The sequence below is a fragment of the Oryctolagus cuniculus genome, chromosome 1, assembly GCF_964237555.1.
Source record: "Oryctolagus cuniculus chromosome 1, mOryCun1.1, whole genome shotgun sequence".
In the NCBI taxonomy this organism is placed as follows: Eukaryota; Metazoa; Chordata; class Mammalia; order Lagomorpha; family Leporidae; genus Oryctolagus; species Oryctolagus cuniculus.
In genome coordinates this window covers 80,133,197-80,277,375 of record NC_091432.1, presented here as the reverse complement: position 1 = coordinate 80,277,375, position 144,179 = coordinate 80,133,197, and the positions used below count along the sequence as shown (strand labels likewise).

The window sequence follows — 144,179 nt, the reverse complement described above, 5'->3', positions numbered from 1 at the left end:
AAAATTATTAAGAATTGTTTTATTGGCCAGAATATATTCTATCTTGGTGAATGTTTCCATGTGTACTTGAAGTTTCTTATTTTTATGTAGCAGATTCTATAAAGGATCCTATTGTTAATGACAGTGATATTTAACTTCTTAATACCCATAATGATTTTTTGTCTGTTTCTGCTATCAGTTACTGACCGCAGAGTGCTGCAATAATCAATTATAATTTTCCTATCTTCGAGGTTCTATCTGCTTTTGTTTCATGTGTGTTGTAGCTATGTAATCACATTGTTTAGACTATCTACATTTAGTTTTCATAAAAACACGGTCACTTTTAAGGTGTATCAGTTTATTATTGTTTATCTCATATTATTTTCTCTTTCTTCGTTTGGATTCCTTGACCATTTTTATGATTCTCAAACGTCTGCAGGTTTCAGGACATATTTCTGTGGATCTTTTCTTTCCATATTCTGCTCCACAAGTTTCAGCTGTTTTGGCCTCCATGCACTCCATTCTTTTTTTTTTTGTTTTTAAGTCAATGGAACCACAGTACTGCTGGGGTTTCTCCATTCTGTGCTGCACCCTGTAGCTCACCTTTAGGTAATAAACAGACAATTGCAGGACTCAGAGTCTCTCTTCCCCCCACTTTTCTCAGGCATCCTCCCTCTGTGCTGCCAGTTTCCTGGGCCTGAAAATAATTGTTTTTCTTACTAATGTTTTAACACAACAGTGTATCATAGCATTCATTACTCTATCATGACTTCAAATAAAATTTGTTTCATAGTTCATTGTTTCATTTTTCAGTTTAAAGTTTTTATACAACAGTTTTTCAGTATTTACAATGAAGTTTCGCTACCCATATAGATTTCTTGTAGTTTTGTTCTAGCAACAAATACTTTTTTCTAGCAACAAATACTATTATATAACAAAGAAATATTGTGTCTTTCCAAAATATACTGTAAACTCTTAATCACTTTAATAGTCTAGGAAAAATTCAGGTCAAATCCTAAATCTTTGGAAGATCAATTAGAAATACCATTCTTCTTTTGAAATTTCTTGAGTCTATTTGTTAGAGATATGCAGTATTTAATAAAATTTTATTAGACAATAATAAACCTTGCTTGAGATTTCCTACAGTTATTACGGTAAATAAATAAAAATAAAATGTGTCTGGATTATAAATTTTTTCCAACTTTTATTTAATAAATATAAATCTCCAAAGCACAACTTTCGGATTATAGTGTTTTTCCCCCCATAACCTCCCTCCCACCTGCAAACATTCCATCTCCCACTCCCTCTCCCATCCCATTCTTCATCAAGATTCATTTTCAATTATCTTTATACACAGATCCACTTAGTATATACTAAGTAAAGATTTCAACAGACTGCACCCACGAAGACACACAAAGTATAGAGTACCATTTGAGTAGTAGTTTTACCATTAATTCTCATAGTACAACATTAAGGGCAGAGGTCATCTATGGGCAATAAGTGCACAGTGACTCCCGTTGTTGATTTAACAATTGACACTTTCATTTATGACGTCAGTAATCACCCAAGGCTCTTGTCATGAGCTGTCAAGGCTATGAAAGCATCCTGAATTCAGCAGCTCTGATCTTATTGAGACAATGCCATAGTCAAAGTGGAAATTCTCTCCTCCCTTCAGAGAAAGGTACCTCCTTTGATGGCCCATTCTTTCCATTAGGATCTCACTCACAGAGATCTTTCATTTAGGTTTTTTTTTTTTTTTTTTTTTTTTTTTTTTTTCCACAATGTCTTGGCTTTCCATGCATTAAATACCCTCACGTGCTTTTAGCCAGATCTGAATTGGAATCTTCTGGTACATTTCTAGCTCTACCATTAGGTAAAGCTAAGTCTGACTGACCATGTGCCGACTATACATCTCCTCCCTCTCTTATTCCCACTCATATTTAATAGGAATCATTTTTCAATAATTTAAGTGCCATTGTGGTTTTGATTTGCATTTCCCTGATGGCTAGTGATCCTGAACATTTTTTCATGTGTCTGTTGGCCATTTGGATTTCCTCTTTTGAAAAATGTCTATTGAGGTCCTTGGCCCATCTCTTAAGTGGGTTGTTGGTTTTGTTTTTGTGGAGTTTCTTGATGTCTTTGTAGATTCTGGTTATTAATCCTTTATGTGTTGCACAGTTTGCAAATATTTTTTCCCATTCTGTCAGCTGCCTCTTCACTTTCCTGACTATTTATTTGCAGTACAAAAACTTCTCAATTTGATGCAATCCCAAATGTTAATTTTAGCTTTGACTGCCTGTGCCTCTGTGGTCTTTTGCAAGTTTTTGCCTGTGCCTATATCTTGCAGGGTTTCTCCAATATTCTCTAAAATTTGATGGTCTGGGTTGTAGATTTAGATCTTTAATCCATGTTGAATGGATTTTTGTGTAAGGTGTAAGGAGGGGTCTTGCTTCATGCTTCTGAAATGTGGAAATCCAGTTTACCCAGCACCATTTGTTGAATAGACTTTCCTTGCTCCAGGAATTGGTTTTGGATCCTTGATCAAATATAAGTTGGTTGTAGATGTTTGGATTGATTTCTGGTGTTTCTATTCTGTTCCATTGGTCTATCCATCTGTTTCTGTACCAGTACCATGCTGTTTTGATTATAACCACCATGTAGTATGTCTTGAAATCTGGTGATGCTTCCTTCTTTGTTTTTGTTGTACAAAATTGCTTTAGCTATTCCATGTCTCCTGTGCCTCCATGTGAATTTCATCATCATTTTTACCATATCTGAGAAGAATGTCTTTGGTATTTTGATTGCTTTCACATTGAATCTATACATTGCTTTTGGAAGAATGGACATTTTGATGATATTGATTCTTCTAATCCATGAGGATGGAAGATTTTTCCATTTTTTTGGTATCCTCTTATTGCTTTCTGTAAGATTTTGTAATTCTCATCATAGAGATCATTGACATCCTGGGTTAAGTTTATTCCAAGGTATTTGATTGCTTTTGTAGCTATTGTGAATGGGATTGATCTTAGAAGTTCTTTCACAGCTGTGGCATTGCCTGTATATGCAAATGCTGTTGATTTTTGTGCATTGATTTTATATCCTGCTACTTTGCCAAACTCTTCTATGTAGAGTTCTTTGGGTCCGCTAAATAAAGAATCATATCATCTGCAAAGAGGGATAGTTTGACTTCTTCCTTCTCAATTTGTATCCCTTTAATTTCTTTTTCTTGTCTGATGGCTCTGGCTAACACTTCCAGAACTATATTGAATAGCAGTGGTGAGAGTGAGCATCCCTGTCTGGTAATGGATCTCAGTGGAAATGTTTCCAACTTTTCCCCATTCAATAGGGTGCTGGCCGTGGGTTTTTCAGATTGCTTTGATTGTATTGAGGAATGTTCCTTCTATACCCAGTTTGCTTAGGGTTTTCATCATGAAAGGGTGTTGTATTTTATCAGATGCTTTCTCTGCATCTATTGAGATAACCATATGGTTTTTCTTCTGCAGTCTGTTAATGTGGTATATCATATTGATTGATTTGTGAATGTTGAACCATCCCTGCATACCAGGGATAAATCCCACTTGGTCTGGGTGGATGATCTCTCTGATGTGTTGTTGCATTCTATTGGCGAGAATTTTATTGAGGATTCTTGTGTCTATGTTCATCAGGGAAATTGGTCTGTAATTCTCTTTCTCTGCTGCATCTTTTTCCGCCTTAGGAATTAAGGTGATGCTGGCTTCAAAGAAAAAATTTGGGAGGATTCCCTCTCTTTCAATTGTTCTGAATAGTTTGAAAAGAATTGGAGTTAGTTCTTCTTTAAATGTCTGGTAGAATTCAAAAGTGAATCCATCCGGTCCTTGGTTTTTCTTTGTTGGGAGGGCCCTTTATTATTGATTCAATTTCTGACTCAGTTATGGGTCTGTTTAGGTTTTCTATGTCTTTGTGGTTCAATTTAGGTAGGTTGCATGTGTCCAGGAATCTATCCATTTCTGATAGGTTTCCCTGTTTGCTGACATACAAGTCCTTGTAGTAATTCTGATGATTCTTTTTATTTCTGTGGTGTCTGTTGTTACATTCCCTTTTCCATCTCTGATTTTATTGATTTGGGTCTTTTCACTTCTTTTTTTGGTTAGTTTGGCCAATGGGGTGTCAATTTTGTTTATTTTTTTAAAAAAAAGCTCTTCCTTTTGCTGATTTTTTGTAATTTTTTTATTCAATTCTGTTGATTTCTTCTCTAATTTTAATTATTTCTCTTCTCCTACTAGTTTTGATTCTGGTTTGCTGCAGTTTTTCTAGATCCTTGAGATGCTTTGATAGCTCATTTTTTGTTGCCTTTCCAATTTCTTGATGTAGGCACCTATTGCTATAAACTTTCCTCGTAACACTGCTTTTGCTGTATCCTATAAGTTTTGATATGTTGTGTTGTTATCCTCATTTGATTCCAGAAATTTTTTGATTTCTCTTTTTATTTCTTCTATGACCCAGTGTTTATTAAGGAGCATGCTATTCAATCTCCATGTGTTTACATATGCTCTAGGGATTCCTGAGTTGCTAATTCCTAGCTTATTCCATTGTGGTCTGAGAAGATGCAAGGTATGATTTTGTTTCTTTTGCATTTGCTGAGACTTGCTTTATGGCGTAGTATGTGGTCAATCTTAGAGTAGGTTCCATGTACTGCTGAGAAGAATGTGTATTCTTCCAGTGTAGGATGAAAAATTCTGTAGGTATCTGTTAGATCCATTTGGTCTATAGTGTCAATTAAATCTACTGTTTCCTTGATCTTCTGTCTGGTTGATCTGTCTATTTCCAACATATACTTTGAATTTCCTGTGATCTTTTACTGAGAGATTTCTTCCTTTACCTTCTTTCATACTGATGACCGTGTTTCTGTGTGTAACACATCTTTTAGCATCTTTTGCAGGGCTGGACAAGTGGTGACAAATTCTTTCAATTGCTGTTTGCTATGAAAGGTCTTTATTTCACCTTCATTCACAAATGAGAGCTTTGCAGGATATAATATTCTGGGATAGCAGTTTTTTTCTCTTAGTATTTGTGCTATATCTTGCCATTCCCTCCTAGGGTTTCTGATGAGAAGTCTGCTGTGAGTCTAATTGGAGTTCCTTTGAAAGTAATCTGGTGTTTCTCTCTTGCACATTTTAAAATCTTTTCTTATATTTCACTGTGGTGAGTTTGATTACTGTGTGTCATGGCGAGGATCTCTTCTGCTCATGTTTATTGAGAGTTCTGTGTGCTTCCTGTACTTGGATGTCTCTTTCCTTCTCCAAACCTGGGAAGTTTTCTGCTAGTATCTCACTAAAAAGGCCTTCTAATCCTTTCTCTCTCCATGCCTTCAGGAACTCCTGGAACCCAAATGTTGTTTTTTTTTAATAGTATCCTGTAGATTCCCAACAGTATTTTTTAGATTTCTAATTTCCTCTTCTTGTCTTTGGTTTCACTGTATACTTTCCTGTGCTCTGTCTTCTAAGTCTTATATTCTCTCTTCTGTCTCACTGGTTCTCTTTTTAAGGTTCTCAAATGTGTTTTTATTTTTTCTATTGAATTATTCATTTCATTTTGATTTCTCTCCAATATCTCAGTTTAATGTTCTACTAAATTCCTCATTTCATTTTGATTCCTCCTTAAGATTTCATTTTCATGAGAGCAAGTTTCTGTCATGTCCTGCATGGATTTCAGTAGTGCATGCATTTGTTTTTGATTACTTCTAAATATTCTTATCATAATTTTTTTGAGTTCCATTTCTTGCATTTCTTCTATCTCATCACCTTCATAATCTTGTGTTGTAGTGTCATGTTCTTTTGGGAGCATCATGATGTCTTCCTTGTTCTTGTTTCCTCTGTTTTTGCATTTGTTGTTTGGCATTGTGGAGATATTCTTTGGTTTCTTTTTTTTTTCCTTGCTGTGGCAGCTTTTCTCATTATACTATGACTCTAGATTAAGTGGATTGTCTGCTTTTGGTGAATCTCTAGAGGCTTGTGGTGGTTGTGTCCAGAGAGCTCTGTTCAGTTCTTCAGGGTTAAGGGTGTGCCTAAAGTGACACACCTAGGTTTGGCATGGTAAATCTTCTCTCTCTCTCTCTTTTTTTTTTATTCAGAAGGGAAGTAATTCCACTCAGCTGAGCTCTTCTTGATGGTGATCATTGTCTGATCGCTAGCCCCAGTGGGTATAATATTCATCTGTTCTGTCCCAAGGACCACACAAAGGATCTGTGCAGTCCTCAGTGTAAGCTCAGATTCCCCTGCAATGTCTCTCACCGGGTAGCCAAGGCCGCCTGAGCTTGTGGCGTCTCCCACCAAGACTACTCAAGTCTCAGCCACACCATGAGTTCTCCCACACACCCTCAGTTTTGTTTTTGTTTTTATATTTTTTTTTCACGTCCCGGTTCATTAGCTCCACACATTCACTAGGTCTTAGTCTCCTGTTATTACTCCCCACCAGAGTCAGGTTTTCCTGCTTGGCTGAGGGCAGGTGCAGCCCCGAGCTGGAGCAGCTCTTATATGTGTCCAAAATGCCATCTGCTCTGTTTTCTCGCACACCTTTGTAAGGTGAATGGAGAGAGAGAATTTTGTCTGTAACATCTTTTTTATTTTTGTTTTCCTCTAGTTAGGCTGGTGCACTTTCCCACACAGGGCTTCAAGCCTCGTTCCCTCTATGCTCTTCCTCCGCTTTTCTGCAAGTGTCTCCAGCTACTGTGGTTTCGTCTCACCTCCCTTTCCAGTGCTGGTGTGGAGACTCTCGGCAGCCCAGGCCCTCCATGTAGATCCACCGTGTCCCTCTAATTCCGGAAGTGTTTCCTCTGCTATTTTTTCCCTAACTCTTCCCTGAGACTACCCTATCCCAGCTTTTATTAAACTATCTTTTCCTGAACTATCAGTGAACCCCCTCCCTATTCTGCCATATTGGAACCTCCCTCCTGGATTATAAATTTTTTGTTTGTGTGATATAAACTAGTCTTTAAAATTATCCTTTCAAACTGGCAATGTCTTTCCTCTCTCTCTTCACATATATATCACTGCTCATGCAAATCCTTTTGGCAAATTTAGAAAAATGGCTATAAAATGTTGAATAAGAGAAGAATCTGCATGGCCCATTGAGGGCTAGACATGTATCCTTTTATATTCTCTGTATGGTTTCTGATGTCAGCGATACTATAGTATGAAAAAATTAAGGCAGGCTGATCAGTCTTTGGTCATAAGGAACTCTGTGCTCATAGTTAATTCTTTTTTCTAATTATCATGAAAGCCAATATAAAAGGGTGGATTAAGTAAAATATTTCTCTAGAAATCATTTACATTTGGAAATAATTGGAAAATTGTTTTCAATTATCAAGTGAACAGGAAATTCCTGTCAATGCCTCAAATCAAACTCTTATTGTGTTCTGCCTAATTTTCTACCTGAATTTTCCATTTCTTCCCCCTCTTTCTAGGAAAACAGTTGGTGTCTTCTGCTGCGGACCCAATTCACTTTCCAAGATTCTTCATAAACTGAGTAACCAAAGCAACTCATATGGGACAAGATTTGAATACAATAAAGAATCTTTCAGCTGAAAATCTGAGAAGAACCAGGACTCTAAAGAAGGAATGTGTGCAATATCTAAAACTTTGAAACTCAGCTGAATCAAACAGCTTTGCTGTGCCAAAGAGTAGCAAGGTTTTATTATTTATGATTATTTAAAATGGAAATACAGAGAATGTGGCAAGATGACAAGCCACATTGCATGTTTGATCTGGAAACCAGAGAGGCCCTGAGGAATATTTGATGTGATGATTCACTTTTCATTGCTCAAATTAAAAGAAAACTATTAGATGCTCACTGTTGATTCTTATAGCAGTGTCAAGAACTCCCTAGTGAGGAGCTGAACTCCGTCACTCTGAGGCTGACAGTCATGGTCCTCTTTAAATTGTTTATGGTTGAACAAATGAAAGAAGAAAATTAAAAATTCATTGAAACTCAGATTATGTTTTCTACATTGTGTATAAACACAATAGCTTTAATTTGGAAAATTTCCAGGCATATATATTAGATGTCTTAAAATACAGCACGAGACTCTGTATTGATACGGGTACTTTGTGTTTAATCTTCCTCACTACTGATAATACCTCTGCTTGTTGTCTGTAGGCTATATGTAGTATCTACTTTTATATTTTTCTCTCTTCCTTTTATTCTAACAAGGAAAGTCTCTCCTTTCCTAGCCTACATTAGACTCAATAATGTAATAGTTCATTTTCATCTTCAACTTATTTAATATATGATTATTGCATAATATGAAAATATAATTACTATAATTGTAAAGGGACATGTATCCTAGTAACATTTTTTCTTTAGCATTGTGGTCTCTATTTTTTTTTCCACTTTTATTCCTAGGCACACTTTATCTTTTATTATTTTATTTTATTTTGCCTTTTAAAGTGCATTCTTTAATTTGTGCTTTGTGACTGAAGGACATCATACCTGCCAGCAGGCACTGAGAAACAGTATCTCTATCCCTTATCACACAATGCTTTGTGATGGAGATTTTAAAAGTGTAGTCACATTCCTGAATATGAACCCTGTATTTTACTTTCTCCATAAAAGGAAATCCATCATCAGTCATTCAAATTTATTTTTCAGAATCAGTGTTATTGTCTCACTGTTTGATATCCAACATTCTAAGAGAATTGTTGGGTTTAAAGTTGCTGTAGGGACTACACTGTGTGACCCTATCAGTTTGTTTCCTGACTTTTATATTTGCTACCTTAATAATTAAGGAGTTCATATAGCTTAAAGATTTTGTTTAGTGGATATTTATCAAATGCTATGAAATATAACACACTCTGATTTAAGCAGTTTGATTTGCCTCTGTTAAAATTTTTGCATACAACATAACATGATGGATGCTACTGTCAGTTTTTTTTTTTGTTAGGATTCACCAATAGCAGTCAAGCATGCTAAACCACCCAACGCTGAATGACTGTGAGTATATTTACATGTACACATATCTTCCTTCCCTTCTAATTTCTTCCTTTCCCTTCTGTAGAAAGGAGGTGAATCAGAAAAAATGATGGGAAATGTGCAATGCAACTGCAGATTGAGCTCTGAGGGCATAGTTAATAACCAGTGCATCTTGGCTACACTTCTTAGAGTAAAAATAATTTTATGAAAAACCTGTAACAGAAAGAACTAATAAAAAAAGTTTGAATTTGTTCAGGCTTAATGTGCAATACTGACTCTTTAATGATAACTTATATATGTGATTATATTAATGCACCTAATTTCAATAAAACAGATCCTTCCATCAGTTTTTCATCTTTGTGAGTCATCTGATTTATGCAAGGGAAAGCTGTAATTTTAAATGTAAATTATAATTTAAAAACCCTCAGATTCATATACACTATCATACAAGTGGGCCTAGTAAGTTTTTTTTTTAATTCAATTTACAAGTAAAATGCTTAGTACTTCACTCAGTGACTTGAAAATGACACTTGGGTGACTGTGATATACGTCAAGCATTTAAAACAAAGAAATAAAAACAATTTAGACAAGGCATAGGCTAAATTGATTTAATCTATACAGTCCTGTTATAACGCCACAAATCAGCATATAGTCGGAGCATTTTTAGCATGTGATGGATTTAAATTATAATTATCAATAAAGGTGAATGCTAGAGGCAAGAGCTATTGTCATCAATAGATAATGTTGTGCTTAGAAGTTATGTTAAAGAGAAAAAAGTCAAGAAGTTTTTTTTAAGGATGATTACCCAGAAGAAAAATGATTTTTTTTTAAATAAACCAATGAGACAAATCCTTTAAGTTTCAACTCATGAGAAACAAGTCCTTTTTCTTGTGCTAACTAGGACAATTTCATAACCAGTTAGTTTTTAAAAGAATAAGGGCAGGACTACTCTTGTTTTGTGGTTGGGGAGACTAAGGCCCAGAGAGTGGTAATGGTTTAGCATTGTTCACTGAGTCTGCCAGAGCCAAGACTGAATCTCAGCTTTTCCAGACTGTGCTACTGAAAGCTCTTTCTTTCTAATCATTAAATATACATACAGTAAACCACTTAGTTCTTTTAGTCTGAATCCCCCCATAAAAGCTATCTGGTATGGGGACGGGAGTACTAAGTGTTAATTCCGGATTCAGATCCAGAAATACATATTCTTCTTCCAGTAAATCTCATGATTCTAAATTGGTTACTCTTATTTTCCTTCTATTAGGACCTAATGTCAGATATTAATTTTTAAGTCTGAAAATTGTACTGAAGGGATTATGTTCTCCAGAACTTTTCCTTGGACAAATAGTTGACAATATGATTTCTAGGAGATGCTAATACTGTAATTTTAAATTTAGGTTCTTAGACCAGAGCCATAATTTCACCAATTTTCTAACTGCCCACTGAGATATTGATATTAAAACAAATGACTTTTATTCTCTCCTCACATGACCATAACATGCTTCTTGTCCAGGAGAAGAGACAGCCTTTTATAAACTAGGGAGACAGGAAATAAAGTGCGGCATAATGAGATTAGCATTTACTTCAACCACCACGGTACAAAGAGAACTCACTGTTTTCGTCTGAATATCCTCCTCTATTACCTAAATCTCTTTATTACATTCTGTACTATTCTCTAAGGATAGAGTTGCAAACTACCTACACTCAGGCTTCCAAACAGAAGAAGCATAAGACTTCCAACACTTAGCAAAGAAGGGACCTATGAACATAAGAGAAGAAAGGCAAGGTGGATCTTTCAAAATTATCAGAGATGTACATGAATGTTGCTGTAGATGATAAACCTGTCCTCTAAATGCAGAGTCATAAGCTGCACATTTAGGAACTGGTAGGGCAAGAAATGTCTCATGAAAGCAAAACTGGAGGGAGAAAAATGATCAGAGAGGGCATTTACCACATCAGAACACAATGGTGCTTTAGTTTTTGTAACTCAATAAATGCTGAAATCTGTAGTAAAACTGGCTATTGCTATGGTTTGTAAAAGAATGTGTTGTTTATTTTGTTAAGGGAGCTCACATTAGCATTGACACTAGAATTTTATCAGCAGCTTTGCCTTTGATTAGAATTCTTTTTTTTTTTAAGAAATAGAACTTTGATGAACTTCTGTTTGACCTAGAGAAGACCCTGACCTTTAGATGAGAGCCAGCATTGCATAAATATTCTAATATATGTACAGTAAACAAGGGGAGAGTGCCATGCTTTGTTTCAGTTGCATATACCATGCATTAAAATTCTGTCATTATAAGGTCATATTTCACAGCTCTTATCCTTCGACCCAGGGGACAAAAGCCTTCTTCATAAATGCAGACATTTAGAAACATTCTCTCTGCTGTATCACAGGAGTCTATTTGTTCACCTGTATCAACACATTCATGTGAACCCAGTTTATCAATTTAATACAACTATACAATCCATTTTAGTGATGAGGAATCTCTACCATATAAAACATGTGGGTCTTTGTTCACTTGCTTAAAAACATACTGCATCCCACACATTGATTAAGGAGAAGGTAGTTAAATCTTCTACATTTTTGTGTCTGGCTAAATATCAATGAATGTAAAATACCTCACTGCCTATAGTTGGAATATGTTCTGTGTTTAGATGTGATGCACAGTACATACCCCAGGTTCCCAAAGACTATCACTATACAAAATACAAGCTCTTAGCCGGCGCCTCGACTCACTAGGCTAATCCTCCGCCTGCGGCGCCAGCACACCGCGTTCTAAGAGTTCCAGTGGGGGCACTGGATTCTCTCCCGGTTGCCCCTCTTCCAGGCCAGCTCTCTGCTGTGTTCCGGGAAGGCAATGGAGGATGGCCCAAGCGCTTGGGCCCTGCACCCGCATGGGAGACCAGGAGAAGCACCTGGCTCCTGCCTTTGGATCAGCACGGTGCGCTGGCTGTGGCGCACCGGCTGCAGTGCGCCGGCCGCAGCGGCCATTGGAGGGTGAACCAATGGCAAAAGGAAGACCTTTCTCTCTGTCTCTCTCTCTCTCACTGTCCACTCTGCCTGACAAAAAGAAAAAGAAAGAAAGAAAGAAGAAAGAAAGAAAGAAAGAAAGAAAGAAAGAAAGAAAGAGAAAGAAAGACAGACTCTTATGTCAACTTGTCATCTTTTTTTTTTTTTTAATTGGAAATACAAAGACAGAGAAAGATCTTCCATTCACTAGTTCATTCCCCAAACACCTTCAATGGCTGGGTCTAGGCCAAGACAAAGCCATAAGCCCCAAACTCAATCCAAGTATCCCATGTAATGGTTGGGTCCAAACTACTTCTGTCATCACCTAATGCCTCCCAAAGTGTGCATTATCAGGAAACTGAAATCAGCAGCAGAGCTGGGATTCAAACCTTGGTATCCCAACATGGGATGTGGACATTGTGCAAAATGTTCACCCCAGTAAAGCATCCTTAACCACAGAACTGGGTGCCCATCACAGCAATTACACCTTTGTTTAAAGGTGATAATTATCAGTTTACCAAATGATATCAGTAGGAAATTGTCTTTTCTTCTCTTTTAATTAAAAGCTGTTTAAAAATCAGAAGTCGGGGGGGGGCACCGTGGCTAACTTGGTTAATCCTCCACCTGCAGCGCCGGCATCCTGTATGGGCGCCAGTTCTAGTCCCAGTTGCTGCTCCCCTTCCAGTCCAGCTCTCTGCTGTGGCCTGGGAAGGCAGTGGAGGATGGCCCAAGTGCTTGGGCCCTGCACTCGCATAGGAGACCAGGAGGAAGCACCTGGCTCCTGGCTTAGAATCAGCACAGTGCTGGCCGTAGCGGCCATTTGGGGAGTGAACCAACAGTAGGAAGACCTTTCTCTCTGTCTGTCTCTCTCTCTCACTGTCTGTAACTCTACCTGTCAAATAAAAAAAAAAAAAATCAGAAGTGAGGAAAGTGGAAATCTCTTTAGAAAGTGAAATAATTGGCTACAGCACTTGAGACTGTGTTACCATTTTATTCAGCCGACTCCAGTGGTGTGGCATGAATAGGATTCTGAGTTAGAAATCAGAAGACTTGAAACTGTCATCCCTGATGTGTATTATACTACTTATATAAAAGAGAGTAATTTGTACCTCTGGCTAATTTGCAAGAAGATATTATGTAAGATTGTGGGGGAGGAAAGAGAGATGGGTGGTGAAGAGAGATTTCTTGGACAAATATTCTATAACAAAAATAAAACGTTGGTTCAAGAAAAGGAAAAGAGGCTTTCGGGTGTTACAGGCATTGTTAATGGAAATATTTAGTATTTAATTTTGATTTTGGGGCACGTAGAGAAGTGTCTACAAGCCAACCAGCATCACTGTCTCTTTGTTTTTCTGAGTTCCTGAAATCTCTAGTTTCTTTTTTTTTTTTTTTTTGAAATCTCCAGTTTCATTGCAATAAATTCCTTCTGTATTCCTCTTAGCTGATTTTGATGAGGCTGACTGTAGCTAGATATAGATGCACTGTTATATGAAAACGGTTTTATGAAGTACCAGAGGGTGACAGAAATTACATGTTTATTTGCAATTTGATGGGTGGGCGGGATAAGATGTATATGAGATATCTTACTAAATTAAATCAAGACTTATGTCTTAGAACTAGAAATAGCAGTAAGAATAGTTTAGAAATACTGTATTGTACCTATTTTTTCCTAGATGGGTATAATGTAAATTTTTCGGTTTCTTAACCTTACTAAAGATATTTTACTTTATGTGTTTTCATGAAAATTTATTTTGTAGAGTTTTACATTTAAGTTGTGTGTTCATCTTTATGATGCAGTATAAGAAAAATCTCTTGGATGTAAATGGAATTTTACTTGTATTTAATAATGCTTTTCAACTTCCACAACATTCAATTATGGCAGGTTTGCAGTTTGAGGACCTGTATTTTACCCATCATTGTACAAGATGCTTAGCAATCCAGGTGTGGCATTTGATTCTTGTCCAGTTAAGTGAAAGTGTGGAGTTATGTAATATAGGAGAGGAAGTACTAAATGAAATTCAGTACCTGTAAAGAGTTGGAAAACCAGCTTTATTTTTATATGCATTTTATTACTGTAAAATCATAGAACCTTTATAGGGAACCTGTTTTAGAACATTACATAGAGCTTAAAAGGGAGATGCATAAAAATTAGTCAAACATACGAACATACTTAAATGTCTTCATTGTAAACCAATTTTACACTTTTAGGCAGTAATAATCGGTAATTTTCCCCAGGATCTTGAGAACAGGATAGCATTGTTTTCCTCCTAATGCAAGGCCAAATGATCAGACAAATTGTATGTGTGAAGTTAATAAGCACGTAATATTTAAGAAATGTTCTTTTGAAAAACTTTTAAAATGGTATTATTTCCACTTTCTCAACACTTTTGTAATTTTCCTTTCAACAAGATATGTAATTGGGAATGAAAGGATTCTAACCAATAAATTTAATATTCTTGGTCTGGGACTTCAGTTTTAGTTTTTGTTTTGTGGCGTTATTCTCAAATCTCATAATTGTGCCCATTAAAATGAAAACATTAACATTTTAAATACAAAAATTATATGTGCTTTTCTGCATGCAAAATAAAGTAAAATACATTCATTATGTGGTCTAAATAAATTTTTGTAATTGGTCATCAAGGATTTCTAGTTCACCTAAACATTGAGTATATGGCACATATTATGTATACACATAGAGTAACTAGTGCTTTTTATTTTTATTTTTTCTAATTCATCATCACCTCCTGGATTTGAAGTCTGTGAATTACAGAGAATGAAGAAGAATGGAGTAACTCTCAGGTTTATCTCATATTTACATACATGGTGTATAAGCCGTTTGCTTTAAACTCGGAGGGCCCTGTGTTCTGATACATTGTGAAAACTGATTTCCCATCAGTAAAGCACAGACCACATTTTCTGCAAGGTTTTTCTCTAAGAATCTATTTTGTGCTTCTTTGTTGGCTGTGGATTTCAGTAGAACTTAGTATTTTACAATGGATAGAATGAGCAAAAATGCTTCAGTACACTTACGATGATTACCTTTAAGTCCTAAGATAAGCCTGGTATGGTGTACAGAGTTGGAATGGCTACCTGCCTCAGCCAGATGCAGACACTTGCTTCAGAGAAACAGACATGCTATCCATGTTTCTAAAGGTATGTTCTTTATAGTAAATAATCATTGTTTTCATGTGTCTGAAAGTCATTCGTTGGTCAAATCAGATGCTACAGGCTCTAATGTATAAAGCTTTTAGTTTGGTGACTTGTTTGTAAGATTTAAACAGGTTATTTCTTAGACGGTACTGCATTTTCTCAATCAATTCCTGCCAACATTGAAGTCCTTTGAGTGATTTATTTTAAAGATTCTGCTTTCCTGAGATGGTGTCTTGCCCCCTGTGTGTTGCCAAACTGTCATATGTTCTATAATGGGCATTTCAACAGGTCAAGTTCAAATGCATTAAAGAGGCAACATTAGCAGTAATGTGTCTGCATTGCTGTGTTTGTTGTTTGCTGTGTGTCATACAACAGCATTAGTCTTGTAAGATCACTCGGTAGCAGCAGCCAGTAAGGGAAGTATGCAAAAGATAATCAGGAAAAAGTGCTTGGGGGTGTGGTGGGGAAGGGGTGCGCCCATCAGAGACTGATACAAATCTCAATCTTGAAGATTAAAAGTTTCTCTAAAATGCCTTTCTTATTCATATGGATTACCTTGCTGCCAAGAATGTGTTTGCCAGAACTCAAAATGATAAAAATGTTTGACAGCATAAGTTTCTCATCAGTTTTTTTTATTAGGCAATGAAATCTATAAGAAATCTTTTTGAATGACTTGTGTTGTAGAGTCCATATTTGCAGTTTGTTGATAAAATGTAATCAACTGGGAGATATAAGTATTCCTTCCAGAATATGTTTTGCATTTCAGATATAGACTCAAAGTACTGTGTGAAAAGTAATTTTTGACTAGAGTATTAATTATGACAGATTGCAAAGTTACCTTCCATGTATTTTGACAATGTGACTTTTGAGATTTTGTTTCCAATTTTTTCTGACAAAAGGCTTTGATGAGTGGTTTGGGCTAGTAAATAAATTCAGATTTCAAACGTTTCCATAGCTGACTTTGTGCCTTAAATTTCTTTCATGATGGTGGTAGAAAGTAGTTTATTTAGTTTTTATGGGAAAAATTGTTGGAGAAATGATTGCTTGTCACGGGCTTGCAAAACAGACTGAAACAAATTATATATTACAAGTGTGAGGGCTTTGTTTTTTTTTTTTTTTTTTGGACAGGCAGAGTGGACAATGAGAGAGAGAGAGAAAGAAAGGTCTTCCTTTGCCGTTGGTTCACCCTCCAATGGCCACCGCAGCCTGCGGGCTGTGGCCGGTGCACCACGCTGATCCGATGGCAGGAGCCAGGTGCTTCTCCTGGTCTCCCATGGGGTGCAGGGCCCAAGTACTTGGGCCATCCTCCACTGCACTCCCGGGCCACAGCAGAGAGCTGGCCTGGAAGAGGGGCCACCGGGACAGAATCCGGCGCCCCAACCGGGACTAGAACCCAGTGTGCCAGCGCCGCTAGGCAGAGGATTAGCCTAGTGAGCCACAGCGCCAGCCGAGGGCTTTGTTAAGGCTTGTCCTTAGGGGTAGTTAGCCCCAATCTCTCAACCTTACCTGTAACAGGTGCTTCAAATTAGAGTAATAGGCAAATAGAGCCCTGAGAGCCACAGCCAAACCATGAAGCTGTGCCAAGACTACACCTTGTCTTTAACAGTTGTCTAACATAGTTCTGTTCCCCTACTGATGTCTTCTAAAGCAGTTTTGACCCTGAATCATCATTAGAACTCTAAGAACTCTCAAGCATTTTTTTCTGTTTGTTCCTAATCTAGCTAGAGACTTCAGGAGTCCAGGTGCTATGCTACACTTGCCATAAACCTATTTGTTGAGGTAGCTGGATTAACCCAGGGTCTGCTTTTGTCTGTTTACCATCAAGCACCTTAATTAACTTATTACCTTGAGTTCTGAGTTTTCTTCTGCCCCAGACCTTAGGGGAATCATTCAGGTATTGGTCTTATTCAGCCATGAGCAAGTATGCTGTTGGTCACTGTAGTTCCACATCCCACACAGATGCTACAGAACTGGGTGTCTTTATGGTAGAATGGTAGGTCGAGTGTATTTGCATGTGAAATGGTGCTCCAGGTAGAGTCATTTCTTGTTATTCATGGTAGTTTTTTTCTATAAAGTTACCACACAGACTGAATTAGCAAATACCAAACCATTGCCCTCAGTTAGGTCTTTGTGAATCTCTGATCACATTTTTATCAACACATTAATATAGAACTCTGTGTATGTGAGTTTAAGGACACCTTATTTAATACACTGGCCTTCAAATGTTCATGGATAATGTGTATTGCCTATGCATTTCCAAAAGATTTTGCACAAAAATCAACTTATCCTTTAATGCAGGTTTCATGAGCTTTTTGAAGTATCTTCATTAATATTAAGCTCATGACCATCAGCACCATAACTCATGCTTGAGCAAAGCTTCTATAACATGTTTTAGGAACAATACACAGTGCGTCATTGCACTTGAATGGTTTGGTGAAGACACCAACAAAAAGCACAAAAATGTTACAGATGCAACACTAAATAGATCATAAAGAGGACAGTTAAGATGGTTTGAGAGCTGAAACAGGAAGAGAGACTGGGGAGCAACTCGGACTAGACTAAGTTACTGGAATTAAGACTTATTCTATGCATCTGCTCTCCCACAATATGGTGCTGGGAGAGGAGTAAACAACTTCTACACAGCTGCCTCTCTTTGGAGGAGAGCAGCGTGCTCGGCGTGTGGGTAGCAGAGTTGGGATTGGTGGAAGAGGACTATAAAGGAGGAGAGAGACAACATGCACCAGGAACATCTAAGGGGAACATCCGGATAACATCTGAGCAGCCCCCGAGAGAGCCGGCCAGCGGTGTGCTGCTCCCCTGCAGAAGTGGGGAAAGTGGCAGGGGGCCCGCCCCTCCACGGAGGTGGAGGGACAGCAGCCAACCCGGGAAGAACCAGCAGCAAACCTGGGTAGGGCTGAGCAGACAAAAGAACAGCGCAGGGTCCTGTGTCGTTCCTCCACGAAGAGGGGGAGCGACATAATGGTGCTGTGACTCGGATATGAAACCTAGGAGGGAAGAAGTGGAAAGAAGCGGGAAAATATCGGAGAGAGACTAGGGAAGAAGTGGGAAGAAGTGGGAAAATACCGGAGAGAGAGACTAGCAAAGAGCCTAGGGAAAAGCCAGATGGAAAAGGTGCTGGAAGAAGCTATCAAAAGCCTAGGCATAGACTCGGATATGGACTACGGGGGGAAGCTGGGAGAAATCTCTAAGGTTGAAAGCGAAAGTGAAAGCTAGAAGAAACTTAGACTCGGATACAGACTGTGGGGAGAAGCCAGGAGAAATGAGAGGGGAATATTGTTGGAAGAAAAGTTAGGAAACATACCGGGTAGAGAAAAATATGTTAGGGAAAATGAAGCCGCGGGGGCAGGCCGAAGCGGAGATGTAAGCTAGGTTGGGATTCATCAAGTCAGCCTGGGGAGCAAAAGGTGAAAAACTAAAACCAAGAAGCGGAGACGTAAGCTAGGTTGGAATCCGTCAGATTAGCCCGGGGAGCAAAAGACGGGAAGCCAAACCGAAGCGGAGACATAAGCTAGGTTGGATTTCGTCAGGTTAGCCCGGGGAACTTAGACTGAAAACTAAACCAACCAATAGCGGAAACGTGAGCCTAGGCTGTGATTCGCAGAAGCCGCCGTGCGCAGAGAAAGTGCGCGGGGCACAAATGGAGAGAGTGCACGGGGCGTGAGTAGATAGAGCGTGGGGCTAGCGCTGAGGCCGTGGGGTGGCGCGAGAAGGCGCGGAGACCGTGGAGCGCGCACGAAGCTGGGAAGCCGAGCAGATGAGAGAAACGCGGGCTGAAGCAGCGCAGAGCCGGGAAGCCGCCGCGGGGCAAGGCGCCGAGAAGCCGCGGGGATAAGAGAAACAGAAGTATAGAAGTAAAATGAGAGAAATAGGAATGCTGGCAGATAGAAGTAAAATAGGAGAAATAGGAATGCCCGGAGATAGAGAAATAGAGAAAAATAAGGCCTCCCCACAACACGGCAATGAGAGGGCTTGGATTCGGTCTGCCTGATTAGTAAGACGATAAGCACCTGCAGGCAGTATGTGCCGCAGGTCACCGAAGAAAGGCACGAATCAACATCAATAAGTCTCCCCACAATACGGCAATGAGAAGGCTCGGATTCAGTTTGCCTGATTGGTAGGGCTTGTAAGCACCTGCAGGCAGTTCTAGCAGAGCAGAGCATGCGCTGCAGGGCACCGAACACAGGCAGGCATCAGCGCCTAAAAACCTCCTCACAACATGGCGAAGAGAGGACCCGGATTCGGTTTGCCTGATTGGTAGGGCTTGTAAGCACCTGTGGGCAACTCTAGCAAGCAGAGCAGAGTGTGCGCCGTGGGGCACCGAAGACAGGCGCGTATCAACGCCAAAAAAATAAAAAGAAAGGGGGATCTGTGGGGAGCAACTCGGACTACACTAAGTTACTGGAATTAAGACTTATTCTATGCATCTGCTCTCCCACAATATGGCGCTGAGAAGGGAGAAGCAGCTTCTACACAGCTGCCTCCAGTTCAACCAATAAACTGTAGAACCTGCTCCTGATTGGAGGAGAGCAGCGTACTCGGCGTGTGGGTAGCAGAGTTGGGATTGGTGGAAGAGGACTATAAAGGAGGAGAGAGACAACATGCACCAGGAACATCTAAGGGGAACATCCGGATAACATCTGAGCAGCCCCCGAGAGAGCCGGCCTGTGGTGTGCCGCTCCCCGCGGAAGTGGGGAAAGTGGCAGGGGGAACCGCCCCTCCACGGAGGTGGAAGGACGGCAGCCAACCCGGGAAGAACCAGCAGCAAACCCGGGAAGGGCCAAGCAGACAAAAGAACAGCGCAGGGTCCTGTGTCATTCCTCCGTGAGTGGGGGAGCGACAATGGGGTTGCCGAAAGTTTTAGCAAATATGGAACCTGAATAATGAGACTTTACCGTATCTACTTTTCCTGGATATGGAGACTGGATGGAAGATTCTGTCTTTCTTATCTGCAGTCCTTATACCTCAATTTCTGGTTGGGAGCCAACTTGGAGAGGCTTTTCATAGGGGAGAAAGATGTTTTCTTATCTTGCTGGGTCTGCCTCTCTTCTCATCCTTTTCCTTCTTCTGAGTATTAACTTATTTGAAGAGAGCATGGATTTTTATTGACTTACCTTTATTGTGATCAAAATATGTGTATATACCTGTGTACAGAAAAAAAGTTTAATGATAAGGCTGGAGACTGCACTTTTTCCTAAAAAAGGCTGGCTTGCAGGTTTAGCTGTCAGTTGACTTCTGAGAAAGTATTTTAATTATACCACCACCAAACCTAGTACTCTTTGCTTCGTCTTTCCTCCTTTTTCTCTCAACATATCTTTTCCCAAAGAGGATGGTGATGTATGTGGCCTGTGTTGGTATGGTTAATTCTTTTTTTTTTAAAGATTTATTAATTTATTTAAAAGTCAGAGTTACATAGAGGAGAAGCAGAGAGAGAGAGAGAGAGAGAAATCTTCCATCCGTTGGTTCACTCCCCAATTGGCCACAATGGCCAGAACTGCACCCATCCAAAGCCAGGAGCCAGGAGCTTCCTTCAGGTCTCCCACATGGGTACAGGGGCCCAAGGACTTGGGCCATCTTGTACTACTTTCCAAGGCCATAGCATAGAACTGGATCGGAAGAGGAGCAGCCAGAACTAGAACCGGGGCCCACATGGGATGCTGGCACTCCAGGCCAGGGCATTAACCCACTGTGCCACAGCACCAGCCCTGGTATGGTTAATTCTTGCACATTTCATCTTCCTTTATTAGTCTTTCCCACATCCTCTAACCTATAACTTAAGCAAACCCCATAATCCAAATTTTAACCTAAGGACAGGGTCTATTTCCAGAAAAAAAACCATAAAACACCCCATTGGTTTTTATTTATTATATTTTTGAAAATTAACACAGTGAACAATTATCTTACAATATTTAATTATTCCAATACAGAGGAGCCACTTTATCTTCGGAGACAGTTTTATAGTCCATCTATGACAAAAGGATGCTGATTCAATGGCTTATCAGGCAGTGTTGGCTTTCTGTCCAGATGAGTCTGTTGATTTCTTTCACCTGAGTTCATAGATGGGTATCTTCCCAGACAGAATTCCAAGACTGACCAAACTCATATAATGTGTTAACATTCCTTTAGAGCAAACTTTATGAAGTTTAAAGTCATACTGCTTGGGTTAAAATTCTGTCTCCACCAATGTGTGTACTTCTTGGGATATACACACACATATACATGCACACTCACACACACACACACACACATATATATATATATACAAACACATTTATACACACACACACATACAGTCAGCTTTAAATTTCTTATCTATAGAATAAGGATTACATGGGTCTATATTTTGAAATATTTAGGGAGACACAAAGTAAATTCTAGTTTTGTTAATAACAATGATAATTTTACTAACTATATAAAGATGAGTGTGAAAGCTCCAGATGCAGGATGGCATAGCAGGAAGAATGAGAGGTCAAAATCAGGAGGGTGTGAACTGAAAGCCTTAGTTCCTCTACTCCCTAATTATGTGACTTCGGGCTAGGTTTCTGTCCTTCAAGTGTCTTCATTGTTAAAATTAAGACAATACAGTCAGTCAGGTTTTATATTAGAACTGTCAGTTATATAAAAATAGTACATAGAACCTTGTCTAATTTAAAAAAGAAAAAGAACCATCTATTAAAATTATTGTAAAGAGACTAGGCCAAACTGAAAAAATCAGGAAGTGATTGTGAAGAATTCATTACTGTCTTTTTGTTCTTGCTGTATTATGACCTATTTGTGAAAGTGTGTCCTAAAATAGTGCTCTGATGTGGTGAAATGACTATCTTTACAATATAGTTTTATAGGTAATTCTTGTTTTCCTGTCACCCAAAATAATTGTGCATTTATTCAGTGTAGTGCATGGCTTTAGAGTCTCAATCATTTTCTATCCCTATGTCTTAGCAAAATATTCAATTTCAACAGGCTGCCAACTCTTGAGTTATATTAAAGCTAGTTCTCATTGTGTTGTTATAACCAAGCAAAATATATAATAGGAAATATTGAGTATTGTTAGAGGTACTTATAGCCATAGAAAAAATTTGAAAAGATTTGTCCTTGAGACTTCTTCCATTTGTTCTTTCATCCTATGTGAACCACCATCCTAATCTTTGCTATAGCCTCAACAGCAGCTTACTAATTCAGTGGCCAATACAGAATAGCATTAAATTCAAGTTTACTAATATTATATAACATAAATTATTTTTCTGTGTGTGGTTGAAAACTTTTTTTCATAAAAAAACAGTGTTTGTGGCTCTTGACTGCTTTTTCATAATATCTAATGTCTACATTCAAAATTCTTTTAATCTTAATTGAAGATGGACTGTAATGAAATTTTACAGAATCCTCACTCCAGCCAATAGCCCTTTGAGAAGCAGCAGAGCAGTGTCTACTTTTGCTTTTCTAAAAAATCTCTCTTATTTTCAAAGGAAGCAAACTCAAAATTATCAAATTCACTTTTCTATCCTGCCTTCAAAACTTGACTAAAGACATACTAGTCATCCGAAACATTAGAATGATTAGACCAAATGTCATTTCTTCCTTGAACTATCCTTAATGCTATTATAACACACACACACACACAAACACACACCACTCAATCACCTACACAAGTAATAAGCTGCATCAACATAGTGTACTAGAAAATTGATGAACTTTGGGTTCATATGTAGGTAGAAAATCAATGAATTTTGGGTTCATATGTAGATCGGGTCTCAATGCTAGTGGTATGATATATGGGATGCTATTCAGCCTCTTAGCATTTATTTCTTTATCTTTCAAGTGAGGGGAAAAAAACCTCTTTCAACTTCTTTAATTCTATTTTTTCTATGGCCCAAATCCAGCTCTTTCATATTTTTAGTTTGGAAGAATGACTATTTCTTACATTTCTTCTTGGATTGTAAGCATTTTAAGGACTGAATGTCTGTTTAGTGGTTTCAGTAGTCTCACAAATTCTAGCATGGTATTCCCAATTCCAGCACATGTTCCATCATTTGATTTCTATAAAGAATTTTTCTAAACTAAGCTATTTGTATAACTATTCCACTAGTGTTATCACTAATGGCTTTTTCTTCACAATTTATCATGCTGTGGAAGCTCTAGCAGAGATGTTCCCCATCTGCATCTAAGAACATTGTCTTCTGGAGTCATTGGAAGATTTATCATGCCAGCCTGGTTTCAGTTTCTGCTAGGAACTTTTCTGTGATCTGTTCCATTTTCACAGTAAAATTGTTTTCAGCAGCTTTGGTTTCTCATTTTCTTTTCATAGGATTATTACATAATTCAATGCAACCTGGACATCTTCTAGAATAATCAGAAACCTTTACTTTTTGGCAGTCCTTGACATGCTGAGGTGAAGGTTAGGTCTTATTTTTTCCCAAGTACAAAGTATATTTAAACTGGGTTTATTTTTCCATACTCCTTTAGATCTATTTTTATTGAGTTTCACTTTCAGTCTTCCCTTTTTGTAAAAGAAAAATTATTTTATTTATTTGAAAGGCAGAGAGAGGGAAAGACAGAGAGAGAGACAGAGAGAGATATCTTCCATCTACTGGTTTACTCCCAAAATAACTGCAACAGTGGTGGCTGGGCTGGCCAAAGCCAGAAGCCAGGAATTAAGACTATTAATCCTGGCTAAAAGCCAGGATTAAGACTCTAAAGCCATGCACTACACTGAATAAATGCTAAATTAATTGGGTTCTCATACATAGGAAGGGCTTAAGCACCTGAACCATCCTCGGCTGCCTTCCTAGGAGCATTAGCAGGGAGCTGGACCAGAAGTGGAGTAGCTAGGACTCAAGACACAGGCCTCCCAAGCAATGGCTTATCCTGCTGAACCATAATGTCATCTCCTTGAATCAGTTTTGGTAAGTTACATTCCAAATGCCTGGACACAAGTAAGAATGTCATAAATGCGGGCGCCGTGGCTCAATAGGCTAATCTTCTGCTTTGCGGCGCTGGCACACTGGGTTCTAGTCCCGGTCAGGGCGCCAGATTCTGTCCCGGTTGCCCCTCTTCCAGGCCAGCTCTCTACTATGGCCTGGGAGTGCAGTGGAGGATGGCTCAAGTCCTTGGGTCCTGCACCCACATGGGAGACCAGGAAAAGCACCTGACTCCTGGCTTCGGATCAGCGTGATGCGCCGGCCGCGGCAGCCATTGGAGGGTGAACCAATGGCAAAAGGAAGACCTTTCTCTCTGTCTCTCTCTCTCTTTCTCTCTCTCTCTGTCCACTCTGCCTGTCAAAAAAAAAAAGTGTCATAAATATTAACAGGAAGAACAAGGGTCAGCATTGTGGCATAGTGGGTTAAGCCACTGCCTGCAATGCCAGAATCCAGAAGGCAGCAAATGATGGTTCAAGTGCTTCAGTTCCTGCCACCTACATGGGAGATCTGGATGGAGTTCTGAACTCCTGGCTTTAGCCTTGCCCAGCCTGGACTGTTGTGCACATTTGAAAAGTGAACCAGTGAATAGAAGATTCTCGGTCTCTCTCTCTGTCTCTTTCTGCCACTCAAATAAATAAGTAGAGAAATCTATACAGAACTTCCCTTCATGGAGCTTATAGTTTAGCAGAAGAGCTTGCACTAACCTTTACAATACACAAATAGTTATGAATGACAAGTTAGGTTAATGCTGTGTGAGAAATAAAGTACGTAACGAGATAATGACCTAAGTGAGATTAAGCAGGCTGTTATCAGAAAGTGACATTTAACAAAAAATTAAAAACATGATCATGGATTTGGGACTATAGTGGAATGAAGGCAGAGGGAGGTCATAGGACAGTGGAAGGAACCATACTTCCAGTGAGCTGAAAGAAAGTCAGTGTGGCTAAAGCACTGCAAGTATGGTGCACAATAAGATGAGATGAAGCTGAGGAAGCTAGCAGGGACTAAAATGGGGAAGGCTTCCTTGAGGATTTAGAATTAACTGGAGAAAAATGTTAAGCTTCTCAAGTGTTATAAGCATGCTGTCAAATGGTCACTTTAGTGTTATGTGGAATAGCAGAAGGCACACGAGGTAACTAGAATCTAGTCAAGAGACTATTGCAGGAGTTTCAACAACAGACAAGGATAGCTTAGACTGTAATTGAAATAGAGAGATTGCTGTGACACTGAGGGCAGGCTTGAATGAAGTGGAGACAGGCCAAACTTACCATAAATTGAGGGTAGAATAACAGCAGCACTGAGAGATTAGATGTGAAAGGTAAAGGAGGATAATGTATCAGAAGAGAGTTCCAAGTTCCTGGAATGAGAAATGGCTTGGGCATTAAAAGGCATAGATAGTGATTAAATAAAGGATTTAGCTAATGTATACCCAGGAAGATCTGAGAAAATATACAAAGGTACTTCAAAATTTTTATGGAAAAATAGAATTAAAAGTGAAGTTGAAATCCACGCATAGTTCTTTTTTTCTCATAATGCATTTTCTGTGAAATTTTCAAAGAGTCTTTGTACTTGGCTATGGATCCTGAGGGAGCTGATAAAGATGGAGAGAACCACAAAGGTTGATAAGGAGAAGTATTTCAATATGAGAGAATCTCCCATGATACAGAATTAACAAATTTGAAAGAATCCTTAATCTTTCTGGGATCTTTCTCTGGAAAATTTGATGGTAAATGGACATATAGAAAACAATAGCCAGAAAATGACTCAAATTCTTTGGCAAAGAGGTTCTAGTCTTCCTCCATGTATAATGGCTTTTCCTGTGTCAACTTGGTTATGTTGAACTACAGTCTCCAGATTTTCCTTTCTAGTATTTTCCCAGTATAAACTACAAAGTATGTTTTCTCACAAGAGTTGGAAGAGAGAAAGTAAGCATACTGTTGCATACATACATGTTCTCCAGGTATTTAATCAAGTATCAATCTACATGCCACTGTAAATAGTTTTTCAGATATGATTAAAGTCAAAAATAAGTTTTAAGTTAATCCGAATGGGGGAAATTTCTGAACAACTTTTAGTTCACAACCTTATGGTTCCAATCTTCCTAACTTCTTGTCCAACACATTTTAGATTTGCTTAGTTACCCCTGAATAACTTACATAAGAAAATTCCTTATAATTACCTTTTGTATGTATATATTCATATCCATCCTAGCTGTAGATCTCCCTATATTGTTGGCTGTGACCTTTATTTCATTGCATTTTCTCTTACTTCCATACTCTCATTACCTCTTGGGAATGTTAATCCCGCAAACAGTCCTCAAGAAATCACCTGAATTATAAACTTCTTGCTTAGTCTATTTCTAAGAGAACCTCAACCAAGAAACTTGCAATATCCAGGATAATGGAGTTGAACCTGTAAGGAAAGCTGAGAAGGCAAGACCAGAGAGGAAAAAAGAAAACTAAGTGGATTATCTCCCCCAAAACCACAAGCTAAGAATGTTTAAAATGAGAACAATCAGAACATTACAGTGGTGCCCTAGGTCCAGTAAAGTGAACACCAAAAATATCACCTGATTGGCAACACAGACACCTTTAGGGATCTTGTTAAGAAAAGTTTCAGTGGAAAGATTGGACAGAAAACAGATTGGAGTAGGTTGAGTAGTGAGTGGGAGACAAGGAATGGAGTCTACAGTGCAAACAACTGTTAAGAAGTTACACTACAAAAGCTGAGGGGAAATACGACATTCACAGAGAATGATTTTCTATTTAAATTTGGTATGTGTAAATGCTGACATGTTAAAGATCCTATGAGAAGCATTTATACAGAATCAGTGAGGAAAACTGAGGAAGTAAAGACCCAGAAAGTTCAAAAGAATTGGGAACTCACACATTCAAAGATATGGGTCTGTGGTGAAAGGAAAGATGCTTAATGGAAACAATAGTGAATAGGAAGAAGAGGAGTAAAACAAAAATCTAAGAGGTACAGAGATTTGATACAGAAAAAAAAAGGATTTTTATTAGCACAATACCCATACCTTATTCATATAATTCAGTATTTTAACCTTATCAATAATTCTTAATTTTGTTTGAATGTGTATATATGTAGCCATATAAATGTGTATCTACTAGTAAAGTAAGGAAGTACTGGTAAAATAGGAAGAACTTTAGTGAACTGTTTTCACAATTTTTAAGGTGGTATTCTCCTTCATAATTTTATACCTACATTGATCTCTTCATAGCTGCTCTAAGTTTCTCTAGTTTAGATCAAGGGTTGGCAAATGTTTCGTCAACAGCCAGATAGTATAAGTTATAGGCTCTGTGGGCCATATAGTTTTTGTGACTCCACACTATTATGGCTGCTTGGAAACAACCATAGACACTATATGCCATAAATCAATGGGTGTGGTTGTGTTCCACTAAAGTTTCATTTACAAAAGCATGTGACAGAAAGATTTAGCATATTATCCACAGTTTGTCAAATTTGTCTTTGCTCATGTAATCATTTGATGACCTGATCTACGTGGTGAACTTCCATGAGTTCAATTATCAGCTTTTCTTTGAACCCTTCTATGTCGCCTCTGATATTATTACTTGTACCACTATAGTATTAATTATATTACATTACATATATTATATTACATACATACCTACATAAAAGTACTTTATGATAGTACTTTTAATATTGCTATAATTCACCTATAGGGTTGGGTCTTTGAAAATAACTTGACTTCACTAAGGATAGAGACCAAACCTTATTAATCCTTGTATCACCAACACAGTGCCAACATAAAATAGATGTCCTCTCGAAACAAATGAATGATTTGCCTCTTGAAACAAATGAATGATTCGAAGTAAAACATCACTCTCTGACTCAGAGATGTTCTTGCTGGGAAGAGTTGGCCTATGATTTTAGTTCCAAGCCCCGTGCCACATGTAAAAGTGTTAAATAGTCAATCTTTGTTTTATGAGCTGTGAGTCTATTACTGCCATGGTATATATCTCTACATTCCAAATGTTTATCAGTCTTAAAGATATATGCTTATAGTTAGCAGGACATAATTTCATTAAGGAGATATATCACTATTCATGCTTATGAAAAATAATTCACAAAAATAAAATGTGTGGTTATATTTTTGTCTCTTATTTTAAGGACCATTTACATGCTAAGTTAATGTGCTCTGTAAGAATTTGTAAAAAAAAAAAACACTGAGGACTTATAATTATGTGCTTATATCATGCATTAGGGTAACTGCTTTGAATTTATTTTTCAGATATGTTGAGGAAACCACCATTATCACCTGCATTTTACAGATGATAAACTGATTCCCAGAAAAGTAAAGTAACACAAAAGTTCATGCAGCTAATGGCAGATTGAGCCAAGAATCACATAATCATATTCATAAAGAATAATTTCAGATCCCATATCTGCTAAACATTATTTACACATACACGTTTCACATTATTTTTATTTTCATTATATATGTAGGGCAGAGAGACAGAGATGAATGTTCCACCTAACGGTTCATTCCTTAAATGCCTACAACAGCTAAGGCCAAGCTAGGCTAGAACAAGGAGAATGGAACTCAATCACTCTCCCATATGGGTGGCAGGTATCAAAGTACTTGAGCTATCCTCTGTCTCCCAGGATGCACATTATCAGGAAACTGGACTAGGAAGCAGAGCCAAGTGTCAAACCCAGGCATCATGATATTGGATGTGGGAATCCCAAGTGGCATTTTAACCACCAGACCAAATACCGGCTCTATGTTTAATGCTTTCTTAATCTTTAGTGCACTGAATATTATAAACTATGCCATGTTATGTTTACATAAAGATTAATCTATCATCTGGCTAATTTTCATTCTTGGTTTTTCAAGTCAGCACATTAGAGAGAATAATGTGTTCAGCTTACCACAGTGTTACCATTCTAATCTCCAGTACCTGTAAATATGTTATCTTACCTGAAAAAAAAGGATTTTCAGATGCATTTAAAGTTAATATTAGCAAATGCAGGTTCAGCTGCTTGCTTCTGGAAAGACAATATTCAAGAGACAAAAGTTAGTGCAACGAAGTCAGATTTTCTTTCAAGAAGCTGGTAGCCTGAAAAGATGGTGGACTTTCCTCAAGGACAATCTAAAATTCTCAAATTTGCAGGAGTGCTTTTGAGAAGAAAAATTACGGAGGATGAGGGAAGATTGGAAGCTTTACTGACCATGTGCAGATTCCCATGGTCAATTCTGATAATCATCCTGGAACTGGCCAAGGAAAGTTTCAGTAAGATAGCTTTGTTGACTATGCACAGATCCCCAAAGCCAGCTTTGATCAATTATTTCTGTTATCTGAGGTTCCACAATTTCAGCCCATCTCCCTGCAGTTAGTTCCGGAATTCATAATCAAAGAATATCTATCTGTTCAGTTAAGAGGAAGTCAGATTAGTTGCAAGGTCTGCATTTAGATTTTCTGTTAAGCAAAATGGGGAAAGATGAGAAAATGGAATCATTTGATCCACAGCTACAAGCGAGATCTTGAGATGGAGTCTTCTGAATTATCAGGTTGGTCCAAACTAATTTGTCTAAAAGCAAAGTTTTTCTCTAGGTCAGTTAGAAAGAAAAAATAACTTCAGAAGAAGGGTCAGGAGGCTGGCACTGTGGCATAGTGGCTAAAACCACCATCTGTGGCTCCGACATCCCATATGGGTGCTGGTTCAAGTCCCAGATGCTGCACTTCCAGTCCAGCTCTCTGTTGATCTGCCTGGGAAAGCAATGGAAGATGGCCCAAGTCCTTGGGCCCCTGTACCCATGTGGGAGACCTAGAAGAAGCTGTTGGCACCTGGCTTTGGATCGACCCAGCTCCAGCTGTTGCAGCCATCTGGGGAGTGAACAGCGGATAGAAGATTGATTTTCTCTCTCTCTCTCTCTTTCTCTTTCTCTCTCCCTTTCAAATAAATTAATAAATGTTAAAAAAAATTTAAAAGGGTCAGCATCAGGCAATTTATCTGGCTTTGAAAAATGAGGAAGGAGACCATGAGACAAAGGATGCAGATTGCTACTTGAAGTTGGAAATTAATATGTGCTTAGCGCCTCCATAAGGAACACAGGCCCTCTGACACTTTGATTTTATGCCAGTGAAATCCAACTAGGACTGTTGATTTACAAATCTATAAGATAATACATTTGTTTTTGTTTTCAGACACTGTTTTTGTTGTAATTTACTGCAGCAGCAGTAGAAAACCAATATACACAGCAATAAAGCTGAAGATGGGAGAAAATTGTTCAGTCTTGAATTCTCTCTCTTCTTTCTCTCTTTCCTTTCATTCTTCTTTCTCCCTTCCTTCTTTCTTTCTGTTTCCTTCCCTTTCTCTCTCCCCCGTCACACTCTCTCCTTCATTCCTTTCATTCTTTTTCTTTCTTTTCTCCTCCTCCTCCTTCTCCTGCACCTCCTCCTCCTTCTTCTCCTCTCTCTCTCTCTCTCTCTCTCTCTTTCTCTCTCAACACACATACATACATATATGAGCATACTCATTCTTTGTATTTACACTGGCCAGAGTATTTAACAATGACATGATTTGATAAGGGAGGCTTATCAAATCCTAGGCAGAAGGTAGTAGCTGCTTGAAAATCAATGCACAATTTAACTTGTGTGCACTCTCAACCCATTTCACTTGGTCTTTTGTCTATGCCAGTAGCTGACTCCAACTCTGCTTTGATTCATAAGCTATTTTCATGTCTTGTTCTTATACTTAAAACTGGGTATTTCCAGTTTGCTGTTTTTATTCCATGATTCTGACAGGTTGAGGCACACAAAATTTTCTACCTCCTCAAGAAGTAAACAATTGTAAGATTTTCTCATTTTGGTACTGATTTGTGGACATGTTATTCCCTATCTGGATAAGGTAGTTTTAGCTTGAATTTTCATCTAACTTTAGTGAAAGGAAATAGTCATTAAATACACATTTTAATTTGAAAAAGATTTATGAAGGAGACAATAATTTGGCTTGTAATTAAGGTTTCAGTTCCTTCCCAAGAGAGTTGTAACTCTTCTTCCTTCTCAGTTCTTCACATTTTCATTTTTTTTCCTCCATCCTATCTGATCTCTTAATTTTAGAGTTCATATTTGCATTTTTTAAATTTGTGCAGTCTTTTTCAAGAGTACTTTGGCAATTCATTAGATCTGGATCTCTAACCCAAAAACTTACCCCTGAAAAATAAATTAAGATAAATCAAATGCTATGTGTACCACGATATTCATTACAGAATTGACTATGGTTACAGCAACAATAGCAAAAGCCAGATGAAACTCAAATGTTCAGTGATAAAGAATTAGATGTGAAACTTTAACATAATTAAATAAAATACAGCAATTAAATTTGTTATTAATAATAACTGAATTCACAGTACAGATAAATTACCTAAACTACTGAACAAATACGTAAACTTGGGCAAAGTACTTATTTAAACCATAGTTTTCTAATTTGAAAATAGGAAAAGTCCTTATTCTCATATTTATAATATGAAGATTAAATGTGTAAATGTATATGAAGTGCTCAGCACAGTACTTAGAACTATGCACTAGCTGATGACATCTTTGATACTTATTTTTAACTAAAAATTAGAAATCATGATTATGATTATGAAACAGGTGAATTGGTAGATGAACACGAAGTAATTTCTTACACCCTTATTAAGAAAATAACTCATAAAACAAGAAGATAAACATGAAGTGCATAGTTTTAATAAGGCTAGTCTTTAAAGAAAACTCTTAAATTATTCCCATATAGTTTTAAATAGCTGTACAATTTGAAAGACCTTGAGTCCTCAGTGGGTTTCCATAAGAATTTTTATTTTTATTACATTGTGAAAACTGGCAAATGCTTTTGAAAATAAGCAATGCAAAGCTTATAAAAATACCCCTTTTACATTTTCATTTCAGAAGCTTTCAGAAGTCTAATCAGAGGGGGAGTAGAACTTTGTTCTACTGATATGCCCTCCAAAATAGCACAGGCTCACAATAGGTGGCCCCAAGGAGGCCCTTTTTATGATGACAAAGAAAATCGTTCTCTCAAATCAAAGCCCATATAAACAAGGAAAAGGCTATTTAAAAACATCCACAATGCCAGTTGTCAGCCTGCTGGAGACACTGGTTGACTTGTACCCATCACATACTTATTTCTACATATGGAGAATTATATATTTGACTTGTTGGAAAGGTTGGGTACTAAAAATACATTTTTAAGCAAAACACAGAAAAAAGAAAAAAGGAGTGGAAGCTGCTTATTTCTCTGTATATAAAAAATGTGATTCACAGTGCAGTGATGGAAAAAGATCAGAGCAAAAAAATGAAGCAATTTGTGAAAGTCACACCAAAACAAAGCAAAAGAGAGCAAGCCACACACTATAATGTTAATTATAATTTAATTAAATTGTCATATATGCTATAATATCAATCGTGTAATTTTGGTTCCTTGTTCAGAAAACCAGGGAATCATAGACATAGTGGTTTTTATCATAGATATAGGTGCTACACTAATAAATACCTTGAGCCTCTAGAGAAACAAAACAATGTTCTATGCTGCAATGCAATAATAAAAGAGGGAATTGCCTTATGATAAAAAAATTACTTCATACAGATCCCTGTCAGTAACAATGAAACTTTGTTGAGTGGACTTTTATTCAATGTGCTTTGCCAAAATTATTCAAAATTTAGTATTCAGTGTGCTTTGCAGAAATGGTTGAAAAATATCACCTATAATCTTGCCTTCAAATCATACCTAGACAAATGATGTACACATAATTATTTTTCAGGACTGATCTCACACACCCACACAAATGGGCTCTGAGATTTAGAGTCCCTAATTACTGTTATTTCTTCTTTAAGACTTTTGCAGATCATTTTCCATATTCTTTTCCCATTTCTGCTTGCTTTTAGTTTTAGTAGTTCCAATTCCTAAGTAAATTGAATCCAGACTTAAGATGCCACTGCATATGATCAGTTTTAATCCTTCTTTCAAGATAGTCACCAAATTGAGCATATAATCCCAGTATTTACCGTCTCTTACTGAAGTAGGCAGGCATACAGGTTAAAATTGATCAGATTTGTGAACTGAAAGACCACGCCTTCACCACGCCCCTGTGTGACCTCATGCCCCTACCTGATGCCTTTGTCACGCCCCCTCATTCCCCTACCTGGCCACACCTGGGTGTCCACCAGCCAATCAGGTTAATTAACCACTCCCCTTTGGAAGTGGGTTAAAAGCCGGCCCATGGTGTGGCCCGGCCTGCTCTTTTCCCTGGCCTCTTGCTAGGAAGGGGCTTGCTGCAGCCCCGCGCCTCCAGTGCCCATGGCCTTCGGGCCATGTGCTCCAGGCATCCTGGTCTATGTGCTCATACACGTGGCTGGTTCCTGGTGCTTGGTATGAACCCCTATTCACCTCTCTCCCCTAAATAAAGCTCTCACTCTCTTATGCATCTTTCTTACTAAATAAAAGCATAAAACGTACCATGCTGCCTCATTTATCTGTGCCTGTATTTAGAATTCTTCTCTAAATATTAGGCGAGAACCCTCTTGGGCTTATTAATATTGGGGATTTAGTAATAAGCCTATGCTGAAATCGTAAGGCACCCCAAATTATGGTAGCACACGTGGCACCCCAGATAACACTTCTAGGGAACTTTAAGGAGCCACATTTCAGGGTAAATTTTAGGGGGTCTTCTCCTATTTCATTACTTGAGGGTCCAGTGGTGACAATGAGAATACCACTACCCACCCTTTGCCAGATTGTTTCCACTAGACACAAGAAATTAGAAAAGCTAACTTAAGTCTAATAATGAAAGGACATGGTGGATGACTGCTGATACATACTGAATTCACTATTAGGAATTTCCAATTTTCCATGAGGTACTTTTGGAAAAAATTGCAAATTTTTTTTTTTTTTTTTGACAGACAGAGTGGACAGTGAGAGAGAGACAGAGAGAAAGGTCTTCCTTTTGCCATTGGTTCATCCTCCAATGGCTGCCATGGCCGGCGCACTGCACTGATCCGAAGCCGGGAGCCAGGTGATTCTCCTGGTCTCCCATGCGGGTGCAGGGCCCAAGCACTTGGGCCATCCTCCACTGCACTCCCTGGCTACAGCAGAGAGCTGGCCTGGAAGAAGGGCAACCGGGACAGAATCCGGCACCCCAATCGGGACTAGAACCCGGTGTGCCAGCGCCGCAAGGTGGGGGATTAGCCTATTGAGCCACGGCGCAATTTAAAAAATAGCCAAAATCACTTAACCATCCAACATGCAATAAGCCAATCACTGACACCAGGGTGGTAGAAAAATTAGATGGTTGTTCAAAGTGCAGAACGAGGAATCAGGCAGCTGACACTCAATTTCCACACTCCCAGAAGGAATAAAGGAAGATAATACCACAGTTCTGCTTAGCCCAGCTCCGTCTATACCAAGCATTTGGGGAGTTAACCAGCAGATGGAAGAGCTCTCTGTTATTGTCTCTCCTTTTTCTCTGTCACTCTGCTTTTCACATAACTAACTAAATAAATCTTTTTTTTTTTAAAGTGGAATAATCAAAATGAAGTTCAAATTTGAACCTACTAAGCAGATAATCACAAAGAGACGGGCCATACCAGACAAAAGCTAATGTGTTTGGTTGGGAAGGTAGATGTAAAATATGATGATGAAAACTTCCTAGAACACTGCCGCAGAGTATCAACTACGTTTAGTCGTTGATATGGCCTTGGTTTTGTATGGATAGAAGGTTGTTTAGAGTCCTGAGCCAATTTAAATATGTATTCCTATATAGTCAAAATGTGAATTTTCTTTCTAGAATCCAAGGCCTGTTAGCCACCCAACACAATATATGAACTCCAGGGTCAGCACTTGGCCCAGTGGCTAAGACATACTTGAAATGCCTGCATCCCATATAGGGATGCATCCCATATAGGGATGCTTGCTGTGCTTTCAGATTCCAGCTTCCTGCTGATGTGCACTCTGGGAGATGATGGCTTCTGTGGTTTGGTTCTAGCTCTGGCTCCTGGTTTCAGCCTGGCCTTAGCCCCGGCTGTTGCTGGCATTTGAAAAGTGAACCAGTGGGTAGAATCTCTGTCTCTCTCCCTGTCTCTTTGTCTCTCTATCTCTATCTCTATCTCTATCTTCTATCTCTCTCCTCTTCTCTTCCCCTTCTCCCTCTCTTTCTGCCTTTAAGAAAATTTTTAAAAAATAGTTAACTAAAAAAAAAAAAAAAACAAAAAAAAAACCTCCAATGGCAGTCAGTCACCATTTTCCAAGAATGCCCATCTTTGTTTAGAGAAGTTGAGAATTGACAGATTTTATTGAACCAATATGGGTCTCTATAACTTCTACTCACCTGTCCTAGTCTTTCATATTATATATAGATACAGTACAATTATATAAAAAATTTTAAGTAATGAGGTTATCTGGACTTCCTAATATTAGGTCTTAATAGCCAAGGAAAATGGAATGAGTTCTTTTAGTAGTACTGTACATGATAACATTCAGATCATTAGTCTGAACCCTTAAATGTTAATATTTCTCTAATAAAATAAAATTCTTCTTAGAAAGAAAAAAGTTGTTAATATGCTTGTTAGTATAAGCATCAAGATATTTAATGGACATGTCTGGAGATAGGCACTTGGCCATATTGATGGTAGAGACTGGATTCTTGTTCTCAGTAGCTTTAAAAAAGTGTACATAGGATTATAGCTGGAAAGAGCTGATGGTTCGTTTCTATTTCAGGTCTGTAACACATTTTAGAGCTGAAATACAAAATATAGGGATATATCACATGCTTACTGGAGGAAATTAAAATGAATTTCTCAAGTTCAGAAAGGCAATGTACATTTGTTACTGTTTTATTCAAATCAAAGGAAGGAAACAATAGAAAAGAAACATCTTTAAAACAATCAGGAGGCAAACATCAAAATTATTCCAATATTTCATAAGAGCATTTTTATTTAGATACAAGTAACAGTTGCTTATGATCCTATGATCCTTTCTTTAGAAATACAAGCTTGGGGAAATGGTGCCGATCACAAACTTCAGGAGAAACGCAGTTGTGTTCGACCTGCATTGGAGGGGAAAGCCCACTTTGTATTAGATTACAATTCTGAGAATGGTCATAGATACCAGTCTATTGGGCTTCTCTTGGGAATCTGGACATCACTTAGAGTTAGAGCAAGGTAAGGCCTTTTGGACCTAATCTATTATGCATGACTTTTATAGATGGCTCTGATACAACAAACTGTGATAATCCTCCTTTTCCATGAGGAGTGGCTGCTTTTCTTCTGGAAGCTGCTTTCTCTTGTGACGACACAACAGGCCGATGAGTGTGGCCAGCGCTGCAGTAAGGACAGCCCCTATTACAGCTGCTCCAACGAGCCATGGCCAGATCCGACTGGCTTGTTCCAACAAGGGCTTAATATAGCCTTGAAAAAAATCTGGGTCTGAAACAGAAAGACAAGTCAAGGTTTTTCTGGTTTTTTGTTAACAGTATCACTACCACTACCACCACGACCACCACCATTACCACTACTGCCATCATCATCATCACCTTCATAGTACTTTGCCATCAGACACTTAAGTTTGGATACCAGTTGTGCTACTGACCAGCTGTAATAGTCTGGGAAAGTTATACCTAATACTCCTGGTAGCTGTGTGTTGGGAATGTTTTATTTAAATACCTGTAGATAGGTCCAGGGGGGCCAGGTCTTTGGGGCACCAGGTTCTGCCTTAAGATGATAAACCTGGGTTGTGAGAGGTGAAATGATACGTTATCCCAGTCACAGCTAATTAAATTTCAAGAGCTGGGATTAGAACTCAGGATTCCTGACTCTCAAGATCGTTACAATGAGTCTGTGAAAAAAAGCCCATAGTGACTCCTTAAAACAAATCATGGGACAACCTATTTGTGGTAAAATTAAATTCTGGAGTGGATTATTGAGGGGTACTGGCTTGCCTAAATAGCCAAATGAATAAATCCCCAGAGCAGGCTAAAATATGTCAATGGACCACTGAAGAATAAGATAGGGATGTGTTTACCTGAGGAAACAATGTGTTTTACCTAAGTCCATAGAAAAGAAGCATGTGGAGGCATCAAGAGAATGATACCTTCCCTAGTTTCATTTCTAGTTTATGACTTTTTGTCTATTTTTTGCTTTCTTTATGATATAATGTGTTTTGTTTTCATGGCTGTTGGTGATTTTTCACTGACATGTCAAGAAGAGAAATCCACATTTGTGGATTTAATTGTAAATAGTTCTTTCAGATTTAAGTGCCAGTCACTTTCTTTTACCTCTGTATCAGTGTACAAAATGATAAACAAATTAAAAAAGCCAAAAAATATGAAAAAAATCTGTAGGCAACATCTGTAAATTATTCAGTTCCTTGTACATAGTGCTCATTCCATTAAATGTTAACTGTTATTGTACAATTCCTTCTGCTGATTTTATAGCAATTCTGATTACATATGGAACACTGTTATATTCGTCAATAATGCAGTCTTTGGATTATCACATTCACTGACTTTAATAATTGAAAAGGCTCAATAATTTTAGAATGCCCCCAGGAACTCCATAACATTTGAACAATGTCTGCATTCATAGAGGTCACAGTTTTAAATCTTAAAGCAACAGATCTGTATTCAGTATAGAGTTGATTTTATGTATATAAAGATAATTGAAAATGAATCTTAATGAAGAATGGGATGGGAGAGGGAGTAGGTGGTGGGATGGTGGTTATGGGGGGGAAGAACCACAATAATCAAAAGTTGTACTTTTGAAATTTATATTTATTAAATAAAAGTTTTCTATAAAAAAAGAAAATATCATGTTGTGTCCATAATAACAATGACCATGCACCACTTTTTTTTTAACTTTTTTTTAATAAATATAAATTTCCATAGTACAACTTTTGGATTATAGTGGCTTTTTCCCCCCATAACCTCCCTCCCACTCACAATCATCCCATCTCCCACTCCCTCTCCCATCTCATTCTTCAGCAAGATTCATTTTCAATTATCTTTATATACATAAGATCAACTTAGTATATTCTAAGTATAGATATCAACAATTTGCACCCACACAGAAACACAAAGTGTAAAGTACAGTTTGAGTACTAGTTATAACGTTAATTCACATAGTACAACACATTAAGGACAGAGATCCTACATGGGGAGTAAGTGCACAGTGACTCCTGTTGTTGATTTAACAATTGACACTTTCATTTATGACATCAGTAATCACCCGAGGCTCTTGTCATGAGCTGCCAAGGCTATGAAAGCCTCTTGAATTCACCAACTCTGATCTTATTTAGACAAGGCGGTAGTCAAAGTGGAAGTTCTCTCCTCCCTTCAGAGGAAGGTACTGCCTTCTTTGATGGTCCATTCTTTCTACTAGGATATCACTCACAGAGATCTTTAATTTAGGTGTGTGTTTTGTTTTGTTTTGTTTTGTTTTGTTTTGTTTTGTTTTTTTGCCACAGTGTCTTGGCTTTCCATGCCTGAAATACTCTCATGGGCTTTTTAGCCAGATCTGAATGCCTTAAGGGTTGATTCTGAGGCCAGAGCCATGTACCACCTTTAAAATGTGCAAATAAAAACTCATTAAAAATAAAAAATAAATAAATAATATTTGCATAGTATGATTATAGCATCTGAGAAACTAAATTTCGATAAATTAAAAATAGTCAACATTTACTCAATGAGAATACATAGATTCTCTGTAAAAGAACAGTTTTTTATATACCATATCTAGAATGTATATGGAAGGCATATGGAATGTATATAAAAGGTTATCAACATTCCTTTTGTGATACAGTGGAACAAAGACAGTGTATCTTGTGCTCTCCTTGAAGCGAATTACAGATATGTGACTCAAGGCTTGAACAAAAGTAATATATGTAACTACTGGGCAATTTCCTTAAAAAGAATAATATAAAACTTGCCCCTTTTCTCCTTAGCTAGAGTGCAGATGGGATTGGGTAAGCTATCACAGAGCATGTGGTCCAGAGCAAACCCCTGGGGCATCTGGAGCTACTACAAAGGAACAGCTCTTATCCTGAGGTTTCAGAGATGATATTCAACAAAATAGCAAAACCATAATTTCAGGGATAGATAATCTTATGTAAGCTAAGAAATTTGAGTCTATCTTAACTAGGATGACCTCTCCCCATTCCCAATTCCCACCCTCACTGATGCAGAAGTGGTAACATTATTTTATGAACCCCTTTCTTGACTGATGTAGCCAGTATATAGCTGACCCATGATTCAGGAGGGGCCAGTCAAAATCAGTACTCAAAATGTGCTGGAATTGAGAGTCAGGTGGCCCCGAAGCTGAGGTCAGCTGTACTTCCTACTCTGTGGGAAATAGGAGGAAGCCAAGATAGAAGCAGCAAAGGTGGAAACTAGAGCATGGAAGGAAGAGATGCAGTCTTCAGGACACTCGTTTCCTTGCTTCTTGCTGTTTTTCAGTCTCAACTGTATTTCCACCTTTTCCACAGTTTAAATTTTTATACTTTCCTTGGATTATGTAAGCCAATAAATTCCCTTTTTAATCTAATTTTGTTCCCATGGAGTTTGCAGCATTTACACTTCAAAATGTGTTAATAATTTTGAAAAAATTAAGTATCTGCATATTAAAATAAAAGTTCGTACCTTAATATAGTTTGGAATTATAATTATAGGTAAACTTAATTGTAATAAAAATGAGATCCACAAATAAAGGGGAAAAAAGAATAATAAATATCTTGGAAATAATGGATAGCAACATGAAATAAAATTTAAAATGAGAATCTCACTATTCACCATAGACTTGATAAAGTTCAGAAAGATTAAACCACGGATATTCTTTTCACAATGAGGAGAACTTGTTAAAAAAAAACTAATTTTATATTAAATCCCAGTATTCAAAAAGATAAAAGTGGAACTTTTCTAACTTCACTGGGGAATATGAGGCAAAAGGCCTGTCCATTTCTCCTGTTACTTTTTCCTCTCCTATCCCTGGCACCATCTTCTATCCAGTTATTACTGAGACACTTCTGAAACTCTTAGAATTCATTAAACATAATTGAGCAATACTGATACTGTTTCACTTCTTCAGAAAGGGATGATAACTCACAAAAGATTAATTTTATTTGTAAAATAAATTATGGTGAAAAAGACCTACATTCTTGCATATTAATTTAAATCTTACAAAATGAAATCCAATAAATCTAAAATCAAAAGGAATGAAAATTATTTCTATCAAACATGAAAATTACTGTTTTTAATAGAGTTAAAATTATTTTGAAAATGGGATACATCCCTAAGCCTGTTTTCTGTTGCTTATTTTAATGCACAGTTTAATACATATGGATTTTTAAAAATTTATTTATTTACATATTTGAAAGGAAGAGAGAGGGAGAAGCTGAAGTCAGGATCCAGGAACTCCATCCTGGTCTCCAAAATGCCTCCCAGGTGTATCAACAAGAAGCTGGATCAGGGGACCAGTGCTGTGGCATAGCAGGTAAAGCTGCTTCCTGCAGTGCCGGCATCCCATATGGGTGCCAGTTTGAGTATAGTGTGCTTCACTTTTGATCCAACTCTCTGCTATGGCCTGGGAAAGCAGTAGAAGATGGCCCAAGTGCTTGGATCCCTGCACCCATGTGGGAAACCCAGAAGAAGCTCCTGGATCCTGGCTTCAGATTGGCCCAGCTCCAGCCATTTCGGGTATTCGGGAAGACCTCTTTCTTTCTCTCTCTCTCTCCCTCTCCTTCTCCCTCTCTGTAACTGCCTTTCAAATAAATAAATAAATCTGAAGAAGAAGAAGAGGAGGAGTAGGAGGAGGAGGAGGGGGAGGAGGTGGAGAAGGAGGAGGAAGAGGAGGAAGGAAGAAGGAAGGAAGAAGAAGGAAGAGGGAGGAGGAGGGAAAGCAAGGGGGAGGAGGAGGAGAAAGATGGAAAAAAAAGAAGCTGCTTGATCAGAGGTCTAGCAGCCAGGACTCAAATTGGCTCTTCAATATGGGATTCTGGCATCACAAGCCACAGTTTAATTTCTTGTGCCACAATGACAGCCCCACTGCATAGTACATTTTAAATGTCCAACAATATGCAGGGTACATAGAAGTTACATAATAAGTTTTATTTCCTTTAATATGAATGGCCTACCTTAAGTGCTTTCACAGTTTTTAAGGACTATTTTGGTCTATCCTGCAACTTCTTTTATTATTTTTATACTTCAATTCATTCCAAGTGATCTCAGTATTTACTGTCACTTAGGGATTATCCTTTTTGAAGCATTCTTTTTATTTCCTAATGGCTTTAAAGTGAAATTCAGACTTCTTTCTGTGTATTCTAATTCTCCCTGGAATTATAACTCTTCACCTTCCTACTCTATCTTAATGTCATAATTTTCCTGTCATTTTTTAGCAAGTTAAAATTCTATTTTTCTTGTCATTTATCCTCAGAAAAGTTGTTTAGTCTTCTGCTTGTTTTGTGCCCTGTCACTTTCAAAATGCATTCACATACCCATTTAATCATCAAGAAATCCACAATGTAGTTAGGGATCATTTCCACCATTTAATGAATTAGGAGTCAGAAACTCTAGAAAATTTGCTATTAGTGACTAAATTAGACAATATGTATAGCCCATGAGACAATGCTTACCACACAGAGAATGATTTATAACTTCAATGTATTCTAGCAATTCCATAAAATATTCCATTATGATTTCATTGATATTTCAACTAAATCAACTTTCAATATGAGTTTTTCTCTCTCAAATTTGATTTCTTTACTGACTTAGTTCTCTTTTCTGGGTTCTCAGACTGTTTCTTTGTTCCTTTCTGATGTTTATATATGTATTTTAATTATTTATATGCATTTCTTACTTTTCAGGATTGTTAAAAGCTCTCAGTAGCAAGTACTATATTTTATTTGCTTTACTTTTCAGTTTCCTATTCATTCATTCACTGACTTCATAAAACCAATATTCACTGAGACATACTATGTGCCAGGTTGGAGTCCAGGCACTGAAGCTACAAAAATAAGACAGAGGGCTTGGTCAGAAGCAAACAGTAACTAGAAAAGGGACTGATATATAAACAAATATTTCAAGAACAGTGATGCTATAATGAAATAATGTAAAAGATCCAATGAAATCATGAGGGAAATAGCTCCCACATCTGAATGTGGAGTTGGGGCCTCTGTCTTGGAAGACAATCCCCTGGGGCAGAAGAACCTGAGAATGTCATGTTGATGGTAAGACACCCCTGGAAGAAAGGCATAACACACACACACACACACAAGCAAGCACATAGCCAAGTATAGCTACTGAACATAGCCACGAATGACAGAAGCCTCATAAAACTCTATTCTGCTTGTAGAATAAGATCCTGCTGTTAGCATGCTCTCCTACTCTCATTTTTGAAATCGAATTTCCATGTCTTTCAGAATATATTGAAAGAAGGAAGTTCTCAACAGAGAATTATCTTACAGAAAGAAATGCACTTACCATCAGTTAAGAACACAACCTTTCATTGCAAAAGCTTTTTTGTCTCACCTTTCAATCAGTTATGCATGCAAGAAAATTACTTGTTACCAAATTTTAAAAGCATCATTAAATTTAATTATAAGAGAAAATATTTGACTAATGTCAGGCATTAGCTGCCTTTTTACAAAAAAAAAACACAAGTAATTATAAACATGAATACATGAATGATGAATAATGACCTCCTTGAACTAAATTATATCAAGAGATTTTAAAGGACTTTTTTAGCACGCTTAACATTTAGCAATGGATAGAGATAAATTTTAAACTCCGTGGAAGTATAATAGAAGCAAAAGTATAGAATAATTCATAAAATAGGGAATAGGTAATTGTTGCAATTTTCAAAATCAAAATTCCCTAAAATTTACTATATAAATTCATGTCTAGATGAAAAACACTCTAAGCAGATGGAGTATTCCAAATGAAATTTGTTTCTTTGAATTCAAATAGAATAAATACCTTAAAGCCTCTATTGTAATTCTTTGGGCCTCACATCCCCTTCCTTATCCTTTTGGTGTCATTGTAGTAAGAACCATTTTCACACTGAGGAAGGAACAATGAAGTGGGGTGCATGTGTAGAAGACAATATGAGAACTCAGGGAGGCCCTGTCTCCTGTGAACTTATGAAGAGATCATACATCTGCTGTTGAATCTCTGCCACTTACTATCTTCAGTATTTAAAATTAGTCATTTTATCTAAATCTCAATTTATTTGTCCATAGAGGAGAATAAAAATCACTATTACACATGATTTTAAAGACTTTCTGAAATAACTTCATATTTAGGTATCTCTCAAATTACATTCTAAAGGCAATGTATCTATTTTGAGTTTTGGGGCTATATATTCTACTGACCCAGATATTGTTTAATGGTCCATCAACTATTGATTGGATAAAGAAATTATGGTGTATATACACTATAGAGTACTACTCAGCTGTAAAAAAAAAAAACAAAACAACAACAAAAAAAACACAAGAAATCCTGTCTTTTACAACAAGATGGTCACAACTGCAAACCATTATGCTTAGTGAAATAAACCAGTCACAAAAGGCAGATATCAAATATTTCCCCTGATCTAATGAAGCTAGTAGAATACCTTAAATGTAATATATTGGAATGAAATAGACATTTTGAGAACAGACTGAGGAACAATCTTTTGTTTTATTCTGTTTTCTTTCTCTTCATACCATTTGCTGAACTCCTTTACTTAGAGTAGTGTTAACTATACTATCACTAAGTATACTGAAAATAGATCATTGTAAAAATTAAAAATGAGGTGGGGCCAGCACTGTGCTGTAGAGGGTAAAGCCGCCTCCTGCAGTGCTGGCATCCCATATGGACACCAGTTTGAGATCCAGCTGCTCCACTTCGGATCCAGCTCTCTGCTATGGCCTGGGAAAGCTGTGGAGGATGGTGCAAGTCCTCGGGCCCCTGTACCCACGTGGGAGACCTGGAAGAAGCTCCTGGCTCCTGGCTTTGGATCAGCCTAGCTCCGGCCATTGCAGCCAATTGGGGAGTGAGCCAGCAGATGGAAGACCTCTCTCTCTTTCTCTCTCTCTCTCTCTTTGCCTCTCCTTCTCTCTCTGTGTAACTCTTTCAAGTAAAATAAATAAATCTTAAAAAAAAATTAAAAATGGGAATCCAAGGAGGAGGGGGAAGAGGGGTTAGAATGTGGGTGGGAGGGAGGGTAGAGTGGGAAGTCTCACTAGATTCCTAAATATGTATATGTGAAATATATGAAATTTGTATAACTTAAATACAATAAAAAATTAAAAAATCCTTCGAATACCCAGATTTGCCCACAATCTGCTTAAAATTTATTAACACCTTCCATTATTTTTCTTTTAATTTGTACATTATTTTAAGGTGAGCAAATTTCAAATATTTCACATATATGGATTTAGAAACATAGTAATACGTCCCACCATACCCTCCCTCTCACCCACATTCCTACACTTCCTCCTCCTTCCTCTCTTATAAACTTTTTTAATTTTTACAATGACCTACTTTCAGTTTATATTATATTCGTAAGATTAACCCTACACTACATAAAGTGTTCACCAAATCATGAGAAGAAAAAAACACTGTTCCTCAACAGCAGAGACAAGGGCTCTAAATAATCATTGAATCTCAAAATGTCACTTTCACTCATATACATTACATTTTTTGGTACTTTATTAGTTACCACAGATCAGGGAAAACACATGATATTTGTCTTTTTGTGACTGGCTTATTACATTATACATAATGGTATCCAGTTGCATCACTTTGTTGCAAAAGACAGGATTTCATTCTTTTTTATGGCTGACCAGTATTCCATACTATATCCTAACTATGTAACCAAAATATAAGGATCCTCTAATTCAATTATTAATTCTACCTATCATATTGCTAGCCTCTTAAATATTACTTCATGGATTTATAGAGGTAGGCACATCTTTAAATAAATGAATCATTAGGTTAGTAGTTGTTTAAAATTTTTCTCTTCCGCTTATAGGCTCTGTGAAGATAGAGACTATTGTTTACTACCAGTTTCTGTGTTATCTAAGATAATTCATTGTTTAACATAATTATTCATTAAAATATGCAGAAAGAATAAATAAGTCACCTAAATATACTTGCCATGATGGAATCCTTGATAATATTTTAAAATATATTTTTAAAATTAACCTGGATATTAAGAATGTGATACCTTTCAAGCAAGCTTCATTTATGTCAGTTAAGAGGTACAGTTCTTCATGGTAAACCTCATTTACTTGCAAATTGATTTATTGATTTCAACCCATTCCAGATACCATTTGATATGTGGAATAGACAGATTTGCAAGATAAATTCTGACCTTGTGAAGCTTGCAACTCAGATGAAAAAGGAACAGATTCATTTGTTGAAAAATCACCTTACAACTCCAATAAAACAGTGACTAAATATGACTATATATGTATAAAATTATTTCATATCTGAGAATTTGACAAATGGAGAAATAAGATCATTATTTAGGCATTGACAACAGCAATTTCAAAAGTATGAGCTTTTCTGGAAATAGAAACAGGAACTAAATTGTAAAATTCTACATGATAAATCTTTTAAAACATTACCAATATGATCCTTTTTATGTAATATGACTTTAATAGAAGAAAGGGAAAACATGACATTTGAGAATGTCCCTCTTTTTGATTCATAGAAAGCCCCTCCTCTTATCACAACTCTAACATTTGCAAAATGCCCCATTCTCAGGTCTCCAGTTTAGAAACAAATTTATCTCCTCTGTCAGTCATTTTAGTACTTTTCTACTGGCTATGATCTTTACATAACGTAAAAAAGTTCAACAAAAGCTATATCTGCACAACTAACGGTTCCCCAAAGGGTAGGTTGATAACATACAGGTTCTATTATTTGCTATAAATTGTAGTTCTGTTATGCCACATAGTAGATAAATGGGCTGTAATAATTTATATTCTTGAAACTTCTGTTTTCTCATCTATGAAAGAAAAATAAGTAGTTGTCCATAGAGTAGTCACAAAGATTTAAGGAAATAATGCAGACAGTTCATGTAAAAGAGTTCCTGGCACATAAAAAGTACTGAATATGTTTTAGCTATTCTGAAATGATGGAATTTATCTTCTCAGTGTCATTTTCTATTGTTTGTACTACTCAAATAGGAGAATTCAGCATTCCATAAACACACCATGCACATTCTACCTGTTTTTCTTGATATTCTCATAGCTTAGAAAATTTTCTGCCCTTTTCAGTATGCCACCTTACTACTGATTCTTCAGTGCCTTGCTGGGTCCTTTTATCTTGGACTATTCAGAAATCATCATTTTTTCCTCCATGCCCCTATAAGTTTTTGCTTAAGACTGCACATCAGACAACCTGATATTTTGTATTTTCTTAATACAGCTGCCTGAATTTCACATTGTCTTGAGCTTCTTGAGATCTGGAATGATGTCAGTCATTTATGTCTTACTGGAGTTGAATACAAGAAGTAAGAAATTACTAAATTTTATTTTCCTTATATGTTACTTATGTTTTCATAAATTACCAGTGTATGTAATGAAATAGATATGCTTGCTGAATCCTCTTACCCACAAGCCCTATGCTGTTTTGCTATTTTTGGTAGTTGGTGCTCAGGTATTGGAGAGGAAGCATTGTGTAGTGAGATGAGGACGACCTCATGGAGTTGAAATCTGACCCCTCCATAATCAGTGTTTGATACTGGAAATGTTACTTATATTTTCTTTGGATCTATGTCCTCACCTTCTTATTCAAAGAATAAATATCCAATGTGTGGTTGGTTGATAAGGTACAGAACAAAATTTCATGTAGCAGTCTTTCAGATAGGGGGAAAATTTTTATCTGTTCTTCATTTGTCAAGAAGATACAAGTATAATCCTACTTTAAAGGACAGAAATAACTAATCTTATGGTTTTATATAATTAATCATAGTTATGATACTTAACAGTATAATGACTATTATGATCATCATTATTAATTAAGCTAAAAAAGAACATTTCACAAATTTTCTTGTTAACTCTAGCAAGAAATTCCCAAAGATCATTCCAACACTGTTAGATGGTTGCTTTATGTCACTCTGCTCTAGATTTTTTAATATATCACTCTCACAAAGCTGATAAGAGTTTCAAAAGTCTTTCTTCTTTCTCTTTCTCTCTCTTTCCCTCCCTCCCTCCCTACCTCCCTTCCCTCCTTCCTTCCCTCCCTCCCTCCTTCCTTTCTCTCTCTCTCTCTCTCTCTCTCTCTCTCTCTCTCTCTCTTTCTCTCTCTCTCTTTCTCTCTTTCTCTCTTGTGCTATTACCACTATTGGCATATACAAAATATCCTACATTATACTGAATGGTTAGAAATTTAAAGATCTTCAAATTCATTTCATGTTACAATTAGCTGGTGATAAGGATAGGATGAACTTTCTCCTATTTTAAAAGGTTTGGGGGTAACTGTAGAAAGAGGGCTTTATATTATCTTGATAAAAGTTCGTCATATTAGATTCAGTAATTGAAGTTTACCTGAGTCTTGCAAATAGCTGTAGTCATAGCCCAGATCTCTGGAGGAAATAAAAAAATCACCATTTCTGTAGAGAGGTATAAAAGGAACCATGTAGGATTCCCGGTTGTGCCCAATGGGTGCATTGGCTGCTGGGTAAACTTCTTGAAGTGGACGGTGCCTTCGGAGCCACTGCTCAAAAATACTGTGGAGGCAAAAGTTATTAACAGTCAGAAAAAAATCATTATGAAAGAAGTATTTTTAAAATTTTTAAAGTAAAATAGCAAGGTTTATAGTTATATTAAAACCCCAAGACCTGGGCAAATGCTGAATAAGTTTTTCATATTCTGAAAATAATTTGTAAAATACCAGTTCATACTATTAGGCTCTGAAGAAGCTCTTTAATTTGAAAGAAATAATAAAAATAACTTCAAAAAAATGAAATTTACAGGACCAGTTTAAAACTTTCAAAATGCCATGCATCTAAAGCAATTATTGATTGAGCAACAACAGAGTCATAGTTGTAAATTAAATGTATTTATTGTTTCCAAAGAAACATCACATACAACTAAATTAGGAGCAAATTTTTAATTGGGTTATTTTTTGGTCATGGTGGTGGTGGAGGGGAGAAATTCCAGTTATTTCAACCTTCATGTTATATTTGATAAAGTATATACATAATGAGCTTCATGGGAGACAGAGCTCACCTCAAATGGTAGAATTTAGAACACTAGTACTCTGCTGCCTAGTTCTCAGAAAGCAAGAATATGATCATGTAGTCAATATGCAGGCACTTGGACCTATCCATCCATGGCTTTTGAACAGGAAATAGTGACAAAAAGAAGCAAAGACAATGGAAAATTACTATAATAGTGGGCAATGACAATTGCCATGACATCTAGCAAAGGGATCCCACGTCCCAGGTATCAAATGCGCTAGAGAACACTAGCAGACTTTTCTAAAAGTCTTGGCTGCTGCTCCTTTCCCCTTTTCCACCTGTTTCTGAACATCTTTCCACATGATTTTGTGAGTTATCAAATGTTCTCTTAACATTTTTTGTTCTTGTTTAAATCACTCAATGTTGAATTGCATGGCATGCAATTAAAAACGTTGGGACAAGAGCTAGAAGATTAAGCATTAAAAAATCCAATAAGAGGAATAGAAATCAACTTGTAGAATTTATAGTGGACAATTAAAAGTATAGCAAAGAGGATGACTTTGTGCATATATTGTCAGTTGATAGAACTTAGAGGAAAGAACACTAGATTAGGAGTCTGAGAAATCCCTTTGAGGTCTAGCTCTGTATTTTAATAGCTACATAAGTCAAAGCAAATCACTGAAATTTTGGAGACTTCATCTCCTAGAACTTAAAATGAGGGTGAAAATATGTGTCCTATATGTTTCCAAAGACTTTATCCAATGTGTTTTTTTTTTTAATGAAAACACTATTATTACTTAACTGTAGAAGGCATTGTGCAATGTGACTTTCCATGATGCATTAATTAAGTATTGTTACTAAATTACAAAATTTAAGCTAGGAAAGAAAAGGTAATAATATACTACACAGAGTGGTGTGTTAGAAAAGAAATGGATAATGCTTAAAGCAAAAAAAAAATTAAAATTCCTTAAGTTTGAAGTACAATAAAGAGCAAATTAAGGGAATCAAATGGCAGCAATAGAGATAATTTTTTTCCATGACAAAAAACTATCCATATTTACTTATAAAATTTAGGTTTTAAATACTACCAGAGGTCAAAGTTAATTTTTAATTTTTTTTTGACAGGCAGAGTTAGACAGTGAGAGAGAGAGAGAGAGAGAAAGGTCTCCCTTCCCTTGGTTCACCCCCCAAATGGCCACTATGGCCAGTGCGCTGTTTCGATCCGAAGCCAGGAGCCAGGTGCTTCCTCCTGGTCTCCCATGTGGGTGCAGGGCCCAAGTACTTGGGCCATCTTCCACTGGGCCACAGAAGAGAGCTGGACTGGAAGAGGAGCAACTGGGACAGAATCTGGCGCCCCAACTGGGACTAGAACTTGGGGTGCTGGCACCGCAGGCGGAAAATTAGCCAAGCAAACTGCGTCACCGGCCCGATTTTTAATTTTTAAATAATTGAAGTATCAGGATGCCACTGATAAATACTAAAAATTTGAATGATGAATACCAGATACTTTCTAAATCAGCTCAATTTTTAAACATATATTTGCTAGTATATACTGTAGGACAAGTTACATATGGTCTTGTATAAAAATTTCAAGTTCTGCATGAGGTTACTGAGAGGACATTTGTATAATTTCTAAACCTATTTGATGTCCCTTTCTGTCTATTTCAAAATAGGAATAATACCTATGAAATGAAGATGTTGTGAGAAATAACTAACATTACACAATATACATGGCTGAGTGACAAATAGTAAGCAGAAGCTATTGTCCTTACTATAACCTTCCTTCATCTCTACCCGCCCCCGTTATTGTTGCTCCAGAAAAACTTTACAGTTGATGAGAGACATGAGATATGCTGTCATAGAAATACCAAAGCTGTGTGTATTTGCTTAGGGTCTTTTGTTTAACATGTATTGATTTATTTGGAGGGCAAGGACAGAGATCCTTCATCTGCTTATTCTCTCCCCAAATAGCAGGGGCTGAGGCAAGGCCAAATCAGCGGTCTGGAACTCAATCCAAGTCTCCCATGTGAGTGGCAGGAGCCCAAGTACTTGGGCTATCTTCTGCTGCTTTCCCAGGCATATTAACTTGGAGCTAGATAGGGAATGGAGCCAGGGTTCTAATGGGTGCCCATATGGTATGCTGGTATCACAGGCAGGGACTTAATCTGCTGCACCACAATGCCATCGTCTGCTCAGGGTGTTTGATGGTGGTTATTATACAGATAGGTAGAAACAGTAAAGGAGATTCAAGAAGATTGTTTTTTTCCTGTGCCTTGATTTCCTCATCTGAAGAAGTTAGGAACCGACATCATTTTATGAATTAGTATTTTTTTTATGTTTTGTTACAACTTCTAGTGTTTCCTTTAGATCACAATGCATGACCTGTTCATTATATACAATCTGAAAAATAAAATTAAACATAAAAAGAAAAAATACCATATATTTGCTGTAATATTTTAAGTCATTTTTATATGACTTATATAACATTCTACAGATATTTTACCAAAAAGGAGATTTTCTAATTGATAATGTTCTATAATACATTTTATCTGGGGGTAAGAGTTTGGTGCACTGGTTAGGATGTTACTTGAATTGCCACATCCCATATTGGAGTTCCTGGGTTCAGGTTCTGGTTCTGCTCCCAGTTCTAGCTTTCTGCTAATGTATACCCTTGGAGACCACAGGTGATGGCACCAATACTTGGTGCCATCTACTACATCTGCTGCTGATGTAGGAGACTTAGACTGAGTTCCTGGCTCCTGGCTTTGGTCTGGACCAGCCCTGACCATTGCAAGCATTTGGGAAGTTAACCAGTAGATGGGAGTTCTCTCTCTCTCTCTCTCTCTCTCTCTCTCTCTCTCCTTCTCTTCATCTGTGTGCTCCTTTGCTTCTCAAAAAAAAAAAAATGTAATTTTAAAACTTTTTATTTTGGCCGGTGCCGCGGCTCAATAGGCTAATCCTCCACCTAGCGGCGCCGGCACACCAGGTTCTAGTCCCAGTCGGGGCGCCGGATTCTTGATTGGCCCTCTTCCAGGCCAGCTCTCTGCTGTGGCCTGGGAAGGCAGTGGAGGATGGTACAAGTGCTTGGGCCCTGCACCCCATGGGAGACCAGGAGAAGCACCTGGCTCCTTCCTTTGGATCAGCGCAGTGCGCCGGCCACAGCACGCCAGCCGTGGCAGCCATTGGAGGGTGAACCAACGGCAAAAGGAAGACCTTTCTCTCTGTCTCTCTCTCTCACTATCCACTCTGTCAAAAAAAAAAAAAAAAAAAAAAAAAAAAAAAAAAAAAAAAAAAACTTTTATTTTTACTGAACCATGTATTTTAAACTAGTAGATCTTTTTTTAGTGAGGAGGATCTCTGATAATTAATGCCTTTTCATTTTTACTATTAAACTTTGAATGATTTGGGAACAATATACAATGTGCCATGAGATAAGGGCTTGAGGCAAATATTGTACCTTTTGACAATTGAGAAATATTATTACTATATTTCAATTTATAAATAATCTTGTTTCTGCCAAGAAGTAAAAATTCTTTACCTAAGTAGGACAAGGACATCAATTCTTAGCACCAAAAGATTTAATGGATGAAACCATTAATGTGTTCACTCACCTTATCAACCTTTCAAAATGAAAGTATTAATCTTGATTAAATGCTTTATCATTGGCTTTTATCTTCAGTTAATTTCATAAAACCATGTCTAGAATGGCTCATATTGGAATACTAATGTTTAACTTAGATAATCAAACTGACATTTGTGGGAAAAAAATCACCATATCAAAGATTTATTTAAACTGTACCTAGACAGTTCTGGAATTCCGGGATAGAGTGAAATTCACATTAGAGGAATTTGGAAAAATAAAGATGACTACAGATTGAAATCTGGTGGATGTGTTTCATAAATATATTGCACTTATGACTTCCCATCTGTCATGTAAAGACCCTGGTCACTCCCACGTTTCTATTAAGAAGTGTAACACAAATTAAAAATCAACAACTTTTCCGGAATCTAGGAGAAAACTGAGGTCACAGGGCAGACTGCCAATCCCCAAAAGGGGGAGATAAGTACATCCGGAAGAGCACAGCTGGGATCTGCTTACAAGGAGTAGAAGCAGCTGGATCCATCAAATGGCAGGAGATGTTTAAACAGGTTGATGAATGGTTGCACAGAGTCTGCACTAGGAGTGATCATGAGAAATTCCTGCAGGCTGCAGTGTTTGGGGAATTGCCACACATGTTTGAGTTTTATGTACAGGAAATCCACTAGGTTTTTATGCTGATGATCCCAGAAAGAATCCCTTTTGGCTCTGTGAGGAAGAGGAAGAATGGGACCATTGTGAAATTAGCTCAGAAACTTCTCTCTAACAAAGCCCACAGCCAGAGGAAATGACTTTATCAGAGACTTATCCCTGCGGGAGGAAGGGAATTCTCAGTCCAGCCTCTTCCAGGCTTCCTGCCTCACCTAAAGGGAAAGAAACACAGTCCACAGTGGTGAAGGCTTGAAGGAAATAGGTTAGAAAGGCTGTATCCAGAGAAGGGACCAGGAGGGAAATTGGGAAAGAAAGTGCCACATCAGAGGAACACCTGTAAAGGTCACAGCCACGAGAAGACTGATTCAATCAGAATATTTTAGAACACTCCTTCCTCAGACTCTACCACCATCCCACAGCAACAGAGCTCCAGGATAACAACAGTGGATTACAACCCTTAAAGCTAGCGGACTGTCTCTAATTAAGAGTATATAGACAAGACCTAAACCAAGAGTGGACACAAAAATAGACCAGGAAACTAAGAAGCTTCCAGAATCTGTGGCTACAGCAAAGATTAAACTCAGCTCAACTTCTTGTGAGATTAGCATAAATCCTCACATGAAAGGGATATTTACTTTAGTTTTTGTAACCCACTAAGAAATGTCTGGTTGTCACTAAAAATTGCAAGCCCTGTTAAAAAGCAAGAAAAAAAATGTAAAGAGAGAAAGCAATCATCATAACCCAACTAAGATGTGGTAAGGATGTTGGAATTATCAGATATAGAGTTTTTAAAACTTGTGAATAATATCTCAAGGGCTATAATGGAAAAAGGAAACAACATGCAAGAACAGATAGGTAGTATAAGCAAAGAAATGGAAACTTAAAGAAAGGAGAAAAGAAAATGTCAGAAGTCAAAAGTGCTCTAATGGCAATGAAGAATGTCTTTAATGGGCATCCCAGTAGACATGACAGAGTTGAGGAAGGAATAAGTAAGCTTGGAGATGGTTCAGCAGACACTTCCCAAGCTGAAATGCAAAGAGAACAACAAAAAATTAAAAAAATGAAAAAAAATCAGGCAATGCAGGATAATTTCAATAAGATGTAATACATGCATAATTGGAATACCAGAGGAAACAGTGGGCAGAGCAGACTAAATATTTTCTAATAAAAGAAACTAGGGTTCTGTGGAGAAATAACAGGTTCTAAGGCTGGGGTGGGAAATATGCAGACACTTCAAAAATCATGGAAATATGGAATTAAAAAGTATATTCAGATATAAAAAATTTGAAATCTATGTATAGTTTTTCTATAATCATATTTTCATTAACTGAAGATTGTTTATATATATTTCAAAATATTTACATCAAAATAAATGTATCTTTCAATCCATTTTCTCAAATGTTTTGAATACTGTCCTATACAAAATGAGCCTGGAACCTTTTGTAATGTCAGAAAATAAGTGATACAGGAAAAAAATAACAACACTCAGAGCAATACCAGATAGTTTAGGGGTATGTCAAAGAGCAGAAGAACCAACTGAAATAGCTCACGATGGCCAATGATGAAATAGTTTGAACCACAAAATAAATAAAGTAGTATTGATTTATAGCCCCAAATATAAAGTGAATATAGTTGAGTCCATACTGATACAAAGAAATAAACATTAGGACATATATAAATCTACCTACTGTACAGAACTCCAAATAATCATGTTGATGATACTCCACCATTGAGTAGGTAGTATGTAACTCCCCACTGATTTGCAAACATTGCAGCAAAGAACGATGGAACTATTAGCCATTTGAGAGACATAACCACTAGCCCTTCTGCCAAGTGATCAAGCTTAACATCCGTAATGTTAAACTGATCGTAGGCACCCGCGATATGATGTGAAAAGTTTGACGCTTTCCCACTGTGGTCTTCCTCCCAAAACACATATCCCTAGTATGGTCATGAAGAAAATATCACACAGATCACAACCGAGGGACATTTCACTAAGCGTCTTAGTAGTATTCCTGAAAACTGCCAAGGTCATAAACTAACAATAACAACAAAATCTGAAAAGTTGCTATAACCTATAGGAGACTAAGGAAACAAGATGATTAAATGTAAGATAGCATCCTGGATGAAAGCCTGGAATAAAAAAATGTGTTAGATAGCTGCTAAGTAATCTAAATAAAGTATGAACTTTGGTTAATAGTAAAGTGTCAACACTAATTGTGACAAATGTTTTATACTTTTGTAAGATGTTAATAAAAGTGGTAAAAATCTATTCTAAAATAAAAGTTTTGGGGCCGGCGCCCTGGCACAGTAGGTTAATCCTTGGCCTGCTGTGCCGGCATCCCATATGGGCGCTGGTTCTAGTCCTGGCTGCTCCTCTTCCAATTCAGCTCTCTGCTGTGTCCTGGGAAAGCAGTAGAAGATGGCCCAAGTCCTTGGGCCCCTGCACCCATGTGGGAGACAAGGAAGAAGCACCTGGCTCCTGGCTTCGGATTGGCACAGCTCCGGTCATCGCAACCATTTGGAGTGTGAACCAACGGACGGAAGACTTTTCTCTCTGTCTCTCCCTCTCACTATCTGTAACTCTACCTCTCAAATAAATAAATGAAATCTTTTAAAAATAAATAAAGTAAAATAAAATAAAGTAGTTTAAAAAATAAACAAGGAATCCTCATATAATTTTATATTTAGGAAATGTCTTCTTTAGTATATCCACTACCACTAACTCAAGAAAATTGTTAGATACACATAAAAAAGACTTCTGTTTCATTCATTTTTATCTAAATAGATGAATATCTATATTTTGAGCAACTGGAATAAACTGGCTCAATGCCAGACATTGTTGAAATCCCCATCCTGTGATCCTTAGAGTCTACTCATCAGATAGTTCTCACTAGTAATTTTACAAATAATATTTCATTACAGACTGGCAACTTCTGTGAAAGCATCAAGGTGAAAGGATTTAATGGGGAGGCCTCATCCAGTCGGAAGCCTCAGGGAAAGTCTTTGATGATGTATTTAAATCAAAAGGTGAAGTATGAATATTTAGAGAAATGATAGAAGCGTGTTTCTGAAAGATAGAATAGAATTTGCGAAGGGTCTTTGATGTGAAGTGCACAGCAAATTCAAGAAGCTAAAAAAATGATCTGTATGTCTATGAGGAGCCAGGAGAAAATAGTTACAGATTAGGCTAAGGAGGTAAACTGGGGCCAATTTATGAAGGTTGGTAGAAGCTATATTAGAAATATTTTGCAGTAGGAAGTAACTTTGCATACTGAAGTGGTAGCTAATAACATGAACAGAGATATTTTAAATTATCCACAGACACATTATGGGGAAATTATTGAAGGATAATGCTATGTTTTAAATAAGTCCCCCAAAGTTCAAGTATTGAAAACCATCCCCAATGTGATAGCACTGGGAGGCAGGGCCTATTAAGAGACTATTCGGTAATGAAGGCTTCGCCCTCATAGATGGATTAATAATGTTAAAGTAGGAGTGAGTTATTGCAAGAGTATCTTTTTACAGGAGTGAATTTAGGGGCAGCACTATGGCGTAGTGGGTTAAAGCTGCGGCCTGCAGCTCTGGCATCCCACATGGGCGCTGGTTTGAGTCCCAGCTGCTCCACTTCCGATCCAGCTCCCTGCTATGGCCTGGGAAAGCAGTAGAAGATGGCCCAAGTGCTTGGGTCCCTGCACCCACGTGGGAGACCCAAAAAAAGCTCCTGGCTCCTAGCTTTGGATCGGCCCAGCTCCGGCTGTTATAGTCAATTGGGGAGTAAACCAGAGGATGGAAGACCTCTCTCTCTCTCTCTCTCTCTGTCTCTCTCTGCCTCTCCTTCTCTCTGTGTAACTCTGACTTTCAAATAAATAAATAAATATATATTTTTTTAAAAAAGTGAATTTAGCCTCTCTTAATCCCGTGCCCTCTTGGGCTCTTTTGCCTGCCTACCTTCCACCATGGGATGATACAAGATTAAGCTCTCACAGATATGTACCCATTAACCCTAGGCTTCATACCCTCAGACCTGTCAATTACCCAGTCTCACATGTTCTGTTATAGCAATGAAAACAGTTTAAGAACCACAAGGAGTTGATATATGTGTATAGGTGGCAAGGGATAAAGAAATCAGTCCAGGAGGAAAGATGATGTGTGGGAATTTAAGGATGACAACTGAAAGGTTGTCATGGAAGGCACCACAACATATATCAATATTTCTGGCATATGTTGCTGGAGAAGGTTTTTTTTTTTTTTTCTTCCAGAAATGCTGCAGTGGAGCACTGGAGAAGAAACAGTGCATACAGGGGGTATGTTAAAATGATTCTGGATGCACTATGCTTTGATATGCTTTGCAGACATTTAAAAGGGGATATTGGGTATCCAGTTGGATTTTTGAGTCTGGATTTCAAACCAAGATTTACTCTGGAAACATAAATTTAAAGGCCATCAACCTGTACATAGTAATTTAAGCTTTGAGAATAGTGAGAAAATGAAGATAGGACAATCTGGGATCACTTTTCCCAGATGTCATCTTTCTGAAAGACCAGAACAGATGAAGTTATAATCATACCGTCTTTGAGAACCACAACTTGAGTTGTCTGTAGCCAATAACATTCTAGTCACTCAAAATTTATTGAACAGCAGATGTGTAATAGTAAGACACGTGCTTTCCTACCTTTTCTATTCTTCTGTATTGTTTCTTCAAATAGCTTTTGTTTTGAACTATTTAGTGCTTTAAATAAACTTAAATTTTAAATAATAAACATCTTCACTTAAATTTAATCTGATAAATCTCTCTAATGCTTAATTTACTCATTTATTTAACTGGGAATCATACAAGCTACTTTTATATAGTCATGAAAATAAAAATGAAATAAGGCAATTAAAAGTAGAGTAATAATACTCAAATATAAAATAAGAAAATATTCATAAAGTAGCCCCAATTTTAGAAAAAGTAACACTTATGCTTTCTTTCCTCCAACATTGTACAGGGAAAAATCTTAATCTATGGTCACAGCTAGTTAATAGCACAATCAGGATTGGAATGCAGTGGTCTGTTCTACACTCTGTTTCCAGTTGAAGTAAATACCCTTGCTCTGTGTGTGTTTACAAGGAATGATGGGAAGGCTGCTGCAGTTGTGAGGATTTGTATGATTCTACTGTACTCTGATGTGTAGATTCTCACTCTTTAAGACCACTTGGACGAGGCTTTCCTTGACTTCCATTTTGAGATGTAAGGTATTGATTTGGTAGACACCTGCATTCATTCAATACCTGAAGTGTTCCTGTTCTCTGATGAGCTACAGAAAGCACACTGTTTATATTCAAACAGCTGTGAATACAATACAACATGATCAGAAAAGGGATATATAACAAATAGGAGAAAAATCATAAAATGGAATTATGCTGGATAAAAAGAAGGCCGGAGGAGAGGATATAGTGATCAACATTGGTAAGGGCTGACTTAAGGACCCAGGTCTTCCTGGTGATATACAGGAGCTTATTTTTTCTGAGGCTCCGAATTTCACTTTTTATGTTTTTGTTCTTTCCTTCCTCTCACTGCCCAAGCAGACTCTAAATGATTCTGTTTCTCTCTAAGCTTTCATTTGGAGACAGTTTGTCAACAGCATTAGAAAGAAACAGGAAACAAATGCTAGAACACCAATTAAACACTATGCTTACTTTAGAAATTCAGGTTCACAATATCCTGGTTTTTCTTTTGTTCACTGTTGGGAAACAAATTCAAACTGTGGCAGAGGCATTGTTTCTTTCAGAGCAGGTACAAGTCCACCAAGCAATATCAGGGCTACCAACTTGCTGAGGGATCACAGTGTTTTAGTGAGTCTTTGTTTCCTTAGTGTTTAACACATAGTAGGTGTTTAATATATTTACAGGATAGTCAGTGTTGCTTTCTTGACCATATAATCCAACTCAGAAGGTTTCTGTAGCACAGACTCTTACTATAACTTGCTATTAAGCCTCAGCAGATGGGGGAGTTAAATATTTTATTCACACTATTATACAAAAAGAAAATTAAGTCAAATAATTAAAGATTGGTCTCTCAACTGTATAAGATCTGGGGTCCTATATCAGATTTCTGTGACACATGCAACTGTAGCCAGCTGGCAGAGTTAGGGCTGCAGCACAGGTGTTCTATTTCATGTTTAATGTACTTTCACTAACATGCAAGAAATTAATTGGTAATTAGGAATTAAAGCATAAAAGTGGGCAAAGCTATAATGTTTTTCTCCCAGTGCTAACAAGCCTTCAAGAGTTAAAATGGAAGAGGAAAATAGGCAGCTTCTGTCATTTCACTTTATCTGAGAAACAGACATTTGATTACAAAATCAGAGTGCAGAGAAGGGCTGAACGCACAGTCAAGAAATCTCAGTACTGATAGTCAAAGACATGTGATTTTTCATTTTAAAATTTAGACCCATTTGTATTTTCCTGTGAAGGCCATGAAGACCCAGAAGCCAGTGCTGGCTAATTGGGCAACAAAAGAGTGAGTCAAAGACAATGATCTTAACATGGGATTGTGAATGCAGGTCTTGAACTATCCATGACCAGTTCATAATATTGGGCTAGGAAGGAGGCCAGTGAGTGCCTGGGAGGTATTCTGAAAGGGCCTAGTGTTGCAAGGCATCTCACATGCACAGCAGGCAGCTGAGAGAAGAGGTACACAGATCTTGAAGTGAACATAAGACGGATCTGTAGTATGAACAGGCAAAATGGCAAAGTCCAACTTTAAAAAGCATAAAGGCTTAACTTTGGCCCTGTGATTTGAGAGCAAAAAAAGATGCTAGAAACATAAAACTTCTTAAGAAATCTTGTTGAAAATTTCTAGCATTAATTTTGTGAGGGGTAATGAGATAATTTCTGCAAGTCTCAGTTTACTCACATGCAAAATGTGGACAATATCCAATTTCAAAGACGTATGAGACATAAATGAGGTTAGTTACTTTTAGGGCAATATCTAACAGTGAGCACCCAACATTGATTTCTCACACACAAAATCCAGTTCTACACTCAATACAAAGGACAGATTTCAATTTCTTTAGGACAAAAGGTTTATATTAAGTTCTATAAAAGAAGTTTTTCTAGGAATTTTTGATAGTTCACAAACAGAGTGGATATTTCCTAATAATTTCATATGCCAAGGAGTTGTATTTCTCCTTTTTAAAAGAAAATATTTAAAAAACAATGAATACTAGGTTATCTTCATGGATTCTGGAGCTAAATATTTGAGTTCAAACTCTGATTGTGATACTTAATTGCTCTGCAAACTGAGACGTTACTTAACTTTTTAGTGCACCAGATTCCTTTTATGTAAAATAGGTATTATATGTTATATATATGTAATTTCAGCTATGTAAATTAGCTGAATTCTGCCCCCCATCCAACTAACATTTTTTTAAAGATTTATTTATTTATTTGAAAGTCAGAGTTACACAGAGTGAGAAGGAGAGGCAGAGAAAGATAGAGGTCTTCCATCCACTAGTTCACTCCCCAGTTGGCCACAACAGCTGAAGCTGTGCCGATCCAAAGCCAGGAGCCAGGAGCTTCGAGCTTCTTCCGGGTCTTCCACATGGGTGCAGAGGCCCAAGGACTTGGGCCATCTTCTACTGCTTTCCCAGGCCATAGTAGAGAGCTGGATGGGAAGTTGAACAACCGGAACTTAAACTGGCACCCATGTGGGATGCCGACACTGCAGGTGTCAGCTTTACCCGCTACACCACAGCACCCGCCCCACCCAACCAATATTTTTAAGGACTAATATTTTTAATAAATTCTTAGAATTAATAGACATTTGAAGATTCACTGATTTAGTGATTAGATTTCAGAAATGAGAAAAGGGAGGGGAGGATGTAGCAGATGCTGGTGATTTTGACTTGGATGTTTGTGGATAGTGCCATTCACTGATCTACATCAGTTTGTCCAGTGCCTGGAATATAATAAGCATTGTACCAGATACTGGAAATACAAAACCAAATAAGGAATTGGCCATGTCTTCCAAGGAAGTGAAGTCTCAGCACTGTTTAGTGCAAATGCCACTAAAGAAGCAGGACTCTTTATATTTTTGGAGAACAGAGAAGATAATATATCAGCTGGTTGGATGTTGATGGGGGATATTTGTTAAAGATGGCCCTTATGTAACACTTGAGCTTAAATTTTCAAAAATAAACAGAAGGCTTCTGGGAAAAGTAATAGAAGAGAAACAGACAGTCTAGGGAGAATAAAACACATGCATGAAAGACCAGAAGTATGTTTTTAGTGCCTACAAGTCATTCAGAAGGACTGAACGAAAGGATGTATGTGTGGTTTATATATCTGTGGTTTACTCCAGATAATATGTGGTTTTGTATAGAAGATGAGTCTGAATAACTAGGAGAATTATTTGATACCTAGGAGAAGCCATTGGAAGATTTTAATCAATAGAGTGACATAATCATGTAACAGCTGAGTTTGGAGGCCCAGTGGGAGAACCAGGTAATAGGTACACAACTTGCTTGTACTGAGACCACTGGGGCAATCTTGGAGAATCAATATGGGTTTGCAGCCTTGTTGCACTGTTTCTTCATACTACTGGAGAATGATGGCATGCATTTTGAGAGTATTTTGGAATTTTCACTGTTAAACAATGCTTTTTAAGGAAATTCATACTTTAAGAACATAGATTGTCAGAGAGGAGAATTTCCAGAAAAAAAGACTCTAAAATAGCTATGAAATTCAACTAGGACCAGCCCCGATGGATTATAGCTTCAAGTATATAGTCCCCTACTTCTCAAATTAGTTGAAGAAAAGGAAAACATATTCTTGGGTAATGGGTAAGGGAATTTACATCAGATTTAAGCCACTTAAACTAATGATGAAACTTAAAGACACTTCTTACAGAACGAAAAGAACTAAAAAAGTAAAATTTCAAGAAAAAAAGGCAGTTTCAGAGATTTCCCTCACTAGTATCCACTTCCAATAAATACTTAAGCACATCATTAAGTGGCAGTCACCCTTCCATGAATTATTCTGAAGAATATTTTAAAACAGTGCACTCAAGATGAAGAGATACTGCATTAAACAGAAATGTCACTTAAATCACAAGAAAAAGGCTATATGAACAAGGCATGTCAGGTTATGCTGAATCTGTGTAAGTTGCCCCAAATGGCCAGCCACTCCAACGTAGCATGTAGCTAGGGGTCCAGGTATTCAATTGGCTCTCAGTGTATGTCATTGATTGGCATTCAAAGCCTCAGTGCTCTTATCTGGGAAATGGTGATAATAAAGTTTACCTTGCCCCCTTCATTAAATTGGTCATTCATTTATTCAGTGAATAATCTGTCATGTACCAAGGTCCAAGGCTAGAAAAGAATGGTCCCTATCCTTGTGTATCTCACTTCATGTTGTGATACAGTGCTCACACAATGTCAATGATGCTCTTAGAATCATTTATGAAACTGGAGGAGACAAGGAAAGCTTCACAGCAGGGGTGATTTTTAAGCTGGTTAAGAAGATTATGGGGAAGGCATCACATTCTAAGCACAGACCTACAGGGAGTCTGAGCACCCATCTAATTGAAAAATGAAAGTGGTTTGTTTGATTTGGAATAGAATGTAGAGTGGTGCAGGATCAACCAGGAATGAGATCAGAAAGGTGGAGACAGGTGAGATTCAAAGACCATATGCATAGGTGTGGGAGAGTTTGGACTTGGTCCTGAGAGTAATTACTTTAGACAATGAGTGTCCATAAAACAGCTTTAAATTTAGAACAGTAATTATAGTGAATGCATTATATAATGTTCTGATTCTAATAAATTAAAATATATTATGTACATTTCTTAAGGACTATAGTATATCATGGGAACAGTAGTAAATAAGACAATGCCTACATATGGCATTAATAATTGACCTTCCCTGTCTGCCAGTTCTGCACCTAAGAACTCAACTGAAAAAGGATTGATAATATTTTAAGAATGCATTTGTACTGGATATGTCTTTATTCCCAAAATAATACAAATGTGTGAGCCCCTGTCATCCATGTAATAGACTAAGAGTTTTCTCTTGCCTTTTGCCTGCTTCAGACATGGTTTCTGTGGCCATCTGGGGAATGAACCAGTGGATGAAATTTTTTAATTTAAAAAGAAGAATATGGAAAACAACTTCTGAATGAAAAAAGTGTGATGTTTTGTATTAGAATTTAGAAAAATATCTATTCCAAATCCATACACCTAGAGGAGTACCTATAGTTCATAATTACCTGTAAATACCTCTCCAGAAGGATTTCAGAGTCTGTCTCCTGAGAAGGAGGAGAATGTTAAGTTTTTCTGTAAACACATATTCAGCAAATAGTTACTGAACATGTCCCTTAACTGGGAAGTACAGACAGTATAAATGATGTAGTGAGCGATAAAAAGGAAGAATGTCTACATTATGGAACTTTTGGGAGGGAAAACCACTTATACCATATATATCTCTTCATATCTTTAATTATTTATGCCTTTTTAAAATCTTTAGTCAAAGCCCAATAACCTATGTCTCACGTGTAAGTGTTATTTAAGTTCTATAAAGCAGAAGTCTTCATTTGTGGCAATAATAGTTGTATAATTTCAAACCACACATTTTTAGTATAGATATACATTCATACACGGTAATTCTTGTCCTGAGCACTTGATAGTTCTTTCTGGTTTCCAACATCCCACTGAAATGCAAAGAATATACTAGGAACTAACCCAAGGACCACACTCAAAGGCCATAAGTGTCAACTTTTCTTTTTCCAAAAAAATAAAATTTATTTGTGAGACAGAATAAAAATAGAGGGAGACAGACAGACAGAGGAACACTCCATTTCTGGCTCACTCCCTAAATGTCCACAATGATGGTCCAGAGAAACTCAGTCCAAGTGTCTCAAGTGTATGGTAGAAGCCCAATCACTTGCTAATCACTGCTACCTCTGCAGGTCTGCATTAGCAGGAATCTGGAGTCAAGAATAGGAGCTGAATTGAACCCAGGTACTCTGATATAGGGTGTGAGTATCTTAACCTCTAGGCCAAATGCCCACCTCAGTATCAACCTGCAATGTGACATTAATAGCCTTACTACTTTCCTCTAGTTGTGGCAAGTTCATCTGCTTCTGAGGATTATAATGGAGAAGCTCATTGTACATCTACAAATGGAGAACTCCTTCATTTCAAATAATAGCACTTCAATACAGAAAAAAAAAAAAAATGGATATCACTCTCCTTTGTGCAGATACCCTTCAGAAACAAACTTTAACACTCCAGGCCTCACTAGAGATTGACATGGTTTGATGAGAATCCAGAGAAATTTTGTAATTATTATTTTTTTCTAGTGACATACATCAGAGGCTAAAATTCCCTGCATTCACAAATGCAGCTCAAAAGCTACAATTTCATAAATCAATTTTCCCTAATTGGAGTTAGAATATCTTTTGCTATCTCTGCGAGTGAGATCCCAGTGGAAAGAACAGGTCATCAAAGAAGGAGGTACCTTTCTCTGAAGGGAGGAGAGAACCTCCACTTTGACTATGACCTTGTCTAAACAAGATAAGAGTCGGAGAACTCAGAGGGCTTCCATAGCCTTGGAAACTCATGACTGGAGCATAGGGAGATTACTGATGCCATAGACAGGAGTGTCAATTGGTAAAGTCAACAACAGGAGTCACTGTGCACTTACTCCTCATGTAGGATCTCTATCCTTAATGTGCTGTACATTGAGATTTAATGCTATAACGAGTACTCAAACAATATATTTCACTTTGTGTTTCTATGGGGGTGCAAACTGTTGAAATCCTTACTTAATGCATACTAAACTGATCCTCTGTAAAAAAAAAAAAAAAAAAAAAAGAAATTATCAATTCCCAACTTGACTCTCACTGGGATTAAACATGACAATAGGTCTGCTCTGATTTCATCATCATTTAAAAAAAATCATCTATTATTTTTCACTTTATGTTTCTGTGTGGGAGCAAACTGTTGAAATCCATACTTGATGTATACTAAGCTGATCTTCTGTATATTAAGATAATCAAAAATGAATCTTGATGTGAATGGAAGGGGAGAGGGAGTGGGAAAGGGGAGGGTTGTGGGTGGGAGGGACGGTATGGGGGGGAAGCCATTGTAATCCATAAGTCGTACTTTGGAAATTTATATGCATTAAATAAAAGTTTAAAAAAATCATTTAATATGTAATAATGACTATTGGTTATGGTGGCATTGAAAAAAAATTACCTATGGAATTCTTGAATAAATGCCAATATATGTAAAAAAAAAAAAAGTCTATGTTAAATGATATCCACATAAGTTTGAAAAAAAAAGAAAGCTCTTACTAAAATAAATGCTTTATCATCCAAAAAAAAAATATCTTTTGCTTTCCTGAGGACTGTAAGAGTTTTTGTTAATAAAAGTCACTAAGAGTCTCATTCATCATTTGGATTACTAATAGGATATTTGCCAAGCCATACCTAACTAAAATGGTCTGCATATCTCCTGGTTTCCATCGCTGTTCTATAATATAAAATGAAAAAACAATAGAATATTTTAAAATATATGGATAAAAATAGGAAAGAAGTGTACGAGAAAAACAGTAAAAAATCTGTGGATGTCAGCATAAGGTGTTTGCAATCATTACATGCAATGGGAGACACTGTTGCCATTTGATAATGATATGGGAAAATACAGTGCATATGAAGACCTGTATGGTAGTGTTGTACAGGATGGGTTTTTTTGGAGAGACTACAGGCAAGGAACCAATATATATGGTGTGGCTAAGTACCTAGGACCTATAAGAAATGTAAGAAAAAAAAAAACACAGGTAATTTTGTAGATAATACAAAAAAAGCAAAGAAGGTCACAAATTCTTGAATACCAATGATGCCATCTGCAGGAGGAAAATTCACTGTGAGTTCAAATGATCTTTTCTAAAGAATAGCAAATATCCTATGAATGCTGAAGAATATTTATGGTGTATAATAATAGAAACACATAGAACCAAAATATGCAAATAATTTACGCAGTAATAATATTAATATCATTGGAAATTTAGATTAGAAAAATGTGTTAAAGTCTAGCCTAATGAACAAAGAAGATATTGTGAAGCATTCTTCAGATACAAATTAACTAGAGTTGACAACCTGATATCTTAATCACCACAAATATTTCTTAACTGTTGCAAGGAAGGAGCCCAAGAAAAGATAGATAAATGGATGAAAATGTGATGATTTTCTGTGAATTTTGCCCTAAAATAGTGGTTACTGATGCAAACAATTTTTCCTATAACCTTCTTCCTATAGTCTTTTTTTTTTTTTTTTTTTTTTTTTTTTTTTTTTTTTTACAGACAGAGTGGACAGTGAGAGAGAGGCAGAGAGAAAGGTCTTCCTTTTTGCCGTTGGTTCACCCTCCAATGGCCGCTGCGGCCGGCGCACTGCGGCCGGCGCACCGTGCTAATCCGAAGGCAGGAGCCAGGTGCTTCTCCTGGTCTCCCATGCGGGTGCAGGGCCCAAGCACTTGGGCCATCCTCCACTGCACTCCCGGGCCATAGCAGAGAGCTGGCCTGGAAGAGGGGCAACCGGGACAGAATCCAGCACCCCGACCGGGACTAGAACCCAGTGTGCCGGCGCCGTAAGGTGGAGGATTAGCCTATTGAGCCGCGGCGCTGGCCCATCCTAGTGTCTTCATCTATCAATATTTCTAAGTCCCTTTCCTTTTCTACTCCTCAAATCCTCTATTCCAGTTGAGAAAAAAAAAATGACTAATGAAATTATTCCTTACAAAAGCTAGTGAGTGTATCTTAGTCTGAAATTATAAATTACCACTTCTGGGCAAAGGAGAAACTCATCAATCTGTTTGTACTGAAATCTTCAACCTGTGAAGAGAGAGAACACACAAGAAGGGATTCCTGTTTCATATAGTAAGGAGGGATGTATAAAAGAGCATGAAATTAATGAAGCCCTTCTGAACACAAAGAGTAACAGAGAGAAGACCAAAGGAGTTAATACAGAGCATCTCAAGAGTTAGGTTTATAAACTGAATGGGCAGAATGGCAGTGGTATTTTGAAATTTCTGTCAGTGATCTAAGTTGTTATTATTATGTTTTTCCAAAATGATTAGTAGTGATATTCATGAAACAATAAGGGTCCAATTAAGGAATATGTGATATTTGAAAATATATTCCCCTCCACAACCAAGTGGCATAAGGGAGCATGACTCTGAGGTATAGATTAGATGCTGCAACAATATTTTGAAACTCTTCCTGGGACCAGTAGATAGTCTTCTTTCCAAAGGTTGGGAGAATAAGATTTCTGTCTGAAGCCTATACTCCCATTGTGCTGGTCAGTGAGAATCAGTAATTTCATTTCTCTCCCATTCCCTCAAGTCCTTACAACATCTTTCTTTTTAAAAGTTAAGTCTGTCAGTGAGGGTCCCATTTATCATCTCCTCTTTGTACCCAAACATTTGAGAATTTCTATTGGTTATGAAGATATTACTAAATATAACCAATCATTCAGGAAGATAAGAATGTTTCAGAGGCCTGATTATCTAATGAGTCTGGTCTCCAAACTGATGCAAAAATTAGTGAAGCTTCAAAAAATTAATTATGCACAAGACATATAGATATAATTTGCAGAGGAGGAAGGGAAAATAGTTTCCGTTTTCTGAAACAGTGGAAATAAAATGGCACTTAAGCATTTATACACAATGGAATATTATTCAGCAATAAAAGAGAATGAAATTCTACCATTTGCAGCAAAAATGACAAAACTGAGGAACATCACGTTGAGAGAAATTTGCCAGACACCAAAAGACAAATGCTCTTCCTTAAATATGGGAGCTAAACTTAAAAAAAAACAGAAAGAAAAAAGAAATATCTGTGTATATCAGTATTGCTGCAAATATAGTTTTGTAAAACTTAGTTTTATACCTTTGTCAAACCAGTGGTTAAGAATATTAAACTGCTATCATTTTAATGCTCTGTGATTACTTTAAAATTTCCTTTATATGGATGAAATGGTCACTTTTCCATTCCATCATTGCTTATAGGCATTGCCACATCTCCACTAATCTAGGGTCTTTTTGCATTTTTACTTTTAACACTCCTTATTCAGTGAAGTATTAAACCTTTTTATTGTAATGTAAATTTAAAATATGCTACCTCAAAAATGAAAAAAAGAGAGAGAAAGAAAGAAGAAAGTAACGTGGGGGTGTGGGGGAGGGAGGAAGCGAATGTCATTATGTGCTTAGGATTGTATCTACAAATCACATTGAATCCATTAAAAATAGATTAAAATTAAAATTAAAAATATAAAAAAAATTTAAAAAGGTGATTTTCCATAGGAATTAGAGAGGAGAGTTCCTAGATATATAAATCCCATACTAATACACATCACAGAATCCTGCATTTAAAGCATGCTGTCATGGAAACCAGGAGCTGCATGGGAATCCGGGTGGTGGCTAACTAAGATGTTGCAAAGAACACCTCCCCACAGAGTCACCAATTTTGAACAGCTGTTCATGCATCAAGTCACCTTGTGCAGAGCTAAAGAAGCAAGAAGAGAGACCACAGTGCATAATTTTCATAGACTAATGAGAAAAGTGGCATTAAAAAAGGCAGGAAGGTAGAGTTGCCTATGTTACACTCCCCACCCCCATCCCACCTCTATCCGCCACCCCCACTCCAAGGGTAATAGCCTCGAGCGACACACCTCCTGCTTGGAGGAGGGAGGGGAATTGCTTCCTAGAGTCTGTTCCACTACAATAACATTTCAGATTTTGAAGAGCCCCTCGTCCCCTGCCCCCAGGCTCATATCTACCAACATGGAATTTGGAGCCTCCATGGCAAGCAGTCTCTGCTACCCCTCCCTCAAATGACAGCATAAAATGAAGCAAGAAACTATCTGCTGGGGTAGGGCAGGAGAGAGATGTTAGACTATGCCTTGGAGCTCAACCATGGGCCTGCTGCCTTGAGACCCAGCATCTGACAGAGTCCAAAAGCCTATACTCCCAGTCAGTGCTCAGGGATGGCACTGCTGGACTGGCCTGCACTCCAGTGGGATGAACTCATCCTGGTATGTGTCCCTACTGGCCTCAAGGGGGCCTGACCTGACAGACACTCCTGGCCATCAGGAAGCCTATGACTGTGGGACCCAGGTGTGACCTAGCTTGGTACCAGTCTGGGCACCCTAGGTACTGCCTTTATCACCCACCTCCAGTCTTGAACAGATAGCAAGGAGATATGGGATTATGTCTTGGGACTCGCAGGGCCAGTAAAGCCCAATAATGGGAATGTCCTAATACCTAATACTAGGCAAGGGCCAATGGAGCCTCTCAACTTGCCCCAGTATCAGGTTGAGATCTACACCCTTGTGGAATAGACTTGGTATTTTAAATATTTAAAGAACAGTTAACAAAGATCCTTCTGAAATAATTAGAAAAAAAAGAGGGAAAGGAGAAAGGAATTTTTCCAAAGTAGCTATGAGGTCAGCATTGCCTTGGTACCACAACCAGACAAGAACAGAACAACAACAAAAGTACAGACCAACATCTTTGATAAACAAATACCTACAAATCAAATGTAACAACAAATTAAAAAGTTTATTCACTATGATTGAGTGGGATTTAACTTAGGGCTGCAAGTATGATTCAACTACACAAATCAATAAAGACTGCATTGATAAAATAAGGGAAAAAATATGACCTTCTCCATAGATGTAGAAAAAGTATTTGATAAAATTCAACAGAAATGAAAAAAGAGCAGGTGTAGCCATCTTAATATCAGACAAAATAAACTTTAACACAAAAACTATTAAGAGAAACAAAGAGGGGCACTATATAATGATTAAGGGATCAATTCAACAGGAAGATATAATGATTATCAAAGTACATGCACCTAATTACAGGGCACCAGTTTATTTAAAAGATTTGTTAAGGGACTTAAAGGGAGACTTAGACCCCAATACAATAGTACTGGGGGACTTCAATACTCCACTCTCAGAAATAGACAGGTCAACAGGACAGAAGAACAACAGGAGACAGTAGATTTAAATGACACTATAGCCCAAATGGATCTAACAGATATCTACAGAACTTTTCATCATACACATAAAGAATTTACATTCTTCTCAGCAGTACATGGAACCTTCTTTAGGATTGATCACATACTAGATCATAAAGCAAGTCTCAGCAAATTCAAAAGCATTAGAATCATATGATGCAGCTTCTCAGACCATAGGGGAATGAAGTTGGAAATAAGCAACTCAGGAATCCCTAGAGCATATGCAAACACATGGAGATTGAGCAACATGCTCCTGAATGAACAATGGGTCATAGACGAAATCAAAAGAGAAATCAAAAACTTTCTGGAAGTAAATGAGGATAACAGAACAACATACCAAAACTTATGGGATTCAGCAAAAGCAGTGTTAGGAGGAAAATTTATAGCAATAGGTGCCTACATTAAGAAATTGGAAAGGCACCAAATAATTGAGCTTTCAATTCATCTCAAGGATCTAGAAAATCTGCAGCAAACCAGACCCAAATCTAGTAGGAGAAGAGAAATAATTAAAATCAGAGAAGAAATCAACAGGATTGAATCAAAAATAATTACAAAAAATCAGCCAAACGCGGAGCTGGTTTTTTGAAAAAATAAACAAAATCGACACCCCATTGGCCCAACTAACTAAAAAAAGAAGAGAAAAGACCCAAATCAATAAAATCAGAGATGAAAAAGGAAACATAACAACAGATACCACAGAAATAAAAAGAATCATCAGAAATTACTACAAGGACTTGTATGCCAGAAAACAGGGAAATCTATCAGAAATGGATAGATTCCTGGACACATGCAACTCACCTAAATTGAACCACAAAGACATAGAAAACCTAAACAGACCCATAACTGAGTCAGAAATTGAATCAATAATAAAGGCCCTCCCAACAAAGAAAAGCCAAGGACCGGATGGATTCACTTTTGAATTCTACCAGACATTTAAAGAAGAACTAACTCTAATTCTTTTCAAAGTATTCAGAACAATTGAAAGAGAGGGAATCCTCCCAAATTCTTTCTTTGAAGCCAGCATCACCTTAATACCTAAGGCGGAAAAAGATGCAGCAGAGAAAGAGAATTACAGAACAATTTCCCTGATGAACATAGACACAAGAATCCTCAATAAAATTCTCGCCAATAGAATGCAACAACACATCAGAGAGATCATCCACCCAGACCAAGTGGGATTTATCCCTGGTATGCAGGGATGGTTCAATGTTCACAAATCAATCAATAGGATATACCACATTAACAGACTGCAGAAGAAAACCCATATGATTATCTCAATAGATGCAGAGAAAGCATTCGATAAAATACAACACCCTTTCATGATGAAAACTCTAAGCAAATTGGGTTGGGTATGGAAGGAACATTCCTCAATACAATCAAAGCAATTTATGAAAAACCCACGGCCAGCATCCTATTGAATGGGGAAAAGTTGGAAGCATTTCCACTGAGATCTGGTACCAAACAGGGATGCCCACTCTCACCACTGCTATTCAATATAGTTCTGGAAGTCTTAGCCAAAGCCATCAGGCAAGAAAAATAAATTAATGGAATACAAATTGGAAAGGAAGAACTCAAACTATCCCTCTTTGCAGATGATATGATTCTTTATTAAGGGGACCCAAAGAACTCTACTAAGAGACTATTGGAACACATAGAAGAGTTTGGCAAAGTAGCAGGATATAAAATCAACACGCAAAAATCAACAGCCTTTGTATACACAGGCAATGCCATGCCTGAGAAAGAACTGCTAAGATCAATCCCATTCACAATAGCTACAAAAACAATCAAATACCTTGGAACCTAACTAAGGACGTTAAAGATCTCTATGATGAGAATTACAAAACCTTAAAGAAAGAAATAGAAGAGGATACCAAGAAATGGAAAAATCTTCCATGCTCATGGATTGGAAGAATCAACATCATCAAAATGTCCATTTTCCCAAAAGCACTTTATAAAATCAATGTGATACCAATCAAGATACCAAAGACCTTCTTCTTCTCAGATCTAGAAAAAATGATGCTGAAATTCATATGGAGACGCAAGAGACCTCGAATAGCTAAAGCAATCTTGTACAACAAAAACAAGCCTGAGGCATCACAATACCAGATTTCAGGACATACTACAGGGCAGTTGTAATCAAAACAGCATGGTACTGGTACAGAAACAGATGGATAGACCAATGGAACAGAATAGAAACACCAGAAATCAATCCAAACATCTACAGTCAACCAGCTGGGCCCCTGGAAATGTCAAAGGATATGTCTCTCATCTTGTAGAGGCATCAACTAATCAGGCTATTTGGATTATATTAGAAGTACTGTCAAGATGTGAAGTGGTGCTAAATTTTAAGTTTTGATAATATAAAATGCTACTGATAGAAATGTCTGAAAGTTAAAAAGTCTAATATCTTGTGTTACTAGACATGATGGTTATCGTAATGAGAAAGGCCCAGAGGCCTACAAGAGTTAAATGCTTTATAAAATCCTACAGGTGCTTTCAAAAATACTGTGTGGAGTAAGCCAGCGCCTCTTGTTGGTTAATGAGTTTATAATTTTAAGCGTGTCTATTTAAAGTCTTTTGTCATGTACAGTTTTTGTATCTACAGATTTGCTGCTCATAAAACTAAGCATTGTTGGTTCTGTGTTTAGCTGTCCTACTATAGGTTCCGATGGACTTTTCCCGTGACTTCTATTGTATTCAGTACTTTGGGATGGCAAACAGACACATGAAAAAAATTTCAGGATCATTAGCAATCAGGGAAATGCAAATCAAAACCACAATGAGGTTTAACCTCACCCCAGTTAGAATGGCTCACATTCAGAAATCTACCAACAACAGATGGTGGCGAGGTTGTGGGGGAAAAGGGACACTAACCCACTGTTGGTGGGAATGCAAACTGGTAAAGCCACTATGGAAGTCAGTCTGGAGATTCCTCAGAAACCTGAATATAACCCTACCATTCAGCCCAGTCATCCCACTCCTTGGAATTTACCCAAAGGAATTGAAATTGGCAAACACAAAAGCTGCCTGCACCTTAATGTTTATTGCAGCTCAATTCACATTAGCTAAGACCTGGAATCAACCCAAATGCCAATCAACAGTAGACTGGATAAAGAAATTATGGGACATGTACTCTATAGAATACTATACAGCAGTCAAAAACAATGAAATCCGGTCATTTGCAACAAAATGGAGGAACCTGGAAAACATCATGCTGAGTGAAATAAGCCAGTCCCAGAGGGACAAATATCATATGTTCTCCCTGATCGTTCACAAGTAACCGAGCATCAAAAAGGAAACCTGGTGAAATGAAATGGACACTATGAAAACAATGACTTGATCAGCCCTTACCATCATTGTTGATGTACTATTCAATACTATATCCCTTTTAGTATTTTTGTTTGTTCTACTTAATACCATTGGTTGAGCTATGTAATCAACATACAACTGTTCTTAGGTGTTTAAAGTTAACGGCAAAGTGATCTCTGTTAAATATAAGAGTGGGAATAAGAGAGGGAGGGGATGTACAATTTGGGACATGCTCAAGCTGACTTGCCCCAAGTGGTGGAGTGAGAAATGTGCCAGGGGATTCCAATACAATCCCATCAAGGTTGCATGTACCAATGCCACCTCACTTGTCCAAATGATCAATTTCAGGTCACAACAGACCATAATTATAGGTCTAAGAGTCAAAGGGATCACATAAACAAGACTAGTGTCTGCTAATACTAACTGATAGAATCAAAAAGGGAGAGAACAATCCAACATGGGAAGTGGGACACACAGCAGACTCATAAAATGGCAGTTGTCCTAAATAGCACTCTGGCCTCAGAATCAGCCCTTAAGTCATTCAGATCTGGCTGAAGAGCCCATGAGAGTATTTTAGGCATGGAAAGCCAAGACACTCTGGCAAAAAAAAAAAAAAAAAAATGACCTAAATGAAAGGTCTCTGCAAGTGAGATCCCTGTGGAAAGAACGGGCCATCAAAGAAGGACATACCTTTCTCTGAAGAGAGGCAAGAACTTCCACTTTGACTATATGACCTTGTCTAAATAAGATCGAAGTCAGGGAACTCAAGAGGCTTCTATAGCCTTCGCACCTCATGACTAGAGCCTAGGGAGATTTCTGACGCCATAAACAAGAGTGTCAAACAACAGGAGTCACTGTACTTACTCCTCATGTGCAATCTCTGTCCTTAATGTGTTGTCCAATGTGAATTAATGCTATAACTAGTAACTAGTACTCAAACAGTATTTTACGCTTTATGTTCTGTGTGGGTGCAAACTGATGAAATCTTTACTTAATATATGCTAAACTGATCTTCTGTATATAAAGAGAATTGAAAATGAATCTTGATGTGAATGGAATGGGAGATGAAGCGGGTGATGGGAAGGGTGTGGGTGGGAGGGAAGTTATTGGGGGGGGGGGAAGCCATTGTTATCCATAAACTGTACTTTGGAAAATTATATTTACTAAATAAAAGTTTTAAAATTTCAACAGTACTTCATTTTTTTTAAAAAATCTGAACAAATTATGTATATAGCCAAAAAATGAAGATCAAATATAAGAGAGCTGTTAATATCATATTGAATGAGGCTTTCTCTCTAAGATCTGGCAGAAAATAGGGATGCCTACTTTCACCATGTTTTCTTGTCCTCTGGGAGTCCTTCTCAGAGCAATTAGGCAAGAGAAAGAAATCAGGAACGAGGAAGCCAAATTATTACTGTTTGCAGATGACACGGTCTTACATATAGAAAACCATAAAGACTCCACCAAAAAGTTGTTAGAACAAATAATCAAATTCTGCAAAGTTACATGATAGAAAGTAAATTTTCAAAACTCACTTACCTCATTATTCATGAATATGAATCATTTAAGAAATCAAGAAAACAGTCTCATTTCAAAGGGCTACAATAATTTAAATACCTAAGAATAAATTGAATCAAACAGGTGAAAGATCTCAACAATAAAATTTATAAATCATGGATGAATGATATTAAAAAGGACATTAATAAATAAATGGATGGCCGGCGCCGTGGCTCACTAGGCTAATCCTCCACCTTGCCGCGCCGGCACACCGGGTTCTAGTCCCGGTTGGGGTGCCGGATTCTGTGCCGGTTGCCCCTCTTCCACGCCAGCTCTCTGCTGTGGCCAGGGAAGTGCAGTGGAGGATGGCCCAAGTGCTTGGGCCCTGCACCCCATGGGAGACCAGGAGAAGCACCTGGCTCCTGCCATCGGATCAGCCCAGTGCGCCGGCCGCAGTGTGCTGGCCGCGGCGGCCATTGGAGGGTGAACCAACTGCAAAAGGAAGACCTTTCTCTCTGTCTTTCTCTCTCTCTCACTGTCCACTCTGCCTGTCAAAAAAAAAGTAAAAATAAAAAAATAAATAAATAAATGGAAGGATGCCTCCATGTTCATAGACTGGAACAAGAAATATGATGATTCTATGCCGTTCAACAGCTTTAGGATTAAGAGAATGGAGTCTCTGAAGGAGGAATGATGTGGGCAGGTATATAGGATTAGGTTTTTGAGCTGGAAGACTATGTCATTGTGACGTCCCCCACCCCGTGTGATCTCATGCCCCTGCCTGACCACACCTGTGCACCCAACTGCCAAAAAGAAAAGCCTGAAACACAGTGGACACAGGCTTTTTTTTTCCTTTGCCCTTCTTTTTCCTCCCTGCCCCTAATTCCTGAGCGAGGCACTCTTAAACGTAACCCAAAGCTCATTGTGGGTTGCAGCTTGTTGCCAGGCTTCGCTAAGCAGGGTCACACTCACCCTAAAACAAAAGGGGGAGATGTGGGTGATCCTGTGGGACTGCCTACCTAGCCCATGCAGTTAGCCTGACTGCTGGCAGGTGGCGGGAGCCCCAGCCACATTTCTCCCCACTCCTGCCTTCTGCCAATCTGCTCCCAGGTGTGGCCCACGCCGTCTGCTCCCAGGGCCTTCTGCTCCCAGGTATGGCCCAGGCCCACCTGGAAGCTACCCTAGCTATGTGACCTCCAAGCTGATTGGAGAGGCATATTGGCTCCAGGGTCAGTTCTGTCCTAGAGTCAGTGTTGCCCTGAATTAGTTGCGTATCTTCTGCCTGACTTTTTGAAAGTGTTCGTGGTTGTTAATAAAGCGGACATGTTCACCGAAGCCTGCCCCTGGTGCTTCTTGTGGAGGAACATCATCGCCCCACTCTCCCCGATGGCGCAGGCCTCGCAGGATGAGTCTGCAACTGGCGCCTCAAACAGGGACCTGAACGGATACGGCAGGTGAAGGTGGAGTCCTCCTCTGCTAGGTGAGGAGGCATCGCCCGCTGGTTGGGCCCCTGATTCCCCCACCCCAGCACCACTAGGTAAAGAGAAAACTCCCATTCTTCTCGTTATAGAGACCCCTGCCATGCAGCGGCCCCAAAGACTCTCTGCTGAGAGAGAGGAAATCTTCGTTCCATTATAGGGACTGTTGCCATGGCCACAGGCTCCCCATGTGGAGAAGGGACCCACAACACGGTGAAAAATGGCTGCCCACGTTTTCTTGCTTTGCTCCTCCTTCTACATTCCACCCTGTCCCTTAACTGTCCCCCCCCCCCCACCCCTCGCAGCGGCCACAGGTTGGGGAGAGGGTAGACAGGGCTCGATGCGCTCACACCACAGAGTGTGAATGCACACACCTGCCCGGGACTGCATTGACTTTTTTGCCAACGCACGAACTCCGCGGGGTTGAAGGGACCTTACTCATGGAACCAGTGGCTTTGACCCTCTCTGCACAGCCAGATTAGTGCCCTGGCAACCTGCATTCCATCTGCTTGGACCAATGCCTCAGTCCTAGACCACCATGAGGGAAGGGGGCAGTGACCACTCCAATGGGCCCAACCTCAGCTCCTGCAGCTCTGCTGGCCCCTACAATGACCTGCTACTGCCAAACTCTGACAGAGATGAGAAAGATTTTCAACTTAACCCTATAGTTACTGCCATGTTACAATCTCAGAACCAGGTCTGGTCCAAAGTCTATTCCCTCTCCTACTTGAGTTTTACCATAAGAACAGCAAGGGAGTGGTGGGACCATCCTTCTGAGCTCCCTGTTTACTGTAAAACAAATTAGATATCCCACTCTTCCACGGCTCTTTTGTTCTATCATGATCAAACCAGACAGGAAAATCAGGTCTTTTTTGACCTCCACCCAGGGGACTTCTTGTCTTTGCCTCATTGGCCGCTGGCCCACAGTCACCTTTCGGAATTGTCTGGCAGCTGTTTGAAGTTTTATTTCAGAGGCAGTCCCAGTGGCTGACTGTTGACTAGGACATCATTGGTGTAAGGTGTTCTTAGAGTAGAAAAGCAACTATAACTAGAACTTAGTTTGAAGAAATTTCTCTCTTTGAATCTGGAATCTTCACTACCTTTAAAACTATTGCTTTGTAATTTGCCAAATATATTTTGCAATTTGTTTTAACAGGTTTCCGATGCTATAGCAATGAGTAATCATCAGTACTCAATGAAACAGCAATGGATAATCAGTACTCATTATAGATGAATGCAATTTTAATTTTAATTGAATTCAGATAGAGATATAATATAATATAATATAATATAAGCATCTTAACTCATTTAGGTGTAGCTGCTAAATGTAAAGTGGTAAAGGCTAATGAGATAAATGTGTCTAAATGTAAATATTAGTACTCTCAGCAGCTTATATTCTACAGAAAAACTATTTGGGTTTGTTAAAAAATTAGTTTTTATAAACTGTCCATGAAAAAGAGTTCAACACTGCTTAAAAGTAACTCAGGGGCTGGCGCCATGGCTCAATTGGCTAATCCTCTGCCTGCAGCATGGGCACCCCGGGTTGTAGTCCCAGTTGGGGCGCCAGGTACTAGTCCTGGTTGCTCCTCTTCCAGTCCAGCTCTCTGCTGTGGCCTGGGAGGGCAGTGGAGGATGTCCCAAGTGTTTGGGCCCTGCACCCAAATGGGAGACTGGGAGGGCGCACCCGGCTCCTGGCTTCGGACTGGTACAGCACCGACTGTAGACACCATTAGGGGAGTGAACCAATGGAAGGAAGACCTTTCTCTCTCTCTCACTGTCTATAACTCTGTCTCTCTCTCTCTCACTGTCTAACTCTGCCTGCCAAAAATAAATAAATAAAATAAAAAAAGTAACTAAGGCTGAAATTTGCTGTGTTACCATATTTTAAAAATATTATCTTAATTTGGAGATTAACAGGTTATTTCAAAATGTACATCAAGGAAATCAGTATGGATATAAAAACCATTAATATATTTCCCTTTGACATAGAATTAGAATCTGATCCTCTATTAAGGCATTGAATTTTTGCAATACATGTTAGTAAATATTTTTATAATATTTTTGTCTTAAATATCAAAACTATTTTTGTCTTAAACATTTGTTTAAAACCTGTAGCATCTCCTTTTGATAGTTTTGTTTAATTGGTGACTCTTTGTTCAGTTTTCTAGCCAGCTCCAGTAAGCTGTTCCTTCTTCCCCTAGTTCTGACTCTTAAAAACTTTTTCAAATTATGGGATTTGATTCAATGTACCAGTTCTTAAATTTAAGGTTTCACTTCTGATTTTTGGAACAACCAAAGAGACACAGATTTTGTGTTATGTTAATCTGTTATGTTCTCTTACTGTCTCAGGTTCTAATTGTTGAAAACAACTGAGTTTTAAAGGAATTATGATTGGTTTGAATATCTACTTATTCTAAAACATTTGAGTAATAACCTTATAATAATAATTAAGTCTAGCCTATATTATGTTATATTAAGGGATCTAATTTCAAAAAAGATATTTTAAGCCTTCTTGGCATCCTTGAGAGACATTCAAAAAAAATCAAATTTCCAAATTCTTTGGACTTTGGCATTTCCAGCTGGGCCCCTGGAAATGTCAAAGGATATGTCTCTCATCTTGTAGAGGCATCAACTAATCAGGCTATTTGGATTATATTAGAAGTACTGTCAAGATGTGAAGTGGTGCTAAATTTTAAGTTTTGATAATATAAAATGCTACTGATAGAAATGTCTGAAAGTTAAAAAGTCTAATATCTTGTGTTACTAGACATGATGGTTATCGTAATGAGAAAGGCCCAGAGGCCTACAAGAGTTAAATGCTTTATAAAATCCTACAGGTGCTTTCAAAAATACTGTGTGGAGTAAGCCAGCGCCTCTTGTTGGTTAATGAGTTTATAATTTTAAGCGTGTCTATTTAAAGTCTTTTGTCATGTACAGTTTTTGTATCTACAGATTTGCTGCTCATAAAACTAAGCATTGTTGGTTCTGTGTTTAGCTGTCCTACTATAGGTTCCGATGGACTTTTCCCGTGACTTCTATTGTATTCAGTACTTTGGGATGGCTCTGTAAACAGATGAAGCCGATAATGCACTACAGGTTCCAACTGAGAAAAAGTACGGTTAATTGAGGTTACTGAGAGCAGAAAGTAATTTGAATCAATTGGTAATTTAAAAAAAAACAGATATTTTAAGAAGGTATTATTGAAACTGCTTTATTATTCTATCTCATATGTTATGTTATGTATGCATTTATATTGTATGTCTACATGGGAAAATTCATTAAGAACTCTAATTAGCTTATAGATAAAAATTGCTCATAAATTTAAACTGCTAAAATTAATCAAAGATACATTTTGATTCATGTGATCTGAATCTGTATCAGAGAGACAGATCCATCCACTGGTTCACTCCCCACATGGCTTCAACAACTGGGGCTGGGCCAGGCTGAATCCAGGAGCGTTATCTCGGTCTCCCACATTGCTGCAGAGGCCCAAGCACTTGGGCTATCTTGCACTGCTTTTCCAGGCACATTAGCAGGGAGATGGATCAGAAATGGAGCAGCCGGGACTTGAACTGATGCCCATATGAGATGCTGGTGCTGCAGGCAGTGGCTTAAACTGCTAGCCAGTACCAGTCCCAGTGGAACAGGTTTCTAAGAAATTCTAAATGTATGTGTCATTTCTCACTGAGTCTTGTCCAGTAAATATGCGGCAAAATCTGTAGGATGTCAGTTTGCAAGGAAAGGATGTGGTGTCACAAGTAAGATGAGCTAGGATACTATCCAAAAATATGTACACCTCACTAAAATAGGTACCTCAGTGTTTTCATAGTAGGGGTTACTTCCAAATAGTTTCTAGGCAGAACTAATCTAGAGTCAAACATAGTTTTAGGCAATCTGCCCACTTGGCATCCTTTCTTAGTGATAGACTATAAGAGTCAACCTTCTTGAGCAAATAGACTAGGAAGAGCTACGCAAAATACTGAGTCCTCATTAAATAGTTTAAACAATAAGGTATTTTTTCAATATAAGAAGAAAAATGCTAAGCTTGCATAAAAGATATCTGTGTAGAGAGGGGGTTAGAAGAATGCTCTAAGCCAGGGAGTACCTGTGTTTCTAGAATTCAGTTTTGTGCATCTTTGGTAATGCAAATAATGCAATTCTAGGCCTTCTTCTCATTGTGCACATGAATGGTTTTCATACTATTGAAATACTGAACTCCAGACTTCCTTGTCTGTTCAATCAGACTCTGCGCCTGGGGCCTGCACATGTGTATCTTTAAAATATATCCATTGATTTATACAGAAAGACTTTAGAAATACATTCATATTAGATTCCCTATTCTCTTAGGCATGATTTAGAAAATAAATGAAATAGACATTGAGCAGAATATATTTAAGTATCTCAAGTCAATGAGGCTGGCAAAGGTAGTGGCCAATTGATTCCAGGTAGCAAACCATGTTGTTCATAACACTTCAGAATGTGCTATTGTGTGTTGGCTCAAAATCCCAAGAGATAACTCTAATTGATTCCGTGACACTGGTTTTTATGCCTTTTCATTCATTTTTTTTTTTTTGACAGGCAGAGTGGACAGTGAGAGAGAGAGATAGAGAGAAAGGTCTTCCTTTTGCTGTTGGTTCACCCTCCAATGGCTGCCGCGGCCAGCGCACTGCAGCCGGCACACGCGCTGATCCAAAGGCAGGAGCCAGGTGCTTCTCCTGGTCTCCCATGGGGTGCAGGGCCCAAGCACTTGGGCCATCCTCCATTGCACACCTGGGCCACAGCAGAGAGCTGGCCTGGAAGAGGGGCAACCAGGACAGAATCCGGTGCCCTGACCGGGACTAGAACCCAGTGTGCCGGTGCCGCTAGGTGGAGGATTAGCCTATTGAGCCGTGGCGCCAGCCTTTTCATTCATTTTAAGGGTTTGGCATTATGGTATTGTGGTACATATTGATTGCTAAGGTGAAAATAAAAAATCTTCTCAAATGGCTTCTATCTGAACATAGATAAGAAAGTTGACTTTCAAAATTTTATGAGGAATTATGACATCTGATACTTTTAAGGCACTGAAGAATAAAAATTGTGTTTTTGTATCAGCCATTTACATCAAATCAGGTAAGAATAAAGAAAAAATGGACTTTTGTGTTAAAAGCCTGACATATATAGTAACTTTCTTTAAAGCTAAAATAAAGAAAGTTCCCCATCACCTATATGCCAACATCTGGAAAATGTGTAAAATGAAAAAAGCAATGAATGAAGTTGAAAGTACTGCTGGTTCAGTGTGAAAAATGAAGATTTTTAATGTTAGGTGTTAGACTAGAAAGAAATGAGTATTTCAGTGTCACTTCCTGTGGCATCTCTCATGATGTGCAACATAGAATGCATGAGAAAATATTCCATGAAATTATGATTAGGATATAAAAAATGAAACAAATAAAACAAATTATAAAATGCAAACATGGTGATGCACAAAGCAAAATAGTGTTTTTAATAGTTCAGTTAGTTGGAAACAAGAACAAAAGCACCAGTGTGTTTTCCTAATCTCTGGGAAGGTGAGCAATATGGCTTTCTTCCTCAGGAAGACTGACCTGGTACCACCACTCTGGAGTGTCAAACCTAACATCAGAAAATAATTATGAACTTTTCACTAAATATCATTTTTGAAAAAGAACAGGGACTTGTTCACTTTAAATTCTGTTATCACAAAATGTACAACAATTGCTTGTATTTTGATACATACCTGGATATAGATCTATTGACTCTGACTGTAATGCTTCTGCCAGCACCACCAGTCATGTAACCATTGTTGCATCCCTTCACTCAACATTGCTTCTGACTAAAGAACTCATTTCATAGTAAAATGTGCTACTTACTATGGAATTAATTGGTCTGACCTTGCACTCTATAACCCAGGAGAGTGTATGTACACTGATGCTGAGTAGTCAAAATCTGAACTGTGCTAGCAATTAAGCTATTTTCTCTGATCTGTGAAGATGTCCTATTGTGTTGCACTCTGTGAGCTACATTTCTCCTTTGGAGCTGAATCCCTAAGAGGCAGTACCAATAGACAAAACAAAACAAATCAACAACAACAGCTTGTTCCTCTTGCTCATTTCAGCAACTGCTCTTTGCTTTAAGCTCAGTAGAGTCCAAACTTCAGCTTTTAGTTCTCATTCCCAGAATCAGTTTTATCATTCCCTTGAAGCAGTTTCAGCATGGGTTCAGTTAATTGCCCCTCTGAAGCCTGAGAACTGGTTCCGTAGAGCACTGCTAAACTCCTTAGTTTATCAGTGTGGACTGACCAGAAACCCCTATTTAAAGGTTTGAATCCCTGACGCACAAAGTTCTTCCTCCATTATGCACTGGTACCATGAGATGTCACTACTAACTGAACAATGCTGCATCCTCAGACATTTGAGTCTAGGTTGGTGATGCTCTTTCACAACTGCTAATTCTCACATTTTTTGTCATTCCCTTATCTGTCCCCAACCCCAGTCCCATGAGTCCTACTGCTTTCTCCAGTTCTGGTCCCTCTGTTCTTTCAGTTCCTTCCTTCCTTCCTTCCTTCCTTCCTTCCTTCCTTCCTTCCTTCCTTCCTTCCTTCCTTCCTCCCTTCCTCCCTCCCTCCCTCCCTCCCTCCCTCCCTCCCTCTCTTCCTCTCTTCCTCTCTCCCTCTCTCCCTCTCCCTTTCTCCCTCTCTCTCTCTCTTTCTATCAATTTAATCCATTAACTGTATTAGCATTGTTTCTGTTTTCCCTCATTGAATTCTGATTGATTTGGAACATACACACACATATACACACACACATACACACTCTTATCATTTCTGATTACACTATAACTATAGAAATTAAAGCTTTTCTTGGCTAATTGAGTATAGATTAATGTGCTTTTTTCTTACAAAGTTATGTACAACCCATTCAGTAATTACATAGGATACCTTGAAGACATAAGACAAAGATAGGGCAGTGTCAGAAATACCTGGTATACATTCAAATTTAGTACATTTTACAAAAAAAAAAGTAGATTAAAACACTCAATTTGCTCCAATACACCTATATATTTCATTAGCTGTATTTCAAGTGTTCAATAGCCTCATGTACAGACATGGGTCATTGTATTCCTACTCACATTTCTCCCTGATATATAACAAATTATTCAAATAATTTTTGAACTATTTATGATTGTTGGTTTATGTCAAATATGAGAATAGAAGTAAAACACCATTATTCACTTTTAAAATGTCACTCATTTTATCAGAACCTTGTAATCCGGCAATTGAATTCTTTTTCTTAATCTGAAAAAAAAAATTTAAGCAATATGTTTTTTAGGTATAATTTGAGTTAAGACCCCAGTAGGGAAAAATCATAGAAACTTAAAATTGTTTACTTGAGTGTTTAGGGTAGGAATTTTCTTGGGCGGCCATTTCTAAGTGAGTAAAATAGGGTTACATGACATATCAGAGCAAAGAGCACATAATAGTGGTTAAGTTCATGGATGTTGGTGCAAGACAGATTCTGTTTTGACCAGCAGAGCAACCACTTATAAACTAATACTCAGGCACAACATTGTCTAAATCACATTTATAAATTTGAGTTAATAATATTATCTGTATCAAGGGATTAATAGAAAGATTATATGGTGTTCTATATTTAAAATATGAGACCAAGTTTCTAGCATATGCTAATTTCTCAATAAATGACAATAATGTACATGTAAGAAATAACTGATATATGCTGTTATTATAAATAGCCAAATTAAAGGTGGAAAGAAGTGAAAAAAGTTTTTTTTTTTTTTATGAAAAGATTGTATCAAGAGTGCTTAGATTCTAGAAAATAGAGGGGCTCAGACCAGATTGAGAAACTAACATTTTGGCTCACCTGTTGTGGAAGATAACAATCGTGTTCTGACGATGACACAAAATACTCTTCACAGTCTTATGAAGAGTAACTACTCAAGAGGCAAACTTCCATTTATCTTTGCTCCATTTCTAGATCTCCCACCCTCAATGAGACTGATAGACAAAGGAAACACAGAATTTCAGATTATCACAGACATTTTTATGAGTATAAAATAGGACCCCTGTCATGCTTGAGTTTCGATTTATTTCTTTATTTCTGTGTTCTGATTCTTGCTATACCATACATGTCTGGTAATTTTTCTTATTATCAATTCTGCATCAGTTCATAATCACACCTTTATGTCTCAGATATAATTTACTGCAAACCCAAAATGCTATGTTCTTTGGAGTTTTGTTTGATTAATTCCACTTTCACACTGACCCATGACACTACAACTGCCAACCTGTGAACTGAGAAGAGAAGGGAAAATTAATACTTGTCAGGAATGAATTCTGGTTCTGCTTGAGAGGTAAAAAAAATTGCAAGACAATGTCACTCCTAATTTAACAATAAGAAAATATTATAATCTGAGAAGTCATATATTTGCAATATCTGAGAGCTAAAGTCACAGGCAACCAGGCAAAGTGAAAGCCAACTGATGGCAAGACAAGCTGAGGAGAGACAGGACATGTGAACTGCTTCAACATTGCTAGGGCACGGCATGGGGGTACAGAGAGGAATAGAAGTTATAGAACTGGGTAAGGAGAAAACAATGAGAATTAAAAAAAAAAAAAAAAAAAAACTGGGCTGTTTGTGAACTGAATTCCTCAGCATCAACAGAGGGAAAGTGCACAAGTACTTACCAGCTCTTTTCCACAGATAGCTACTGGGTACTCATGGGAAAGATGAGGAAGCAGAAGGGAACATAAGATACACAAGGCCTGCCCAGGTCTGAAAGTGAAGCAGAAATTCACGGAGTGTGGATGCTCCTGTCAGACTGCCGGTCCTGCACATGCGGGAGGTTGAGAGGGCTGGTGCACCATGCCTCCCTGGAGGGACCACACAGCCTGGCTGCTGACAGATGGCAGGAGCCTCAGGCACATTTTCCCCCACCCCCACCAATCAGGTAAGCTACCGCAGCCTACTTAGCTACCTTAGCCTACTGCAGCCTTCAAGCTGATTGGAGAAGCATAGCTTCGCCAATATCGGCTCTATCCTATAGAATTAGTGTTGTCCTGAATTAGCTACACCCCTCTGCCTGCCTGCCCTTTAAAAGGTGTGCTTGCTCGCGAATAAAGCAGACATGTTCACTGAAACTTGTGTCCAGTGCTTCTTGCTGAAAAGTGCAATTGGCACACCCATGCCCACAGTGCGCAGGCCACGTGGGATGAGCAGGCAATGGAGAGACCAGTGTGCTCTGGGCTGTAGAAACACAGGCTATTTACAGGCATATGGTGAGAAATATCCGTGAAATATGCTCCAATTGCAAATCTTTCTCTAACTGAAGAAAAGACATAGATGCATGTTGTGGTACAGCAAGTGGGTATCACTACTTGGGATACCCACATCCCATATCAGAGTGCCTGGGTTCAAGTCCCAGCTGCTCCATACTTCTGATCCAGATTCTTGCTAATGTACCTGGGAGGTAGCCAGATGATGACTCAAGTACTTGGGTTCCTGCCACCTATGTGGGTGACCTGGATGGAGTGCCTGGCTCTTGATTTTTGCCTGACTTATCCCTGGCTCTTGCAGGCATTTGGGGAGTAAATCAGTAGATGGGGGATCTCTCTCTCTCTCTCCCTTTCTCTTTCTCTTGCTCTCTCCCTCTCTCTGTCTCTGTCACTTGGCTTTTCAAACAAAAGTGCCCCTTTCTAAAAGTGTAAAGATATCAGTTGCTGGAAACTGGAAAAAAAAATTGCATCTCCACCCCAGCATCTGCCTTTGAGGCAGCAAAAAATTACCTGCCCTTGGGAGACAGCTAAGACTTCTGCCACCATGCTGTTCTGACTAGACAAATCAAAGTTTTTCCAATCTAGAATCCTGAATTGCTCCAAAAGACAAAATTTCTGCCTTTAGAGAAGAGGCAGGAATCTTGCTCATGCCCCATATTCCTATCAGTAGACAGTTTAAGGACCATAAATGTGATGAATTAGAAGCTCGCCTGTACACTAGCCTCTGTACTAGGTGTTAAACATTCTCTACCACTGAAGGAGGGCATGCTAAATTCTCTACCACTGGCAGAGGGAAATGCTAAAAATTCCTCACACATGACAATCAGTTGCATAGGACCAATAGAAAACTTAGTGTGGAGCAAGGGAACGGCAAACCTACCGTGGCTTCCACTATACCCTTCCTCCATAATAATAGAATAAGAAGATGAAGGTTTCAATGATATGCAAGAGTAGGATAATGCTATCAAAAACTCAATGCAACTGAAAATAATGGAAAACTTTATGCTACAGCAGCAAGAGAGAAATAGATGTTAGATAGATAGATAGATAGCAGGCATTTGAAATGTTCACTAAGATCATTATGAGCTGGAAAATAAATTTCAATACAATTAAAAAGATTTAAATAAAATGAAGTATGCTTTTTTTTACAGCAGAATCAGATAGCAAAGAGCAGAAACACATGTGGGAAGCCCCTAAATATTTGGAAATTTTAAAACACACTTCTAAATAATTTAATGGATAAAGAATAAATAACAAAAGATATTAAATAATTTGAGCTGGATGAAATAAAAGCACAGCAATCAAAATTATGGTAGGTTGCTAGATTAATATTTGAAGTAAATTTATAATAAGAAACAATTTTATTGGAAAAGAATAAAGGTCTAAAATTAGTGATCTAACTTTTTGCCCTCAGGAACTGATAAAAGAAAATTCTAAGGTAAGCATAAGAGAGAAAATAATAAATACCCCAAATCAGTGAAATAGGCAAAAAAAGCAAAGAAAATCAAATGAAAAGCTGATTCTTACAAAAGGATCAATACAACTGGTAAAACTCTAGTTAAACTGGGAAAATCAGAAAACAGAAGTTCCCACTATCAGGAATGAAAGGGAGCATTGATACAAAGCCTACAGTTATTAAAAGGATAGGAAGTCAATATTACAAACTATTTATGCCGATAATTTGACAATTTAGATAAATGGACTAATTCCCTGAATACCTCAAAACTTCTAAAGTTCCTTTTAAAAGAATGATAAAAAAAATCTTAAGTAACCATAAAGTTTATTAAAACAATTGAACTTTAATTTTAGCCTTTCCACAAGAACAACTATTGTATTATGCTCTTACTGGTGAAGTCTACTAAAAATTTAAGAGAGAGAATCCCATTTGAAACACAAAATCATCCTTCAAATACAAGTGGAAGGGCCACCATTCTAAATGGTCATCCATTACCTTGATGCTAACATTGTGAGGGCTGTGACAGGAGATGACACATCCTGCAGGAACAGGACTTAGTCAAACCAAATAAGGAAACTTAATAAAAACAGGGATAAAACCTCTCTCTTTAAGAAGTTACATATATTGTTGGCAGATTCTTACTACTTATATAGGATGCTTCTAGGCTAAGAAGTCTGCTTTACAATAAATACTGATGTCTCTGTGTAGAAAGAGTGAAAGACAAAAAAGAGCTTTCATTGGAAAGTAAAGAAATGGATTACAAGGAGGCAGGGGAAGTCCATTCCAGCTGAAATGAGGTGGAGGCAGAGGGAGAGAGAGACAAGAGAATTCTTCCATCCACTGGCCCACTCCCTACATAGCCAGAATGGCCAGAGCTGCACTGATCCAAAGCCCGGAACCTGGAGCTTCTTCCAGATCTCCCACATGGGTGCTGTGGCCCAAGGACTTGTGCCATCTTCTGCGGCTTCCCAGACCATATCAAAGAGCTGCATCAGAAATGGAGCAGCCGGGACTCGAACTGGCACTCATGTGGGATGCTGACACTGCAGGCAGCGGTTTTACCCACTACACCACTGTGCCGGCCCCTTTAAAACAATTTTTACGATAAGCAAATTTCATGTATTTTATATATACTGATTTAAGAACTTAATGATACTTCCCACCCTACCCTCCCTCCTGTCCATGCTCTCACCTTTCTCCTCCTTCCTCTCCTATTCCCACTCTAAATTTTTACAATGATCTACCTGCTGTTTACTTTATGGTCTTAAGGTTAACTATACACAGTAAAGAGTTTGAAACTCTTACAATGATCTTAAGAAGCCCGATCACCTCTCTAACATTATCTTTGTGCACAATCCCATTAGTTTGCCATGAACCAGTTACACTAAACTATCTATCTTTGTTTGAATTTCAGAAGTTTTGCATGTGATTTATATGGATCAGTATCTGATTTAATTTAAAGCCACAAAATTGTGTGAAGCACAAACCTCAGGTTTCAAATTCTTTAGCGAAAGGTTTTCTATCCAGGTTGTGGAGGCTAGAAATGCCCATGTTGGCGTGTCGTTCATTATTGGTGCAGATTTCTAGAGTCTTGATTTATACAGGTGTTTTAGTCCCAGCTTTGGGTGGACCCAAATCCATCACTTATGACTGATTATGACTTTACAATTCTATCCCATAGGTTACTAGATTAAAATCTGAACAGCCAAGGCCTGGTACAGGTTTGTTTTCAATTTCTTTTTCTTTATGAAATCTGATTAACCATACTGTTTTGAGAGATAACTATGCATGGTAAACTCAATTTTACTATTGCATTTATCAATATTTTTATATGTCTTAAGGAGATTTTCACATCTTATTTGCGTAATAACTTGCTGGAACAGAAAGCCATATATCAACTTTATAATTACACAAAATAAAAGGGATGGTAGGATGTGAAGTATCACTATGCTCTTAAATCTGTATATATGAAATAGACATTTGTTCATGTTACAGAAAAAAATTTGAATAAAAGTGAATTATTAAAGTGACAGTGGAATATTCTTAAAAATAAAGGAAATGTCTTCTTTTCTTCTTAGAAGGTGAGATAATGAGAGGACATTGGAAATCAGAAGAACCAATCTCTTTTACAGTAAGGGAAAAGATGGCATAAGTGAGTGTCACACAGCTAGTTAGGCAGTGAGAGCACTATAGCAAGGTTTTCTTTACAACTGCTTGACTCAACCCGAACTGAAATGCTGAGGGTTGACAGTATAATTACATTTCAGTGATTCAACAGGTATCCCCAAATGTCTGATTACTTTGTACCAGGAGAACTCAAACAACAAAGATCATTGTGGTTAAGGGATTTTGTAAGTGTTATTTATATTTTCCAAAACATTTTATTCCTAGTTTGGTAAAAGTAAAGCCCATAATATGAATCTTGAAGCTCTTTATCATTTTCTCCTGGAGATGAAGGGAACTTTGTTGTATTTATTTTTCTTGTGGGGAAAGCATTTGTTTCAAAACTTTTTTTTGATAAATGCATGCATCTTTCTCCTGATGGATTACTATGTAAAAGGACACAGTTACTAAAAACTTTTATTACTGTCATTTCCCATTTGACTTCCTGAATTTAGTAATATATCTTTGCTAAGTCTACAACAAATTCTTATCCTCATTGCTATTCTGGATTATTGTGACATTTTGTACTTGACAAGATTTATCTGGGGCCTGATTTACTCTAGGATAGAAAATAACATTTGTATTATGCATTCTTGTTTTCTATTTTTGCCAATCCTACAGATAGATTTTTTTTTTGGTTTGATACTTGCAGAAACTCTCAAATCATCTAAATTACATTAATAAATAAAGTTATATGATAAAAAGATATTCTAGGAATTATTTGACAGAGAATGTTCCAAGCACAGTGTTTCCTGTGGCTATTTTATAGCTTTTCCCTAGTCAATATCATTTAGAATTGAACCATATGGATTTTTTCATAGTTTACAATTTATAGTTCAATATGCTTTGCTTTTAATTCTTTTCTCCTCATTTATTTAGTGAATTTACTATTAAGTTATAAACTCTTCTTCTAACTTTGATTATTATAGAAAAAAAGCCATTCTAAAATAAAAAAAAAGTTTTTTCTTATGCCTTGTTCATCTCAAATGATTTATTGTCCAATCTCTTGATTTGATTTTATAACCATGATTTGAAAAGCTTTGAATTTCATCCTCACCACCTATTATGGGATAGGCTGTACCCTCCCTAATTTATACTTTGAAGTCCTGATCCCTAGTAACTCAAAATGTGGTTGTGTTTGGAGACAGAATCTTTAAAGGGGTGATTAAATTACAATAAGATCATCATTGTGAACCCTAATCCACCATGTTCTGAGAAGAAGAGACAGGACACGAACACACACAGAGGGAAGACCATGTGAAGACACAGTGAGAAGAAGCCGTTTACAAGACCTGGAGAGATGCCTCAATCCTGCTGATGCATTGATTTTGGATGCTGTTATACAGAATTGTGAGAAAAATAGCATTTCTGTCATTTGTGGTACCCAATCTGTGGTACCTTGTTCTAGAACCCTGACAAACTCATAAGCCACTCTGCAGGTAATGTTTCTGGTGTGATTATCAGTGACTTCCTATATTGATTGAACTAAAACATAGGGATTTTCAGGACGGAACTGAATTTAAATCCTATTTCAGTCAACTGATAGGTGTGAACCATTGCATAAACTGCTTATTCTTCCTGTGCCTCAATCTCCAGATTTCCAAAAAGCATATAATAAGGATTAATTTTAAGCATGAGAAAAGTAGGAAACGCCTTGCATCCTATCAAGTACATGGTAATGGAACTCGTGAAGTCAAATTGCTTTCCTTTCTCTCAGACTAGCATGCTTCTTAAGTCCAGCAGAGTACTAATTACTGAATGACATAAACAAAAGCTGACTTATCTGTTGTTTTCTTCAAAGCCACCACAGAATCTATGTTGTTCCTGGTTTACACCCTCCCAGTCAGTCCTCAACCCACATAGAGCTGGTGACCTCCTCTCCTATTTCAGCGAGATGTAGAAATAATCAGATCAGACCTTTTCCAAAGCCAGGTTTTCAAGCTTATGCAGATCTACCCTCTATTCTCAGTCTCCATCCAGGCATAAAGCAAGGCGTATCTTTACATATGGTGAAAGCCCGCCCCTCAGTTAAGTTGTAGATCTCAAATCTTGAGAAATTTGCTGTGGCAGGTCTCCCATTTCAGCACAGTGTCTCTTTCTATGGTTTAATTAAAACATACAAATATTAGCTAATATTCTCTTTCTCTAAACGAGAATCTAAAAACTCCCAATTCCTGGGACTGGGTATCCATGCGGCTGGTTAAGCCAATTCCTGTGAGGCTGGCATCCCATATCAGAGTGCTGGTTGGAGTTGTGGTTGCTCAGCTTCCCATCAAGATTTCTGATAGTGCATATGGAAAACCAGCAGAGGATGGCCTGGACCAAGTACTTGGGCCCCTGACATGAACACAGGAGACCTGATGGAGTTCCAGACTCCTGGCTTCAGCCTATCTGGGTCTCAACCATTGCTATCATCTGGGGAGTGAAACAGCAAAGGCAAGATCATCTGTTTTGCTCTGTCTCACCTTCTCTCTCTGTCACTCTGTCTCTTAAACAAAGAAAATAAATCTTTCAAAAAATTCCCAGTTTCTCTCCTGATCCCAAATTCCTTTACTGCTTCCCATTTCTCTGCTCCCCTTCTAGTCAGAACTTTGCGAAAGCACTGCTGGAACCGACTGCAGTCTGGCTCCTGACACTTCTTCTGTTGAAGCTGCTGTTGTCAAAGTCACAGGCGTGCTGGTGTTTTTAGACCCACTGGATATTCATGGATGCATTAAGAGCACTTGATATATTTTTCCACTTTCTGCTTCTTGAATTTTGTTACCACGTGACTTTTGTGATTTTGTATTCTTGTTTCTTTCCTTACTTATCAATGATTCTGTCTTCTTGGCTAAATCATTGATACCTGTTCATCCTTTTAACAATGGGGTGTGCCAAGCTGTTTGGGCCTTTTCTTCACTATTGTGCTCAGTTACTGGGTAATCTCACCTACTCTTATGATTTTAAATAATGTCCATATGGTAAAGATAACCAACTATGAGTTTATATCTGCAAACTTCTAGTTTTGAGCTCCATACTCCAAGGTCCAACTGGTTACTTGGCACTTCTTTTAGGTATCTAATCTCAGTATCCAAAAGGATCCTAACTATCCTGAAGAGAACTGTAATTCATTTTCTTTGCTAAATTTATTGATTGTCTATTTTTTTCTACTTCAGCAAATAGCAAAACTCCCACTATTCTCCCTAATACATCTAATCCTTAGAGTCATAGTTGGCTCTACCTTTAGAAAACAAGCAAACCAACCAACCAACAAACAAAAAAACATGTCTATACAACCCTGTAGGCTATAACAAGCCCTGTTGATTTTCCCTCTGAAATAAATATGGAGTCAGTCTTTTCACTAGTTGCTCTATTGTGATCTCTCTGGTTAAACTCACTCTCATCTCTCGTCTAAATTAGCACAACAAATATAATACATTGAAATTCTCGTTCCCATAGTTCATTCATCATGGCAACCAGGATGGCTTTTAATAATTGCAATATTTTAGAAACGTTTTCACAACACAGATTAAAACTAGTTGAAGTCTTTCCATGACACTTAGGACTCTGCTGCTGTCTGCTGATTCCTTCAACCTCACTTTGTACCAGTTTCCTGTTAGCTGTCATCTTGAGCATGTCTAGTCACCTTTCCAACCTTGATACAGGGCAAGCTCTCTGCTGCCACAAGCCCTTCAAACTTACTCTACTAATTCCGAAAACTCTTGCCCCAAGGGATTTTTATGGCTGGCTCTTCTCCATGAATCCATTGTCAAGTTGGAGCTCACTTCTCAGAGAGGCCAGCTCTGACCAGACTATCTCAATTAGAACCGTTTGCCAAGTAATTCTTTATAAATGATGCATTTTCTGTCACATCATAGTATGCAGTTGTGCTGATTTTTTTCTTTCCAGGTTTTCTTGTAGTGTTCCTCTTCCACTAGTGTGTAAGATGCATTTTTTATGGAAAAGACCTTGGCTGTCTTTTGAGTGTCTGCTAAGAGTGTTTGTAAATGCTTATAAAGATATATTAATAATCAAAGCTACAACCTCAGACAGTTACTAATATCCATGCCTTTTGTGTCCAAGAAAAAGAAGGTTTAAGGGAGAATAAGAAGTTTGCAGAGAATATAGGCGGTATCTTTAGGAAGTTCATGGAAAATGCATATTATGACAAAGTTATGTATGAATAACCAAAGTAATTGCATCAAAATAAATATATTGTACAATTAGATTTTAAAATTTGAGAGAAAGAAAGAGAGCACCCTCATCTATTGGTTCAGTCCCCAGTTACCCTCAAAGGCTGAGGAATGAGGGCCTGAAGCCAGGAGCCCTGAACTCAATTCAGAGCTCCCCTATGGGTTGCAGAGACACATTGCTGCCTCCCCAGGGTGTGAATTAGCAGGAATCTTGAATCAGGAACTGGAGCCAAGGATCTAACCCAGGTATTCCAATTTGAAACTTGGGCATTTTAATCATTGGGCCAACTGCTCACCTCTAAACTTATTTTTAATTCTGTTTCAGAAGTACCCTTGCATAATTAGATGCATCAGCTCTGGGATTCAATGTAAGGCATGTCCAGTGCTAAAACCTGTGACTTTAATGATGTGATTTATTGCTTCCTAGTCTCTTGATTGCAAGCCTTTGTTTTATTTCCTAGGCTTGTTCATAATTTGCATCTGATATTTTGTGCTATTTCAGCAGTTCTGACCTTTGGCTCTCTAAATAATTATGACAGTGACCTTTCCATATAGTCACACTGCTTCTGTCTGCTTTCGTTAAACATCCCCCTGTCATGTTAACTAGTCCACACTGCCTCCTGGGACCTCATATCCCACATCACAAGACTGCCTTCTAGGACTTCTTATTTGGGACTCCTGCCACTACTTTGCAGAAAATTGTCTTTGGACAGGTGGTCTTCTCTAGTCCACAATTTCCTTAGTTGTAAAATGAGAAGTTTGGATTATGATTTAGGAATTCTCTTTCATGTTCAGAAGTTCACTAAAAATAAGGAAAATTCATGCTTCTCTTTGGTCTTTCGTTGGGTATTTTTAGTTTACCAGTACTTTAAGTGATTTTATTTCTCTACAACCAAAACACATTAATCCTACAAAGACTTGGAAGATTTCCCACTTTGTGGGAGGGACATGCTTTGGGATATTATTTACAGTGCATGATTTCTATATTACTTGAGAGGGTACAATTCAATTCCCTTAGGTTAATATTTTACTCCACAACAAGATGCTATGATAACCCAGCAGATGGTTGCCTGCTTCAGAATTATCAATTACACATTTTAATCTAATAAACATTTAATGAATGACAATTATGTGCTAGGATCTGTGTTGGGTACTGGAGCTGGTCAATATATAGACTCTGTCTTCTACAAGTTCAAGATTTACTGGGAGAGACAAATAAGCCAAGAATATATTGAACAAACACAGGCTGGTATTAGAGCTAAATCTAACCACAGTAGCAGCAGCAAGAAAAACAGCTGTGGGAATATGGGCAAATATGATTATAATGCTGCAACTGCTATTCTAGGGAATTAATTCTGCTTTAGGAAAAAAAACTCAGGGAACATTTTTAAAGCTGGTCACAATCCAAAATGTGAAAAGAAGTCCAGGAACACACAGGCCCCCCTCTGCCATCCCATCTGATTGCTGGAGCAGACTTTAAGGCATTTCTCTGGCTTGTGAGCTCACCTCATTCCATCACCCTGGGATTTCTGCCTCTCTGAGCAAGCTTCAGCCTCACAATCACCAGCGGAGAAACAATCTGCTGTTCATTCCTGAAGCCCCAGGGACCTGCCTTGCTACCAGCCTTCTATGTGGACTGTTTCTGAGCTGCCAAGTTGGCACCTTCAAGCAGGGCACATGGGTCAGGACAGCCGTCTTAGCAGGATAGCGCAGGGAAGGCTTGTGGAGTAGAGTGAAAGGGAAGCCTCATTGGCAAATACAGCCAAGAAGTCACTCTCCAAGATGTAATTAATCTGTACCTGAGGAGTGAGGCAGGCTCGCCACCCATGGGATATTTTGCTTCAGGTTTGCATCTAGCCAGGATTCTCTGGCATGCAAGAAACCGGCTATAGGAGAATCAGTGTCATCTTGCCCATACAGAAAAACATTTAGAAAATAGTGAATAGAGAACAAAAGCATTGGATGTGCTTTTTAAAAAGCTCTTTGCACTCTACTCTCTTTGCACGAGCGAGCCTTTATATACTGCACTACAGGTTATAAAGCTTAAACTCACATTCCTATGGGGAAGGTGCTATTATTACCACCTTTTTGCAAGCGAGGAAATAGGTTCAAAGAGATTCTGCAACTTTCCCAGGTTCATACAAGAATCATGAAATAGCACAATGACAGGATCACAGGTTCTCTGACGCCAGATCTCATGGTTCCTCCACCACAAGGTTTCTCTTTACACTTATAAAGAAGCTAGTATTCAGATTGTTAGCATTAGAGATGGTGCTTTGTCCTGCCTTTTCTACATCTGTCTCACTTAGTTCCTGACTAGAGCCTGCTCATTCAGAATGACTGATAACAGCCCCAGCCACATCAGAGAAAGTTTAAGAATTCATTAATATGACTGGTTTAAGCTTCTGGGCACTCTAAATGGCAAACTCCTTCAGCTCCAATTTTTGGTCCAGTCTTGGTTCTCCCTTAGTTTCTTCTTCTTCTGTTTTTTTTTTGTTGTTGTTGTTGTTGTTGTTTTTTTTTTTTTTTTTTTTTTGACAGGTAGATTAGACAGTGAGAGAGAGAGAGAGAGAGAGAAAGGTCTTCCCTCCATTGGTTCACCCCCAAAATGGCCACTACGGCCGGAGTGCTGCGCCGATCCGAAGCCAGGAGCCAGGGGCCAGGCGTTTCCTCCTGGTTTCCCTCCCATGCGGGTGCAGGGACCCAAGCACTTGGGCCATCCTTCACTGCCCTCCCGGGCCACAGCAAAGAGCTGGACTGGAAGAGGAGCAACCAAGACAGAACCTGGTGCCCCAACCGGGACTAGAACCCAGGGTACCAGCGTCGCAGGCGGAGGATTAGCCTAGTGAGCTGCAGCGCCAGCCAACCTTAGTTTCCTCTTAATCCACTTCTCCAAACCCCTATTTCCTATTTGAATTTGGTAAGTTTTTTGTTTGTTTTTACCCAGCTTATTCTGCTGAGATAGCCTCTTGCTGCAGGAACCACAGTGCTTGAAAGAGTGTTCAAAATAACCACTAATCTTGACAACTCCTGCTCCTTTGCTGAGAGAGAAGTACAGTAAGCTCTCTCTGTCCGTGCAAAGGTACACATTCCTTATACTAAGTCTCTCCCTAAACCCTTTTGGAAACAGCACAAGTACAACTACGCAGTGCTGTGTATTTCAGTCTGTTCACCTCTAAGATGCAATGTTAATGGTTTTTACCTGGCAGGAATTCTCGGTGTATTGCATGAAGCAATTTATGTGATGTACTTAGAATTTGGTGCATCATAATTTCTCAATAAACGTTGGTTGTGATTTTAGTATTTTAATGGTGTTTTAACTATTGAATATTTTTGGAAGTTTATTTTAACATCATACTTCTGTGTCTTTCTTATTGTGTACCCTACAAATTGAACGTTTTTATTCCCAATTGTCACAAATCAAAATCCTATTCATTCTTTAGAAGGCACCCAAGCATATTTGTATTCCAAGCAATGAAATCTAATTATCCATTGAAGGTCTGCTTTGTGCCAGGCATGGTGCTAGATGTTGCAGACTCGGGGATTGAAGAAGACCACTCTAGTGTCCTTACTTCTTTGGTATTCTTTTGTTCATTCCCACATTTTAATATTTCATTTATTTATTTATTTATTTGACAGGCAGAATGGACAGTGAGAGAGAGAGAGACAGAGAGAAAGGTTTTCCTTTTCCATTGGTTCACCCGCAATGGCCGCTGCAGCCGGCACAGTAGGGCTGGTGCACCAGGGCTGGCGCACTGTGCTGATCTGAAGCCTGGAGCCAGGTGCTTCTCCTGGTCTCCCATGGGGTGCAGGGCCCAAGCACTTGGGCCATCCTCCACTGCACTCCCGGGCCACAGCAGAGAGCTGGACTGGAAGAGGAGCAACTGGGACAGAATCCAGTGCCCAGACTGGGACTAGAACCCCGAGGTGCCGGCGCTGCAGGCATTTGATTATCCTATTGCGCCGGCCATTCCCATATTTTTAGGCCTACTAAGCCACTATTACTGCAGATGATGTATTTTGTTTTATGTTATTTAGCTATTTAAATATTGAGCTAAGGGACAATAGGCAGAAAGGAACTGTACCAATAATTAATCCATCCCCATGGTCTAATAAAGCACATGCTGTATAAAGGAGACTTAATGTTTGTTGAATAAACAGATGGATGAGTGCAAGTGTGCAGATATATGCTTGTTTTTGTTACCTGGACCATTTTGGAAGATAAATGCAAAAGAAACAGGGATTTTTCTAGAGCCCCCTTTCTGCTGCCCTGACATTTATCCACAGCGCCTTATCCAATATCTACCATTTACTTGGCCTCTGTTGCAGCTTACATGTAAAAACTCCTAATTTCACTGCTAAAACTTGAAAATGGAAACACTGCTGACCAATGTGTAGCAAAAGATTAAATAGGTCATGTAAAAATGAGATAAGGATTTTCAAGAGTTAATTTCATACAGAAAATTCCCATAGTGGGAAATTAAGATCCACAGAAATAAGGGAGTGGCTAGTCAGTGAACGCAGGGCTGTCTCCATCGACAGGCTCTGCTAAGCTGGGAAGGCACCGGAGAAACTACTGCTGCAGACAGTGATGGAATGCATCAGGCACAATGGAGCACCCTGAGCTCAACTGTCTAGCAGAATCTTTTACTCAGTAAGTTCATGAGAGAGAGGATTCAGAAATATATACGATTCACCACCAATTACTTTTACAGAAATAGATAAAAAGGAGAATACAATTTTAAGCAGCTTTGAGAACAATAGGCAAATGATTGCACACTTAAACCCACTCTGTTTATTTTTTGTCTGTTGGCTCTTTTTTTCCCTCTGGTTGCAAAAATAAGTATATCCATTGCAAAAAAAAATTGAAAATTACGAAAAATACAAAGCAAAGTTCATGCTAATCCCACCAACCAGTGATTCATTGCTAACTTTTTTTATATCCTTCCTCCTCACCTCTATTAATAGGCACATATGCATACATGAATACATATGCACATGCTTTTAAAATTGAATGTTATTAAACATCATATTCTGTAAACTACCTTCTTTATTTAATAATATACATAAGTTTAAACTGAACAGTTATAAACATTTAACACTATTTTAATAGGTACTGAATTTTTCATTTTGAGTTTACTAGGTGTTCACTAGAATTTTCCATTATACTAGTTTAACACCTCTATTAGACATCTTGCTACTTAGTATAATACAGTTAGCCAATTTAATATTCATTTATTCACTCAACTAAATGTAATGTGCATTAATCTAGATATGGAGGACATGGATAAAAGATGTGCTAGGTAAAATATGAGTTGAGGTAACAATTTAAGTCTTGTTAGATAAACTAGTGATGGACATTTATAATACATGTTACGTCCTAAAGAAAAGATAAGCACAGAAAATTTTGGGGACTCCCAAGATTGTAGAAAATACCTAAGGAAGTGGAGAAAGATGCACTGACAAGACAATGCTTGCATTACCTCTTGATCTATAATTGTAGGGGAACCCCTACTTACATGTATACCAACATACCCCTTTAGGAAGGATGCGGAAGCTGAAGAGATTAGCAAGTGCCCAACACGTGCTGAATAAATATTTTTTGAAAGAATATTGAATGCCTAGATAAAATAATGAATAGGGTATCATCTAAAATATTAGTGTTTCCCAGTAACATTTGCATAACTTTCATGGGATCTGGAAGCCCCAGTAACATACTCTATTCCCTGTCAGTGCCTATTCTAGGTATCTTCTAAAATCTCTAAACATTTGAGTGTAGTCACTTGTTGAAGAACACTTGTTAAAACTGATTGAGAATAATAATTATTACAGTTCCCTGTTATTATGTATCAAGTTAGTATCATTTTATTACTATCAACATCCTGATTATTACTAAATTTTCTCTATTATATAGTCCCAAGCCTCCATGGCTGGTGGAACTGACTCATACCTAAATCTGACCCTTAAATGCATTACCATACTGTGCTGCCTGCTGGTGACAGAGAGCATTTAGGTTCATAACTTGCTTAATTTCCTTAACTTCTGAGTTGGTCAGAACCTATTTAAAGACTCCCTTTCTTTTTTTTTTTTATTTTTTATTTCTTTTTTGACAGGCAGAGTGGACAGTGAGAGAGAGAGACAGAGAGAAAGGTCTTCCTTTTGCCGTTGGTTCACCCTCCAATGGCCGCCGCGGCCGGCGCGCTGCGGCCTGCACACCGCGCTGATCCGATGGCAGGAGCCAGGAGCCAGGTGCTTTTCCTGGTCTCCCATGGGGTGCAGGGCCCAAGCACCTGGGCCATCCTCCACTGCACTCCCTGGCCACAGCAGAGAGCTGGCCTGGAAGAGGGGCAACCGGGACAGAATCCGGTGCCCCAACCGGGACTAGAACCTGGTGTGCCGGCGCCGCTAGGCGGAGGATTAGCCTAGTGAGCCGCGGCGCCGGCCAAGACTCCCTTTCTATAGATGAGAGGAAGACTCAGAAAAGTTAGATGATTTATCTAAAGTTCCAGGAATGTTAATAAGAAGATCCTGAATATTTTACAAATAGCTTTTCTTCCACTGGCCTATCCTGTCACTAACCACTCAGAACACAATGTTCTTGTCTGAGAAAATTACTGAAACTCTAGATGTCAGAGTACAACCTCCAGTTGATTCTTTAAGTCCAAATAATCCCCTTCACTCAAGGCCTCCCATCCAAGAGCCAAAGAAATCATTTGTGGTCATTTTTGCCTGGACACTAAACTTCAAAGAAATAATAAGATATCTTTATTCTCTTCAGAAAAGTATTGAACCTGGGTCTCTTCATGTTCTTTATTTTAATAAAGGATTTTTATATTATTTATGGCAGAAGGCTGAATGATGTAGTGAGAAGTGCTTAAAGGATCTGGGTCCATAAGTTGGTGTCATCTTTTAATGTCTATGTATAGGAATGTGAGTTTGTTTCTTTTGCTGCAGTTTTCTCAACTGTGGAAATTGGAACATGGTCACATGTAGTTATTGTGAGATTGTAATGAAATAATAACAATGAGAGCAGGCATTTGAATTTATTTTATTCACTGCTACTTGTGTATTTTCATTGCTTAGTATAATTGTGGATGCTCACTAGTTATTTGCTAAATAAATTCATGAACAAATCTGTCAAATATATAGGAATAAATGAATGGTGATGGGGTGGGCATTTGGCATGTGGGTAAGATGCTACTTGGGATGTCTGTATCCTATATCAGAGTGCCTGATTTGAGTCCCGGTTATGCTGCTTTTGATACAGATCTCTGTAATGCATACCAAAGGAGGTAGCAGTTGACGACTCAAGTACTTGTGTGCCTCACACCATGTTGGAAATCCAGATTGGGTTCTGGACTCCTGGTTGTGGCCTGGCCTAGTCCTTGGCATTCTGTCTCTGTCTCCCTCTGGGTCTTTCTCTGTCCCTCTCTGTCTCTCTGTTTTTCTGTGTCTCAAATAAAGTGAAGATAAATTTTTAAAAACCTACAAAATTAAGTGAATAATTGAATAAACACTGTAAGTTGCTTAAATACTTGTTGGACATTGTCTTGTCACTCTGCTAGTTCCTAGCAGTGGAATCTGATATAGTCTGTGCAGGATTAACAGGAAGCAATGTTAAGAAAGCAGACTAGTAAGCAGAGTATAATATGATGGGAATACATAGGGTGGATGAGTGCACGTATGAAAGTAATTAAAGTTTGGGATTCAGACATTCCTTCTTGTGGAACATAACATCCATTGAAATAACGTGTGAGAAAGCCCTAAGCACAAGACTTGGCACTTAGTAGCTGCTGAAAGACTTACTTTTCATTCATTCAATATCCTCCCCACCATCCAAGCTGGAGGGTGTTTAAAGATATCAGTTTTACTTCTACTCCAACCTGGTCTTTTTTTTTTTTTTTCCAGGGTGATCACTCTTCAACCCCTTTTGCTTGTCAGAAAGTTCTTAACAAACTTGAGAACAGGTTAGAATCTCTTGTCAAACATTGCTATGAATAAAGAAGAATTCATTAACTTAGACTTATCTGTCACTTACTTATAAATAGTAACCAAAGCATAATTAATTTCACTAAAAAAAGTTTGCTAAAGACCTGCAACTGTACTAATGCAATCCACTGGTTTTCTTCAGCAAGATATGATCTAGAGTGTTGTAAAGGTCAGAAGGGATCTTGGAGATTTAAACCACGTCATTCTTTTTGCAGAGAACACTAAAAAGCATAAAGTTAAAGACCATGAATCCAGGAACAAATGTTTTAATAAAAGAGAGTTTATAAAAAGTTGAATAGCAAGAAAAATAACACTAAAACTTTAAAAGAGGAATGAGCATTATGGCTTATCAGGTTAAGCCACCACTTGGGATGTTTGCATCTCATACCTGAGCACTGGTTTGAGCCCCAGCTACTATTCACTTTTGATCAAGATTCCTGCTAATGTGCCTGGCAGGCAGCAGATAATGACCCAAGTACTTCACCTGTAAGTTTCCACCCTCACGTGAGACCCTCAAGGAGTTCCTGGTTCCTGATTTCAGCTTGGCTCTGCCGTGGCTGTTGGTGGGCATTTGAAGAGTGGAGCAGTATGCCGCCTGTCCCTCCCTCTTTCTCTCCCTGTCACTCTGCCTTTCAAATATTAAAATTAATAAATAGTAAATAAATAAAAAACTTTAAACATAATACACAACTGGAGAAAATACTTGTAATATTTATGGCAATTTTTTAAAAAATTATCCATTATGATTCAGTAATAAAAAGGCAAATAAATTTAATATAAAGTATAATGCACTGTACCTCACAAAAATGTACAGGTATTATGTTAATTAAAATTTTAAAAAAATAATATAAAATAAAAAGATGTAAACAGGTTTATGGAAACAAATATAACTAAACTATGATGTGTAGAAAATAAATACATTCAAATGAATATTTTCCTACTTTCCAGAGTAAAAAATTGATAAATTTGTTAATAGTTAGTGAGTGAGAGTGTAAGGTGGCAGATATGGTTAATTTGCTGTTTATGGGTATGCAGATAGTTCTACTGTTATTGACAGGCAAGTCATGTAAATATAATCAGTAAAGAAATAGAAAAAAAAAGGCAGAAAAAAATGCCCATCAAGGAATGAGAAACATCTACATGGACTGATGTATAAATAGTTTTGGAATACATTAATAATTAGAAATATACAGAATCAAACAGAAATGGAATTCTTTAGTGTGTATAAAGCATATTTTCTCTGCAAACACTGGAACATATCAGAAGAGTGAGACTTCTCTTATTTTGTTCATTCCTTCACTTTTGAATTTTTTAAATTTTTTGTAGTGCTGGAATAAGTTTTAGATAATTCCCCCCCAATTTTTCTTTATATATATTTAAAAACAAACAAAAAAGCCAGAGGCCAGTAGAGTATCAGGCCCTTTAAGTCTCATTTTATCGTTCCCTCTATTTGCTGCTGGGAACCTGATTCCCAGCCTAACTGAACACTTTATAGTTTCTTCAATGTGTCTGCTTCCATTTTATATTTTGCCTTATTTGTTCCCTAAGTATAATACACAGTCCCTTTCCATCTGCAAATTCTCCTCATCATTCAAAAATCAACCCAATCATAGTCTTTGCTAGAAAGCATTTCCTAATTCTCAGAGCAGAGGTATTCTTTCCTCTTCTTTGATTTATATACCCCTCATACGTCTTATCGAGGCAATACCATATTGCTGTGATTATTGCTATTATATTCTGCCTCCTCTAATGGACTGTAAGTTTTAGAAATCAGGCATTTTAATCCATCCTAATAAATAAAAAGACATAATATCTAGCATGGTATCTCAAATATAATCAGAACTTAAAATGTTTTATGAGTGAATGAATCTTTTCTGATACAGCAGTTGGCAGCACATTGATCTTTTGAGACTGCAAGAAATTATCCACAGTCATCAAGAATACGGCTTTGTAGGCGATCACATTATTTCCTCCTACCTGCGCGCTTTGCTGGTTATCTAATTTGGAGCACATTATTGAACTTCTCCACTGTTCTTTTTCAACATAGAAGTAAAATAATGTAGAACCCATATTACCAACTTATGCATGATGATTATGTGAAATAAAACTTGTAAAGAGATTTACAATTATGCAAAATTTATGAGGGTACTTCAAAAAGTTCACGGAAATGGAATTAAATGATAGTACGCATTTTTCCCAAACCTCTTAAAGTATCCCCAAATAGTAAATACTAAATATATTTATCTGTATAAATTATTATATTAAATTGAATATTAATATATTGTACATTATTAATATATTGTACTTCAAATTAGTACAGAGAATCAGAATTAGCATGAGTGTCCAGGAGTAGTATATTTTGATTGCAGATTAATGGAACCCTGGAATCCTATTCTTTGTCTGCATGTAAGTCTTGAACTCTGTTTCCTTGTTTTAGACACCAAACGTCCATTTTCTTTCTCAGTTAATATTTCCAGTGTTACTTGTTTCAGTGAGCCAGGGGCTGGGCTTCTCATGCATATTTTTATCTTTTATATTTGGAACTCTTCATGGATCAGCGCATATATCATTATTCTTATGCAGTTTTCCAAGTGTTTCCTACCTGATTGTGCATGAATCATAATACACAATAGTTGCTTATCTGCTCATATTTCCCTTGAGACCCAGCTTTTTCAGACCAGTGATTCTGTCTCATTATTCAGTTTCCTCAGTGCCTAGAGACAAGTCTGATGGTTTAGTAACATGATAAAATTTAAAAACATGTTCATAGCATTGAATCAGTATTAAATTTTGCCTTTGTAAGACTTGAGCAAAATGGGGGCAAGTGTTCAGCCTAGCCATTAAGACACCAGTCACAACATGTCCCACATTGCTTCAACACATGGCTCTATTTCCTGATTTCTGGAAATGGCTTATGGAAATTACAGTTCATAGAAATACAGATCCTGGAAGGAAGTTGTGTTAGTTCAAGTAATTGGGTCCCTGACACTCTTGTGGGAAACCTGGATTGCCTTCTGATCCCCACAATTTAGCCCCACCTGCCCTGGATATTGTAGGCATTTTTTTTTTTTTTTTTTGGTGGTGATGGGGGGTACTCAGTGGATGGAATATCTCTCTTTCTCTCTGTCTCTCTCCATATCAAATGAGTTTTAAAAAAGATTTGCTTTATATTCATTAAATAAAAGTTAAAAAAAAAAAAACGATTTGCAAAAGATTTAAGAGGCAATATCAGCAAGATGGCAAGTAGAACTCTCCAGCACTTGTCCTCCATAGAGACATCAATGCAAATATTAATCTACACATGAAAATACCTTCACAAGTTCTAAGAATCCAAGTGAGAGACCATAACACCCGTATACAGCACAGATGAAAGTAATAATGCATTAAGGAGGGTAAGAAGAATAGTTTTACACAAACCACATCATCTGTCACCATTCTTATACAGCATCATTTAGAAAGATACCCTCTGAGTAGAGGAATGAAAAAGAAGTAGTAAAGGACCTTGCATCATACTCTAAGACTTTGTCTGCCCTAGTAAAATGTGCATGGCCCCAGGCTTCAGGCATGCTTTATCATCAACATGATCACCATAGCCCTAGTCACAGGGTTGGCACAAGCAGACCCAATTAACAGGTCTATCACTACAGTAACAGTTCATCACTACAGTACACTGCTGTATCACTACAGTACAGTTCATCCAACACTTGGCCTACCTTCACAGCCCCAGGCTCCAGGTTGCTATCCATGCACTGAACCTCTCAGCTCAAACCAGTGCCAAAAGGATCTACTAGCCCAGATCCAGAAATTCCCAGTAGACTTGGTCTCTGGGACTACCTAAATCTAAGCTGACTTGATCAGACCCAAGCTCCAGACCAGTTCTGGCATCAGGCAGGCTTAGTTTCTCTGGGTTTTGTATTTCTTTCAGTACCAGTACCAGGCTTTCCCTTAAGGCCTAAGGCTTTACATCCAACCAAGCAGATCCAGCCTGCCCAAAGACTCTTGCAAAAAAACCCCACTTGGACCACACTAGATGGCATCCCCAGCATTTCTGGATGGGCTGCCTGATGAAGAACTTTCTGACACAAAGCCAATCTGAAAATACTGAAACAGGTAGCTCATTTTTCAAATGTACAGACATCAACATAAGGCAACAAGAAACATAAAAGAACAAAAAGATATAACACTACCAAAAGAACAAGATAATCTCCCAGTAATTGACTCCAAATGGAGAAATACAAACTTCCTGAAACAAACTCACTATAAATATTTTAAGGAAACTCATGAACCTAAGAAAACATAGAGAAACAAATCCATAACATCATGAAAGCAATAAATGACCAGTTTTACATTGTAGGGGGAAAAAAGAAACATAATTTCTGGAGCTGGAAAATAAAATGGATGAAATGCCAAAGGCAATAAAGAGCACTGCTATCATAACTTATTAGTAGAAGAAAGTATTTGCAACTTGATGACAGCGCAGTGGAAAATATAGTTAAAAGAGACAAATGGAGGAAAATGAAAAAGAAAACTTACCAGATTTATGAGATAGCATCAGTAAAGAATTTTTTTAATTATACATCTTCATGAAAAAATTTTAAGAGAGGGGAAACATAGGTGGAAAGATTTTTAAAGAAGTAACAGCAAAAGCTTTACAAATTTGAGCAAAAAAAAATATATATATAAACATTGAAGAACAGGAAGGAGAAAGATCTCCAAAATTTATTACGGAGAAATTCTTTCTACATTTGTGTATTTGTAACACTTTTGACAAAAGCAATTGATTATAAAATCTTGGATTGTCTTCTGGACTTTATATTCTGTTCCATTTTCAATGTGTTTTTATATTAGTATCATCTTATTTTTTAAGAAAGCTTTTATAGGGAGAGAACGATCCAATGTGGGAAGCAGGATATACAGCAGACTCATAGAATGGCAGATGTCTTAAACAGCTCTCTGGCCTCAGAATCAGCCCTTAAGGCATTTGCAAAAAAAAAAAAAAAAAAAAAAAAGACTTATATGAAAGATCTCTGCAAGTGAGATCCCTGTAGAAAGAACGGGCCATCAAAGAAGGAGGTACCTTTCTCTGAAGGGAGGAGAGAACTTCCACTTTGACTATGACCTTGTCTAAATAAGATCAGAGTCAGCGAATTCAAAAGGCCTCCATAGCCTTGGCAACTCATGACAAGAGACTAGAGTGATTACTGACACCATAAACAAGAGTGTCAATTTGCTAAGTCAACAAGAGGAGTCACTGTGCACTTACTCCTCATGTAGGATCTCTATCCTTAATGTGTTGTACAATGTGAATTAATGCTATAACTAGTACTCAAACAGTATTTTGCAGTTTGTGTCTGTGTGGGTGCAAACTGTTGAAATCTTTACTTAATATATGCTAAATTGATCTTCTGTATATAAAGATAATTGAAAATGAATCTTGATGCGAATGGAAGGGAAGAGGGAGCAGGAGAGTTGCCAGTGGGAGGGAAGTTATGGGGGGGAAAAGCTATTGTAATCCATAAGCTGTACTTCGGAAATTTATATTCATTAAATAAAAGTTAAAAAAATTAAAAATTTTAAAAAAGAGAAAAAAATAGAGCTTTTATTTAAAGAATACAAATTTCATAGGTACAGCTTTAGGAATATAGTGGTTCTTCCTCCCATCCCTTTCTTTATTAAGATTCATTTTTTTTTTAATTTATTTGACAGATAGAGTTAGACAGTGAGAGAGAGAGACAGAGATAAAGGTCTTCCTTCCATTGGTTCACCCCACAAATGGCCGCTATGGCTGGAGCTATGCTGATCCAAAGATTCATTTTTAATTCACTTTATATACAGAAGACCAACTCTATACTAAGTAAAGATTTCAACAATTTGCACACACACACACACAAAGTACAAAGTACTGTTTGAAAACAAGTTTTACAGTTAATTCTCATAGTACAACTCATTAAGGACAGAAGTCCTACATGGGGAGTAAGTTCACAGTGAATCCTGTTGTTAATTTAACAATTAACACTCTTATTTATGATGTCAGTGATCACCCGAGGCTCTTGTCATGAGCTGCCAAGACTATGAAAGACTTTTAATTCACAAAATCTGTCAGTATTTAGACAGGGCCATAAGCAAAGTGGAAGTTCTCTCTTCCTTTCAGAGAAAAGTACATCCTTCTTTGATGACCTCTTTCCACTGGGGTCTCATTCACATAGATCCTTCATGTAGAACATTTTTTGCCTCAGTGTCTTGGCTTTCCCTGCCTGAAATGCTCTCATGGACTTTTCAGCCAGATCCAAATGCTTTGAGGGCTGATTCTGAGGTCAGAGTGCTGTTTAGGGCATTTATCTTTCTATGAGTCTGCTGTGCGGACTGCTTCCCATGTTGGAACATTCTCTCCTTTTTAATTCTATCTATTGTTATTACCAGACACTTGGTCTTATTTTTTGATCCCCTTGACACTTTATCCTATCTATATGATAATTACGCACTTAATATGATCACTTTAACATGTAAGATGGCATTAGTACCACCCAGCTCATGCATCTTGAAATAAGGAATGTTGTTCTTTTTGCTGGATATAGTTTTGATTATTCAGGGTCTTTGTAAATTCCCATGTGAATTTTAGAGCTATTTTTCTCTTTCTGTGAAGAATGACATTTGAATATTTATAGGGATTGAACTGAATCTGTAGGCTGCTTTGGGTAGTATCAGTATTTTAACAACATTAATTCTAACCATTGTATAAGGAATATCTACTTATTTGTGTTATCTGTAATTTATTTCACACTGTTTGATAGTTTTTACTTCCTTTTTAATGTTTTCTTATGTGTATTTTATTTTTGATGCCATTGTAAATGAGATTTTTTCATACTTTCTTATTAATATAATTCATTATTAGTATATGGAAGCATTACTTGACATTAATGAATTCATTTATCAGTTCTAATAGATTTTTAGTGGACTTCAAGTGATTATATATATATTAGAGTTGTAGAGTTTTTAAAATCTCAAGCATTCATGAGAACTTGAGGCTGGCATTGTGACATAGCTAAGTCACCACTTGGGATGTCTGCATGCTTTATAGGAGTGCTGGTTCAAGTCCTGGCTAATTTACTGCTAATTCAGTTCCCTGCAAATATGCCTTGGGAGCAGAGATGATGAGTCCCTGTCACCCATTTGGGAGACCTGGATGGAGCTGCAAACTCCAGGTATTTGAGGAGTGAATCAGTAGATGGAAGATTGGTTGTTCTCTCTCATTCTCTCTCTCTCAGTCTTTGCCTCTCTTTATCACTGCCTTTCAAATGATAATAAGTATTTCAAAAATTCATGAGGACAAAAGCATATAAGAATAATTATTTTAAAGGACTCAATTTATCTTTTCTGGTAATATTTATTTTTCAACCTTCCTTCTTCCCTTATATATGTGTGTAGATGATTATAATCTTGTATTGCTATCATAATTTTGGAGCTTATACATGTTCTTAAAAACTGGTTTCTGAATAAAACTTGGCATGAGATGTTAGTTAATTTTCATTGCATGAGAGTTTCCCTGAAGCCAATTAAATATTAAAAATCAGAGTGGAATATTAGGTTGGCAGTTAATATGATGCCACATTCCATATCAGAGTGCTGAGGTTCAAGTTCCAGATCTATCTCTAATTTCAGCTTCCCTCTGATTGTGTATCCTGGAAGGAAAAAGGAGATAACTCAAGTACTTGGATCCCTGCCATCCATGTGGGAAACTCAGATTGAATTCAGGGCTCCTGACTTTGGTGTGGTCCAGCTTGGAATGCTGTGAGCATCTGAGGAGTGAATTAGTGTATGGAAGATATCTTCCCCAGCCCTCTCTATCAGTTTCTTTGCCTTTCAAACAAATAAAATACATAAACATTAAAAATAACTGAATAAATCTGAATTATGATTTTAATAGAATAGGGAAGATAGTGTTGTTGTATTTACCAAAGTGCCTTAAAGCAGATATAAATCTTGCTCTGTGTTCATTATCTGGTGTGAAAAAATTACTTTACAGTGAGCAAATAAAGAGCTCTACAGCATTAACCTGTCATGATTTTCCTCTCTCCTTTTGAAGAATTCAAGAAACAAATAGCTAACCTTCCTCTGTTACTTTCTTTTCTGCTACCATCAGTAAACCTAAAACCCGATATGGTTAAGTTGTAATAACACAACTAATAGAACAGGATTAACAAGATGAATAAAGCTCCATTATAATTAAGTCACATTAAATTGTAAATTGGACAGTTGAACCATACAACCCTGTGTCTGGAGAACTGGTCATATATTGCTCAAGCCAATGGGAGTGATCAAGGACTGTACTTGCTATTATATGAGGGTCTGAGGTATAAAAGATGGTATGTAATAATAAAGTTGACAGAGAGAAACAAGTACATATTGATGATAAATATAGCAGGTATGTCCTAACTCAGATGGTCTTAGCTCTTGTGCTAGCTCTGTGTGCTTTCTTTCCTGCTTCTATGTGCTTTACTCTTAACTGCATGCCCTTACAACCATTCAGAAGGCTGACCTTGGGCACTGGAGCCGCACACTTTATCTACAATCAGACAGGTTTCTAGGCATTGTCCATCCACATCAGAGGACAAATTATAGTCAATGGATATTTAGTATGGAATTCATATCCTTTGCTTTCAGATAGGGCAAACTGAGGTAAATGCCAATGTCTACCAAGATCTGGCTGAGTCTGAGACTTTAACTGAAATTAAATTCTTATTTGGCTTTTACCCTTTTCTTATCTTACCCTACCCACCCCCTACTTTCTTTATAATGACATACCTCTTTTACAAAATATTTGCATCTAAAATCCTTGTTCAGTGTCTTTTTCTGAAAGAATCTGATCTGTGATCATAGACCATAACTCTTTTTATGTGATAACTACAGTCATATTTTACATACATCTGCTGCATTTAAATCCAATAGGCACACAATCTATAAAGCAGTGTCAACCAACCTGTCAACAAACGCATGGTGAAGGAGAAAAATGGGATCATTGGCAGATCCCTGTACCTGGGACATCGTTCCATTCATATACATATGCAAAGCATTATGCATGCTGCTTTGAGTGGCATCTGCTATCCCAGTAAGTGGATTAGCAAATCCTGTTGGTAAAAAAAAGAAAATTGAAAGAGTTTTCTGTAATAATTGAAAATCTAAGTGATTATATCATTTGATTTAAAACTACAATTGAAAGCCCGTTTCACAATAATAAAATCAATAATAAAATTCATTATAGAATACTTACATTCTGATGTCTAGAGAGTATTGAACTAATCTTTGTGTGATTGAGTGGCATTAATTTGGCTACAATGGATAGATTAATCAAATGAATTAAGCTGAGCCAATTTGCTCTCTCTCCTGTAGCTTCTGATTATTTTTACTCCTTTTGAGAATGAAAAGTCATAGAGCATTTTATAATAATCCTGATAGGCATTCTCACTTCAGTTTGTAACAGCACTTAGAGCAGATCTTTGCAGACTGTTACATGAACTCTTGCTTTCAGTTCCAGAGAATTCCTTTCACCTTGTCTTAGGGGTTCAGAGGTAGTATAAGATGTCTGACTTCCCTCATTACAATTCATCATTGACAGTCCTGAGGATACCAAGTAATTCCATGTTTGGTTTTGCAAAATATCAATTTAAAATTTAACTAATACCATAAATGTTTCTATTCATTGTGTCAGGACTAATAATAATGTGAATAATAATTACAATAAGAGCTATTTTAATATTAACTGTGTTAACTGCTTTTTTGTGACATACATACTTCAATTTCAACAGCAGCCTTGTTGATTAGATGTTATGACGGCAATAAAACTGAGGTTCAGAGTTCTGAGTTTATCAAGGTTATGCAGGTGGAGTAGGAATTTCATGTCCATCAATTAGGCATTAATAATATGTGAGCTTTTGTTATTTTGTGTTCTCTCTCATATACCTCTTGGGAAAAGGTGGGGTAAGATATAATTTCAAAGTCCATTCAGACAAAACAAACAGGTGGGAGAGACAGGACCACAGAAAGAAGTTTAAGTAACAAAGTTGAATTGTAGGCAGGAACCAAGTTGGGGAAATATGGCTAAGTGCTATTATTAAACTTAAAAATTGAGAATATTCAGAAAACAGAAGTTGTGATTAAGAGTATGATCTAAATTAAAGTTAGGATAAAAACAGTGAGGCCAGTAGGATTTGGACAGGGGAGTTCCCGGTTTAATTTCATGCAACAAAAATTACTCTGTTGGCTGCTTCATTATCACAGATGTAGCTCTTGATTTCTATATCTAATGCCTAGTTTCCTCCCACCATTGTAATTCACAGTCTCCTTAGTTAGTGATTGCTTTTCCCTCCTCTTAAGTTTCTTTATTCATTTGGGGAGATCATAACAACCTCTGATGATTCTGGAAGGTTAGTTTAAGAACATGCTCTTCCCTCATCTCTGAATTCTCTTGAAAAAGACAACTTTGTTGGATAGGCATTATACATACTGCTTTGAGAGGCATTGGCTAAAGTGAACATCTTTTGATTTAATTGTTTTCAGCCCTTGTTTATACTCTTGTGGAACTGTGTTCTTTCTATTTTTTACTCTTTGAATATAATGATTACTGGTGCACTAAACCTGTGATTATGGAGTGGAGTGAAATTATGTTTTTGAAAAAATCAAAGAAAAAAATGGAAGGAAGGAGGGGCAGTGAGGGAGGGAGAAAGAGAAGGAGGAAATTACGGTTATCTCCTTGAATTGTACCAATGAAATACATGAAATCTGTTCTTTTTATATTAACAAGAGATTTTTAAAAAGAAAACACAAAAAATAAAAATCCTGTTTTCTAAAAGACAATTGGAAAGAAGGTTAGTTAATGATTAATGATTGAAAGTGTGAGTGATTAAATCATTTGGTTTACAATTACAATGGAAAGTCTGATTCATTTTAGTGGTAGTTACTATATAGAGGCATTTTTCTAAGAGTTTATATGATTCATTCATATCAAATTGAGAAAAATACTATAAATACTATAAATTAGGTGGCTAGATTGTTATAGACTTGATAACAAATGCTTAGAGATGCCAAAGAACTGGTCTAAGGTCAAAGAACAAATGGAGAGTTAAAGTTGGAACTGATCCCTGTTTTATTTCTTATCCTCACTGCTTAACTGCAACTCTACAACAAATATTATTGCCATTATTACACTTCCTATTCATATGTGTTAGGCACCTGGCTGTGTCTTATATTCTTTTAAGATTTATTTATTTATTTAAGAAGTCAAAATATTACACAAAAATTAAAAAAGCAAAACAATAAAGCAAGATGTTATCTTAAAAATTAATAAACTAACTAAAATCTTTATATATATATGTATATATATGTTAATCTGTTGCTGAAACAAAATAAAATTATAAATTAAGAAAGTGGGGCTGCATAAGGGGCCATTGCCATCATGAATGACACAGTAACTATCTTGATCAGGACGTTCATGACTAACCAACTACTGCAGAGGAAACAAATGGTCATTGATGTTCTCCAAACTGGGAAGGGCAACTGTGCCAAATGTAGAAATTTGGGAAAAACTCGACAAAATGTATAAAACCACTCCTGATGTCATCTTTGTATCTGGATTCCTAACTCATTTTGGTGGTGGCAAGACAATGGGCTTTGGCATGATTTATGATTCCTTGGATTATGCTAAGAAAAAAGAGCCCAAACACAGATGTGCAAAACATGGCCTGTATGAGAAGAAAAAGATCACAAGAAAACAGCAAAAGGAGCATAAGAACAGGGTGAAGAAGGTCCAGCAAGCTGCCAAGGCCAAAGTTGGTGCTTGCAAAAAATGAGCTGAAGATTAAATAACAGCCGAAGGAGTAGATTTTGCAGTGACTTTATTTATGTTGAATGTGTGAATTTTTCATGGGAATTAATAAACTGTAAAAATTTTCACAAGCATCTCTTATTTGAACTATATTTGAGGTTCACCAGAGGTTTTATTGTAAGTCTGCTGTTACTGCATAGATTTTAATGTAAACTGCATAGTTTACCATTACTGCAAGTTTATAGGGCCCATTAAAGCAGTCAGTGAAATGAGATGCAGTTTGTCCTTTTTCTTTTCTGGAGGCAGGCGCCATGGCTCACTTGATTAATCCTTCGCCTGCAGAGCCAGCATCCCATATGGTCGCTGGGTTCTAGTCCCAGTTGCTCCTCTTCAGTCCAGCTCTCTGCTCTGGCCCAGGAGGGCAGTGGAGGATGGCCCAAGTGTTTGGGCCCTGCACCCACATGGGAGACCAGGAAGAAGCACCTGGCTCCTGGCTTCGGATCGGTGCAGCACCGGGTGCAGGCCATAGCAGCCATTTGGAGGAGTGAACCAACGGAAGGAAGACCTTTCTCTGTCCTCTCTCTCACTGTCTGTAACTCTACCTGTCAAATAAATAAAATCTTTAAAAAAATTTTTAATAAACTTTTAATTGCACTTAAAAAAGGAAAGTGAATAAAAAATGTCATTTAAAAGAAAACAGCTGATGATATGTTTTTGTACTTTACTAATGATGAAATATGAACTTTGAAGCAAAAATTAAAACTCATCACTATAAAGATATAAATGTATGTGACTTTTCAGCATTGTTTAGTTTTATGCTTCCTCAATTAGAAGAACTTCTTAACTGTTTGGCAAATGATCCATGCTTGATATTACAAAATCATATATTGGTAAAATATGTATTCATAATGGAAGATAAAACAATAGATTCTAATGTAGCAAGTATAACAGTTCATTGATACGACTTCAGATTTGACAGTGAAATGAAACTCTTAAGAAATTACCAATTGTGAAGTTCAGTGTAGAAAAAGGAGATATATAGTTATCTGAAATATTTTCAATGATAGGCTCCCCATTCAATTATATAATTGCATGAGGTTGGATTTTCTTCAAGTTCTCCAACAGAAAAACATGCACTATATTGGGTGAAGAAGTAAACATAATAATCCAGATGCCTTCTACTAGAAAAAGTATAATGTGGGGCCATTTTACTTACTAATTATGTGATTTAGACTAGCATAATACATTTATTATTGCTATTGTTATATTTAAACAATGAATATTTTCAAAATGTCTCAGTTTTAGTTTGTCTTTCTTTTAAGAAATGCATTAGTTATTTAAATGCATTATTTATTTACAGAGGTAGAGAGGGACCGACAGGGAGAGACAGATCCCCCATTGACTTTTTCACTCCCCAAATGCCTGCAATGGCTGGAACTGGGCCAATCCCAAGTCAGAAGCCAAGAGTTTTTCTGTGTCTCCCAAATGGGTACAGTGCCCCAGATACTTAGCCAATCCTCCAATACTTTCCCCAGGCATATCAGCAGGGAGCTGGATCAAAAGTGGATCAGCCAGTGGATTATCCCCATAGGGGATGCAAGCATCTCAAGGTAACAGCTTTATCCACTACACTACAATGCCAGTCACCCTATAGATGAATATTTGAATCAACATCTTAACCATTAGGCCAAATGACCACCCCTAAAATCAAAATTTAAAAGGTAGTAACATCACAATATGAACATGAAATGATTATTGAAAATATATTGCTGATTTAACTAATCAATATGTGGTGTTTATATATATATATGTATATATACAAAGATATCACACATAACATAAATATGCACAGTTAAATCAGTTTTAGTTTTGAAAATGGTAAGCAGCTATAAATATAACCCACATAAATAAAAGCTTTTTGGTTACCTGTATATCCACAGAGTACATGTAAGTTGCTCCCTCTTGGCTATGAAAAATGCTACTATGGACATGGACTTGAGAGTATCTTTCAACATTTTTCTTTACCTACACAATCTTGATTTGTATACGAGATCCTACTATAATGTTCTGCTATTTGTAACATGCATTTATACTCTACATTATGACATACATAAATCCTCATATCAATTAATATGCAAACTCTGTTTATACTATGTATATAATGTCCCTGTATATGAGTTTATCTATTTGTGGTTCAATATTTAGATTGTTTTCCATTGTTTGATATTTTAATCATATCTTAGTAAAAATGCTGAGACATTGACCTTTGTACCCATACTTATTAATAAAAATCCTAACAGTTGGATCTTAGGCTGGGTTCCCTAGAAATGGCACCTAAGACAAGGTTTTGGGGTTGAGTGTTTTGCTGAAGGAGGGAAGCAGGGTGTTTTAATTCATGGTAAATATAACAAAAGCCTTAAATAAATTTAATTTCTCAATATTCACATTCAACATGAAAGACAAATCGCATGCCAGTATGATTAAGAAGAGAGAAGAGATGGAAGAATAATTTTAAAATGTGTAAATTTATTTGGAGCTAATCTCCATTTTTTTAAAAAAAAGATAGTCCAGGTTATATTATTATTTTCACTTACTGTTATAAGTCTAGTTTTATGCAAAACTATAAATAAACTTTCAATTATTCAAAGTTGTTTCTGAAAGAAACAAAAGCTGGGTTTCTACCAAATGTCTCAACAATGTCATTGGCTTCCAAGAAATCTCTCTTCAAAAGTGAAAATAACTCCTAAATGTTCAAACAGTGATAGCTTCTAGCAGGCTATTAATATGTCCTAACTAAAATGTTTGTCAGGGCAGATGACATGAATATGTTCTTGCCACTCTTTTGCTTTGGGAGACAAGACACTGAATTTGACAGACATTCATACTAGAGTAATCATACTCATGGTTTTTTTTTTTTTTTTTTTTTTTTTTTTAATGTGAGCCTATTACAAAAGTATTACCTCTTCCCTGAGGGCAGGTTCTTAAAATACACAAAACAAAATACACAAAACATTCACAAAACATTTGTTCACAATAAAGCAATCCCTAGTTTGTTTCAGGAATTTAAAAAAAATAGCAATGTTCTCCTCTAATGAAAGAGATGCATTCAAAGCAAACCTGCTTGGAAAGTAAGACACTTGACCCTTGTTTGACTCCTTACAAAGTGTTCCTTGCTCTAATAATTTGAAGAGAAGACAAAAACCTGCTATGTTCTGAGTATAGTCAATTCAAAATGCGAAAACATATACTATCTCCTAAACTTATTAGAATATATGCTGAGAATTTTGCATTAGCCTAGTGAAATAATAGTAACATACTGTAGGACTGTTGTAAGGATTAAATAAGATTATAGGTGAGAACTGAGAATGTTTGGCACGTAGGGATTTCCTGTTCTTTTTCTGATCAGTACCATTGCCTGCCAAGGCAGTAATTCTGGGGAATTAAGTCAGCCAGGTTTAGGACACTTTTTCTAGTCTGGATGAATGCTCTCCCAACATCCTCTGTTTCCTCTGAGTCAATGTACACAAAATCACTCAATTTCTTGATTCCCTCAGGACTTGTGAAGAGGATCTGAATCTTCTCATCACTAGAATGTGTCATTCCACTTAAACCACCTCCGTGGGAATCTGCTTTATACTATCAGTTGCAACTGAATTTCGCTTTTGAATCTGTGTGATCATTTAGCATGAACGAAGACTGAAAACTGGGTCACTCTTTCAAATTTCTTTGTGGCCATCCAGGTGGACTTTGAAAATATACACACTCTTCATCTTAAATTTCAGAACTTCCTTTGTCTCTCATTGAAGCCTGGAGCTCATGAAATGTAAGATACTTCTCAGTGATGTTTAGCAGTCATGTTGAAACAGAAACAGTTGAAGGACTGCAGGGCAAAATGGCAGTTTAGAAGGGCTACTGTATGAAAAGAAACTAGATTTCTTAAATGGTTTGTACCTGAAGAGGACAAAATTAGGACTGATTTTAGAAATGAATGTCAGGTATTTCAGAATCATCCTCAACTTGTTGCCTGATTATCTGCCTCATATTCAGTCATCAAGAGCTTCTAATACCATGCTCTCCCCAACTCATCTTTACCCTCATTATCATTAAGTCCTCACCATCCATTATCCCTTTCCACTAGTTCACTGGTTAATCTTTCTGCATTCTGTTAAGGCCAATGGCATCATATATTCCTGAAATATAGAGGGCCATATTAATTATCTGCTTAAAAACTCTTATTATTCTCATTATCTATAGCAGTGTTTCCAAAATAAGGTATTCAGATATATACCTGAATATATGAATGTTATATCATGATTTTAAAGATAGGGTTTTCATGGTAATCATAGCTAGCCTTTATCGCTGAGATTTACATGCCTCCTTTATTTTTATATACCTCCATAGTGAAGATTAGAAAGACATTTCCGGAGACTGATTTAGTTTCTTAATTATCTAGGAGCCTATGATTTCTGTTTCTTCCTCCAGAGAAGATTGAAAAATATTAGTATATGTTGTATTTTCTAACCTCCTTAAATCTTTTATTATTTCCCATTGCAAACTCAATATTTTAGCACATACAGATCCTCATTTTTGTAACCAGCATCACACTTTCATGCCTCTACTCCATTGCATACTTTGTCCCTTTGTTTTTGTTGAGTCACAGTTTCCAATTTTATATTCATGGAAAAGATTTCTGATGCTCCTCTGGGTCGCTACCTCATTTTATATGTATAATCACTTGTGTGTTCCTTATGAATCTGTGTGTTGCCTCATCATTAGATTTTGAACTCTTTGGTAGAAGAAACTGTTTAATCAATAGTCATTTTTCTGTCTTAGTGCTTCCACAATTGTCCATGGCTCCAGGTTCATGGATGGTTCTTAAATTCTCTGTGACTACATTTTGGGTCATTCTAGTGAACTTCCTATTCTTTATGAGGTATGTTTTCCCCGTCCTTCAGCCACCACACAGGGATGCTACCATAGTGGGTATCTCAGCACAGTTTGGCATGTTGGGCTGAATAAATTGAGAAATCTCTCCCAATCATTAGTTTTCATTGCCCTAAATTATGTTATTTGGGAAAGTTGTTTGAAACAAGGCTTTGTCACCTAAGAGGATTAGATTAGCTTGGTATTCTTTGAAATTAATTTTATCTTATACCATCTTTGCTGTATGTAAATTTTATGATGATTCTAGCCTTCTTTTATACTTGGATTTATCAGTTAGTCAGTGAACGGTTCATAGCATCTAACGTACTCAGCCACTATGCTTAAGACTGGGAATACAACATTAAAGTAAAGATGTTATTTGTACCTTCTTTCGCATTTGAATAATAGGGCATACCTTTATTGCTTTTATCTCCTGGCTTCTCAAACTCCTCACTGAAATCCTATTTATCTACATACATGTTTTCTACCTGTGGGTTTATCTCCAGAAATTTCTTTTCCTATCCTCCATATTTCCTAATTATCCATTAAACCTAATTAGTAATTACATCTTTAAAAAATAATGGCTACAATTTATTTAAGACATATTCCAAGCACCTAACAGGTATTATCTCATTTAGTTCTTAGGTGAAATTTATGCATCATTATTATCTACATTTTATGGATTGCAAAACCAAGGTCCATAGAAACTAGATCTTTTATTCCAGGTAACATCCTGTATAGGAAGTTGTGGAGCCAGAGTCCAGTCTCATTCAATTTGACTGGCTTTCACCAATTCACCAAACCACTAGGCCCCATGTCCCACCAATCAGTAGTACTAGTTTTATGTTAACACTTTTGTAAATTGCAAAATACAGAACATAATGAGTAGTCAAACATTTGCCCGAGAATAGATTCTGACAATGTATACTAGAAGAATAGAACACTGTAATAGTCTATATTAACCTTAACTCCACAGGGACACATATTTAGCCTAACCAAAAGACAGCCTCTTACAATGAAGACATTTTTCTTTGCTTTATCTCAGGACAAGATTTTCTCTCTTATACAATGTATAAATTATGCATCTTCACTCTGAACTCCAGCATTGAAATCTAACAAGAGAGCTGAAGTTACAGAAATGATTTTAGAAGTCAAAACACCAAAGTTCCTTCACCCTAGGAGTTACTGAGAATTTATCTTTTGGGAAGTACATTACATATCTCTCACTGGGGCTAAAAACAATATGTGTGCTTGTGCAGGGTGATTGGCATCAGCATCCAAGAGACTCACCCAAAAGCAATAACTTGATTTCATGTGCATTTCTTGACAAGGTAGAATGCAATGGTTATCTTTGTTCTTGCTTCTTTAGTCTTCTTTTCCACTACTATGTTTTTTGGGCACTCCTTGTAGGCCATGACACTGCATACCTCTACTTTGTCCAGGTTGTAAGACAAAATTTATTCCTCAAGTGAGCAAAGTTTGCTCCCTCAGCTTGGTTTCTAAGATCCTTCCCAGTAAAAGAAATTGTTGCTCTTTAGAAATATGGTTGATTCTAAACCTGAGCAATACAGGCAAAAAAATCAGTCTAGAATAGCTTGCTACCACAGAAAGAAAGTGTTTTAAAATGATGTGGATATGAAACAGAGACATAAAAACCAGCTTGACAGTGTACCTATGGGTAAACTCTGGGACTATTGGTGCATGAAGATAATTAAGCACAATAATGTACTATATACTATTGAGAAAAATAAAAACTTTACTCACAGATCTTCACTAATAAATCTGTACTAACAGATAGAAGATAGATAGAAGATAGATAGAAAAGATTCTTGCTAACATAATCCTGAATGTTGGCTAATAAATGTAAAATGAGTGATTAAGTGCACAAGTCATGATTTTAGAATCATCAATAGATGCTAATTATAGGTGAAAATTGTGATGAGAGGCGGGATATTTGCATAGTTTAAAAATGCTCCATGTAGACAGTTTTTTCCTTGGAAAATGGAAATACAGAATTATATGGCAGGGAAATTGGATCATATCTGGAGCAAGTGATCTAAATTAACACCACTCAGGTGAGGCAGATGGTCCCTTCAGCTGTGATGCCTTCTTAGAAAAACACAAAATCACCTATAATCACCCATGTAGAATTCTGGCTAAGAATGTATTACCTAGATTCAGACATGAGGACATATCAGACAAGCACAAAGAGAACAACATTGTATTTAAAAAATGGAAAGGCAAACCGCATTCACCGAAATGTCAATCTCAAAAAACACAAATAAAAAAGGCTATGGAAATAATTCACATTGAGGAAGGCTAAAGGACCATAACCATTAAATGTTACCTTACTATAGACTGAATATCATTCTAAAAAGGAGAAATGCTATAAAGAATATTATTAGGCCTGTTAATAAAAACAAGAATATAAAAAGTACATTGGATAAAAGCATAACATCAGTATAGAACTTATTGATGTTGAAAAATATCTAGTTATATGAGAATATTCCCATTATTATATTAGGGGCTGGTGCTGTGGCCTAGTGGGTGGGGCCGCTGCCTGAAGTGCTGGCATCCCATGTGGGTGCCAGTTCGAGTCTCGGCTGCGCCACTTCTGATCCAGCTCTCTGCTATGGCCTAGGAGGGCAATGGAATATGGCCCAAGTCTTTGGGCTCCTGAACCCACATGTGAGAACCAGAAGAAGCTCCTGGCTTCTGGCTTTGGATCGGCGCAGCTCTGGCCATTGTGGCCATTTGGAGAGTGAACCAGCAGATTGAAGACCTATCTTTCTCTCTGCCTCTCCTTCTCTCTGTGTGTAACTCTGACTTTCAAATAAGTAAATAAATCTCCAAGAAAAGAGTTACGATTTTGTACATCTTGCCATCAAATGACTCAGAGATATGGAGAGAGACAGAGATAGAGATGGAGACAGCGATGGAGATGGAAATGTAATTGGAGATAGAGATACAGAGACACAAACAGGAAAAAATGTAAACAATAATTGAATATAGGCAAAGGTATATATGTGCTTTTTAGCCACTTTTATTTTTGTAAATTTTTTTCCTTTTTTTTAACTTTTATTTAATGAATATAAATTTCCAAAGTACAGCTTATGGATTACAATGGCTCCCCCCCCATAACGTCCCTCCCACCCGCAACCCTCCCCTTTCCCACTCCCTCTCCCCTTCCATTCACATCAAATTAACAACAAGCAACAGTCAGAAAAATGTTTATAATAACTCAGTTGATGATTTCCAAACTTCCTTCACCATAGCATGGGCTTCCAATAACAGGCATGGATAAACTAAGTGGTAGATTAGATGCAATTTTTAGAATTCTAGTTATTGAATACTTATTGGACACCTTCTATGTGCCAGATAATATGCTATGTTATACCTTTTCTGTTTCTCAAGAGAACACATTAGAGTGTGTATGAGAATAAATTATTTGGGAAAAAAGAAGAAAATAACTCACAAACGTGAGTTATTACCAGTAGCAAATTATTTGCAATAAATCTGGCATCTCCTGCTTTCCTGAATGTGGTATAGCCTTTCTGAGACCAGCTCATGTTCCTTAGTAATAAAGCAGGTAACTTGTCACTCACGGCTGAAAAATTTGCCTGAAGAATTTGCAAAATACTTCAGTCTTTCAAGGATAGGGTCTCACTTTGCAATTTCATTAATGTCATCATTTGGGGTACTGTTGTTAAATGCAGCAGAGTTCAGTGGGAAATAGAGTCCTCCCAGGTTACAACTACCAGATTGTGAACCTTACCCTCAGGATATAGGCTCTGAGACTCCCTGGCACTATGTGTTGAGACCAAATTGTTATTATTGACTTTCAGGAATCTCTAAACTCAGCCTGGATCATCAAAGTGCAGTGGTTGGAACCAGGACCATGGAACTTGACAAATCTAGGTGCAGATTGAGCTCTAAAATTTGCTCAATAATTGGTAATAGGTAAATTATTAGTATCATGGGTCTTATTTTCTTCTTTTAAACTGGGAATAATAATGCAATCTTCCTTAGCAAATGGCTATGAGAGTTACATGAGATAACACTACAAGAAGTATCTGGCACAGTGCCTTGTGTATGCAGATGGCACTTAAACAATGCTAGCAACTGATGTTACTGTAGAACGATAAATATAATTTCTATTTTAACAAGCAGCACCAGAATTCCTCCTTAGGATGGGATTTCCTTGGCTTTAATCCTTCTGAATGTAAGGCCCTGAAGTGAAACTATTCTACTTACTGGATCAACAGAAGTTAGGGTGTAAAAGAACAAGATAAGGAAAAAAAAGAAATAGTAAGGAGAGAGAAATTATGAAAACTGAGTTTTATGGACATCGTAGGATAGCAAATGATTTTTAGAAAGTAAGAGGTCTAGTGTTAAATTTTTTGTTGTCTGACTTTCCACAAGTATCACCCTTATGTCTTCCCAAAGCCGCTGATATTTCAGCGACTCTTATTTTGTTTCCCTAAGGCTGTGTTTCCCTAAGGGAAACTGAACAGGCTGTGTTTCATGAGTCACCTATGAGCAGTGAAGAAGGAACAGATGTTGCAGGGAAGATGCAAGTGTGAAGTAGATGGGAAGGATAAGTGAACCAGGTGTTGGTACAGACTTACAGAGGAAGCCTCTGACGAAGCACAGAAATCTTGAGGGATGATGGGATAGAGACTGTACCTGGCTCAAGGTTGTGTCCTTTCTGTAGTTAAGAGAATGAACTCTCCAAAGAGATCACATAAACAAGACTAGTGTCTGCTAATACTATCTGATAGAATTAAGAAAGAGAGAATGATTCAACTTAGGAAGTGTGATACACAGCAGACACATAGAATGGCAGATGCTCTAAACAGCACTCTGGCCTCAGAATTAGCCCTTAAGGCATTCGGATCTGGCTGAAGAGCCCATGGGAGTATTTTAGGCATGGAAAGCAAGACACTCTGGAAAAAAAAAAAAAAAAAAACTAAATGAAAGATCTCTGTGAGTGATATCCCAGTGGAAAGAACAGGTCTTCAAAGAAGGAGGTAACTTTCTCTGAAGGGAGGAGAGAACTTCCACTTTGACTATGACTTTGTCTAAATAAGATAAGAGTCGGAGAACTCAAAAGGCTTCCATAGCCTTGGCAACTCATGACAAGAGCCTAGGGTGATTACTGACACCATAAACAAGAGTGTCAATTTGCTAAGTCAACAACAGGAGTCACTGTGCACTTACTCCTCATGTAGGATCTCTGTCCTTAATATGTTGTACAATGTGAATTAATGCTATAACTAGTACTCAAACAGTATTTTACACTTTTTGTTTCGGTGTGGATGAAAACTGTTGAAATCTTTACTTAATATATGCTAAATTGATCTTCTGTGTATAAAGATAATTGAAAATGAATCTTGATGTGAATGGAATGGGAGAGAGAGCAGGAGATGGGAGGGTTGCGGGTGGGAGGGAAGTTATGGGGGGGGAAAGGCCATTGTAATCCATAAACTGTACTTTGGAAATTTATATTCATTAAATAAAAGTTAAAAAAAAAAGAGAATGAATTCTCTTCCCAGAGCCCATTCTTCAGAATAATCTAAATTGCAGGTAAAAACAAAACAAAACAAACACAAGCAAAAACAAACCTAAAATTAAGGAAAATACTTTAATAGTTCTATGATTCTACAAAACAGAAGCGGGATTAGTTTGTTTAGTGCTGTACTTCTTAGTGGGTAAACCTGACTTTACTATAGGCTGCCTGGTGTTTCTGTTTATTTCAGTGGTGGATATGTTTATACCTTTTGCTGGAGCACTGTTAATTTGATTGATTAGAGGGTACTGCCAGGTGTCTGTAAAGATTATTGTTGACATAGGCCTATAGAACCCATTGTTGATATAGGTCAGTAGAACCATATCCTGGCTCAATTCAGAAAATTCCGAATTTTCAAATAGACAACTTTGGGTTACAGGCTTTAGGTAAGAGATTATAAACACAAATTCAGAAAAAAAAATAAATATGAGTGAAAATAAAGGACTTACCTTCCAGTGTATTTCTAAAGCTGAAATTGGCAGCTTTGTCCATGGAACCAGATTCATACTGGGTCAGACTTAGGCAAAATTCCACATCTGATGAGGAGGGGAGCCTCGGAGTCCTGGCTTTGTCATGGTTTCCAGGATTGCGCAGCAAGGGTCCCTCGGAAGTTGCATTACATAAGCTCTGTCGGCTATTGTACTCCTCCAACCGGCTACAGATAATCTGTACAAAACACCGTCATGTTAAGAAGCTATCACCACCTCTGGGTGAAGGGGAGAAGATAGTAAGGTTAGAATTCCCTGATAGCATAGTTAGGTTTCTCATCACTGGGAGAGCAGCGTCTTAAAATAAATCATTGAAGAGAGCAGCTTTCTGAAGATTGTAGCATTAGCCATGAATCTAGAATAACGTTCTAGTCTTGCATCCACCACTTAAGAAAATGCTTTAAATTTTCTAGGCCTCATCTATCAAATGTAGATAACAGCCACTTCATGTTATAATAATATGAGAAAATTAATGCAGCAACTATTTGAAACAATTATTACATGTTAAACATCGTGCAGATGGTGATTCTAGGGTTGTTAATAATAGAAACAATTGTATCTCTGTATATAAAGCCCAAAATACATGGCAGAGTTAATAGTAAATACTCAGTGAATATTGTTTTATTACTATTTTTAAAATATTTATTTATTTAATTGAAAGTCAGAGTTACACAGAGAGAGGAGATGCAGAGAGAGAGAGAGAGAGGTCTTCCATTGATGGTTCACTCCCCAGATGGCTGCAACGGCTGGAGCTGCGCTGATCTGAAGCCAGGAGCTAGGAGCTTCTTCAGGTCTCCCACATGGGTGCAGGGGCTCAAGGACTGGGGCCATCTTCTACTGCTTTCCCAGGCCATTGCAGAGAGCTGCATTGGAAGTGGAGCAGCCGGGTCTCAAACCGGCACCCATATGGGATGCCGGTGCTTCAGGCCAGGGCATTAACCCGCTGCACCATAGCGCCAGCCCCTTGTTTTATTACTATTAATCAATATTATGTTCAGATGATAAGGACTTGATATTTTTCACTAAATGTCTGCTTTTTAATGTGCAGAATGACTCTCCTGGTTGATTATTTTTTAGAGTGTTAAATTTTATCAGTTCTTTAATTTAACTAGAAATAATGTGACTCTGGAAAATTATATTAAAATGATAATTTCCCATATTTTTATAAGAAAAAGTCTAAAGAAAGCATGTTTCATGTATCACTTAATTTAAATCAAACAGCAGTGTTTCATCTTTACAAATAAGGAAGCTGAGATTCAGAGAAGATTCATGACATTTTCTAGGCTATATGGGAAATGATGTCGTGCTGAGAATAACTCAAAAATTTTACTCCGCCTTCAGTATACGTTGCACTTATACACAGGCTAGCAGGACTCAGCATTCAATGTTTTCTAAGCATTTTCTAGATTAAAATGAACAGAGTTCTCCTGTATGTAGTTTGTAACTGGCTCCAGATATGACATACCTTTGATTATAATGATTATTATGATGACTATAATCTGGTCAAGCCATCAATGGAAGAGAAGTGGTTTTCAACATTGCTCTTTTAAATGTAAACCTGGGCATCTCTTTATTTTTTATTGTGGAGAATTTTATTACTATAGTTTTAATCATCTGTGACTATTTTAAAATTTACTGTATATTGGGGCTGGTGCTGTGGCATGGCGGATGAAGCTACTACCAGCCATGCCAACATCTCATATGTGCACCAGTTCCAGTCCAGGCTGTTCCACTTCTGATCTGGCTCTGTGCTGTGGCCTGGAAAAGCAGTGGAAGATGGCCCAAGTCCTTGGGTCCCTGCACCCATGTGTGAAGACCTAAAGGAAGCTCCTGGCTCCTGGTTTCAGATGGTCTCAGCTCCAGCCATTGGGGCCATCTGGGGAGTGCACCAGTGGATGAAAGACCTGTCTCTATCTGCCTCTGGCTCTCTTTAATTCTGTCTTTTAAAAAGAATTACTGTATATGGATCAAGTTAAACATTTGTTCAGTTTGATAATTGTTTATGACCTTTGCCTATATTCCTGATGAACTAGGCTGTTTTTACTTTTGTTTATTGAACACTGTATTTAATGGAACATTAATCCTGTGACTATAATATAAATTAAAAATATTACCTCAGAAATAATGATACTAAGTTAAAAAATGTAAAACCAACTCTTCAGGTCTAAAGAGAGTGCTTTTTGGGGCAAGTCTGACTACAAGCAATAGCACTTGATATTCAATAAACATTTATTCAGTGGCAACACTGATTTAGCTGTGTGGCAGGACAGGGCTGTCTACTTTCTATACATATGAATGGATTTTTAACCTAGTAAACATCTATGTGATGTCATAAAAGCAAGCTGTGTTAATAGAATTTTGTCCTATTGATATTTCATATTGAGGATTGTAAAGATTATAAACTCAGGGACAAAGTGGGCTGTGGGCACCTGCATGGGAATTGGTAGACAAGATGTAATAGTAATTACATGGAATGAAACTTGTTGATTGGGATATAGGGATTACTCACAAGATAATTTTTGGTACATTATGGGGAGAAGGACAGAAAAGAATAAAGGAAAGGAAAGTTCTGGAGCATCTGTGGGAGGCAGACTCATCACAGACTCCCAGCACCTTGGGTCACAGCCAAGCCACATTGCCCCATTCTGAGAACTGAAACTGTGACAGCCAAAAGCAAAATTAGGAACTTTCTGATAATAAATTAAGCTGGTAAATTATAGCCAAGACAAAAGCCAAAGTTCTAAAGCAGTCCCTCAATTCCTTCCTGATATGTACCTGCTTCCTCACTGATCCTGTGTCATCTGTATTGTGTCTCTCTCATCAGCCCTTATTATTCTTCACCCAGGTGTGTGCTCTGCAAAGCTCAATGTCAGGGACCACAAAGCTGATTACCTCGACCTTTGGCTTTCTTTGGGTTTGGTTAATGGAGATAGCACAGGGTTTCAGGGGACAGGAAAAGAGGGAGTTTGGATCAAGTATTTCAGCAGCTCCCTCTCTGCTGGGTCAAATTGAGCTGGCAGCACCCTGTCACGTGACTTTCACCATTCAGCCACCCTCCTTCACTTTCACGCATTCTTCTGTTCACTGGCTTTCTCAGTCACATCCTTCCAGGTTTTTTTTTTTTTTTTTTTCCTTTCCCTTTCCCTCTGGCTCCTTCTTCCCAGTGTTACTGGCTCTGCCTCATGTATCTTACCTACATATGTAGTGCCCAAGGCAGGCCTGGCTTATGTAATTTGCAGTGACTCCATTAGAATGAAAATGTGAGTTCCTGACGTGTGACAGGGACATATGAATACCTCCTTTCCATGGGCACAGTGTCTCAATTTACAGTGACTAGATGGGATTGAAACCCCCATGCCATATTTTAGTACTTGGGTGTGTTAATATACTTGTGCTACCATAAAAAAAATGCCACAGACTGAGTGGCTTGAACAACAGACATTTTCTTGTAGTCCATGATACCAAGTTCCGAGATGAAGGTGGTGAGGCCTCTCTGGCTTGTATGTGGCTACCCTTATCTGTGTCTTTGCATGGTCTTTTCTCTGTGTAAGTGGGTATTGGGGGAAGAGAGAGAACATATTGTTTTCCTTTTGAAAAACATACTTATATGAGACACAGGGACATAGAGACATAAAATAGAGAGAGGGAGGCAAAGCTAGAGTTCTGATTCATTGGTTTATTTTCCAAATGTGCAAATGGCGAAGCTTGGAGGTGGGAATGCAGTCAAGGTTTCCCAGACGTGTTGTAGGAACCTAATTACTTGAACCTCCCAAGATTTGTGTCAGCAGGATGCCAGAATCAGGAGTTCAGTGGCATGGCTTGAACATGGCTACTCCAATGTGGAACACAGCTGTCTTAACTACCAGGCTAAATGCCTGCTCCTGAGAGAGAACTTCTGTGACTCTTTCTCTCTTAGAATGATGCAGTACTATTTGATTACAGCCCACTCTTCTAAACTCATTTAGTCTTAATTAATTCTTTTAAGGTCCAATCTCCAAATAAAAAAAAAAATTACATTGAAGGTTAGGGCTTCAGCATAAGATTTTTAGGGAAATGCAGTTGAGTCTAGAATTTGGGAAGAGAAGCTTCATGTAATTTTCTGCCCACTCCACTATGGTGCTGCCAGTGGATACAAAGGATCTCTGCTTGGCTCCATACCAATACACCACAGGGCCCATGTTCAATCCTGTTGTTCCCTTGCTTATACCAAAGCCCCTACCAGAAAGGATAAGAGTGGAATATGTCCTACCTCCTCCTAATAGCAGGCTTGGACAGACAGGAGAGAGACTACACTGGACTAATGCCAGGGCGTGGAAGCGATAGCCAAGACTCATTCCAGGAAGGCAAAGATCATTTTGCGAGGAGGCAGAGGAACTGCAGGAATAGCAACACATGTGGGTCAAGGCCCTAAGCCACCAGAGTATGCTCCTTCATCCTCTGACTTCATTTACACAACACAAATTCAAATATAAAATGATTAAGAATTTCGAGGCCACAGATCATTAAGCCTCAAGTGTAGAGTTCGCTTCCGAGCATGGAACACTGTGGGGGCTGTAAAAGCTTATGAAACTGGCCCAGGTCCAGGGCTCATGCCTGTTCTCTGTTCTTTCCTTTCCTTCAGCTATATCACCCAGCTTCATGGCTTACACTGCATATACAAAGAGAAGGATCCTCAAATTCCTATTTCTAATGCAAACCCATTCTTCCAAGTTCTAAATGTATGATACCCATCTATGACTTCATATTTCTATATTGTCTCACATGCATCTGAAATATAGCTCTTAAATCCAAAAACCTGTTCTCCCTGCATTTCCTTTCACACCAACCGTGCTGCAGCTCAGCTGGAAACCATGAATCATAATGCTCAAGCCAAAACCCAGTAAGTCTTATTTTGTATTTTATTCTCTATTGTCTTTCACATAGAAATCATTAGCCATTCACATTAATTATACCTCCAATCTTGGATCCAGTAAATATTCCCCATTTGCTTACATCCTGTGTGATCTGCTGCTAACGTCAGACTGCCTACTCCTCCCTGAGTGTGGCTTCTGTTTTTCCATCCCATGACTGCTCATGACTAAGCATGCTCACTCCTTACAATGCATCTAATATCCCACCTACTTTTTTAATGCCAAGGCAAATAATTCATTATAACAGACATCCTTGACTCTGACTTAAGCTTTTTTTTTAAAAAGCTAAAAGTTAAAAGGATGTGATTCGGAACTTAAATGAGTTTACAATCCTCCACCAAATTATTTTGCTTAAAAAGGATGAGAATCTCTAGTGAAAAATCTAAAATCTGAGATGCTCCACAGTTCAAAATTTTCTGAGAGTTGACGTAATGACACAACTGGAAAATTACGCACTTGATCTCATGTGACAGGTTGTAGTCAAAATGCAGGCACACTGAAAATATTGTATGAAATTGCCTGCAGGCTGTGTGTATGGTAGGTAGTTAAGAAACATAAGTGAATCTCATGTTTGGACTTTGGTTCAATCTCCAAGATATCTCATTATGTTCATACAAATATTCTATAACCTGAAAAACTCCAAAATCTGAACCAATTCTAGTACAAGCATTTCAGAAAAGAAATTCTAAACCTGTAGGCAAAAGAATAAGCTATGATTAAAAATACATGACTAAGTTGAAATAAGATCTTTTCATAAGTATCAAGTAGCAGTTCTAAGTAATTAAAATGTCATACCAGGAGTGGGTGTTGTAGTGCAATGGGTTAAACCACTGCTCGTAATGTCCACATCCCATATCAGAGTGCAGGTTTGAATCCTACATTCGCTTCAGTTCAGACTTCCTGCTAATCACTCTGGGAGGCAACCAGCAGATAAGGAATTAAGAGCTAAAGTTCCTGACATCCACATGGGAAATCTAGGTGTAATTTCTGGGTCTTGTCCTCAGTGTGGCCCAGCCCCACCTATTGCAGGCATTTTGGGGAATGAACCAGCAGATTGAAGATCTTTTTTTATTTCTCTCCCTCTCTGTCACTTTGCCTTTTATTTTTTTTTTTTTATTTTATTTATTTTTTTTTTTTGACAGGCAGAGTGGACAGTGAGAGAGAGAGACAGAGAGAAAGGTCCTCCTTTTGCCGTTGGTTCACCCTCCAATGGCCGCCGCGGCCGGCGCGCTGCGGCCGGCGCACCGCGCTGATCCGATGGCAGGAGCCAGGTGCTTTTCCTGGTCTCCCATGGGGTGCAGGGCCCAAGCACCTGGGCCATCCTCCACTGCACTCCCTGGCCACAGCAGAGGGCTGGCCTGGAAGAGGGGCAACCGGGACAGAATCCGGCGCCCCGACCGGGACTAGAACCCGGTGTGCCGGCGCCGCTAGGCGGAGGATTAGCCTAGTGAGCCGCGGCGCCGGCCCCACTTTGCCTTTTAATAAATAAGTACAACTTAAAAAAAGAATAAAATACAGTGTCCTACCATAATCAACTGGCATATTTATTTTTCCTCAGTGGTACATAAATTAATACTTCAGCATAAAATTATCAATGCCTTAAATTTAACGAATTGAGTAATTAATGAGGTAGTGAGAAATAAATTGCGAGCAAATGATGAAGTGCAGGAGAGCCCACTCTGCTGCTACTGAGCTCTTCATGCAGATGTATGATTCCACAGGGGCCTTGTGCCCAGTAAGGAGACAAAATTTTCCTTTACCCAACTTAAGTTTTATTCATTTTATTTTCTGTTAATAAATAATGATCATTATCTCCTTCATAGAATTTAGTCTTCATGAGGACAAAGATCTTTGATTTTTACATTATGGTTATTCCTTATTCTCAGAATCTAGAACAATATGTTGAACTCTGATCAATATATATTTGTGGAATGAATGAAGAAAATGAAGAAGACAATGAGTCTTTGACAACTAATGTATAATGAGCACTTATTATTTTTCCTAGTGCTGTTATTGATACCAGCCTTTGCCCTAGAATGTATCTCCAAAATATTCAATTTTTAAGATTTTATTTATTTATTTGAAAGTCAAGATACAGAGGCAGGGAAGAGAGAGAGCGACCTTCCATTGACTGATTCTCTCCCCAGATGGCCACAATGGCCAGGGCTGGCCCAGCCAGAAACAGGAGCCAGGAGTGTCATCCAGGTCTCCCATTTCAGTAGCTGGGACCCAAGCACTTGGGCCATCTTCTGTTGCTTTCCACAGGCCATTAGCAGGAGCAGAAGTGGAGCAGCTGCGACATGAACCATTGACCATTAGGGATGTTGGCATCCAAGATGAAGGCTTTATCCACTATACCACAATATCAGTCCCAAAATATTTTTCTAAACACATAAGGAGCCACTATTGTGCCCCAGGCAATGAGGAAGTGATATCTAAGTACTCATACATTTTAAAATTGAAATTCACATAACTACTTGGTGGATTTATATGATTTTATCCTTGCTTTAATGATGAGGGTTTAACCTGGGTATCAGAGAGCACAAAACACTAGCAGAATATACATACTTGCCATAATTAAAAATTTCATGAGCAACAGGCAAGAAGCACAAAATAATATTTTAGAAATCAAAAGCCTTATAGCCAATTGTTTGCAACACTTCTGAAAATAATAAAGACCATCCTGTTGGTCTCTTGCCGTAGGGAGTCTACAATCTTGAAGTATGTAAACACAAATTAAATAACCAACAAATAGAACTGATTGAGTGCTAGCCCTCTTTGCCACCTGTTTGAGCAAAGGCAATGAGAAGAACCACTTTCAATCACTGGTCAGGAAGACATAACTTATGAATTAAACTATTGTTTAATAGTTTGTGTGGCAGAAAAATAATTGGGCTCCAAATTCAGGTACATTTGAGTTTCAAGTCTGACTCAGTTACTTTTCAACAATGTAGCAATGAGCAGATTTTATAGACTTGCTACACCTCAGTTTCTTCAATTTTATTATGATATAATGCATGAGAAAAAAATTCAACAAATAGTTCATGGCTCAACAAATGTAACTTTCTGGTTTTTATGATACTTCCTGACATTTCTTAATCTTTACATCCATATATAATTGAGCATAAGAATTGTTGGGTGATATTTAAAGCCAGAACCAGAACACTAAAATCCAATCCTCCTGATTCTAAAGCTATCATCATCACAACTTTTATTTCTACTTGTTAATGGCTTAGGAATGGTTGAATAAAAATAACCTAACTAACTTTTTTTTGACAGGCAGAGTTAGTGAGAGAGAGAAAAAGAGAGAAAGGTCTTCCTTCCGTTGGTTCACCCCCCAAATGGCCGTTATGGCTGGTGCTCAACGCCGATGCGAAGCCAGGAGCCAGGTGCTTCTCCTGGTCTCCCATGTGGGTGCAGGGCCCAAGCACTTGGGCCATCCTCCACTGCCTTCCTGGGCCACAGCAGAGAGCTGGACTGGAAGAGGAACAACCGGGACAGAATCCAGTGCCCCAACCTGGACTAGAACCTGGGATGCCGGCGCCGCAGGCGGAGGATTAGCCTAGTGAGCCGTGGCGCCGGCCAAACTAACCTAACTTTCATACTGGAAGAGGAACAACCGGGACAGAATCCAGTGCCCCAACCTGGACTAGAACCTGGGATGCCGGCGCCGCAGGCGGAGGATTAGCCTAGTGAGCCGTGGCGCCGGCCAAACTAACCTAACTTTCATAGTGAATGTAATATATTGAATACTTCAAAATGCTGATTAACTAGACATCACAGCAGGTACATAGACTAAATTATTTTCATTCCTCTTTGGATAATAAATTTCCTGATATTTTCAAAAGATCTTGCTGCTTTAAAGATCACTACATTCAGTTAAATTCGAGAGGTTTGAATGGAACTACTTTGCTGAAATACCAACTGCCAAATGACAAAATCGTCACATGATTAGAGATATTAGTAACAGGGAGAAGATCTGCTCTGTTTCAGGAAATAATCTGAAAATTTAACTTCAGGCCAGCGCCGCGGCTCAGTAGGCTAATCTTCCATCTTGCAGTGCCGGCACACCAGGTTCTAGTCCCAGTTGGGGTGCCGGATTCTGTCCCGGTTGCCCCACTTCCAGGCCAGCTCTCTGCTGTGGCCAGGGAGTGCAGTGGAGGATGGCCCGGGTGCTTGGGCCCTGCACCCCATGGGAGACCAGGAGAAGCACCTGGCTCATGCCTTCGGATCAGCGCGGTGCGCCGACCGCAGCACGCCAGCCGCAGCGGCCACTGTGGGGTGAACCAATGGCAAAAGGAAGACCTTTCTCTCTGTCTCTCTGTCCACTCTGCCTGTCAAAAAAAAAAAAAAAAAAAAAAAAAAAGAAAGAAAGAAAGAAAGAAAATCTAACTTCAAATCATTACATTACTACTAAGAGGAGGCAGGGTAGGAAGAATTGTTAGCAACACAGAGAACACAGTCAGAACATTATGTTGTCCAATACTGACCCTATCAGCCATATGACCCTGGGAAAGTTATTTAATCTTTCTGTATATCAAGTTTTTTCACCTTAAAGTGGGGAATGGAACAAATTTTATCAAGGTTCATATATGATTAGTGTAACACATGTAAAGCATATAGTATAATGTCAAGTGTAGAGTGATTAATGATAATTACTATAATTATTATTATATACAAGATTATAGGTCATACCACCAAAACATTTTTTATCTGAGTCTATTACACTCAGATGTGTCTGAGTCTATTACACTGCTTGAATACTACAGAACTTGGGTGTATTATTTTCAAATATATTATAATAGTATTTTCCATACACAAAATTCAAAACAATATAGTAAACGAGATACTGAACAAGTTACTTTATTTGAACACATTTTGTTGAATTAGTTTGTAGTGATGTTTTAAGCTATATTATTCTACATTTTAGAAACAAAAATATCTCAGAAACATTAAATAATTTGCTTGGAGTCTTGCAGCTAAGTTACATACATCTACTCAAACGGACGTTAATGTGACTCTACAGATTGTATCTTTTCTACTACATTGTTCTGCTTTTCATTCCATTTACTGCTCTTATTCACATGAAAAATAAGCATACATGAGAGTTACACCCCTCTTATTTTTGTTGGGGAAAAATAAAAGGTCGAAAGGTCTGAATAACTTGTTCAATTTAACCTAGCAAATGGCAGAAGTAGAATTCTGAGCTTAAGTCATCTGTCCAGCACTTTGTTCTTTTTCCATTTCAACAAAAATGATTCATTACACGCGCTTGGAGAAAAAAAAATCTGGTGTCCCAAGTCAAAAGAAATAAGGGAGATAAAAAGAAGAAACAGATGCATTAATGAAGAGGACAAACTAGATAGTGCTCTCTTAACTTAAAGAAACTGATCAGCTACCACCTATTAAAAGCTTTCAGGAGCAAAGGTTCTGTTATGGAATTAGAGGTTTATCTGGAAAAAAAAGTAAACCATATGACATTCCACAGAATCTTTCATAAAGAAAAAAGAGAAGCTGTTATTTCACTGAGCTGTTGCCATGGTTACCTAAAACCCATGACTCTGTGCTGAAATGTGACTTTTTCCCTTCCCACTGTTTTGCTTCCCTGTGATGCGCTTTTCACCTGATAAGTGAATTGCCTGGCCACAGTCCACTCTTGTCTATCATCTAGGAAATGTTTCTACTGTTTGTTTTGATTTACCATGACAGACGTCTCTTGTTGGATCTTTTATCTGATTTTTGCATAATATTGGGTATAATTGTGTTAAACATAGGTATTTTTAACTTAAATATTATTATTCAACTATCCCAAGACCAAAAAAAATGAATTATTTTAATTGATTACAAATCTGGCTCAACCTTAAAAGCTTTTGGCATTAAACAAAGAAATGGACAAGCAAAATATGTGAATTGTAAATATGAATTTTGTAAGAAAATTAGCATTATTTTACTTTTGTATATTACCTTATTTAACAGAAACCTTTGCCAAGTAAATATTTCCAATCTCACTTAAATATCATGCAGACATCTTGTAACTTGCTTGATATTCTTTACTGTGCTCTTTTTTTTTTTTTGCACGTATACATGTACATACATATAGAAAAGCAGAGAAAACTCTGAGGAAACTACATAAGATATCTTATCCAAGACTTTGAGTAAGTGGTTTCTTATTGACATTATTGTGTACTTGGCATTGGAGTTTCTTATGGAATTTTATCTATGATAGTGTTGGAGACAATATTTTTCTTATTTTATATTTTGTTCAATTCAATATGCATTTCTAAAGCTTATCAGGAGAGACAAAAATATTTAGACCTAATCTCTATGTTGGAGTGGCCTACAATCTGCTAGACATAGATAGGCTTGAAAATCATGTATACTGAAGAGTTGCAGCCACATGTCATAATTCTGTGCAAAGTATGATAATGATCATACTAAGCAGAGGGGGTTATTCCTTTCTAACTAAGGGATGTGGATATGTATAGATTTAATGGAATGTTTCATTATGATATTAATGAAAAATACCATTGTATGTGCTCATGTTGTCTAAAACAAGTGAATTTTGAGCAAATCAAAGGACCATATATCAAATCATGCATTGACAATATAGTGGTTTATTCAACCCTTTCAAGAACCTAAGTAGCTCCTTAAAAATAGGGAATAAGATAGTGAACTTAAATAGTAAAACCAGGAGGCTGTGAGGTTCTCAGATGTGTGACTGGAGAAATCATGCTATCATTTTAGGCTTTTATATACTCTATGATAAAATGTGGGCATGATATTCGACACCACTGAAGGTCTCTGTTCAGAGTTAATGACTGCTTTTAAATCTCCAATACAATCCCATTAAGGTGGCATGTACCAATGCCATCTCACTAGTCCAAGTGATCAATTTCAGTTCACAATTGATCACACTGATAGGTCTAAGAGTCAAAGGGATCACACAAACAAGTCTAGTGTCTGCTAATACTAGTTGATAGAATCAAAAAGGGAGAGAACAATCCATCATGGGAAGCGGGATACACAGTAGACTCATAGAATGGTAGATGTCCTAAATAGCACTCTGGCCTCAGAATTAGCCCTTAAGGCATTCAGATCTGGCTGAAGAGCCCATGAGAGTATTTTAGGCATGGAAAGCCAAGACACCCTGGAAAAAAAAAAAAAAAAAGGGAAGACCTAAATGGAAGATCTCTGTGAGTGAGATCCCAGTGGAAAGAATGGGGCCATCAAAGAAGGAGGTATCTTTCTCCGAAGGGAGGAGAGAACTTCCACTTTGACTATGACCCTGTCGGAATAAGATCGAAGTTGGCAAACTCAAAAGGCTTCCATAGCCTTGGCAACTCATGACTAGAGCCTAGGGAGATTACTGACGCCATAAACAAGAGTGTCAAATTGTTAAGTCAACAACAGGAGTCACCGTGTACTTACTTTTCATGTGGGATCTGTCCTTAGTGTGTTGTCCAATGTGAAGTAATGCTATAACTAATACTGAAACAGTATTTTACACTTTGTGTTTCTGTCTGGGTGCAAACTGATGAAATCTTTACTTAATATATACTGAATTGATCTTCTGTATATAAAGATAATTGAAAATGAATCTTGATGTAAATGGAATGGGAGAGGGAGCAGGAGATGGGAGGGGTGTGAGTGGTAGGGAAATTATGGGGGGAGGGAAGCCATTGTAATCCATTAACTGTACTTTGAAAATTTATATTTACTAAATTAAAAAAGCAAAAAAAAAAATCTCTGAAATCTCCTTTTGTATGAAAAACTGGAGGTTTAGTATCAAAGAAGCAATCAGCACAGCTAATTTGAAAAATATTAAGGAAACTCACTTAGTCTGGAAGCTATTTGACCAGTTTTCACACAAACCAGTATAGTTATTAGTTTGACTGTTCAATTCAGAGAAAAGTATTCAAATTAATGGTGTGCTTATTACAGAATCTGTGTTTTTGTAAAGTGAAAGTAGAGAGATACCAAACAATCTTCATATTAATTAAATCAGATTCTTAGAACAGCCTACAATTTAAAATCACAGGAGGAGGTTTTAAAAATACAAATGCATGAACTTCACAACAGATGACCGAAATTTGAATTTCTGGCATGTTATATGGTTGGAATCCATGCACAATTTTTTAACAAAATTTGTCAGGCTCCCTAGGTGATTTTAAAACAGAACTGCTTAAGTCAATTGATATAAACAACTGGTCTTCACCTTTGAAGGAGTTTGTAACCAGGGAGGTTGTGTTAAGGAAGGGAAACAACCAATATGATTTGTATGTGACTGTCCCCTCTGTCACTGCTTATCCCTTGGCACCCGACATGACAGGTGGGTGGACAGCCCGTGTTCTTTCATTTGGCTTGACTTATTTAAACTGTTATTTGCTTCATTTTCTCTAATGGTCTTTCTTTACTCTGTTTTCTCATTTTATTTAAGACAAAAACTTGTTCCTGCACAGTTCTTTAATCATAGAACAAGTTTGAAATTGTAACAATTTGTTAAATATGTATCCTCTAGATCCAACAGATTTTCTTTAAAAAGTAATAAAATTGACCATAATCATAAAAAGATAAATAGGAAAATTACACATAATCATCAATAGATGACTAGAAAAAGAAAATAAATACAATTCTGGGTCTTGTCTAGTCTGAAATTAATGAAATATTTATTTGTATCTATTTGCTAAGCTTCAGTGTGAAATTATAACTGCTTTTTGATAATTTAGATAATCCTCTAGCATTTCTAGGTCAAGCAAAGCTACATAGCTACAGAAAGCTTTACAACTGACCTAAAAATCCTACATCCAAGCTTGGCAGTATTTTAAGCAATAACAGAAAATAGTTTTGCATTTTCTAGATTAGAGTAGGATATTGGAGACATATTAAAGTAGATTTTTTTCAAGCATATTTTTCCAGTCTTTTCTGCACAAATATATCATTACTTTTGGTAAGTAGCTGACCTTAATAGCACCAGAAATTAGTGGTCATTTTTTAATGAGTTTCAGCAGTGCCCATTTGGAAGTATTATGAACTTGCGGTGGGGCAGGCCATCCACATTTTAAAACTGCAGAATATTAGAGAGTTAATGCTATATCCTTACCACCCCCTTCAAGTACTGAATTTAATTTTGTGCAGCATTGCTAACCAAAGTATTCCATTAAAAATTTTTGGTGAACAGGAAGAAAAGCATTCCTTCTACTAGCATGGTATTTCAATAACAAACTATTAATTTCATATTTTTCTGATTACTTTTTGTTCCAAATTCAGAATGTGAAATTCAGAATAGAAAAAATAAAGACTCGTTTGCCCAATAGCAATCCCCTACGTTGCTATCTAAAATTCTCAAACATATAGGAAAAAAGAAAAAATCTTCTGCAGCCTAACAGTAATACAGGATGGGTCAAATTCTTTGATTGAAGAAAATCACGTCAGTCAAGTCCTTACAAATAGTATAGAGTGGTCATGTAGCCAATATATTTGAGAACAAATATCTTTGTTTTTTTCCCAGCTATATGACTTTAAGCAAGTTCCCTAATACCTTTAAAATGGAGAAAGGTTAATAAGAGTAGTAAGTGAATAGATGCACGAAACTACTAGCTATAGGGCTGTGAATATGTTAAATACTCAATGAATATTAGCTTTCTTTCTTTATCTACTTATTTGAGCCTCTATATCCTTATATATCTAAAGATAGAGAGGGATTTAATCTAACCAGTACTCACCAAACTTCCCTGATGGTAACAATCACCTTAGACATTTGGTAGGCTATGACTTTCCAGGGCCTTTTTCTGAAGATTATGATGAATGAGTCTGGCATTAGGCCAGAAATTTGTATTTCTAATTTGACCATTATATATATTGTATTGTCAATAATAATTTTGTTATTCAGAACCAGTAAACAAGATCACTTGTTTATTCAATCATCTGCATTCATTCATTTAGAAATGTTTTATGAGCCATTGCCATTTACCAGGCAGCATCCTTAGGTACTGGGAAATAAAAGATGAACCATGAACTATTTTTCATTAGGAAATAGAAGCCTAGTAGGTGAGACAGATATTAGACAAATATTCACACAAATATCTATTTAATTAAATTACGAAGTGTGCTATAAAAGAAAAGAGCCAGATACATTGAAAATTATCAACAAGAACATTTTTCTTGGCCATATGGGGGAAGTTAGGAGGGATGTTTAAGAAGCCATGTATTAAGAAGTGATTGCTAAGATTTCTTTCTGCTCTCACAGTCTATGTCCAGTACATCTTACCTGCCAAGAGGAGAAGAAAGATGCTGGGCTGAGTAGGTTAGGGTTTTCTGGGTGGCGACCTCCCATATACTCATCTGTACAAACATCACAGCTTTCTGCATCCCTCCAGTCCCAGTATGGGATAGTGAAGTTCTCATCCCCTGTCAGCTTCTGGATTTCTTGTTCCCACAGCAACAAGAAGAGTCTGTGCCAAGGCAGGAAACCGGGTGCTTCATGGGCAAAATCAATGTCTCTCCAGACTTCGGATCCCCCAAGCAGTGTGTCTCTGGAAACATAATAATGCATCCAGACAAAGAGGTCATAAATATTGATGTCACTAAACATGGGTGTTGTCCCATTATTCATTTGGCCATAGGTGCCTACAGGGATGACATAGTCTGGGCTCGTAGTATGCTTTGCCAAAGTGAGGTAGGCAAGGAATTTGTCCTTTTCTGAGACACTCAGATCGAAGATGTTTTTCCTCACCAAGAGTCGCCTTTCTGTGCAGTTCGATCCCCGAAAGCCAAACTTGCAGTTTCCACAGTTGAATCCCATGAAGTTGCCAGAGCACTGGCAGGTTCTATTGTAAAAGACAGAAGGCCAAGACTCCCGTTCATCCACCCCTGTGAAGGGGAATTGAGGCCCAAGGGGGGCGTTAGACAGAAGGACGTCCTGACAGGAGCCTCTGCCTGAGAGCTGGCCACAGGGACTCCCGTCACCATTCCATGGAGGGCAGCATTCCTTTTCCACCAGGTTCTTGGAGGAGGTACAGGCTCGAGGAAAATGGCCAGCAGAAGTCCAGAAACTCCACATCAGGCAGTATAAAACAGTCAGACGCATGTTCCCTCTGGTTCACACAATACCTGCTTGAGCGGATTAATTGGAGCCACAGACTTCTCTTTCCAGCTACCGCTACAATGACTATCACATGTCTTGGCTAAGTCCTATATAACACCACTCCCACCTCCAGCATCCAATACTCTCTGTCTTTATCTTAACCTTTCATCTTCTGAAAAGCACATGACTAACTTTTCTTTGGAGTTGGCATGGATCCCACAGTGGGACTGGCTCGTGTTAAGTGAGAAACACTACCAACCATTAATCATTTAATTTGGATGGTTAGTATTGTAATATTGAGCTGAATACTAATAATATCAGACCTGAGAAAATATAGTTAATTGATTATGAAGTTAATAATAAATTGAGTTTGCAAATGAGAAGCAGTGTCACAAATAGAACTTTCCTTACTAAGAAAGGTCAGAAATGTTGGAGATTTTGGGTGCAGGGTGCCTGTTTCTCAGAGACCCTAAATAGGCTACAATATTTTTAGAACCCCCTTTGCAGAGAAGAATTTTCATCACAGCCCAGAAATTATTTCTTATGACTGATTACATTTCAGTTGATTTATTTTTACAACACATTCAAAGGAAAATATCTTGCTGATATTTTCCCCTGATTATCTTGATACATTTTCTGACTAAACCTAAGAATACATCAATCTGATAGCTTGATGGTTTGCTTCATGGTGGGGATTTCTCAACTGAATATTCCAAAGAAATTTGTCTCTCTCTCTCTCTCTCTCTCTGCTATCATCACATTGTTTCACCCTTATACTTAGGAAATTAGACTGTTGTTGAAATTTTGTTTGCCATGTGATTCTTGCAAAGAGATTCTCCATTTCATGTGTGAATGAATAAGGAGAGATATATGTATCAAAGAAAAATTCTTAATCTCAATTGTTCAAGTTCTGTCTGTGTGTATAAAGATCAAGGGAAATTAATATGTATGAATAAAAATATGATTTTAGCTATTTCCGTTTGCTTTCAAAAGAATAGGCTATATATAAAACTTTTAATGGAAGGCAGAGTGAACTGAGGATATTAGAAAGGATTGCATTGTTTTGGATAAAATTATGCAAATGTTATTATGAAAGAGTGCCCATTGAATAAAACCTGAAGGGGTTGGCACACAATGGAGATTGGAGACAACACTTGAGGCAGATGGCAATGGCATCTCCAGAGTCGGGGCATTAGATTCAGATGATCCTCCTATATTACAGGAAATTAACACCGAGACTCATCCACTGAGGGGCTTGAATCTTTACTAAATCATTTGAACTAAGATGGAAACTTATATAAAGTGAAGGTGACAAATAGGGAATTCAAATCAAAATTGCACCTCTGAGTCTTTCTTATTCATCCTGTTCAAAGCTTAAGGCTGCATGGTCCCCTGGACTTACAGAAAGAGGGAAAGAAAGTAAAAGTTTGGGAACTCATTAGTGTCTGTACCCCCTAACTGACAGGGGCAGGGAAAGAGATCCCTCTTCTACAGATTCTGGAATGACAGCTTGCTCCACTTTCTTCTCGTTTTGCTGAATATGTCTCCTTATTTAGAAAAAATGTCAAGGTTCTCTATACAACTCTCTTTGAGACTCAAGGCAGCCTTTGCAGGTGGAAGGAGCAGTGTGTGGGTGAGAAGGAAAAGAAGTTTCCATGGAAATGCTGCCTCTGGCTGGGATCAGGAAGTCATCACATGATCTCCCCTAAGAGACTTAATCTTTTTTCTCTCTCCTTTCTGAGCCACAAAGAGATTAACACAGGGCTTCTTGTCTCTGGGGAGTCTTGGTTCTGTGCTTCTTGTAACCACATGTGGCTTTTTGTAATTCTTTTCCATTTACTTATAGACAGAATTCAACTTCTCATGTTCAATTTAATTAAGAATTTTGCTTTGCGTTGCCCCCCATCAAGCTTCCCAGTGAAATAATTTTTAAAGACTCTATCGTGCTTACTAAAGGCTTCTGAACCCACTTTCCTGTCTATTTTTCATAATCTTCAGAGCCTGCTTAGAGAAATCACTGAAATATTCTTTTTTTCTTAATTTCCTTCACAGAATTAATTTACTTAAGTTAACAGATCCTTATCCCTCCTCAGTGTAGGCTACTAATTTCTCTATCCTATACGTATGATAGTCTTATTACCAGTACCACGTTCCTATCAAACCCCATTACTGGTTATGCCCTGACTCTAGTTGTACATTCTTTAGGTGTCTCCACGTTGCAGGATTTGAAAGTATCCTATTCTATCCTGAGAGATTAGTACATGACCTAACATGAAGTCAATTCAATGCTTTACTGAGTAGAATTACAGAGTATTTACTGTGCATCAACTATCAGGCATTGGCTGAGATATGGAGAGGCGATGGCAAGCATAACAAAGAACTCTCTGCCATTACAGAGGATACAGTCAATTAAAGTAATATTTTAATGTTAGCAATCTTAACCAAGATTTGTAACTATGTCTATTTTAAAGAATCTTATTTTCTAGAGTGAATTACCTTTTAAGTTGCTCTAAAAGAAAATTAAAGAAAGCTGTCAGGGAAGATGGCAGGAGGGCCCACCTAGTGTCATGAGCCATAGTCAAAAAAGGTTTTGGGGAAAGTGACATCCCAGGAGGCATTGGAAGGATTAGAAATATGCTTGGCTATGGTGTAGTGGGTAAAGACACTGCCTGCAGTGCCGGCATCCCACAAGGGTGCCGGTTCAAGTCCTGGCTGCTCCACTTGCGATCCAGCTCTCTGCTGTGGCTTGGGAAAGCAGTGAAAGATGGCTCAAGTCCTTGGGCCCCTGCACCCAGGCCCCTGCACCCACACGGGGGACCTCGAAGAAGCTCCTGGCTCCTGGCTTTAGATTGGCGCAGCTCCGGCTCTTGCCATCAATTGGGTAGTGAACCAGCAGATGGAATACCACCCCCACTTCTTTCTCTCTGCCTCTCCTTCTCTCTCTCTCTGTAACTCTGACTTTCAAATAAATAAATGTTAAAAAAAAAAAAAAAAAGAAATCTGCTTAGAGAAGAGGAGGATAAAAGATGTGCAAGCTCTCTAGGCAGAAGGGATGACATACACACAGCTTTTCAGTGGAAGCAGTGTGGCATGCTCAAGAGCCCTCAGGAGGGTTGAGGTGCTTCCATGTTCCCTAACCGCGATACTATAAATAAGGTGGTGTATATATGAACCAGAGCACAGTCTGAAAAAGATCTGAAGTAGTGTTTTGATGCAATCATTTTGAGTTACAACATTTCAGTCAAGCTGTTGAGATAAGAATAGACGTGGGACCTAGAGTAAATGTAGAAATAACTGTTAGGAAATTCTTGGAGTAAACCAGAAAAGAAACGATGTTGCTAGGATCAAACTGATGATCCCTGAGAGGGGTATAAGTGAATGGATCTGAGAGACACAAGGTTGGTGAACTCAAAAAGAGTAAGAAATAAAGGGAAAAGAGATTTGAGGTTGCCTCAGGTTTCTGACTTGTACATTAACTAAAATAAGGAACAGTTGAGGGCAACATGCTTGGGGAAATTGAATATTAGTTCAATTTTTAGATATGTTAGGTTTGAGCAAATAGGTTCTTGAATATGGATTAGACATGGACATTGGTCATCTATATCTCACATTTTTATATAGATCATTCACCTGCTCACTGGTATTGGCTTGACTCCTCTTTTTCTTTTTCCTCCACGATCATTTCTGTTTGTTCTTTGTTTCATGGTAATTTGAACCCATTTCTCCAGCTTTGGTTTTTATCTCCTTTTCAGATGTAATAGAGCTACCATTTAATGAGTACACATAAGATAACCAGCTTATTGGCAATTGTTGCCAATTAAAAATAAATGTTATATAAATATTTAAATATGCTCAAATCATAAAAGAAAAATATAATGAACCACTGTGAACTGATCACCAAGTTTCAACAACAGGCCTTTTCCTGTAGGCATTGTTTCTTCTGTTCCTATTGAGTTAAAAATTCTGGAGTATTTTAAAACAACTATCAGCATAATGTACCTTTAATATTTAGGTGTATTCTGTTAACTGCAAAGAACATCCAAATGAAAACATCACACAACTGAAACATCTCAAATAAAAAAAGAGAATTCCTTAACATCATCTGATTCTATTTTCAAGTCTCTGTAAGCCAAAAATATTTTCTTTTCAAGATCCAAAATCTATATACATTGTTTAGTTGATATATTTTATCAGTTCTTTTTAACCTATATGTTTCCCTTCATTTTTTAAAACGTGCAATTTATTTAGGAGACCGAGTTTTGTCCTGTATGATTACTCATGTCATATATTTTCAATAATAATTTCATATATTTTATATAGTTGGGTAATTAGATTTAGGAGTTTGACTAGATTGAAGTTTAATTTATTAAGAATTATTTAATGATTCTGCCATGCAAGTATTTGTTCCAAGACATCAAAGGGTAATATTGTCTTATTTTCCCACTATTTGTTCTTAGTTTTATCAGTGACTTGAAGTGATGCCATATCATATTGTTGATTTTATAATTTTCTAACAA

General features: G+C 37.7%; 2 protein-coding genes and 2 pseudogenes across 9 annotated transcripts in view; 3 read left to right on the top strand and 1 right to left on the bottom strand.

Moving 5' to 3' along the window:
* Positions 1–14,402, top strand: part of NOX4 (NADPH oxidase 4) — a 202,004-nt gene extending 187,602 nt beyond the window's left edge. For all 7 annotated transcript variants that reach the window (XM_051820907.2, XM_002708641.5, XM_070076632.1 and 4 more), the window contains one exon: positions 7,421–14,402. In XM_051820907.2, coding sequence (XP_051676867.1) covers positions 7,421–7,541 — 121 coding nt within the window. In that variant the 3' untranslated portion in view covers positions 7,542–14,402. The remainder of the gene's footprint in view (positions 1–7,420) is intronic.
* Positions 14,403–36,249: 21,847 nt separating this feature from the next.
* TYR (tyrosinase) lies at positions 36,250–139,758 on the bottom strand. 2 transcript variants are annotated; one of them, NM_001082077.1, is made up of 5 exons: positions 138,847–139,665; positions 123,631–123,847; positions 109,849–109,996; positions 47,575–47,756; positions 36,250–36,476 (listed from the first exon to the last, which is right to left on the bottom strand). In NM_001082077.1, the coding sequence occupies exons 1-5, from the start codon at positions 139,663–139,665 to the stop codon at positions 36,250–36,252; spliced, it is 1,593 nt and encodes a 530-aa protein (NP_001075546.1). The 2 variants fall into 2 exon arrangements, with proteins under 2 accessions (NP_001075546.1, XP_017198401.1); XM_017342912.3 differs by lacking the exon at positions 109,849–109,996 and having other exon boundaries at positions 36,254–36,476; positions 138,847–139,758.
* LOC108178004 (U6 snRNA-associated Sm-like protein LSm6 pseudogene) lies at positions 36,880–38,498 on the top strand (annotated as a pseudogene).
* On the top strand, positions 112,321–112,714 carry LOC100340373 (small ribosomal subunit protein eS24-like; annotated as a pseudogene).
* Positions 139,759–144,179: the final 4,421 nt, after the last annotated feature.

Coding starts and splice junctions, on each gene's coding strand:
- TYR (NM_001082077.1), bottom strand. CDS start 139,665: ATGCGTCTGACTGTTTTATACTGCCTGATGTGGAGTTTCTGGACTTCT. Junction 123,848..138,846: donor CTTTCTTCTCCTCTTGGCAG/GTAAGATGTACT, acceptor TGTTTTGTACAG/ATTATCTGTAGCCGGTTGGA. Junction 47,757..109,848: donor CACCATGCGTTTGTTGACAG/GTTGGTTGACAC, acceptor TTGCCTCCACAG/TATTTTTGAGCAGTGGCTCC.